The sequence below is a fragment of the Amblyomma americanum genome, chromosome 8 (assembly GCF_052857255.1).
Source record: "Amblyomma americanum isolate KBUSLIRL-KWMA chromosome 8, ASM5285725v1, whole genome shotgun sequence".
NCBI classification, from domain to species: domain Eukaryota; kingdom Metazoa; phylum Arthropoda; class Arachnida; order Ixodida; family Ixodidae; genus Amblyomma; species Amblyomma americanum.
This window is the reverse complement of record NC_135504.1, coordinates 10,380,707-10,524,885: the sequence shown is the minus strand read 5'-3', so window position 1 is coordinate 10,524,885 and position 144,179 is coordinate 10,380,707. Positions and strand designations below refer to the sequence as shown.

At 45.3% G+C, this 144,179-nt stretch overlaps 1 protein-coding gene across 2 annotated transcripts; it reads right to left on the bottom strand.

Annotated features, from left to right (window-relative positions):
* Positions 1-40,996: 40,996 nt before the first annotated feature.
* LOC144100906 (GTP-binding protein Rhes-like) lies at positions 40,997-127,053 on the bottom strand. Of its 2 annotated transcripts, XM_077633817.1 has the most exons (4): positions 126,708-127,053; positions 64,740-64,977; positions 56,208-56,515; positions 40,997-45,739 (listed from the first exon to the last, which is right to left on the bottom strand). In XM_077633817.1, the coding sequence occupies exons 3-4, from the start codon at positions 56,403-56,405 to the stop codon at positions 45,233-45,235; spliced, it is 705 nt and encodes a 234-aa protein (XP_077489943.1). In that variant the 5' UTR covers positions 56,406-56,515; positions 64,740-64,977; positions 126,708-127,053; the 3' UTR covers positions 40,997-45,232. The 2 variants fall into 2 exon arrangements, with proteins under 2 accessions (XP_077489943.1, XP_077489944.1); XM_077633818.1 differs by lacking the exon at positions 64,740-64,977.
* Between the last annotated feature and the right edge of the window lie 17,126 nt (positions 127,054-144,179).

Genomic DNA, 144,179 nt, shown 5'->3' with positions numbered 1-144,179 from the left:
CAAACCGATATTCAAAAATTGGTTCTAGAGAGACGCAGGTGCTTACCCTTGCATGAAGAGCCCACAGAGCCGCTGTCAATGAACGACCTAGGCTGCTGTCTCCAACACTGTGCAATATGTCTGTGTTCTGCGGATACTTCAAGCGTCGAAGCAATAGGAACAGGAATTTTGCATTAGGCTAGACGCGAAGTATCATGGCGAAGGTAGTTTTCAAACCTCGCGGATCGGACCTCTTCAGTGACATGGACAGCAAAATTTTCACATTGTGTTTTTGTTATCCTTTTTCGGAACGGTGCGTATGGCATTATTAAACTTGAAACATTATGAGATCCCTGCTGCACCCGCATTGGAGGAATGCGTAAGCATTGATGCCCCCTCGCCCCTCTTTGCCTCTTTTTGCCTTGGACCCTTATTGAACTGTCCCTTATCAATTGATCATCGATCGCCTACTGGCCACGTGATCATTTTATTGAGAAAATTGACGTCAATATGTACAACTTCCCTATTGCCTCAATTCATTGCCTTAATTAATCAAGTTCCATCATTGCCCATTTTGAGTTTTCAAACTTGGCGCCACGCTTCGTTTTCATAGTTGGCGCCACTGTTAGCTCCGTCCACACTTCCTATTTTTCAGATTTGGCGCCACGTTTGCTCCGGCCCCGACCACTTTTTGGACATTTTTGGCTCTAGTTAATTAATCAACTACCCCACATGCTCCTCATGATTTCCCCTGCAAGATTTTTTGATGTTCTATCTAATGCAACCATTCTTTTTCTTGTAATTCAATTCGTTCGAACGTTGTCGAGATGACAAGCTCGCGATGACACGAAACCGCAAACACAGCCATACAATGCTTATGCATTAATAACCACGGGGAATTAACCTGCCCATAGTAAATAATTTGCATTTGTATTTATTCTCTAAACTTCTCTTGTAGTTTCGGTTATGAACAGCCGAAAGGAGGCTCTGGCATCACCGGTGTGTTCCAGATCACGAGAAGCACAGGAAAATTGGAATAAAATATCTGCATGCTTACTCGCTGTTACTCCAGCTCCTGAAGCCGGCTAAAGTAACAATTGAAGCAAATGAACCACGAATCATAAAATATATTGAATATGTTTCCTGCAGCTCGGGCTAACGTTCGCTTGTTGATGATCTGTAAGGGAATAATGACTGCTCCTTAAAAAGTTAGGAATAAAAAGCCCGAACAGACGTTCCTCTGCAATGAAAAAAGCATGAAAATCCCGGGATCCTTGGGCATAAGTATGCATAGCTTAGCACTGCAGACGCTGAGGCGTATAAGCATGGGGGAAAATGGACGACGCGAGGTTTAGAAACTGAGCTGCAAATGGCTTTGACAGGACAACTATTAAAGGGATTGAGAAAGAGGGAGGTACAACAACACCCCGTTTAAAGGAAATAGCGCTGCGATATCGTTAGAGGCTATAAGAAAACGAAAGATTAAGGTACGGTGACATCTCTTAAAGCAATACAGTTTTCACGCTTCCGATGTGTCACGGTTTTCATGCGCTTTGCCTAGATATACTGTATTAATGAATCCGCACATCCAATCAACGGATGTTTGCCCAGCAGCAGACATTCATGCGAGAGAAAATTTAATATGTCTAAGAATTTCTCCTTCACTCGATTCAAACTCGTGCCTTCAAGACAGAAAAGGACTCCGTGATCCCTGTTTGGAACTAAACGATGGTGTAATCTTGCCTCAAGGATTCACGTTTAAAACTGCCTCAATGTATCACAGTCTGCTTACGAAATTAGCCTCTGGAGAACACAACTATATTTAACTTTATCACCTTTTCTGCTTATAAAAGCTCCGTTTTCAGTGAAATTTTAAGTAGCTTCACGTTCATTAGAAATCGATAACGTTTGGATACAAGCCGCGACTACTATATGTATTCAACATCAGTTTAATAGCAGCGATAAAAATGATCATGAGCAGTACTTGTAACGTTAGTAGCAGTTGGTAATAAATGTAAAAGGGTAGCTGTAGCAGGACTAATAATAATAACAGAATTACTGGTAGCAGCATTGATAGTAGCTAGTGGTAGCAGTACCATTTAGCATCATATCAGCAGCCTGACGATGTAGGAACCGCAGGACTAGTTGCATTTACAATAGCTGTCGTTAATAGAAGCAGTTGTAGCATTAGTAAAACCTAGTAGTGGTAGTTGCAGTAGTAGTAGTAGTAGGAGGAGGAGGAATAGTATATCTGCACTATTTGAAGAACTCAATGACATCTTTACTACGGAGTCGCATAATCACATCCTGGCCGGTGAGAACTGAGCACTGCCAAACACTACCGCGTTCATATCTTGAGTCGGAAGATCGATGCGCCATCTGTGGACAGTTTACGCAGCTGCGTGGCTTGTGGGCCTGGGAACAGGAAGAAGGGATTTTCAGAAGAGGCAGGAACAGGTAAGCGGTACAGCTTGCGCTGGGACTTCTTTGTCCAGAGTAGGCGGATATAGTCTAAAAGTTTCTTTTCAATTTTTATTAATTCTGAATCAACAAATTCACTGCATGCCTGTCACTACCCCCCCCCCCCCCCCCCTGAGCCTTCCGTATGCGCAGAAGCTTTCTTCTCTCAATGCTTCTTTATATCAAAGTTTGGATGCGTGCAGACTTCATGTTACAATCTCTTTAGCATAAGAGGCCTAACGCTTTGTATGGATCTCTTCCTTCATTCTAGGAAACAGACGCAGCGCAAGATTTCTTGCTTTTTTGCATTTTTTAAATGTTCATAATGCGTAAGTAGAATGAAACGTGCAGCTCTTACATTGAAGGTTTTTTTTTTTTAACATCCAGATTTTTGTTTTACAAACTGTCAGCGATACGTCGGTGCGGTCTGTTGAACGGGATTGTACGGCAAAGCGGACATTATGTACCTCATGCGGATGGATTATTAAACTATTACTGAATAAAAGTTAACGAATAAACTTTTTATTTCTGATCTTAGGGGGAAAGGTTTTATTCCGAAACTGATGGTCGTCATCATCGAAAGTGAGCCCTGTTTTTAAATTTTTTTTAATGACATTGTGGTTAAAAAATTGCACGACGCTTTAGCTTCGCCTTTAAGAGTGGAACGCCACAGCGTGTTGCAGCACTGTCAGGGAGTCCACGGAACGCCATCGCCTGTTCGGCGTGACGCCTTGCCCGTTAGACAAATCGCTCTGCTATGTACGGTGAAACGGACGCGCGGAGCGGCAAACCACGTAGAAGCGCTGCCAGGCGCCTTGCCGAAACGCTCGGGACTCAAGTTGCAGTCGTAGTTCGTCGGCACATGGTTCTCGACAAACCCGATGTCACGAACGCCAGCACAGCTTCCGCGCCGAACGAACGGGCAGCAAGCCGCAAGCTTCGTGGTGAACGCGCCTTGAATGAGCGCTGCGTTGTTCGCCGCTCACCGTGTGATTCCTGCGTGCCCGCACGGCCCCACTGCGCCCGAACGGGACGAGTGGGAGGCGCTGTAGTCGCGCGCCATCTGTTGGGGCAGTGGCGTACATTGCGAGGAGGAGGAGGAGGAGGAGGGATTTTTCGCTCACGCGGAGGAGGAGGTATTTTCCGCTCACGGCCAACGCCGACGACACGGGCTTTTCTGCGACACGAGCTCCTTAAGCTGCCGCGTTAAAATATCAAACGTCCAAAATACGCAATTTTGAAGCTGGTCGAGGTGGCTTTCCTGCATTGCATATTTATAAACTGGCGTATCCTGCTCTTCTTATGCCTCAAATAGAGCCGCAGTTTGGTGTACTTGTTGATGCAGGAGAAGTTAACTTCACTTCGGCGATGACACCACGCGCAGCGACGTCATTTCACAATTAGGTAATGCGCGAAAGCCATCTCAGCAAGCTTGTAAATGTGTATTATTGATGTTCGATATTCTGAATGGCAGTGCTGGTTCAGAAAATATAAAAATACGGCTCACCTTCAACGCTGACGACCATCAATTTCGCAATATAACCTTTTCTCCTAATGTTTGAAACAAGGAATTCTGTTCATTGGTTTAAGTTAATTAATCGCGTATTTATTGATCGGTATTAGGTGCATAATGTCTGCCTTGTTGTGCAGCCCTTCTAAACAGAACGCAAAGACATATATTTCAGAGTTTTTTAAAAACAAAAATGTGTACCTGAGCAGTAGCTTCAGGAATAAATTGTTCGGTGACCACCCTTATACATCAGACATTTAGGCTACGCAAGGCAGCCATGCCGATCTTGAGAAGACAGAAAGAAAGGCTGTAGGAGGGCAAGAAGAATAACGAATTTAATGGTGAATGCAAGGGCAAAATGGTAAATACCAAATGGAGTAGTAGATATATTGTAGATTGCACCATTTAACGTCTCGAAGTGACACACGGGCAATGAGAGACACCGTAGTAGAGTTCTCCGAATAATTCAAACCACTTAGGGTTTTTAACGCAGACTGATGTTTAACGGCAAACAGGCCCCTTTTGCGTTTCGCCTCCATCGAAACGCAGCCGCAGTGGGCAAGTAGCCGAGTGCCCTGACCGCTAAGTCACCACGACAGGTAATATATGCTATGGTAAAAGGGATAATAAATGGTACGGCAAATGGAATTGCCGAATGTAGGAGTTAATAGAATGGCAGAGACAATGGAAGGCAGGATAGCAAATGTAATGATAAATTACTCCCTTTTAAAAAAGCGATTCCGCTAGAGCACAGCTTACCCCCTTTCTGCTTCCTTTGGCGTATTCGTGTTTAGAATGTATAGAGTGGTGCGAAGTGAGTTTATAATTAGCGTTCTTACTTGCAGATTTTACAGCGCGTATTGATTGCGCGTAGTTTAAAGGGAGGAATCAAAGTGGGGCGCCGAAGAATGCCTTTTTCATTTCGCCGATGCGCTATCCAGACGAAACGTTCATGTTCCTGAGTGTTTCGAAATAAGACTCTTTACGCAACAAAAACTGAGGCTTTCCATTCCATTCAAGCGGTGCCCGGATTCCATTGAAGCCAGCTATTTGTTCTCGTTTTCGTCATTATTTGAGGATTAATATTAGCGTAGTTTTGCGGTCTCTGGTTTTGCCGGGTAATCCTCGGTGCGCCGTCTTTAGTTTCATCACATCAGCGCTGATGAACTCGGCACAATTTCTTCGGTAATTAAGCGCGGTGGATTGGCCAATCTGGATTTGTATAAGCGGCCACTAATGCTAATACCGGCTGCCATAAGGAAGGAGCCGTTGTCACGAATAATGCAAAAAAGCGGTATTATTAGTTCAAATACTGCTCTTACGGACCAAAAGAGAAAGAAAACCTTATTGCGGCAATTAGCAGAAGTGCCTGCGCTTTATCTGAACTCAAAGCTTAGCTGCGATAACGAAAATGAAGCATTTGCGAGAGCTTTATTTGAAATTGTGAATCGATCAGCGGATGGGTGCTTTTCTCGGTCGCGTCTATCTAGAACTGAAGTTTAATGCGGAGTGCCGGTTGCGTAAGAGGAAGCTAAGTTGTTTGCAGTACTGACACTCACACACTCAAAGAGCAAGTTTTGTTTTTTTAGGCGCCGTGTGTGGATGTGACCATGTAGGCTGAAATTATCGGAACTCAAAAGAGGAATGAAATTGCTTGCGCCACGGTTGCGATAAGAGGCACAAAACGCAGGACTGAAGAGTAAAACCACAGGCATATTAGGTGCCTAGACGATGATAAATTCAAACAGCTGTGCTTAGGAATGGGCTATGAGGGTATTTTTTAATAAACGAGTAGTAAAACTGGCGTCAGACAAGATTGCCAGGAGCCTCTATAGGAGTAATTTTAGTCCCTTGTAAGCAAGTTATATAAATCATTCGGTTCTCGACAACGTCAGTAATTTTTTTGCCCTTTGTGCTTGTCGTAATGCGTAGCAGAGGAGTTAAGGTATTCCCTTCTTTTTGACAAAAAGGCACGTGATGGATGACGAGCACGTGTCTCCGTGTTCGTCTGGTCGTTATTTAAAGTGCAGGCGTTTGCATAAAATCAGAGCGCTTTTTTTTTGGTTTCCCGCGACCGTTCTTTCCATCATCGCTATATTACAACACGCGAAGCCAGGTACTTGGCGCCGTTAATATTTTACGGAGGGAGATAATGCAGTGAGCTCCGGAGTCCCTAGGTAGAGCTACGAATCGACACACCCGTGCACTCATGTCCGGAAGTGTGCCGTCCAACGGAGGCGAGCACCTGCACCAGTACCCAGGTCCTCCACCGTTAGCCCTGAGTTTCTTTTGTATTGAGAAGCACAGCGCAAGACAGACAGATAGAGATGAACGGAGGTACACAAAACTTGCGTGGCCAAAACACCCAGGCTGCTATGCTACCAGAGACCTCCACTTGGGGGTATCTTGTATACTCGTCGCTTCGTTACTGGCACGTAAAACTATGCCGCGCATGATTAGTAATGTCATTTCTGAAACCAGCCCCCCACGGCCTAGACTGGCTCTTTTTGCAGTGACGTTGAGTTGAGATTGCCTTAAGTATAACGTTACAATAATTCCAATACCTGTTGTTTTTTACGTATTCTTATATAGCAGGCTATGTTCGCATATCTAACCGTACCTGAGCCCTTTGTGATCAAAATTTTTTTATTCATTTATACTTCTCGTGTTTTAATCACATTTGACAAAGTGTCAACGGTTCCGCCTCTTTAAGTTCCTCTCCAAACTTCGAATTCGCTGTCGGGTGCGGTCGTATAAACCCTTGTGAGGCTTGAGCAGGCCTGTAACATTTTTTTGCAATAAATGATGCAAGAATAACTTATTATTACATTCATTATTAGTAGTAGCAGTAGTGGTTGTAGTTGTGGTATGGTAGTAGCAGTGGTAGTAGTAATTTATATATATTTTCCTAGCATTAGACATTTAACAGTCATCTCAAGTTCCGAAACCCTCGTTTTTCATGAAGTGTTAACCTATGCACTCTTGAGAGAACTTGTTGCTGGGCTAGTTGGTTTTTACTCTTTCTTAATTATTTAGAGTGCAAAGACAGTACGAAGGTAGAAAAACACAAGACGAGGTTGCCTCGTCCTGTGTTTTTCTACATTCATCCTGTCTTCGCGCCCTAAATAATTCAGAATGAACTATGCACTCTTGAAGCGCAGCCATCCAGCTGGTCGACGCACGCAGACCGAGGCCGTAATGAGCTCGCCAAAGTTATTTCGAACTGTGCGAGGGCGTTTCATGGCGAATGCTTGTAAAGCGTGCGACCTACTGCCAATAATTCTGACACCGAACGACGCTATCGTCGAATTTGGGCTAAATCTGCCTGTTGAGTTCGGTGCACATCCAACCCCTCTTCGTATAAACAAGAACAACAAAAACAAAACGCGATACAAGAGCTTGCACTCTCGGATGCACTGATTACTACAACCCGGATAACTGGCAGCAGTTTGGTTTTTACGGATGATTTTTTAGATATATTTGGATAAAATCTCTTCCCCAGTAGAACAAAGCAAAAGTTCGACGCAAACATGTACTCAGACTCTAATCGCGATGTAGAATTTGGGCCGACGGATACACTAATTCCCGGTGCCGAGGCCACAGACAACTGGGACAAAGACTTTACGAACATTTTTAACCCGAATCTAAACAACATGGTTAGGCTCGTTTGAGCGGCCTCGTTATCTGCCTGCAGGCCTGCCACTACTTCTCCCGGTGTTTCATTTAGGTTTCCTTCGGTAATTTTTTTGATGTGTGTGTCTTTGCGTGGTCTGCAGGGCCGGGAACAAAAAGAATGCAGTGAAGGAGGCGATAGCACCTTTGCGATCGGCGTCCTTTGGGGAGAGGGGCTGGGAGAGGGAAGGCGCATGGCCTATACCATGTGGCAGGTGCTAGGTTCCATTGTGGGCGTTCGCAGGCTCGCCCAAACCGGGCCACACAAATACTTGTGTCGCAAAAGATACGTGCAACGCCAGGGAAGCTGCATGCCTATCATCGGTAACACGAATGGGCAGCGAAAGGTTGTGGAGATATTGCTCGTTCACAGACGAAGTATGTTTCCTTTCTCCCGCGATTGCAAGCTTTAAGTACATAGGCGGAACTGGCTCAAGACACCGCTAGTGAGCGCCACTTGTAGGATGCCATTTATACCATCGGAGGCACTCCGACTGGCGCTTCATAATTCCATCTTTAACCCGCCGCGGTGGCTCCGTGGTTAGAGCGCTCGGTTACTGATCTGGAGTTCCCGGGTTCGAACCCGACCGCGACGGCTGCGTTTTTATGATGGAAAAACGCTGAGGCGCCCATGTGCTGTGCGATTTCAGTGCACGTTAAAGATACCCAGGTGATCGCAATTATTCCGGAGCCCTCCACTACGGCACCTATTCCTTCCTTTCTTCTTTCACTCCCTCCTTTATCCCTTCCCTTACGGCGCGGTTCAGGTGTCCGCCCAGATGTGAGACAGATACTGAGCTATTTAGTTTCCCTAAAAACCAAATATTATTATTAATTCTATCCCTGCCCCTTCCACCTGCTCCCAAGCTGCCACTCAAGCCATTGAAGGAGCCATAAACGGTTGCATTGTGAAAACACCGGTGGTTAAGAAATTCTAATGCCCCTCATGCAGGCGCGTTTGCGTAGTTCAAGTGGCCGGGCATCTTGATATCCCTGTCGGTGCGGTTTCCAAGTGTTTCTCATTTTGTCCGGCCCTGCTCGTTTTATTCATCGGCATAAAGAACTGCCCTCCATGAGCAATAACTAAACTGCATAATCCACGTTGGTCGTCGTGCTTCCTTTCTTAGCTCGGCAAGTGACGTAGTAGGTTCACGATTATGGAAGGGTGTGTAAGTGTCGCGGTAAGTGTCATGCGTGTTAGGTCCGGAACCCACAAGATTTTAGCGGTCCAGTCGGAGTTGTTCCTCCTCGGGTCACCCTTCTCCTCACCTCTCTCGCCTTTCTCCCCTCCCTTTCACCCTCTTACCCCTACATCGCCCGCCAGTTAACCCAGGAACGAGCAATTAACAGCTGCACTTAAGAGCCGCCTGTAAAAATATGCCCGGTGCTTAGTCCGGTCGAAAGCACGCACCGTGATTTTTAAAAACAATGCTTAAGAACCGCCAGGGAATATGCGCAGAGCTTTCAGTGGTATTTCAAGGCAACTCTGGTGACGCATGCTACAACCTTTTATTTCCGGGTGTAAATAAATTGACCGTACAAATGCAGATAACTCGGCAAAGCTCATTGCTACCTTTCCTCGTGTACCGGTTGTATTCGAGATAAGACGGTGTAGATGCTTTATCTCTAGCACGCAACGCAAGACAGCACTGTGCACTGGTGCGACCGCTCTTTCATTCAGGTTAGCTCCACCTTCCACAAGACTGCACAGTTCTACGGCGGGTGAGCGTAGGTGTTTGCCACAACCGCACCCCAGGTATGGAACGGAACGAGAAAGGCTTCTGTGCTTGGGAAAAATGGGCGGAAGTTTTAACCTCTCCCAGTACGGTGGTGCAGGTGATCGCTTACGCTTCGGCGGGCTTGCGTGCGTTGCGTTCGTGTGCATGCGTGCGTGCTTTTCGGTGATTTGCATTTTGAGCACTTCGCAAAGGCCGTACACTCTGCGGCTTTTCTGCAGTGGTCTCTGGACGGTTTCGTTGTTCCTTACTTTGAGAGTGTAGCCTTACAAACCGTAACGCTTGATAGGAGTGGTTGGCGGCGACGTTGGAGATGAGGGCAGACACAGCCGAGCCGAGGTCGGCGCTCGCAAGAGCCCCGGCACGCGTCCTATGCTTTTCCATGAAAGAAAAAAAAACGGTCTGGAGCTAGCTCTGCCTACCCAATCCTTGCTTTTTTATTTGACTTGCTCCCCAACTCGCCAGTCTTGGTGTCTTACCTCGGCTCAACGCCACGTTTGCGTAGCGTTTGGTATAGAAGCATTGGTTATCGCTTCCTTGATCCCTGGGCTGAAGCGGCCGTCGTCAGCGTTCGCTTACGGTGTTCATTTTTTTTTTATCTGGCTAAAGTGAAGAAGCATGCAAAATAGGGGAAGCAAGAACAAGCCTAACTTCTTCTTCAGGGTGCAAAGTTTAGCCGGTGCCGTGTTGGCTATAATCATTTACACGGAGACGCTGAACGACTGAACGACACGCCAGTATCACGACTTAGTTCTGTTTTCTGCTGTTTCTGCCGCTCGGTCGATGCCCTCGTCTTCTGCAGCGTTTGTGTGTGTGTGATTGCGCCGTAGTTTACGCATTTTGCAGGTGATTTGCACAAGTGGTTGGTATGCATGCATTATAATATATTGTGTCACATATTGCTTACTTGTAATGGCGCCTCCCTCCATGCTACGTTCTATCTCTCTCGACTACTTTATGGGCCTTAAAAGCGTTGTCTCGCTGCGCTACAGCAGTGCCCTAATTCCAACATCGCTTTCAACTTACGACCGTGTAAAAATCTTTAGCAATCGGATCACACAGGCGCTACAGTTCCTAGCTAGGTGCCCACACTGGTTCAAAAATGCACAGTGTACAAGTGTGGCGAACTGGGCTTACTTGTTGCCTCCTTCTTTTGTCCCGTCTGTCGCGCTGTTTTAACTGTGCAGCGTGTAGGTGACCGCACACCCTTAGAAACAACGCCACAAGCGTGCTAAACAGCATATAGATAGGCGACCACATAGATGCAAAAATACCTAGTACGGGTGCTCACATTCATGCTAAAATCCCTACATAGGCGAGCACAGGGAGAATAACTCCCTGCGCAGGGTAACCTAAAAATGCTAAAACCCCGCAACAGCCGACTGCAAAGGCGACATAATTCCCAGGTGGTTGTAGCATTGGCTCCTGCGGCCGCCATTTTCTTTCCAACATGCTAGGTTTTCGAGACCGCGGTCATGGCAAAGTAATTACTTCCCTGCCCCGTCAGGTTTGCTCGTTACGTTTGCAAAAGGTGTACAAATATGGTTGTTGTGAAACCGAACCCTGAATACCTATTTGGGGAAAATATAGCGGCAGTCGGCCGCTGCATGCTCACAGCTAAGAGGTTGTCGCAACTTGGTTTTTTCTTCAAGCGCATCAAGAGGGATCTTTATTGGTCGAAGCCCGCATCGCCGGCATGCAATCGGCACTCCATAAGCTGCCTGGGCAAACACTATTTACAGCCGTGTTGTAGACTATTTGATCGAAGCGCCAACTGGTGGGACCTCGCGGTCATCCATTTCCGAAGACTTATGTTGCTCGCCGAGCAGCAGCTGCGGCAAATCTCTCACTTGCGGGTTGTGTCTCTCGATTCAATCGCTGAAACATGATGCGTTCGGCGAACTTCTCATTGGCGTTCGATGTTTGGATATACTGGCAATTTTCTAGAGAGCACTCTTTGCTCTTTTTTTTATTGGCATGGACATCGAAGGAGATGTTGGTGCCTGATTATGGCGCCGGATACTCCTTAGCACATAACTTATGAAAAACACTTGGACTGGCGACATAACGCTCAACAAGGCACAGCTACAACACACACAATCCGCAAGACAAGTAATACAATGGACGCGCAAGAAATGCTAACGTAAAAGAAAAAAATTAGCTATAGGGAATGATATTACATAGTGAGATGAAATGAAGATATACTACAAGCAATCGTATCTACTAACAGCAGTCAACGGCATAAAAACCACAAATTCAAGAAATTAAGAAGAAATTATGAGCTGCAACAGTAACGATCACATACATCAGATGCATAATAGAAACACATGTAAATGATTGCCAGGACGTTAGCCAGCAGCAACAATCCCGATATCACAGGACACTGTGTTTATTGCGGCTTGCATGCAGGTCACCGAGCCACACCTATACCGAGTGCTGGATGCGAATTTGAAAAAAAAAATGATGGTCGATTTGCGTAGTCAGGCCAAATGCGTATAAGGTGCGCTAGCACTTAGGTTCTCACTTCGGTTCCGGTGTTCGGTTCTATTGCTCACGGACGCAAGTTGTTCGGATAGCGATAATGGGTTAATGCCCATATATGCAGTAGTGGTCAGTTGTGCAGCAGTTAAGCGATGCGCCACTGCTCTGCCACGGCAAGTGTGCCTGACTATATATATATATATATATATATATATATATATATATATATATATATATATATATATATATATATATATATATATATATATATATATATATATATATATATATATATATATATATATATATGTATGTATATATATATAATATGGCAGCAGACAAGGTTAAGGAAATGAGGGACTCGTTTTTGACAAACATACGAAGGGAGCCAACAGTCACCGAAACCAAGGTGCATAGGGGATTGTATGAATTTTTTATGTATAGCGCTAATCAGTGGGATAATAATAATTAAATTAATCTATCGTTTAAAGAAGATTACTTGTAACGCAGCAGAAAAAACAACCATGCTGACGGTGGGATCCGAACCCACGACCTCCGAATATCGCGTCCGGTGCTCTTACCAACTGAGCTACAGCGACGGCTGTCCAATCTGCTGCTCTCGTGGGTATTTATATTTATTGTGTGTAAGCGAACCATACTGTGTGTAAGCGATAGATTAATTTGAGTATTATTATCCCACTGATTAGCGCTACAGATAAAAAAATCCATAAATGCAAACTGCGCATCCATAAATGAAAACTGTCTGGGTCGCTGGGCGCAATGTGTTTTCCCGTAAACTACGCATGTTCTAGCAAAACCTTTAGGGGTTGGCACTCACTTAGGTAACTGTTGCCGCAGTCTCTACAAACATGTTTTAACTTTTTTTTACATTGGAACTCAGGACCTTAACCGTCATCCACACAGAAAAAAAAAAAGAAATAGAAACGTTTAATAAAGAAGCTCGTTCCGAAGCCCACATAGGCTGAACTTTCAGAGATGCAGAAGTAGCGGAATTCAGGGGAGAAAAAAAGAAAAACCTCTTTTCCAGTCTGCTTACAAACACAAAAACTTTTATGAACATAGCAAGGAAATTGGGCATATGTGTTGCAGTTCTCGAATTGGAGAACTTCACAATTCTAAAATGTATCAAAGAAAACTTTCAACTTTTATGGCACTGGGATGAATCAATCGACTCTTTGAATACGTACCTGACTTACGTAAGGAGATCCACCGTGATACCATCCAGCAAGAGAAGAAAAAAATTGATATGCGCTGCGCATCCATAAATGAAAACTGTCCGGGTCGCTGGGCGCGATGCGTTTTCCCGTAAACTATGCATGTTCTAGCAAAAACTTTATGGGTTGGCACTCACTTAGGTAACTGTTGCCGCAGTCTCTACAAACATGTTTTAACTTGTTTTTTTTTTTACATTTGAACTCAGGACCTTAACCGTCATCCGCACAGAAAAAAGGAAATAGAAACGTTTGATAAAGAAGCTCGTTCCAAAGCCCACATAGGCTGAACTTCCAGAGACGCAGAAGTAGCGGAACTTCAGGGGAGAAAAAAGAAAGAAACGTCTTTTCCAGTCTGCTTACAAACACAAAAACTTTAATGAACATAGCAAGGAAGTTGGGCATATGTGCTGCAGTTCTCGAATTGGAGAACTTCACAATTATGAAACTATCAAAGGAATAAGCTGTCAACTTTCACGGCACTGGGATGAATCAATCCAGCCAATTATATTCCCGCCAAAGATAAAACGTCGGTCAACGAACCCATGTTCTCTCTCAACACATCCATCGGGTCTCCCCTATGAGACGTCGTCACTAGTTGGGCAACGTGTCGAAGCATAAGTAGCATCCGCTGTTTGATCTAACGCGAGGGGAGAAGACGTAACGTGAAGTTGGTCACAAATATTTGTCTACTACTTTTCGGCTCTCCACGATAGCGACGCAATAAATGAAGCCTTCGGACAGAACCCTCCTTTCTGCCACCACTACCCTTTCTCTTAGTATATAGGTCTATCATTGGGCCCCTCTCCGGGCTACTCCAGTGCCCCTCTAACCACGTGTAGTTGGTCTGCCCTGCGAGGCTTTATTACGGGGGTTTCGCAGTATCGTGATTTGATAGAGCGCCTTCCCTGGAATCCGTCTGCGTCGTAGTAGTAGAGCAATATACTGCCTGCTTACGTAACCCCCTCAGAAAACGCAATAACTGTCGTATTACTCGCCAGAGCTCCTCGACCGAATGTGTGGCCGTCTCTGTGAGGAATCGCTCGTTTTCTCTTTCAACATCGTTCAACACGTGACTCGCTCAGTTTTCTATTTCACTCTTCCGTGTCTTCCACTTGAGTCGCAGAGAGTCACTTCTCTGCACGGGTGACGATATTCGTTTTTTCGTCGGGTGGTGTGGAGGAGACAATGATTTGAGATATTGGCGCGAGATCAAATAACAGAGAAATAATTAACAAGTAGAAGGGCGTAGAGGGCGATCATTGTGACACTCGTCTGGTCTGCTATTTCAAAAGGAAAGAAAGGAGTGAATAAAGAAAAAAATGAGGGAGAGATAGAAGAAAGTAGAGAAGAGAGAAAGAAAGAAGAAACGAAGAAAATAGAATAAAGACACGCTGAAAGACACAAAATTAATGAAGGAAATATTGAAATAAAACGAAACAAAAAGGGGAAGAAAAAAGATAAAAATATAAAAATAAATTAACGTCACGGAGAAAGAAGGACGAAAAGAACGAACTTAGAGAAAGGAATAAAGAAGGAAATGGAGAAAGAGACAATGAAAGAAGGAAAGAGCGAAAGGAAGAATGAAGTAGCGAAAGAAAGAGAAAAGGAAAGAAAGAACGATATAGAGAAAGAATCAAGAGACAAAGAAAGGAACCAAGAAAAAAATTTTGAAGGAAGGAAAGAAGCACAGAAAGGAAGCTTTGACACTTGCGTGACGTGGCATCTCTGCAGAATCTCTCGAGTATTCCACCAATCTAATAACCGGCAATATGAATTACCAACCTGATAAGGCTTATGTGATTCGTGAGCCACATCTCTTATCGCCACAGCTTTATGTAGCTGGCCAATTTGGTTAATCTCTCCATAATCACGAAACGAGGTCATGCAGCCTGGCGGTATGAAGAAGCTTGCGCAGCGTGTTGTGCTCCGTAAAAGCTTGGCTCCAAATTTAACCCGCAACCTGAAAAAGCAGAATTACCATGTACCACTCGTACACTGCGGTCGTCAGGGCTAGAGCGTATATAATGTAATGTAGAGATGTGCCCACAAACAGTGGATATATTTTACAGAGGGAAAGCTGAGAGAGGCGCAGCCGAGAAACAAAGGGAAAGCGGTGTCCAGCACGGCCAACACATTTCGCGCTCCTGCTGACGATGATGTCCTCAGGCTTAATGGCACGTACCCACAGCAGGGAATTGGCCAGGGTGGAGCTGGTTTTTCACACGCAAGCACAGCATTTCGTCCTCTTCGTTGTCTACGCCTGCGGTCCTGCCCTTACAAAAACTTCTTTAGGCAGTCTATTGACCGTCCGTAGACTTCTGTCTGCAAAGTTTATACTCTTTATAGACGAATCCTTAAGAGCAGTCTATAGGCAATATAAATCCTACAGACAGTCTATGGACAATCTATAGATTTATAACCATACAGTTTTACTGGGCTTTTGTCTATAGACAGTCTATAGACTATGAATAGACAGAAAGCAATATCTATAGGAAGGCAATAGAGTCTATAAGAAGTATATAGACTGCTTATAGACCATTTATGTAAGGGTGGCAACATGCTTTTTTATGTTCCGATTTTTTAGCAACGATGCGCACACATGGCACTTCGTCCAGCGCAAAATATGGCGGCGCCACTGTTTCCGTTGTCATCGTGACAAGCGAAACCTCCTGCAGTGACTTGCTGGCCAAGGAGACGATTATCTATTATGCATACGCCGAAGAGCATCGTCGCTTCGCTTCTTATATCTCCAGCTATCGGCCGTCCTTTCGCTGAGCCTATACGCCCAGCAGGCGACGCCACTGGAGTTGCAGAAACCTCTACCCCAAACTATAGTGCCTAGACTATACTGGGCAGTATATTCTTCGCGCTATACCCGAACATAATGGAATCCCTGAATAAACACAGTTCTTTTCCTTCTCTCGGCATGGATAGCACGTGACTGAGTCCCTCCATCAACAACGCAAAATGAGCATTATGCGGGAGAAGGGGCCGTAAGGATGAATGTGGACAGTGCTGTGGACGATTTCGATAACTTGCTGTCTGTGCTCGCGCAAGCCTAGACGAGTGGGCCATAGTCTGTACAGCTGTGGCCCACTCATTTATGGGTACGTGGAACCCTCAGTTTTGGGAATTGCCCCATTTTATTGCATTAGCAGTATGACATTCGTTTCCTCAAAATTTGTGACAACGTCACAAAGTTACTTGACCTAGGAGGTAAGTCGGTCACCTGTTTCTTTTTTCGACACACCACCGACGCTATGATTACCGCTGAAAGACGAATTGCCGCTGCCCTTAACGTTATCGCGATAAAAAGGCAGCAAATGCTCAACGGTATCCAGTCAAGCGCAGCCTTAAGGCTACAAAAGAAGCCAATGCGCAGCTTTCACAGAGACTTGGTTGTGGCAGGAAAACCCCTGGAGCAGGATGAATTTTTCTTCAGCTACTATGCATTAGTGAAACCTGTGTAGTTTCATTTACAGCCGCAAAACTTTCGCTTGGGTGGATTCAAATGAGCAATTACTCCCTTACTGTAGAATTCGGTGGTGTTTCTGCAACGTGCCAGCTGCACAAAGAGCGTGATTGGACGGCATCTGGTCACCCAAGGGCGCCTGTCGATCTGGCGTTCTCCGGTCTCGCCAGCGATCCCCGAGGAGTGATGATGACACTCCTGATTATCTTGACGCGGTGCATGTATTACGCGTGGGCGGCCTGCTCGGCTCTGACGAAGGTCGTTGCGTACCAACAGCGCGGCTTCTCATATGGAGCGTATACGGGCGTTATAAAGCTGCGGAGGTCTCTCGGAGGCTGGCCGCTTTACTATTCAGGCGTGTTTACGTGCGTTTCTACTCTTCGGCTGATTAGGTTAGGCGCAGGCGACGCAAAATGTAGCGTTGGTCTCTGGGGCGGTCGCCGACTCCATCAGCAGTGCTTAACTTCGTTTTTGTTTATCTTTTCCCGTCTCTCTTCCCATTCTTTTGCTCGCGCTTTCCTCCTTCTGCCTCCTTCTATGTTTCCACTACCCTGCCTGGCTTTTCCTTTCTTTCCTTTCTTTCTATCTTCCTAGCTTTACGACTTTCTTTTGTCTCTTCGTATCTTTTTATTCTACTATTCATTTTCTTTCTTTTTTCATCGTTTCTATCCTTTTCTTTTTGCCCCACAAGTTTGTGTCTTCCGTCTGTCCGTTTTTCGTAACATCGGATAAAGGAGGGAGTGAAAGAAGAAAGGAAGAAAGAGGTGCCGTAGTGAAGGTCTCCGGAATAATTTCGACCACCTGGGGATCTCTAACGTGCACTGGCATTGCGTGCTGTGCTATGAGATGTCAGTGAACGTTAGTGATCCCCAGGTGGTCGAAATTATTCCGGGGGGACCTCCACTACGGCACCTCTTTCTTCCTTTCTTCTTTCACTCCCTCCTTTATCCTTTCTCTTACGACGCGGTTCGGGTTTCCAACGAGATATGTGAGGAATTTACTGCGTCACTTCCTTCCTTCAAAAGCCAATTTTCATTTCCATCATTTTGGAGACTGGTGGAATGAAACGAATAATAATAATAATTTGTTTTTTGGGGAAAGTAAATGGCGAAGTATCTGTCTCATATATCGTTGTACACCTGAACCGCGCCGTAAGGGAAGGGATAAAGGAGGGAGTGAAAGAAGAAAGGAAGAATAGGCGCCGTAGTGGAGGGCTCCGGAATAATTTAGACCACATGGGGATCTTTAACGTGCACTGACATCGCACAGCACACGGGCGCGTTTTTCCTCCATAAAAACGCAGCCGCCGCGGTCGGGTTCGAACCCGGGAACTCCGGATCAGTAGTCGAGCGCCCTAACCACTGAGCCACCGCGGCGGGTCTGAAACGAAACGTCTAGGAGATTCTTAGTGCAGTTCATCATCAGAGACATGTACCCATACTAAGCAGCTAAGGGACACCAGACGGCGCAAATGAAAAGCTTCCAGTAATTGCCGCTGATGTACAAATATTACAGCGACAATAGGCAACGTAAATATGCTGCCGAAGGATGCCAAAGGACGGGGGGGGGGGGGGGGGGGATTCTTCAATAACGAGAGCTTTAACGTAAAAAGTTCGCCCCTTCAACACACAAAAGAAAGCTACTATTAAAGTTTTATTGGAACTTATGCGAATACATGTTTAAATACTGCAATATAAAAATTCAGGGGATTAAATGCTTTTTAGACACAAGTGATATCGAAGGCTATAAATTAAGAAAAGTATCAAAACTTGCACTAACTCTCAAGTATGGAAGAGATAGATTGTAAATTGGAATTATACCGACAATTTCAAGTAATTTCTTGCATCACTCGTTATATTGTTATGCTCTAAAGAATTGATCAAAGCATGGGTTGTCTTTTGGCATGCGAAACCAGAACTACACTGTACCGTCTGTCTTCCCGCTATTATTGTTTAAGCTGATGGGGAATAGCAGGTGACTGCTTTACAATTGCCTGTAAATGCACTCTTTTTACAGCTCTAAACCAATCGTTTAGCAGACCACGAAAAAGGCTAAGGGGTTAAAAAATGGAATGATCCTGTGACACGTCTGATTATGTTTCATTTATCGCGTTCAAGGACGTCCGATAACTGAATGATGCGAAATGTCTCACAGAGTACAGCTAGCAACAAAATAATTCTTTTTCCCGCACAACCCGTTTAATTATGAACTATAGTGCGCGAAGTTCTAGCATCATTCCGTTGAAAATAATGAGAAGTGTCTTTCAGTAGATGCGATGCAGACAACACGCACTGCTTCGTCTCCTCCTGAGCCATCTTCTCTCGAATACTGCCAGTTGCAATGGCGGTCGTGATAGAACGCGTCGAACCGCAGTATTTTTAAAAACTATGAATCGCGGTTGCTTAAGCGTGGCATAACGAAATCTAAACTCCCACACATTGAACAGGCATCCTCTTTTGAAATTTCAGCTTGCGACACCGGTGCCAACCGCATGTGAGATCGCAATACACGGCTTCAAAACACCGACCGAAAGTGTTCACGCTCGAAGTCGACCCTTAACTTCCAGCCATCGCATAGACGAAGCGCGCCTAAGTATGCCCAAGACGTTGGCCCCCACCCCCTTAACTTCACGGGGTGATTTAGGCTTGAAATAGAAGCCGTTCACAGCTTTGTGAGCGATCTAACCGACGAGAAATACATAGGTTATCTCGAAGCGCATTTTTCTGTACGTTTCCGGTAGGTTGCCTTACGGTTGCGCAATACACCTACCGAAAGGGGCACATGTAAGGGACTTGCAGCATCGTGGGTAACGACCCTTCAGGCTACCAACGCCGGTCGATCTGGCCGCAAAATCTGAGTCGGTCTGTTTCTAAACTCCCGATCTCTATTTCAACATCATATGGCGGCTCATCCCAACGTCATTTTCGCTATTGTTTGACGTATGGCACATTATGTGACATAAGTTTAGATGTCCTGACACTATAGATGTGCTGATGTTCTTTTAAGCATTACTATGAAAGTACAATATGTCTCCTCCAGGCTACAGGCTAGTGTCATACGAAACGACTCTATGATAAGTGCGCCTATCGGACCGTCTGACGTCGCGATACGCTAGAATTTTAGTTAAATGCTTAGATTTTTGTTCCTTAACGGATAAAAGTCTTCACGAAGACATCGTCGCGCGAAGGTACACTCTACAGCTGCTGCCACTGTCTTCTGAACAGAGAACCCTGGATAGCAAGTGGAGTCTACTTTGTCGAAATTATGTACAGCGTTTCACCTACTCCGCTGTCCGCACGCCACCAAGGGGACAGATCAAACACACCGTGTCTGCCGACGAGGTGGAGCGGATTGCAGTCGAGCGGTGCGGGTTGGGCAAGAGGGCATTGACGTTCCCCTGCTGCAGGGAATGGGACGAGGCACGGTCTGTGGGACACTGACCTCACCCATCATGCTGGAAGAGATCAGGGAGACAAAACCCTCGCCTTGCCTACCTACAGAGGAGAGTTCGTCGCACCTCGCTTCGGGCTCAGCCTCAGAGATCTGTGACCGAGCGAGCGTGGCGACCGGGCGGGGCATTCCGCCTCGCACGTGTGCGCTCATTGTTGTCTCGTCTGTGTTGTGTCCCCGCGACCCTGATTTGCTATCCCTAAATCACCGTTATCCTTTTACCTTTTTATCCTCCGTATTGTATGGCCGAAGCCCACTTTTGCAACGGCCTATCGTTCCTCTTATTCGATAGAAATCTTTAACGGAGGTAGGAGGTGACCGCTGGAGCAACATTGCGCAGGGTCTGGTGTTTCCCGTTTTGGGACAAGAGTAAGGGAATGACAGAAATAGGGAGACAGTGAAAATGGGAGGGTATAACGCAATATCAGTAAGTTGCACACGTGGTGGTCGTTTAAAAATCTCTGAGGGCACTTACTCGGAAGTCTGCTTACGTGCAGGAATGCGAGCTTTCTAGAACGCGGGTTTTTTCTACGACGGCAGTACGCATTGTATTTTCACGTTTTTTTTTCTGCTGTTATTTCTCTTTTTGTTTTTATTCTGCATGGTTTTAATTGTTTTATTCTTTCATTATTCTCCCATTTTTTATTTTAATTCATTTTTAATGTTTTTTGCTTTTATTGTGCTTTGTTTTGATTATGTCATCAGTTCAATTGACTGTCATAGTGTGACACTTTTTCTGCGAACATCCCCGCTGGCGAGTCATGAGCCTTTAAAGGCTTTCGCCTTAAAACCAAATACAGAAATCTAAGCGCAAATCATATAGAGCTTTCATAAATTATTCCAAGACAGGCATCCAGTATCTTCGATATTTCTTCTTGTATTTCGATTTTTACCGTCGTGAGCAGATTCGTGCCCCTCGCCCCTCCCTTTCTTTTTTTTTCGGTCATTAGCATCGCCTCCATTTCTTCCGATGGTTTGAACGGTTCTTATTTTTTAACCTTATCATTTTCCGGGTGCCATTTACTCTATGCTGCTTAGGTCTCGATAACCCCTGCGAAAGGACTCAGTTTACCACTAGAAATGTCGAGACAGAATCATTTGTTGGTATGCAAGGATTCAAATTCTTGCGGGAAGTCCTTAACAGCAATGCACTTTTCATGCTTAGTCTTGCAGTTGGAAGAAGCCTATCGGTGAATTTAAACGCGTCGGTTTTCGATTGCATTACGTCGGCCCGCGGATAACTGTGGAGTGCTCTATGATGATGATTATCTGAGGCACCTTTGATAGTCACATAGGAGAGTCACAATCGGGCGGAGTGCTGTCCTCAGGTGCTCTGATGCCATGGACAGCAGGTAACCAGTGTGGCTTCAGAGGAAAGTGCATTATGGTTTTATCTTGGAAAAACTCCCCATAAGGCAGACACTAGGAGGGTAATGAGATGCCTGTAATTAAGTTCAGGACAGCGGAACGAGGTGCGGGAAAACAGGTTATCTTGCCTCTCAGTCGTAAAGTTATTGCACCACTAGTTTTCTATTAGTAAACAGAAATAAAACAATTTTAAGGATGATTACGGTCCTCCGTAATGCGAAATTTGAGCGCAGCTCTGTATGTGTCTCAGGGTCTGTAGGCTCAGTTTTTTGCTTTGCTGGACCGTTGGCACGTCTGGCGATGATATTAGTTCGATAGTAGTGTTAGTTTAAAAAGACAACGATGTGCAATGCACAGCGCGAGTGTGTGTTCCAGTTGAACACGAGGCGTGATAGGCTGGTGCAAAAGCACAGTGCTTTCATGCAGTGGCCAGCGAAGATGATCTGTTCACGACGCCGCGGGTTCGAGTCCCTCTCACGGCAAGGTTTATTTTAATTTGTTTATGGCTTGGCTCGGTTACACCGACGGCGGCGACGCGGCTCAACTGAAGAGGCTCTAAAAAAATAATTTCGTTACATTTTCCCTGACTTCAGTGACTTGTTGGTTTCCTTGATATAAACGTTATTAACGAGCCCCTTATTTTCCTGCCCTTGTCTCCTCAATTTATTAAAGGGGATTTGGTTCTTGCAATCTTGACGCCATCCCTTACAGGAATGGTCTATAGACAGTATTTAGGCTTCTTATTCGCTCTCTTGCCTTCCTATAGATATTTATTTTTGTCTATTCATAGTCTATACACTGTCTATAGACAAATGTCTGCTGAAAGTATATGGCCATAAATCTATAGATTTTCTATAGACTGTCTAAAGAATTTTTATTGTCTATAGACTGTTCTCAAGAGATTGTCTACAGACAGTCTATAGACTTTATAGACAGAAGTCTATGGACAATCTATAGACAGTCTAACAAAATTTGTAAGGATAGGAAACATAAAAGGATTCTCGCACAGCTGACGCCCTCATCGATCCATCACGTTCCATGCCACATTTGCGTTAATGCAGGACGCTATATGTCCTCCGCTATCGGTGAGGGTGGCGCTGGTGAACATTCTGCAGGTTAGGTTACACGAAAGAAAAATAACTCCCAAAGTAGAAGGTTTGACAGCCGCCGCCACAACATGGTTGCTTAGGTGTGTCGTGTTATGCATCGCGTTGATTTGCCACAATTTTCTTAATGTTTGCACACAGTTAATGTGCATAAAACAATGCATCACTGCAATAAACACCATTTCGAAAAAATAAAAGCGATAGTATACTGCTCTCGTGCAGTGGCCAGTGAAACTGATCTGTTCGCTCCGCAGCGGGTTGGAAACCCAGGCGTGGCGCACTCGAAGTCATATTTATTTTATATCTGCAGTTTTATCTGGCTTGAGACACTCAGAAAACGGCGTTTCTTTCGAGATGGTGGAAGCCTTTTGGCTACGCACTAAAAACAAGCCACACGCAGGGACCATTTTCGTGCGACCCAGTCCAATTTTATCATGGTTCGTTTTTAACAAAAAGGAAAGTGCCCGGGGCTAGTGCAACGCCGTTAAACTTTGTTGACCCGTCAAGAACATAAAACGGTTCCATAAAGAAAGACAGACGACGAACGCCTTATACAGACTGGCGCCGTCCCTTCCAGAAAAGAAATAACTGAGGCCGCACATCAAATCCCCTCCGCTCGCTGTTGACTCTTTCATGTCTTTCGGTACTGTCAAACAAGAATTTTTTTTCGGAAACTCGCTCAGCTCCCAGCCACCGACTCGCACGCACCGCTCATATGTGTGCACAGGTAAACAACGACAAAGCTGTTCCCGCTCGTCCAAAGCCTGCCAGCTGTCGAAACGCCGGAGATTAGGCAAATGCGTGGCAGGGTCACTGACTGACTCCGACAGCGCTCCGTCTGGAAGGAATATCCCGTCACTCTGACCCAGCTCGCCTTCCTTCGGAATGTTCCTTACTCTATATAAACTGTTTTTTATTTCTCAACTGTTCATTCTTTTGACCTTCTTGACAAAGCCTAACATTCTTTTTTCCCTACTGTCGCAAATTAATTGATATCGGGCGACTCTAGCGGCCAGACGCCGTGTCTCGCCTGCAGCAGTTTTTTTTTTAAGAGCGTTTGTTCTTATTCAGCACGTTTCTCGATTTCTTCAGGTTTGCTACCACCTGCCTTGGGCGTGAAATTTTCTCTCCGAGGAATTCAATATGGCGGCCACCGTAGTAAATTCGATATAGCAACCCAATTGTTGCTTGATTGGTGACGTCATGAGTATATCGAATTGGGATTGATAGGTGACGTCACTGATATATCCAAAATGGCTGCCAGTTGAGGTCCTCGACGATAAATCTAAGATGGCGGCCCCCATACGAAATCAATAGCAACCCAATCGGTGATTGATTGGTGACGTCACTGATGTATCTAATTGGTGATCGATTGGTGACGTCACTTACCAGACGGCTAACGCTCGTTACTTCAGCGTCTTCTAGACAGTGGCGACATCTTTTTTTTTCAACTGTTTGTTCGTTTGACCTTCTTCACAAAGCCTAACATTCTTTTTTTCTCAACTGTCGCAAAGTAATTGATATCGGGTGACTCTTCCAGCGAGACGGTGAGTCTCGCCTGCAGCAGTCATTTTTTTTGTTTTTATTCCCCTTGTTCTCGTCTGCATTCTGGCGAAACGTCATCTTGCCGTTCCTCATCGTCCTGATGATTCATGCCGAGGGTGTGCCGCCAATTAGCGAGTTCTCGTTCCTCGAAGCCCTGTTTTATTTCTGTTTCCCCCCCCCCGGTTTTTAATCCGTTTACCGGAGGCATTACCCTCGACGAAGAAGCGCTGGATCGTGTTCGTCTGCCTGCGTCCGCTCCAGTTTGAACGGTCAGAAGACAGCGCCCGCGCCACGCGTCAGCTGTCGAGCGGTTTCTTGAGGCGTACACCGGGACTGATGGAGGTCGTTGAACTTATGGGCAAACTTTAATAACCCTTTCGCAGCAACGATTCCCGCGGAATCCATCGCCGACCGAGCCCCCAGCCCGCGCCTTGGACGTGAACGAGAGTGCCAGACATTGAGAAGGAGGTTTCCACATCCCTGTGAGCTGCTAGGCGAAACGCGAATAATCTGTGCAACGCAATGCAACGTGATGAAACTGCAGGAACCCGTTGCGATTTGAGGAGTATCAGCAATTTGCAATTTGCTTGAAAAACACTTAGTGGACAGCGTGGTTGCGATGAGAGGTGCGGCGAAATCAGAAACACCCGAATATGACCTCGAGCTGGTGCGCTTAAGATGAGTAAAAGTGTCTTATAAGGCCTTTGACCTGCTGCGATGATTACGCGCTCATGAAGCGGCTGGTTAGAAGTTTATTTGACATTGTCAATACTATTGACATTTACATTGGAACGAGCGGTAACGAGACGCAAGACAGAGTATATATACACATCACACAAGTACAACATAAAATGGGTCACTATTTACATGCTAGTCGCCAGCCATAATGATTATGTGCAAACGGCACAATGAAGAGGGCAGTGATATGCATGCAGGTATCTACAATGAATAGAATGTAAGAATGAATACATATGCAATGAATGACAGGAAAAGCATTTGTAATCTGTTTTGGGTGAATGTTACAGTCACGGTTTTTCAAGACACTTTGCTCTTAAAATACAGCTTGGCACATGTATTCCGTCCGCTTTAATGTAGCACCAGGCATCATTACGAAAACTTGATTCCTTTTTCTGATTTTTAGTAGTGAATATATATGTAGTGAAAATATATAGAGAGGAACGCGACAGCGTGTTGCAGCGCTGCCAGGAATCGAGTCCACGGAACGCCATCGCCCCATCGGCGCGAAGCCTTGCCCGTTGGAAACACCTTAGAAAGCATTTTTCATTTTTTTCAATAGTTTCATTTAATTTATTCATCATTTACGCACTCTAAATTTTCTTGACTATCATCATCAAGCATTGGCTTTTTTCATTCTAAACATTTTGACACCTTTGAACTTCCTTTTTCCAAATTTTTTCGTTTTATCATTTCTTTAATTAATCAATTAATGAAAATTATTCTCTTAACTCGTCATCGCCTATCACAAACGAATCAGTCGTCAATAATCACTAGAACCACACATTATCATGATGGAATCTTTTTTTTTTTTTTTTACGCAGCCCCCGATTATTTCCGACACGCGGTGACGCCTATACTACGCCGACGGCTTTTCGACCGAGCGAGCTGTACACGCGGTCGCGTAAAAACAACCAGATGCCACCGATGGGACCCGAACCCAAGGCCTCCCAATTTCACGTCCGGTGCTCTACCAACTGAGCAAGGGCGACTGCTGTCCAGTCTTCTGCTTTCGAATGTGTCTGTGTGTAGTGTAACCGAACCTAGACCCCTCTTTTTCCTTCCCTTGTCTTCTGAGATGTTGTTTTCTGAAAAAAAAAAAACTTTAGAAGGAAAACATAGACCGGTTTGCGATGGGCGCTGCAATAGAAGATGTTTTATTGCGAAGTGTTTAGTGAATTCTTTTGTATTAACCATTTATTACGGAGGTAGCCTCAGGATCTGCGTGCCGATGGCCGGAGTCGTGACTTAGCTTGCATATTTTTAACGCATGTTTTCTGCGTCCGCTCTGGTCCTCATTCTCTAGAGTTGAAATGCAAACGATACCCGTCTGCTGTGCGGTGAAAGTGCACTTGAACTACATCATCATCAGCCTGACTACGCCAACTGCAGGGCAAATGTTACTGCCATATTTCTCCAATGACACAACAATAGCAATAATAACCACCCCATCTTCCTCCCAGTACTGCGGCTGAGACGTTTAAATACTACAACAACCATGAGTAAACGGCGCAGTAACTGTCTCACATATCTCGATGGACACTCGAACCGCGCCGTAAGGAAAGTTATAAAGGAGGGAGTGAAAGAAGAAAGGAACAAAGAGATGTCATATTGGAGGTCTCCGGATAATTCCGACCACCAGGGGATCTTTAACGTGCGTTGACATCGCACAACACACGGACGCCTTTTGCGTTTCGGCCGCCGCGGTCGGGTTCGAACCCGGGTACTCCGGCTCAGTAGACGAGCTCCCTAACCACTGAGCCTCCCCGGCGGTTCTTAATCTCATGCGCCCTCCTCGGTTTCTGTCACACCCTGCTACGCTTGCCTTCTCTTGAAATACAGTCCATCACCCTTAACAACCATCAGTTATCTCAATTTCGCATTACAAGCTCTTCCCAAGCCTATTTTTTCCTCTTGATATCGACTAGGATGTCAATAACCCGTGTTTGTTCCCTCACCCACACTGCCCGCTTCCAGTCTCTTAACATTACGCCTATCGTTTTCTTTTCCATATCTCGCTGCGTTGTCCTCAATTTAAGCCGAACCCTTTTCGTTGGCCTTCACGTTTCTTCCCCATAGCGTAGTAATTTCCTTAGTAAAACACGTTGCGGGGCTAGTTGGTTATGCATATTCTTTCGTTAAAATTTAAGCAGCGCTAACTTTTAGGACGAATACACAGAAGACATGACAGGACGGTAAAGTAATTTCCGGTAGCCAAATTAATCCGGAGCTCTTAAAATAAAGGCGCAGTATCTGCGTCATTTCTTGATGGACACCTCAACAGTGCCGTAAGGCGACGGAATAAAAGAGGTAGTGAAAATTGGAAGACAAAGATAAAGAGGTGCACTATTGGCGTCTTATACAAAGATAGACATAAACTGTACCCCCACCCGTGTAAAGGATTAACGAGAGCGGAGGAACGCCTGTTCCTCCGCCTTGTCACGAACACCATGATGTGCCCGGCCTCGCTAAAGCACTTTGACCCTGCCTTCTCCGGGGAGTGCCCGCACTGTGGGGAGAGGTCCTCGGACCTCTACCACATGGTGTGGGCGTGCCCCTCCAACCCTGCTTTTACTCCAAACCCCACCCGGGAGGACTGGGAGGCGACCCTACTCGCCTGTTGCGACCTGAAAGCCCAAAAGGCGATGGTCGAACGAGCTATGGCGGCAGCGGAAGCCACTGGGGTCCCGTACTAGGGACTCCACCTAGTGATTGTGAGGGGAAGGGCACTAAGCCTGACTCCAGAGCAACCTCCATGTAACTCCCTCTTTTCAGAGGAAATAAACGTTTTTACCACCACCACCAGCACACGGGCGCTTTCTGCGTTTCGCTTGCTTTAGCCGAGCTAGTGGCGATAGCGCTGGCAGCCACTCACTCCGACGCCGCGCACATAATTTCTGATTGTGAACACACCTGTCGAAATTACATGAACGCAAGAATAGCGCCGCTGGCCAGCAAAATTTTTGCAAACGCTCAATATAGTTGTATCGAGAGAACAAAACAATAGGTATTTGTGCCCGGGCACCAGGGAATATTAGAGGACGAGGCTGCACACACAGCCAGCCAAGCGTCTCTCCCCTTACAAAAATGGTCTATAGACAGTCTATAGACTTCTTATAGGCTATATTTCTTTTTTAGATATTTATTTTCGTCTATTAGTAGTCTGTAAACTGTCTGTGCACAAAATTCTACTGAAAGTGTACGGCCATAAATCTATAGATTGCCTACAGACTGTCTATGTGATTTGTATTGCTATAGACTGTTCTCTAGGGTTTGTCTATAGAGAGTCTATAGACTTCATAGACAGAAGTCTATGGACAGTCTATAGACTGCATAAAAAATTTTGCCCCACTGAATTCGCAGACTCTGCCGGGGCTCCTGTACCGCATCCGCTTACCACTTACGCGGACACCACAAGCTATATGCGCCTGAACATGCAAGCTAATTAAGTAATGTGTATTTCTCATGGTTGTAGTATTTCAAGGCATCAGCCGCAATGCAGGGACGAAGACGGATGGTTATTATTGCTGTCAGTTATGTTGAAATGTTGGAAGCTAAACTTCGCATGTTTAAATGTTAGTTCGAGGCATGCGGTAAGCAAAAAGTTTTAGAGTATAATTAGTTCAAACATAACAAATTTTTTTTAGAACGCCAGTGTCTGAAATAAAAATAAATGTTGGCTTGCACGAAAGAAGTGAATCGTAGCCTATCCAAAATGCGGTGTGGGTCCGCAACCCTCCAATAATTAATTGCACACGACCAGAAATTATTTGCACACGACCCTCACAGCTTTGTTAGTCTACAATAAAAATTATCCTTCGTCCTCTGTATCTATTATTCATATCATAAGTATAATAGCAAAATAATAAAATATATAAATGTGCAATGTGTCATAATCTTGTGGAAAAAAGCTCAGGTACAAATTTTGTGCTTTCAATCAAAATAGAGTGATATTCCAAAGTCGCAAATAAATTTTTTCCCGCTTCTAACGCTGAACGAAATGCAATTTTCTTTTCTCGGACCCCTGTTTTCATTTCTAAGGTTCGCTTTTGCAAAGACGTTTTCGAAATAAATTCCCCTATGTATTTTCTGCCTTTAATGTTCAAAGGGCCGTTCATTGCAGAAAACTAGCTTATATCTAATAATTTTCCTAAAAAATTTGCCCGAATCGGTGGCAGGGATCTTACGTTTTGAGCGTCGCTGCCATGCCAATGTATTGTAAATGGCGGACCTAGATTACCTTAGCGTCAAAGCATGCTTTGAAGTTTCGCGAAGCGTGTTTCCTTACAAAGCCGTATGCGAATGTGGGGGCTAATTATCTTACGGCAAACTGTCCCCCAGCGTAATTCATATACCTGCGTACCTGATAGGTACCTGCAGAGACTGCCTTTAAGCGAGACTCAGCAAATATTTGTAGTGACTTCTCAGTGCTTTCGCCAAAGAAATTCATTACGAAACTGTTTCTTGAAAATGCTTACGGCTTCATGCTTCAAGCCCCTGCTGGAACTCTAGAGCCTGGCTTCTGCACTCCTCTTTAAGGCTTCACATGTTACGTAGCCATGCAGCATCGGCAAACTCAAACTCAAGTTGGCTTCCTTTCAAATATGTTTACTCGGCAAACAGGCGGAGGTATTACATGTACAACATTTCGCCCAACAAGAACTTGCGTGTCTTTGCTAATTTTTTTAAGGAGGTCAGTGGCTCAAGAGGGAAAGAGGGGAGGCTGCGTCTGCACTTTCACCGTACCTCTCCCCCCCTCTCCCCCCCCCCCTCTCTCTCTCTCTCTCTCTCTCTCTCTCTGTATTTGGTATAGCGTGAGTATAGAGAAATGCAGGCAGAAAGAAGACAGGAAGAAGACAGGAAATTAGGTTCTTAGAAGGCATTAATTCTCTCTAGTCAGACATCGGCAATACACGGGCCATGCACAGCGAATCACGCGGCTGCTGTCCTCTTAATCACGTGGCGCTACCTCGGCGTTATTTAGAGAAGCGCACTACCGCAATATATCAAGCATGCGCCATCGAACCAAAAAGGTTCAACTTAAATTGAGGAGGGCGAAGTTTGCAAAGGAAAGGAAAAAGATATGGGTGTAACGTCAAGGGAAGGATAAGGAGCAGAGTTGGTCGGGGAACAAATTCATGTTAATGACAGCCCAGTCAAAACCAAGAATAAATTAGCTTGGACATGGCATGTAATGTGAAGCCAAGATGAGCGATTATCGCTAAGGGTAACGGACTGGATGCCAAGAGAAGGCAAGAGTAGCAGAGAGGGTTAGAGTCAAGTGGGCGTGTGAGATTAGGAGGTTTGCGGGATAACTTTGCCGGGTCTGGCATAGGACAGTGTTAATCGGGACCACAGGAAGATGCCTTTGTCCTGCAGTGGACGCATTGAAGGATGATAATAATGATGAGGCCTTCCAAGCCCTATAGGTGATACATGCGTGAACACTCCAGCCGTGTACTTATTTGATGGTTGAGGATATATGATGATAGGTAAATATTTGAAGTCAGCCAGATGATTATGTCTCTGGCTTTCTACTCCACACTGCGAAATTGGGAAAATGAGGAAAGAAAGACGGAGAAGGTGAAGAGGGGGAGTATAGGATAAGAATGCCGTGAGCAGCCAGCGGAATACAAGTGCAGCTCTTTTCTTTTTTTTTTCCTGGTTCCTGCGTAGAGATTTCGGACGTTTTCTTTTTTGCGTTTCTTTCCTTCCTTCCTGCGCCGTCCCCATGCATTCGTGAAGCGCACATCTGCGGTCAAGAATATACGAAATGCTATGTTAGCGAAAGAACTTCATTTCATCGCAATTATTTCCCGCCGGCTGAAACAAATTTACTTAACGCAGTACCGACATCGCCAAAATTTACATGGAATTGCAATGGGGGGGAGGGGGGATATTACAAAGAACATTTAAAGTGAAGATCAGTATGAGCATATATGGAGCGTGAAAACAATATGTCACTTTTCTTTGTGAGTGAAAACATTAAAATACACTTCAACAAGTAATCGCAAAAAAGTGATAAAAATAAGATTCAAAGAAGAACAAGAAATATAGTTAAAGCAATACAACGGCGCAAAAAAAAACAAGGATGAGAACACTAAACAGATAAGACGGGCGTTAGCTACTAATTGATTTATTATCTCGAAAAAACCAGTTATAACCGCAAGAGATGACGCATAAAAAACAACACGGAGCTCAAGAGAGGAAGAAAAAAGATTAAACCTTGCTGGAAAAAGAACAAGAAATATGCCCGGCCTTAAACTCGGTGTTCGATCACATAGTGCATAATTGAATATTAAGTAGTGCGTGTTGTATGCAAGGACTGATCTTTTTTTCGTGGATGTCACGTTCCATTAACAATCGACGATGGGTGTAATAAAACATATCAGCTGTAAGTTTTATTTTGCTCTATTTGTGAGTCTAGTTCACCTAGCGTGATTAGCATGCAGTCGGTCACTGGGTCCATGACCGCACTATGCACGACGGCTCACGGAGAGACGATTTCCGACACTACTTTCTGGAAAGTGGCTTCCGTTTCGAGAGTTCAGTGCGCGACTGCTCACGGAACACGATGTCCGAGAATACTTTCTGGAAAGTGGCTCCAGTTTCAAAAGCTTGGTTCCTGCCCCGGATGTCCAGTCTGCAAGTCCCGCAGTACTGAGGCCAATATCGATTGCGTGCTGTGGGTTTTCCCAGCACAGAAGCCAATGAGAATCCCGCACCTCACCGCAGCAGGTGACTCACGTCGAACAATCTTCCATTATACAATAGTGCTCGGATGCAGGGACTGCATCGCCATTCACTCCTCGAATTCATTACATCGGCCAACCTTCTCTCATTTATTTCAGCGTCCCTTTCTTTCATCCGTCCTTACATACCACCCTATCTGCCCTTAATCGCCGCGGGGTCTCAGTGGTTATGGCGCTCGGCTGCTGTCCCGAAAGGTGCGGGTTCGATCCCGGCCGCGGCGGTCGCATTTCCATGGTGGCGAAGTGCTGTACTGTGCGATGTCAGTGCACGTTAAAGAACCCCAAGTGGTCGAAATTGTCTGAAGCCCTCCACTACGGCGTCCCTCAAATCCTGAGTTGCTTTGGGACGTTAAACCACATAAACCAACCTACCTATTCTATTAGCCCTGAGGCTATAAACAACGCATAAAAAAAACTGAAAAAAACTTCTTTGATGTTCTAAAGCTACGCGCACAGAAATTAGCCTATCCATCTTTTCGCCAAGACATGCGCGCTGTTTACCAATCTATGCGTGATTCACCAAGAGAACGAGCACAGCCCTTCCAGGGCGCATACCTCCTAAGTTCTCCAGTGAGACGCCAGACGAGGCTCGCTTATGGTGGCACATACAGCCGTGGACAACCTAAGGTGAAACAAGGAACAACGACTAACACCTACGGCAGGCCTCATGTAGCTACGAGAACATGAACCGTTAACGACATGAAATACCACCATGAGCGTGCATGCAAGCATGCCTGCAGAGAGCAGCATAATCGGTGTTAGGCGAGCCAAGGGTTCGCTACTGTGTTGCGCCTTATTGCATAACTCCCACGATCCGTTACTGAGCCTAGTGTCGGAAACATTTTGTTCTATTTGGCTCCCACGTACCGGCCATTTTTGCAACCGTACCATGACAAGCGTTATGGCCGCAGGTCATTACACTCGAAAGGAGAGACGCGGCCAGAAATCTTGCGCCGGTGCTCACTACGGCGCTTTATGTTCTCGTTGCTGCATGCAGGCAACGGTGAAAATTTTCTCGCATGGCTTCGTTAGTTCATGCTAACTTGTGCATGACGTACGTGCAAACTAAGAATACCAACTTTGTTTTTCGTCAAAATTTTCAGTTGATGATGGCCTTATGTGCCAGTGAGTCCTTTCTCTTTCTTTAACGAGTGGCCTCTTTCATCGAAATAGTTGGAATGAACGAAAAAAGCCTAAAAATATAATAAGCGGGGATAGGGTACCAGCGTACAAGTAATGTTCGTGACGTCAAAAACGCGCTGTTGACCATGGCAATTTCTTGAACTGAGGTGACCAAAAAGACACTCCAAAACGGATTTCAGCCGACACAAAATTCCTCACGCGTCTGCAGTTTGGAAGAAATTAGAGTTACACCTGCAGCATAAGTTGCGTTAAATTACATGAACCTCTGCCAAACGTCGTAGTTGCTAAGCTATCGCAGTAAACAGAGTTCAATTTTCAAGCAAGTAACCAATGGACGCCCTGAAAAATGTTTCACAGAATACAACATCACTCTGGTGTCGTAATCTTGGAGCCGGCGGCTCCACCTCGCAAGCCGTCCTGAGAGGTCTTTGAGGTTGGCTAGCCAGCATAACGAATAATGGTCACACACAGCTCGAAACGGGCGGTCATAGAGATGAGGTCGAAACTTCCTGATTTCAATTTCAATTTCCTTTTTATTTCGAACATAAATACACGATGTGAAATATGCCCACGAAATATGCCCAGTATAAGGCATATTTCATTATACTTAGGAGACTCCTATGTTTCCTGACGAGACCTTCACCCCGGACGCAGACGTCTGACAGCCGGCACAGAATCACTGAAAGTATGTTGGACACAATGAAATTACAAATCTAACCACACAGGCATGCGCACAAGAATGAACACCAAAAAACTGGAACTGAATTATTTGTGAAGAAGGTTATACAATTTCTAAAAGTGTTCATAACAATAATTGCTCTAGTATTTCACAAAGCAAAAATACAGAAATTTGAATCACGCAATTTAAACCCGGACGACAGCAAGGCATTCCTTTTCTGCGGTCAAGTAGTTTGCCTCTGCTTGCGGGAGAGAGCGGCTAGCGTACGCTGTAGCTTTCTCGTTGCCGTCTAGCTAGTGAACGATAATAGCGCCGAGACCAAGATTACTGGCATCGTTGAGTAAAGGGACTGCGCAAAATAAAACTAAAATGGACGAGATGGGCACAAGGACGGGCGCAGGTCCTTGTGCATGTTTGATTATTTTGCGCAGTACCTTTACTCAACGATGTACGACCGACTCGCCCAACAACATGCACTCCTGAAATTACTGGCATCGGTATGAATTTCAGTGGCAGCTTTACCATCAAAGTGGGCGAGTATCCGGACAGGCTGTAGCCGCCTGCGTAGCTCGTTAAAAGCGGCCTCTTGATCCTCTTGCCAAGCAAAAGGGACATCCCTTACAAAAATTTCTTTAAATAGTCTATAGGCTGTACATAAACATCTGTCTTTAAAGTCTATAGAGACTCTATAGACAAACCCTAGAGAGCAGTCTATAGGCAATACAAATCCTATAGACAGTCTATAAACAGTCTACAGATTTATGACCATCCACTCTTAGCAGAGCGCCGCCGAGGTGGCTCAGTGGTTAGGGCGCAGGGCTTCTGACCCGAAAGACGCGGGTTCGAATCCGGCCGCGGCGGTCGAATTTCGATGGCGGCGAAATTCTAGAGTCCCGTGTACTGTGCGATGTCAGTGCACGTTAAAGAACCCCAGGTGGTCAAAATTTCCGGAGCCCTCCACTACGGCGTCCACATAGCCTGAGTCGCTTTGGGACGTTAAACCCCCATAAACTAAAAAAAATTAGTAGACTTTTGTCCATTGACAGTCTTTAGACTATGAACAGACAAAGAGAAATGTCTATAGGAAAGCAATACAGTCTATAAGAAGTCTGTACACTGTGTATAGACAATTTTTATTGGGGATTGGCACTGGCAAGTACTGTAAAGGGATCGGCAATTGTTGAAAAGTTTTCGACCAAACGCCGGTAGTAGGTGAAGAGACCCAAAAACCTTCGGACGGGCGAGAAAACTTTGCCACAACAGCAGTCTTCTCGGAGACCAGGCGATCTCCCTCAGCAGTGATCACGCGACCAAGAAAATTGAGCTCCTGAAGACCGAACTGGCATTTCTGTGCTTTTATCGTCAACTGCGCGGAACAGAGTGCCTGTAGCACCATTCGTAGTCTGTTAATATGTTTCTCGAAACTAGCAGCAGAAATAAGACGGCATCGTCAAGGTGCACTATAGCATGCGTGCCATTCGAGTCCAGGGAGAACGGTGTCCATCATCCGTTGGATGGTTGGTGGCGCGGAACAGAGGCCGAAGGGCAGCGTTTTGAATTTATAATGACCACCAGGGGTCACGAACGCTGTCTTCTTTCTGCCCCTTTTCGCCTACTCCGATCTGCCAGTAGCCATTCTAAGGTCGAATGACGAGGAATAATTAGCCTTTCGCAATCGATCCAAGGGGTCATCGATATATGAAAGTGGGTATACGTCGTGTTGCGGGACGCTAATTAGCTTCCGATAATCGGCGCGGCACTACAGGCGAAACCCATGGGCTGGTGGACGTTTGGACTAAGTATTCGGTAAGCATTTCTTGCAGTTTGCTGCGAGTAGGCTTTCGTTCCATCGCCGACACTCGGGATGTGGCTGGGATATCGAGCTTATCTCCTTGTCCACGATAATGCGGTGTTCGGCTACTGCGGTGTGTCGTAGTTTTGACGACGTGGCAAAGCAATCGGCAAAATCCTGAAGGAGCTCTCACAGACAACCCGCCGCGGTGGCTCAGTGGTTAGGGCGCTCGACTACTGAGCCGGAGTTCCCGGGTTCGAACCCGACCCCGGCGGCTGCGTTTTCATGGAGGAAAAACGCTAAGGCGCCCGTGTGCTGTGCGATGTCAGTGCACGTTAAAGATCCCCAGGTGGTCGAAATTATTCCGGAGCCCTCCACTACGGCACCTATTTCTTCCTTTCTTCTTTCACTCCCTCCTTTACCCTTCCCTCACGGCGCGGTTCAGGTGTCCAACGATATATGAGACAGATACTGCGCCATTTCCTTTCCCCAAAAACCAATTATTATTAATTATTATTACTCACAGACACCGCCTCTGTCCCGCCTACAAGCGAGGATTGATGTCCATGGTAGACAGAACTTCGGCTGCATCCCCTCCGGCTTGCGACGGCGACTACAGAGCTCGTATTTCCGCGGGCTCAACAAAGTCGGTAAAATCTGCGATGTCATTTCTTCCGCAATGTGCTCAAAACTCGATCTCTCCCACGGTGGCTCAGTGGTTAGAGCGCTCGGCTACTGATCCGGAGCACCGGGTTCGAACCCAACCGCGGCGGTCGCGTTTCGATGGAGGCTAAATGCTAAGGCGCCCGTGTGCTGTGCGATGTCAGTGCACGTTAAAGATAATAATAATTGGTTTATTTGGGGAAAGGAAAATGGCGCAGTATCTGTCTCATATATCGTTGGACACCTGAACCGCGCCGTAAGGAAAGGGATAAAGGAGGGAGTGAAAGAAGAAAGGAAGAAAGAAGTGCCGCAGTGGAGGCCTCCGTAATAATTTCGACCACCTGGGGATCTTTAACGTGCACTGACATCGCACAGCACACGGGCGCCTTAGAGTTTTTCCTCCATAAAAACGCAGCCGCCGCTGCGTTTTTATGGAGGAAAAACGCTAAGGATCCCCACGTTAAAGATCCCCAGTGGGTCGAAATTATTCGGGAGACCTCCACTACGGCACCTCTTTATTCCTTTCTTCTCTCAGTCCCTCCTTTGTTCCTTCCTCTATGGCGTAGTTCAGGTATCCGCCGAGATGTGAGACAGACACTGCGCCATTTCCATTCCTCAAAAACCAATTTTTAAAAATTGGTAAGTAAGAACGTCGCACAGCGATTACGTTAACGAACAATCCCTCTTGCAGAGCAGATCCCATTCTCTACTAGAAAGCCTACGTTGCTATTTTATTTGTATATGATTTTGTTTCTGTGTCGACTATGTATTTATTGCGTGTTGTTTCTACCCTTTTGACACTAGAGAAATATGAACAAGGAAAAATTATGAGGGCGCTTAAGTCTGCTTACGTGGAGGAATGCGAAAGCATGTGTTTTGAGGATAACTCCTGGCCTCTCCTTGTTCCTCTTTTTTCTGTAAGGAGGATTTCAGCAGAAGGTTCGCAGAGTTACTGTAATTAAATCCCCCTTTCAGCTCAAGCGCACATTTTGATTTTTCAAATTTGGCGCCCATTGCTGCTCTCCCGTCCACCTACTATATCCCCGTCCAGGCTATTCGGCCATCCAACGACTGTTGCATCTAGTTAATTAACTAGTTACTCTATGTCAAACTTCTTGTTCAATTAATTATCACTCATGAAACGCATTTCAGTCCATTTCACACTTTATTTCCACTCCTTTGCTTATTTTCTCGCTATTTTGCCGTCCACGGTTGTTTTCCCGTCCACTCACTATATCGACGTCCACGCTACTTTGAGGGTTTCTCGACTCTCTTGGCTCCAATTAATTAACTAATTATTCTATCGAGATAATTTTTTTCCCGCATCATCCTCTCATCATGCTCTATCGATTACAATCGTTCGTTTAATCCTAACTTTTATGAGAACGACACAACGGCTGCCGACACATTTTGCGGACACGACCTCGTCGACGTAGCCAAGAAATGCTTTCGCGTTAATAAACACCATGCACGAAAGCGTAGAAAGGCGCGCCTGCATCGTCACAAGCAGTGTTAGACGAGTCAAGGAGCACACCTTTGTTGCGCCCCGTTACGTCGATATCACGATCCGTCCCCGAGTGGTATTTCTTATATCGCAAAAGTTTTTATATTTTCCTCCTGTCGTCCGTTTTCGCAACCACGCCTTCCCAAGCTTTATCACCGGAGGGTCATTACACTCGAAAGCAGACGCAGGCGCCACTGTCATGCCGGCGCTCATCTCGTTGGATCAAGTTCTCGTGCTGCACGGGGCCACCGGTAGTTCTGGGTCATCGCTCCGTGATTTTAGGTTACGTTATCCATGACTGCGCTTACTACGTCAATGATGGGCGTCTTCGTGTCGCAACGTGTGCTTGCCTGCGTTACTCCGACCGTGTGAGGTACCGGTCATCATTGAGGGGAGAAAAATTAGCGCCTGTCATCTTCGAGAGTATATGTAAGCAGAAACGCTTTGCAGTGCCGGCGTAGAAAGGTCTAGGAGGGGTCATAGACATATAGGTGATCCCGCGTTTTCGCAAATTGTGCAGACATCAAGCCGTGACCCGCAACCTTCCTGTTGCGCTGAATGAATTATATCATTTCATTTATGGACTGAAGTCTAAAGCACCTGCGATCAAATTTTGTCACTGTATCATCTCGCACACTTCGTCCATTCTTCATGTGTAATTAATTTGTCCCAACAGTGATTTTTCTTATTGAATTGCTTATTGGTCTCCCTGGGGATTTCGAAACTAGAGTGAAATATTTTTCTACGGATACGTGTGTGTGTGTGTGTGTGTGTGTGTGTGTGTGTGTGTGTGTGTGTGTGTGTGTGTGTGTGTGTGTGTGTGTGTGTGTGTGTGTGTGTGTGTGTGTGTGTGTGTGTGTGTGTGTGTGTGTGTGTGTGTGTGCGTGCGCGCGCGTGCGTGCGTGTGCGTGTGCGTGTGCGTGTGTGTGTGTGTGTGTGTGTGTGTGTGTGTGTGTGTGTGTGTGTGTGTGTGTGTGTGTGTGTGTGTGCGTGTGTGCGTGTGCGCGTGTGTGCGTGTACGTGTGCGCGCGCGCGCGCGTGTGTGTGTGTGTGTTCACGCTCAAAGTCGTCTCTAACGTGAGAGGCGACCAGGCTTATCTAGGCTGATCGTGACCACTCCCAAGTACTGCATTTTTTAACATTGGCGTACTTTTCTTTTGGTTCCTTATCTCGAAAGTTCCTTGCCAGCTTTAAAATGAGCGCTGTCAAGAACTGCAGGCATTCTGTTCGAAGACCGCCGTCGGTGCACGCTTGTTGCTTCGCCATCGCGGAGTCATACAGTTTTTCGTGGGCGCAAGTCAGTCCCGATGAACAGTTTCGTTTAGAAGCGTTTTCGCTGTCTTCCTGCTCGCCGGACTGCCGTCATCACTACGTGGCATTATGTACTATGTCTGTATGTATGGTGCCAGCTGAATTTTTGAAATGGGTCTCGTACAAGTCGCTAAACGCCGCGCCACACCACGAAGCATTTCTGCCGCAGACCTCGTTCAAGCGCAGAGCGAGCCTCTGACGCACGCGCGCAAGTCAGACGCAGGACAGTAGCTAAACACAAATATAAAAACCGCTGCGCCGTTCGGGAGCAAATGCGCGTGCTTCCCGGGCCATCTCTTTTCCACCTACCTCAATTATTTATGGACGCTTCTTATTTTATCCCTTCAGGGCGATGAGTAAAGCCGCGATGACGACACGGAATCGCGGTAGCGCGCACTGCGGAACAACGCGGCCGCCGGCAACCCAATCTACCCAATCTTCGCCTTGATAACGGTCCCTTCTGACCCCTCCACCATTCGCCTCCGTTCTTGGGGTGCGCCAAGCCGATAATCATTCAGACGTAATGTTTCAGAAAGTTCCACTTCACGTCCCTCCTCTAGAGTTCACTGCGGTTCCCGGACGATGTTCACCTGAGTGGTGGTGGTGGTAGTGGTTTTATTAAAAAATAATAGTAAAAAGGAAGGAAAAGATTTTTGCTATCGCCGGCATCTGCCATCGATACTGAAGCACCTGAGCTAGGGCAGCGGAAATAAAGGAGAGCAGGCAGAATGGAAAAATGAAATGAAAGAGGTGAGGGGACAGAAAGAGAGGATAGGGGGAGAAGTAGTATGAACAAACTATTTACACAATAAGAAATGTGTCCAGGATGTGCGCGTGATTAGTTCATTTAAGAGGAATTAAATCACACACGCGCACAGAACTATGTCACCTGAGTCTGCCGGAGACGGGAGCTAAAAACATCTTATGCAAAAAAGAGTAAAACTGGCAGACATTTTTGCCTGTTGTTGCAGTTCCTTCGAAACAGTCTGAACTCTGCTGAAAAGCTCAAGCTGTTTTATAGCCGCATTTATAGGGAAACGGCCCGTGTCTTTGCATCGTCCTATAGTTTTCTGGCAGCCTTCAGAGAATTCCGGAGAGCCTTTAAAGAGCTGTGAAAGCGCTTTTCAAGTTGCTGAAAGACGCAGGACTGAGTTCAACGTTATAACCTTTCAGTGTGTGCCCTTGGTACCCTGCTTGTAGTGGCCTACAGACACTTGAAAAAGGGATCTCCCTTTCCTCTCTACCCTTTCTATCTCACCCTCCGTTCCCCTTCCCACGTGTAGGGTGGCATACTGGGCGTCACCTTGTTAACCTCCCTGCCTTTCAGTTCATCTCTCTTTCTCTCTATCTCTCTCTTTAGAGAATTACCTGCAACTAATCACATTCTCGCTCATATTGCTCGGTTATTTATTCCTAGTACATGCTTGGCTGTTGAACCTTTAAAAAAAATTCATGTGTTTAAGCAGACGAACGTTGCAGTTCTTGACCGTTGAGTGCGCTGCAATAGAGTGCGACTAAACTTCTTGGTCTTTCCGTCCTACCAGCTGCAGGGTTAAAGGCTGCATCAGACACGCTACCCCATTCGTGAGGGGGAATCCCCTCCTTGGCTTATATGGACAGCGTAACCAGAGGTGGCGTACGCTCGACATTGCTCTCACTTACCACTTGTGATCTCTCTCATGGCTCACAGCCATGTGGCCAACATTTGCTTTTAGGAACAGGTGATGGAGGGAGACTTCGTTTACTTCCGACGGCGACCCCATTTGGCTCGAGTGATCTCAGGTAGAGCTATAAAGTCCTTCTATGCGCAACGTTATTTAGTTAAGGTTTCGACTTTAACTACCACCGCATTAATAACTACAAGTTGAACTACGTCTCTCGTAAAACCTAAGGCATATCAGTGTTTGCAGCAATCACATATGTTGTGCGGCAGTTAAGGACAACTCTCGCAGATCACCTACAAAGCAACAGACTATGAAATTCGTTGTGTAATGGCTCTGTTACCAAAGTACAGTGGCGATCTCTTTGCTTTTTCTGCCTATGCTCTTTCTTTGGCTAACCGGATTAATCAACTAACTCTAAGACAGCTTCTTGTAACCAATCGGTGAGCAGTCGCTACTTTGATGTTAGTTTCTGACTTTAGCTTGTCGATAGAATTGCTCATGTCGTTCTTAGCCCCATGTGTTTGAGGATCAAATCTCCCGAGATGGAGTACATGTTAAATAAGAGAGCTATTGATCATTAGCACCCACCCAAGCAAGGTAGCCTGGGCGTATGCTAATGAGAATCCTACTCCCCTATTTTGTGTCATTCTTTTGAGCAACAGGGTGCATTGGGCAGCGCGTCCACTCACCCAGCAACTCCTGTCGCATCCAAACAAATAAGAAGGAAAAACAAACAGTGTTTACAGTCGAACAGTGTTTATTTACACGTGGAAGCAGCGCTTGTTTTCATCATTGTCGTATCGTCGGCCTAGGCATGCACATGCAAAGAGCTCACAAAATAAACCACCATCCTTCGATGGAGCAAAGAAATACAGGCGAAAAAAAAGTCTCTAGTCGACAGGGCTTCATAATAGCCGACAGTTTGACAAGGAACAATCGACTTCGCACGGTGAGAATCACAGTATAAGCAACAGCACCAACACACCGCAAGAACGACTAGCCTATTTTTTTTTACAATATCGAACGATGCTTGTTCAGACGTAACGTCATAAAAGCAAGCACAAACTAAACAAAAGTTTAGAGAGCTTGGGTCATCAAGGTCATCGGTAAAATCTCGGCGCAGTGAGGCAACAACATTATACGCGCATAACATATAACTGCTGCTGTTAAACCGTAATATTACGGTAGTATATAGGAAACCATATTGTTATTTATTCAACGCATTGGTACACGGCCTCTCTTGCCGGATTTATCCATGCACTGATGAGACTAAGTTTTTCCTCATCAATGCCGACATGAAGAATTTTTCTGTTCGTCCCTGTCCTATAGGCGCAAGAATGATTTCTTCATCGAGAAAAACAAGCGGCTCCAAACATTCCAACAGTACAGCTTTTAAGAAATATCACAGCCCAGATATAATTCATGACAGCAGTGCACAAAAGACTATTCTTTACGTTTAAGAATTGAACTGAAATGTATGAAATACAAAATATCGGTAGCGTAAAAGGCCAGTAATCAAGTAGAGATTGTTTCTACACTTATCAAAGAACATAATCATATTTTTATAATCCATTTTCCAGGAATGTTCTGCCGATCAAGTTCCATCATTTTCACTAAACAGCTGCTACAGAATAGTTTTGATTTTAGAGACCTGTAGCCTCAGTCACCGCCCCTTTAAGTGTTGCTGGGATTGTCACATGACTTTTACCACTGCCTAAACCATTTTAATGATGTTAATATGCAGACATTATATGCATGTACTTCTATGTAGTCTAGAAGTTACAATAGTTCCTCTTTTTTATAATAACGTTGAGTCTGACCACTGGCTCATATAACTGCACATAATCGAAACTCAGGAGAGTAAATGTGAAACACGGTACCACAACTGTTAGTTCCCAACTCGTAGCATTCAAGCAGGCACGCAAAATGTGTGCTGGTAACAGCTGACATCCAAAAAAATACAGTGATGCTCAAGACACAGGCATCAAGACATCGAAGTGGCACGGTCATAGCAACATAAGTACACTGAATGCTCGAAAGACAGCGTTACGTGCGGCATCACAAATACAGGAAATTGCATCATAGGAGTTTGTATCGTTTATGTGTGTGTAATAACCATCGCCACAGACGTCGCTACACCACGCCACTGGACCACCGACTACACATGACTTAAGCATCTCCGTCGCATTCGAAGCTCCGTATTCGAGGTGTCAGAAACATATTTCTTCACGCTTCGTGAATGTTATGATGTTCATGTAGTGTTTGCAGAGATCTCGGTTTTATCAAAATGTAGCTTGTAGCACAACTTCCCATGACCTTATTGACATCATTATAATCAAGGATTCAAAAAACTAGTCAATTTTGCAGTAATTTCATTGCGTTTTGGTGGTAAATGCAGTGATCACTATACTTCTCAGTAATTTTACACGTGCCTTTGTTAATTTACATTGCTTCGATGGCTGGTTGCCTTTATGTATTTATCCGTACAGGCTCTAATAAATTCCCTTTCTATATTTACATTTTCTGACACTTCAAAGAGAGTTCGATTTGGGGAGTAGAGAGGGGATCACTTAAACACACAAAAATCCACCGATAAAACATATAGCGTAGGCACATTGTGAAAGCGTTGTTGTAATTAAGTTTGGCATTGGTACGCGCCGAGATTCGGCAATGGCTCCATGTTCACCGCGAGGTTCACCGCCTTTGTCCGCTGTCAAGTCAAACGCAGGCTCAGAGGCTGTGTAAACGCAGATATGGCAACCGCTCTATTTATTCAAACGCCGTTTTCACGAAGTTTTCTCATGTCTAGAGCTGGTTTAGTTCACTCAGTTTGTCGAAGTAAGGCTGCCTATCTTCTCATATTAATTTGAAGATCATTAGACACGTTCGTCTTGATAGGTCTGATTCTCTGTTTTTGAGTCCTCGAACAAATTATCTTTATTGCAAATACCGAAGGGCGGAAGAAGGGTCTTCATGGTATTAATTACATTTAGGGAAATTTCTTTCAGCAGTTACAGTTGCCGTAAAGCGACAGTTGGTCGAATATACGTCCAAGTTGATGAGAATACTACGCCAGGAGGTTGTGGTCGGTACGGTTGAAGTGCGAGAAGTAAGTCTACCGTTCAGAAAAGGCTTCAGAGTTGGGACAAAGGGAAAGCCGTAATAGACGGCGTGTTACAAAAAAACATTTCAGAGGTCGTTTAAATCGTTTGTTCCCGGGCGGGTCTTTTGTGTAGATGGCAGACAAGTAGCAGTTGTACGATTAGAAAGACATTTAAAATGTTCCAATGTTTCTAAATCTAAGAGTGTCTACAAGAGCTTACTATGCCAACCAGAGGATACAGGAACATCAGGTTGGTTGGAAAGATAGAGACTTCAATTTACTGTATGAAGGTAAGGGCTAGATCACGTGTAAATGGTAGACTAGTCTAGTGTTGGTTATTAACGAGGGGGACAAGTATCTTATAGACATGCATGATAGTTGTACAGGCTATAGAAAAGAAAAAGAGGTAGGCTAGGGAGCTAATACAGAGTGAGGGCAGGAAAGAAACCAGATATTTTATAAACAATCTCCCTCCGCCGTCTTTTGCTCCACACTTGCGTATCAAATGCCTAAATTACCGTGTGTACTAAAGCTTTTATGCAGACACCACGGCTCCGGCAGTAACCATTCTCGGCCTCCGGGATTGGTTCCTTTTAGGTGGAAAGTTTTATTCTTTAAGCCAAGCCAGTAAAACTGCTGCAAGAATAAGATTTCTTGATTGGCCTTCCATTACCTCTTTCCTTTTAGTTTGCTCTTAAAACAACGGCAACGTAAGCGGCTCTCGGCGCTCCGTTGGAGCATCAAAATCAAGCGCAAGATCTCTACCTCTGTTGAAACCGAATCTCACTTTATAAACGCGTTATTTTTCACCCATTAGCGTTTTTTATTATGCGTGTGCTGGCAGGTAGGCGCGTCAGTCACTCTCAGATTGTCCTGAGAAAAGTGGACGTCAAAACATGCACAGTTTCACTACCACTGAAAAGCATCAAAAAAGTTTTGATGGGCCGCACATGTCACTGTTCTAGTTCACACTCCACAGTTCAGTCGTTCGTTGAGACTGGCACGGGGCTTGGTTGTCTTCTCGGGGTAGAAGATGAACCACGGTGCCAGAAGACTGCTCGAAAGTGTCACTGCCAGCCGATACTATGCAAAATGTATGCACCCTTTCATTCTGGCATTACGGTGCTTGTTATCCGCGTGGTTCACGCCTCAAATGGGTTACCTTCCTGTTTTATGCCTCCTCAAAAAGCCGACCTTCTCCGAATACAGCTCTGCAATGTGCATGAGTTGTAGACAGAGAGTGCTCTTCGATTTCTGTTCACGTTTAAATCACTGTGTCCGAACCATGACATAATGGAATGTTCGTCCATTGGGTTGACATCGTCTATGGGGAGATTTCGGAGCACTTCGCTCTTTGTGGTCTTACGCTTGCTTCGCAAGCGCGGCGAAGCTACCTTATGGCTACAGCACATTCGCGCCACTGCGAGAAAGGTTATTCGCTCCACAGAGCTAAGTATGCACGTAGTCTGCTAAGTGTCATGAACGACCCCGCAAATGTCATCCATACTCCAGCTGACCACGCTCGCACTTGTCTTCCTCGGATACGGGTGACACCCTGTCCTGGCAAGCGCTACTCATGCGCCGATATACAGCGGCTGTCTTCCAGTAGACGACCCCACCCGTCACGCTATTGGTACGGCGCAAATACAAGCGCTGCACTGATGTTTCCGCGAATAGCTCAGTCTGGCAGGACGGGCTGTTCATGAACGCGGTGTGCACAGTAGCATTGTCCGTGAGAGAACACTGCAGCCATTCTTTGCTGTCGCTTTGGCTATGTATAAGTGCACAGGTTACAGATACATCACAGTCGTCAGCACGCAGATAGCTCAAGTCCGCGATAGAAGCGGAAAGCTAATGGTCGCTATGGCGCAGCTACGAGACGGCGCAGCTGTTCCTCTTGAGCAGTGCCTTGTCCTTGATCGTGGGGCTGGTCGGGTACACGGGCAGGGACCGGCGCCTCTTGTTCACCACGGCCGGGTTGAGGTCGTACGGGATCTTGGCCTGCACCAGGAGTTCCCTGAAGATGCCGAGGATGTTGATGTTCTCTTTGGCAGACGACTCGACGAAACCGTGCTCCCAGTCGATGGAGATGATGGTCTCGGCCACCTCACGCCTCACGCGGCGCATGGCGGTGGGCAAGTCGCACTTGTTGCCTACCACGACCACGGGTGCCCTGGCGGACCTTAGCTCGACGATCTGGTCATGGATGCGGCGTGCCTCTTCGAACGACTCCGGGTCGTCTACTGCGTAGACCAGAATAAAGGCGTCCGCCGTGGAAATGGCTAGCCGCCGCATAGCCGGGAACGGGTAGCTGCCGCTGGTGTCCACAATGTCCAGGGTCAGCGAGGCACCGTTCAGTTCATACTCGCCCGTGTGGAACTGCGTCAAAAAAAGAATGCGCCGAATTAGACAAGTAGTTAGTCATTTAGTTAGTTCGTTAGTCGATAATAGTCAGTCAGTGAGATATGGTAACTTATATTTTATTTACTATGAAGAGTAAGTTCCTTTTCCAGTCGTTAACACTGGGACCTCTTCTGCATGCATTACACCCATTTCTTGTACCGTTTCAGTTGTGGCACAAACAGAACTGAGTTCAAATTGAAATGGTGCGTGTGGGTTGAACGTCCCGAAATAGCACGGACCAATGAGAGACGCCGTAGTCTTGAGATCAATTTCAACCACCTGGGTTTTTTTAACGTTTCTGTACAATGGACAGCAAACCGACCTCTTCGATCACTTCGAAATGCCGCCACCGGCGCTAGGATTGGATTCTGCGATTTTTGACGACGAAAAGACGAATGGGTCTTAAAGTGATCCGATAGACTCGGGCGAGACTGTTTTGTCCTTTCGTCTAGGTGTTCTGGACAGTATTCAACAGTATGCAATTAGGCACTATGGCCAGTTCACCCAGGCTCGGGCTAATGCACTGAGCCACCTACCTAGTTCCTCCACCATCATTTGCTGGCTTAACTCCTCGGAACCAATACCTAAGCACCGGTGCTTATAAGACTCGCTGAACCAGTGTTCGGGAAAAAACCCACGATGGGTGCTCAATATCTATCACTAAGCACACTATCAGTGTCAATGGCTCTTCAGTTTGGCTTATTCCAATGCATGCATGTTCTGAAGCTATTTAAATGACAGAGTCCTGCACTGTATATATGCGCATTTTTTTTCGCATATAGACAGAGATAGCCCTGTCCAAATACAAGCATGCATGCTTAAGCGAACAGACACAAGTTGTGATGTGTTATTTCTGTTTATGGTTTCATGGGGATTTAACGTTCCAAAGCGACTCGGGCTGTGAGGGCCGCCGGAGTGAAGGGCTCCGGAAATTTCGACCACCTGGAGTTCTTTAACATACACTGACATCGCACAGTACACGGGCCTCTAGAATTTTGCCTCCTTCGATACTCAACCGCCGTGGCCGGGATCGAACCCGCATCTTTCGGGTCAGAAGCCGAGCGCCATAACCACTGAACCACCGCGGCTGCATGTGCTATTTGGTATAATAATAAAATTAACTATAAATTACAAACATAATACGCAGTCACAAGAGCTGACACTCGCTCATCTGGTGCGCCTAAATTATTTTTAATTTTTGTTTATCAGCTCCTATTTAAGCTCAAAAATAAGTTTTCAGGAGCAACAACAACAAAACAACGCTTCGAGGGCGCTGGGACGGTCGCTCTTCTCCTAATCCCGCTATTCAGCACAGGTGTCTCTGTCAGCGCGGACTCCGCAACCGGGGCATATGTCAGGGGAGACGTTTGCAGCTGGTGCGAAGCGAATCTCCATCTCTCTGGGCGGTAAATCACTCGACGCGGACGGCCCTAATGTCATAACGGGTAAGATATACTGCTAAGCGGATAAAGAGCCGTCTCTTTGCCGGCTCTCTTACTGAGCAAAGTATACAAGGGGTGGTCAGGAACGCCGCGAGAGCTCTAGGCCCTTTCTCGGCGGCACACAGCCTCCACTTCCAACTCCACCTATGTACGCCTATCTGCATTCACATTCTGAGTTCTCGCCAACTCCTTCGAAGGAGGGGTTGCCCGAACCTTTTCTTCTTTCCGAGAATCATTCTTCAGAGAAAGCGGTCCGCACTTCCCAGCAGCTTTCATAATCGCCATATCCGAAAGAAGACCCCCCCCCCCCCCCCCGACAACCGGACAATCAGTTCCAACAAGGCTCGTTAGGCTGTCGCTCAGTCTCCGGTTATGTCCTGGTGGGTTCAACTCTTCGTAGCTCAGTCTCCAGTTATGTCCTGGTGGGTTCAACTCTTCGTCTAAGCGAAGAAATATCTGCACTTGTCGAGACAGGCATGTTCTCAGCAGTATCGTCTCTTTACCAGCAGTGCTCACAAACATGTCAGATATAAAATGGAAGTTTATAACTTTTTTATTCTATTTTTCAGTTTGAAGCTCTACTGCTTGACGATCACATTCCCTTTCCCAGTGTCTATTGCGCCATCACTGTCACTCGGGTCTGCGTTCGTGCTCAAAGGTAGGGGGTTTTCGGAGGTTTTTTTTTCGGTCGCTTTTAATTTGCTTTTACTGCCTGATTTTAGATTATCAGTGTGCGGCATTCTGTTAAGATTTGCGCATGCGCATGCGTTGTTGCAAAGTTGTGGGACTTTTTTTTTCCGTTGTTCAGTTTCATTCAGTTGTAAGTGTACGTAGTACCATCCTGTCTTCGTCTTTCTTCGTCCGGTCTTTAAGCTATCTTTTTTTTTTGTTAACAATAAAAGAAGGCCTCGTTAAAATGAGCTCACCTCTTTGAACACACGCTCTTCTTTTAAAACGCACCTCTTTCGTGAGGAATGAAAATCACAAACAGGTAAATCTTATCAGCCAATCCGAGGACACAAAAGGGAAAAGTTCTGGAAGATTCACTTTACAGGTCCCCCCGTTCAGTCTAGAAGGCATTGCCTCGCTTGAGTGCGCTTCACCTGCGTCTCGCTTGGTTGCCTTGAAGTAGAAACAAAAAGAAATGATGAGCAGGAAAGGATAAAGCCGAAGCGTAGCTTTCGCACTCTTTGAAGCGCGTCTTAGTTTATTCCGCTCCCCGCCACTCAACCTTGACCTTTGGAGCCTGTGAATAAAAAAGCAAGTGAAAGCAGAGCTTCGCTTACTTCGTTTGCTATTCAGGAAAGTCTGTCGTGCGATAGCTGGCCTTTTCTATTCCGTTTATCCTCCAACTCTGAAAAACTCTTCAGTGGAGCCTTTGTTCTCACTGCGGTGGCGCGGATTAAGAATAACGGCCTGAGCGCCGAGTTGGTGCATTATGAAATGAACGGCGGCGCAAACGCGGACGCTAACAAGAAAGTCCCGGCAAATTGCGATAATCCCCTCAAAAGAACCTACGAGGGCTGACAAAGAGAAGGCAGGAGGTGGAAGCGATAAATCCTCTCGTCTGCCGAGCGTCTTGGATTGAAAGTGAAGTGCTGTGGACTTTTCGTAGCACTGTTTGGAGCGGAGCTTTCAAGTCAGAGATCTAAAGCTTCGAGAAAAAATTAATGGCTGCCAGGGAGAGGAAGGTGAAAAGGAAGGGAAACAAAATATAACGTCGTCGGAGAAGCTTCAAAGCTGTGCAATAAGGGAGGAATTTCTCATTAGCATCCACCCAAGCGCGACCATACGGATAGAAAGGAAAGCTTTGCGGCTTTCACAGAAACTTCGTAGTTAAAGAAAAATTTGTTCTGGTAGGGGCAACAAACCCAGGACCGCCGCCTATCGAGGAATTATTTATTTATTTGTCATTTATTTATTTCTCACCAAGCGATGCCTTGGAAATGTTGCTATCGTTCTTTCTGAGATCACATTCTGGAATTTGAAGATCCGCCTATATGTCGCGTGTTCGCTTTCGTTTTAATAGTTGTGGCGACTTGGGAGCAAAGAGCGATTCATCTTCACACTTATGTTAAACTCATACAATACAAAAGAGATAGAAACTAGAGATATAGCGCTTATGCAGCACTGTTCTGTGAAAAACGATTCAGTTCATTAAAAATATTCAGATATGGCTCCTATCCGAGTCTAAGTAAGCTTATTTCCCTTTCATTTTTGGATTTTAGCGGGTACTTTTCAGCATATACCTAGCTTCAAGTGCTCCCCAAATCGTCGTAAAGTAATTGCTGCAGATGTGCGCTAGGAGAAAATTAGTTAGGGGCAATATTTTTAAAAGTTAAAGGTAGGACTGGCTTCTCAAACAAAACAACGCAATAATCTACAGTTGCACTCACATGCCAATATGCGATCAAAAGGTGCGTTTGCCCTTGGAAGTTTTCCTGCAATTATAGAAACAAAAATAAGATGATCCCTGTTTATTTCGAAAACTTTGAAAAGCAGTACAAACTTCAAAAGCGCTTCAAATTATTCATCTGCTTTGTGTGAGACGCGAACCTTGGAAACAGCTTAAATACGTTCAGTAACCTAAGCTGCAGGCAGGGATTAAAGATCGAGACTAACCTCATCGCAGGTAGATATAGCGTAGACGTCCAGGCTATTGTTATTCATGTCATAACACAGTCGAAAGCGGAAAATGCACCCAATGATATCCAGTGAACATTAGCGTCAGGATTAACCTCAGCGCTGCCACATGTTGGCGTTACCTCGTGTCGAGCATTCAGAATGGAATCCCTCCTGACTAACAGCAACGAGATATGAAGAAGAAAGCAAAGCAAAAATGCAGAAAAAACGAACGAAGAAAGCGAGCCCTCTTAAGAAATGTGAAATCAACAACAGTGAAGTTCTAATCCGGGAACTTTCCCTTTTTCGCAGACTGTAAGCGGCAAAAATTCGGCGAAAAGAGAAGTTTTACACAGTTTCAAGGAATTTTATGAACCGAAATTTTCTGGTTTCTTTAAAAATAATGATGTCTTCAAGCTGCTGCAGTGAAAAAGGCCTGAAACAAGGAATACTGCATCTAAATGAGGAAATTTTAGGTTATCTAGATAGAGCACGCGAAATTACTGACAAAATCCAAAGTGGCAAAACAATATGTAAGTAGCAAGAGAAAATTACTTTAGAAATTAAGTAAAACAAGCGAAAGAACATAATTAGAAGGAGGTGCAGGAAAAGGCAAGCAAAAAGTATAGAAATAAATATTTCGAAATCAAAATGACGTCGGGTACGTAAACTGAAAGAAAATAAACGAGAATTATAACGAAATGTCAGAGCATAGCGATGCTCTTATTTATAACACTTCAAAAGCTTTTATAAACGGCAGCATTCCGGAGAACCAGTGTTTAAATAGAAGCACACTTCTGTTATTAACTCTCCAAGAACTGTTACAAAGAAGAGGCCTCAGAAAAGTAAAAAGAAATTCAGAAGCTAGGCACAGGACAAACACTGCTTGCCGTTCTCAAACATTCGTAAGGTCGGTGACAATTGTAATATTTGCAAAATTAGCATCACGCGCTCAAACAGTTTTGCGCGCATGGCCTTCTCCTCTTTTAAAATGTTCATGCAATTTTAATCATGAACAGGAACCCATAGAAGCCCAGTGAGCCACAGGCTGTCTTTGGAGGACGCCCCGAATAAGAAATTACGAACGCACACCTTCTTTACATTGTAAATAAAGCGTACACAGCGCATGTCCTCTTACATGGTTGGCCCAGCACAAAGACCCTTTCGCCTGTGCTCCCGTGGCGTAGTGTCATTAGCAGAATATGAGAGGTTGTGCGTACTTCGCTCACACGTACAATCTTGTTCTATGAAATGGATTTTACTATTGAGCAATTTCCATTCCAGTAATATCTTTTTAGGAATGAGAAGAGAAATAGAATTCAGACATTTATAGCCGTGAGCGGATGCGATGTTGAGACAAATGCGTTTCCTCATTGAACAAATTTCGATAATTTACAGGGTGTGTTTTTTTTCTTCCCTGCTCCCGAAATTTTTTGCTTTCTGATTTGGTTTCCGAGAGCCTGCTTTGCGGCGTTAAAACTACTTCGTGTCCCCAGGACATTTGCACTTGCTTTCTATCTGCCTGGCGTGCGCACTTAACTGTAGATGGAGAATATAGCACTACATATTTCAGGCTGTACAAAATGTTGCGCGCAATGCAACTAAACCAAATATTGGCCGTATTATTCCCTCTTTCTTCTATCTGTCTACATCGTTTAGACTGTCCATTGAGTTGTTTCGTTGACATATATCCTCGAGAGCAGCCGCCTCTTTTTTCAGAGTCGAGCTTTCTGTGATATTTCATTAAAAATTTCCCGGTACTCCTTTTCATACCATACTTATGATTGACTGCGAGCCCTACGTTTTAAAACCGGTTGGTAGCACTTTTTTTGCGTGCGGAAAGACGCAGCTGGAGCAAGTCGGCGCATTGGTTACAGTTTTGTCTTGTCCATTGTTTTTTTGCGAAAACTTCAGTCACATTTTATGAAAGCTAGTTGCAGTGGTCTGCGCAGCTGGGAACGCAGAGACAGCCTCCTCCTTCGACAAAGGACGCGCTGCAATCGAACGTAACTCAATAGAAGGCCCTTGGGTTTTTATTATTTCCAATGCAATGCGACGCGCCCTGTAAAATTTTTCACTTGTACAGTGCACTGCCTGAGTACTGCTCGGTGTGTACGGCCCTATGCTTTAATGTGCACGTGGACGCATCGACAGATGAGTGCATGTGTCCACGAACGAGGCACATGGCTCGCAAATAGGGGCATATCACAAGCATTTCTGAGCAATGCGTGAGTGAGGGCCAAAGCTGTGTGTGTGTGTGTGTGTGTGTGTGTGTGTGTGTGTGTGTGTGTGTGTGTGTGTGTGTGTGTGTGTGTGTGTGTGTGTGTGTGTGTGTGTGTGTGTGTGTGTGTGTGTGTGTGTGTGTGTGTGTGTGTGTGTGTGTGTGTGTGTGTGTGTGTGTGTGTGTGTGTGTGTGTGTGTGTGTGTGTGTGTGTGTGTGTGTGTGTGTGTGTGTGTGTGTGTGTGTGTGTGTGTGTGTGTGTGTGTGTGTGTGTGTGTGTGTGTGTGTGTGTGTGTGTGTGTGTGTGTGTGTGTGTGTGTGTGTGTGTGTGTGTGTGTGTGTGTGTGTGTGTGTGTGTGTGTGTGTGTGTGTGTGTGTGTGTGTGTGTGTGTGTGTGTGTGTGTGTGTGTGTGTGTGTGTGTGTGTGTGTGTGTGTGTGTGTGTGTGTGTGTGTGTGTGTGTGTGTGTGTGTGTGTGTGTGTGTGTGTGTGTGTGTGTGTGCGCGCGCGCGCGTGTGTGCGTGCGTGCGTGCGTGTGTGTGTGTGTGTGTGTGTGTGTGTGTGTGTGTGTGTGTGTGTGTACACGCGCGTGCGTGTGTATGTGTGTGTGCGTGTGTGTGCGCGTGTGTGTGTGTGCACACGCGTGCGTGTGTATGTGTGTGCGCGCGTGTGTGCGCGCCTGCGTGCGTGTAAATTGGTTTTTCAAATTTGTAGCGAATGCACCTTGAATAGCACTCCTACTCGATATTTTTTTTCATTCTTCGGCGCTTTTTGCGAATACTTCCGTGCGCATGCGTGTAGACACAAAGGCCACAGGAAGAAGAGATATATAGTTGATCTCAATTCAGTTATTCCGGTTCAAAGCAGACAAAAGCAAGGCCACAAGCGTTCAAGGCAAACACTCCCGTTTCATCGCTCCAGTGACCCCACACTGCTGTCAGCGGCGAGCCGATCAAAACAGTCCGATTAAACGCGCCTAGCAACTCCTTTACGACTGTACAGGTCTCCGTATGTCCAGGCCACGATGCGCTTGTAGCGTTATCTTAATTCTCTTTTGGCTGCCTCAAGAGCAGATAAATAGGTGAACCTTCCTGGAATAAAAACGTAAGCATCCTATCGCTGCCTGATAACCGCATACGCATGTATAGCCATGTGCAAGAGGGAAGAGATATATGGCCCTCGACGAATGACAGAGACCAACGATCCAGTTTAAGGCAGCTGCGTTTTTCTCCCATTACTAGGGGCACGTGCGTTCGAGTTACGACGGGCATATAATAAATGCATACTGAAGAACTTGGCGCGGAAAAATGAGGACAAGCCAGACAAACAAATACGAACGCCGAAAAAGTCACCGACAAAGATGAGATCTCGGGGTTATAAGCCGGACATCAAACGACAGCAGACTGTCGACGCGAATAATATATAAATGATAAGAAGCAGCTTCCAGCAGCTGGCGGGTGTTTCAATTTTGAGTTTGCCGAACGGGGGTTCTCTACACTAGCAGTATAAAAACAAGCGTCCTGGTTAACGCTCTCAACGAAAGTGGAGTACTTGAACGTTGTTTTTCGGCATAAATGGAAATTTGTGTGACGCATTTCCAGACTTGTCGTTTTAAAATGGGAACTCAGCTATCTCTCTAGCTTTCCTTTGAAACAGCACTAAATTCCGAGTTTCACACTTAATACCATTTACCAGAATAGTGTACAGGAAGGAGGCACTAGCGAAGATAAAAAAAACGTAGTTTAGTATTGATTTTACTCAAGTGCGCAAAACAAACTTTATACCAAACGCGAGCTTCGTTCTGCGTTTGCACTACCACCACCATACCAAACGCAGAACGAAGCTCGCCTTTTGCCATGAACGTCTCTAGATTAATTTAGATCCCTTTGGATTCTTGAATGTGCTCTCAAATCCCACTGCGCAACGGTTTATGCGTTTCTCCGTCATGAAAGGCGTAAGCCACGACTGATATCGATCCGTATACTTCGTGCCCAGTAGGAACTGAGCTGCGCCGGCAAGTCTGTGAAAATAAAGTATAATCTACCGCTGCTAAAGCTGTATGCCAGACTGAGTAAATCATAGTTCATTTCCAGGCGTACCTGTGGAAGATCTGCAAAAAAAAAGGCGCCGCATGATTTTTTTTTACGCGATATGTTCTATTATGTTTCTTTCTGGTTAGCTTTATCATGATTTAGCCGTTTTTTTTTCACCCGCAGTTCACTTCCAGCAGATAACACACTATAAGCCATTCGATAACTCCCGAGTTTTTAAATTGATTAAAATTATAAACAAGCTGTAGCACCATTTAATCCTCGATCAAACCTTATCGTAAAAAGTCCAATACATAGTTACCCTGCGTTGGACGCTTGGCATCCTTACTAGCACATCTCCATAATACCCAACATAAGCATTTACTAGGGGCTAATTTCGCGATATCACTTGTGATGGCTGGTTTTATGGGTGCAACTGCGTTATGCATTCGTTATGAGTTATGCATTCGTCGCGTTTAGGTAGTGAATGACGCAGTATACAAACTACCACCGCTTCTTTAGTTGGTACTGCGCTTATTTGGGAAAACAGCGAGGAAATTGATTCACTGATCAAACGCCACCATATCGAAGATCTTCGCATCTGATTGAATTGTGAGAGCCATTGATATGCAGAGTCCTTTCTTCAGTGTAGCATTGGCTAGCGTACCAGTAGTATCTCTGTAGGTCACCAAGAGTCAACGCACTCGGACGCCCTAGGCAGCTACTACGCACAACGTGGCAGTTGTCATCTGAGCCGTTGTGGCATTCACATACTGAGAACGAGACCGCGAATTTGTAATAATGACCGCACATCGGCAAGGACCGCGCTGTGAAAGGCTGGTGCTCTTTAACTGAATTCGAAGTGTTTGCAATGGTTGCTATCATTTAGAAGCCCTCCGTCAAATTCTATAAGCTTTCCTCTAATGCACAAAAATTAGCAACTAAATACAGGAATTGACTGATCCGGAGTTCCCGGGTTCGAACCCGACTACGGCGGCTGCGTTTTTATGGAGGAAAAACGCTAAGGCGCTTGTGTGCTGTGCGATGTCAGTGCACGTTAAAGATCCCCAGGTGGTCGAAATTATTCCGGAGCCCTCCACTACGGCACCTCCTTCTTCCTTTCTTCTTTCACTCCCTTCCTTATCGCTTCCCTTACGGTGCGGTTAAGGTGTCCAACGATATATGAGACAGATACTGCGCCATTTCCTTTCCCCAAAAAACCAATTAAATACAGGAATTGAAGGCACTTTAGGTGACCCGCCGCGGTGGCTCAGTGGTTAGGGCGCTCGACTACTGATCCGGAGTTCCCGGGTTCGAACCCGACCGCGGCGGCTGCGTTTTTATGGAGGAAAAACGCTAAGGCGCCCGTGTGCTGTGCGATGTCAGTGCACGTTAAAGATCCCCAGGTGGTCGAAATTATTCCGGAGCCCTCCACTACGGCACCTATTCTTCCTTTATTCTGTCACTCCCTCCTTTATCCCTTCCCTTACGGCGCGGTTCAGGTGTCCAACGATATATGAGACAGATACTGCGCCATTTCCTTTCCACCAAAAACCAATTAATATTATTATAAGGCACTTTAGGAAGGCTCGCCGACATTTAAGAAACAGTCTAACATCTGTTAAAATGCACTTGCCACCCTCTGTGGGTTAGGTTTACGTGGTTGCCATCGTGGCACCCTTATCGAGCTGCTCCAGGAAGCTGCCAGGCACCATTGCAATGTATAGGCAGTTTCTTTTGTATAATATCAACTTATTAGATACCTTTTCAGCCAGTTGTCCACGTGAAAAACTGAACTCGGTCACTTTTTATTCACTGGCCATTTGGTAGTCTGTAACCTCTCGCGTACTTCTAGAGTGTTCACCCACATTGGGGTGTAGTATACACAATATGATGTCCAAAGCTCCTGTGATATCTATGCGTTCGTGTAATAATCCATTTGCGAATGAACAGTTGCTAATCAATAAAACGTCTCTTAATACAGGAATTAATATTTTCATCTGGGACGTATTTTTGCTGTAGCAGAAGCGGAAATGTGCACTAGAATACAACTCTACACTCTATCCGTTCTCCGTGATTTAGCGCCCATAACCCCAACACTTTTCAAGGCCGAAGCTGGCGAGAACTCACCTCTTCGATGGTGGCGAAGTAGTCGACGGGGAACTCATCGTATAGGAATTGGTGAACGATGGCCGTCTTGCCCACCCGGGCCGCTCCAAGCACCACCACCCGGTACTGGTCCTTGGCCGGGTGGCCCCCCTGGTGTCCCCCTTCCTCGTGGGGAGGCTGAAGGGCCGACACCGAAGGCACGTGGCCTGTGCCGGGCATGCTAGTGCCGACGCTGGCAGCTGCTGGTCCAAACAGGAAGACGATGAAGCCCACGGGTCTTGGACGACTGCGTAGGGCCCACCGAGACGACTTGTGGCCAAGCCTTCAAGCTGTGGGGCCAGAAGAGAAAAGGCGGAGGTTACAGAGGCTCTGGGAGACACGTTTTGACGCGAAATGATTTGCAGACGATCGACAAAGCCCCGACAGAGCGCTATCATGAACCGGTTACCTCTTATGACGGTCAAGCGACTGACGGACTTACCGCCTACCCAGAGGCATCACTCAACACTACCGTATCCTTATTTCTACTAACCCAGATGTTAGGCATGACGGGTGGTCTAATTGATGTAAATAATAAATTCGTTTGTACACCCCTGGCTTGAGCGGAGTCCTTTCCTTCGCACTGAATTTTTCGTGCAAACCTGCCACTGCATTGCGAAGTTTTGAAATCGACGTGCATTTCAGGGAAGTGGGCGGACTCAGCGGCCTTTCGCTGCCAAAGACTCGGCGGATGGTATGAAATTTCGAAATCAGCCCTATTTACAAAAATTTCCTCCAGTAACATTTAAAGAAACGGCATTTTGACACAGCGCACAGCATTTGTTAATAAAAGGTGAAATTTTAGCTCAAGCAGCAGTCACGGTGGTTCAGCGGTTACGGCGCTTGGCTGCTGCCTCCAGGGAGGCGGGTTCGAACCCGACCTCGATAGTCACATATCGATGGAGGCAATATGCTAGAAGTCCGTCTACTGTGCGATGTCAGCACGCGTTAAATGAGCCCAGAGGGGTATAAATTATCTTGAGCACTTCATTATGGCGTAGCCCCACGTAGCCTGAGTCCCTTTGGTACATTAAAACCCATAAACCAGATCAGCCCAAGTGAATCTGTTGAAGCGAGATAGCGTTCTATGCTAGTCCTGCGCCTAATGGAAGAACGAAATCTCAGCTCTCGCACCTGTAATTTCATGTAGCTACCTCTCAGTCAGGCGTAGAGAACATCCTGGCATTTCAGTCAAGCTTGTGCGTCGCATAGAGAGATCCCTTGCAGGATATGCAGATCGCAGTACTGTGAGGGTTACCCACCTGAGAAGTACTGAACTACTGCTCCGGGGGCAGGCCTAGTTCGAACGGATGTGGGCTGAAAGCTATCGTATTTCATCTGTTTCGCTTCGCGCTGAACCGACCTTACACTCACTCCCACAGCTGCTGAGTTACAACACTCCACGAGGTCCCTATGCTGTTGCACTTTACGCACACACTTGCCTGCGCTAATACATGCGCGTTTATGGTTACATTAGATAGGAGTAGTCGAATGGCTATTTTTGGGCGAATGACAATATTTCGCTTGTCAGCAAGCGCGTTCAATTTTACACCAAGCTCTTTTTACTGTGCTAACTGTACAGGGTGTGGTATGGTACGTGCGGTTTTTACGTGAAATCGTGAAGGCCCCGTGTCGCGGAAAAGCCGGTGTCGACGTTATCGTCGGCGTAACGGAGAAATTAGGACTAGTCGATTACAAGAGGTTCCCATAGATGGCGCCAGCCATACCAGCGGTGCATCGGAAACCCCTGACCCTCGGGCTCTCGGGTTGCGGGTCAAGATACGCTACCGCTACGTCACTCAGACACGGTCGTGCGGCTTGGTTAAAGCGGGGCTTTATATGGACTTCGTGCGTTCTGTCACATAATGACTGCGACTGTGAAAGATTAACTTGCTTCCGTGTCTGTGTGGGTAAGATTAACCGCTGTTGCGTCATATACTTAAAGGCAGAGCTTAAGTGCGCCCAAATTTTCTGTCCTCAAGCTGTATGCAAGTTTTCAGACGCGCCGTAGTGGAGGGATCCGGATTAGTTTCCCCTATCTGGGGTTCTTTCGCGTCCACTAAAAAAGCAAGGCACACTGTCGTTTTTATATTCCGCCTCCACTGAAATGCAGCCGCTACGACCATGATTCGACCCCACGACTTCGGTTTCAGCTGCAAAACACCAGAGCCACTGAACACGACTCTGGCATTACGTTCAATGTAACAGAATTTTTTATTCAGCCATCGCAAATAAAGTGTGAGCGGAGGTGAAACTTTAGCTGCCCTCAGCTTTGCGGGAAGGAGAGTGGCGTGCGTAGAATATGAATATCACGTTTATTGGTCTTCTTGTTTTGCTGGTTATACCTGCCAGTAAACGCAAACCAGTTCCGATGCGTTCATTGTCACGTGTTAAAATCCTACTAACTTCACCGCGCAAGAAACAGGTGCAGAACTTCTAAAACCGCCGGCAAAGGTTATGGTAAACGTATCGTGCTTTCTTTTCTACCTTAACACTTCGCGATATTGATTTTGCCTTCTTGCACTTGGGACGTGTGCGTATGGGAAACACGTGATCGACAACCGTGCACAGTACACTGCTCGTCTGACACTTGCGACAGCTACTTCTCTCTTTTTTACAATTTTGCCTGTCTACAATCCTGCCTATAAATATCTGCCATCGCTACGTAGACAACTGCTGGAAGCAGACATTCCCAGTAAAAAAAACAAAAGTAAAAACCTAAACGTGCGCAAACAACCCTAAGGCGAACACAAGACGGCTGCATCTCAGCATTGAACCTATACCGCTATACCGACAGCTCATACTGCGGGCTCCAAGACAGGCGAGCCTTTCTAAGTTTTCGAAACCATCCTCTCGTCTAATTCAAGCCCGAAGGAAATAGGAGTTGTCATGTGTGGGTGACAGTTCTTTCGGCTTTTGTCGGCTGGGGGGAAGGAAAGAAGACGGATTGGTTCTAGCCAGTTCTGTCTCTACATATCAGCATCGCCCTTTAACATCCGCCTTGGTTTAACGCCGGTGTCATGTCGGCCTTTAAAGATCGGATCAGCGGCAGCTTAGGACGATGCAGGAAGTTTCAAGCTATAAAAAAATGTTTTTAAATTGGTTTTTTGGGGGAAAGGAAATGGCGCAGTATCTGTCTCATATATCGTTGGACACCTGAACCGCGCCGTAAGGGAAGGGTAAAGGGGGGAGTGAAAGAAGAAAGGAAGAGAGAGGTGCCGTAGTGGAGGGCTCCGGAATAATTTCGACCACCTGGGGATCTTTAACGTGCACTGACATCGCACAGCACACGGGCGCCTTGGCGTTTTTCTTCCATAAAAACGCAGCCGCCGCGGTCGGGTTCGAACCCGGGAACTTTTTTCTCTTTTAACCACAGCATCATATGGCTGACTCTGTGGGAACGTAGAGCTCAATACCAATCACAGGTTATTCGGAAAAAAGATAACAAAAAAGCGAGCTAATATCACCCACTGTCCTGCCATTATATTCGGTATGTGGAACGCATAGTTTGATGCGGACAGAACTCATTCCATGCAGCAAGCGCAGCGGGATCTGACATATTATAAGGATTCTTCTAAATTGATTCTATTCTAAACTTGTCTTTAGTCTACCAGCGATTCAGTGATACAGCGGGTGCTTGGCTTTTCTGCATCCAATGAGAACGGATGAAAAAAGATAGAATAGAAAAAAAGGAATAGGCTTCGTGGCCGTAACAGTGGAGCGGCGGAAGTCGCAGCAGGTTTTTCACCTAGCTCGGCGATAGTAGGTCGCTTCCCACGCCACGGGTTTGCGCTCATCAGAGACGACCTTATTCGCTGGAGGGAGAATCGAGGTCTATGGCGACACTCGCATTCAGTGCCTGAGAAGACGGCCAGCTGCTGCCGAGAACGAGGTCACGGGTTCGACTCACAGTCTCAACATCACGCGCGCACGCACATTGAGTCGCAAGGGCTGAAATTAGGCAATAATCCTGATAAATTTCCATCTGGGGAGCATTAGCAACGCATAAATGAAACCTGACTGCCTACTCGAGACACGGGAATATCAAAGAAATGGCCTGTGGATCAAAGGTGAAATTCCTCCGCAGGCTGTAGGCATTTACTGGCATGCTGTAAGAATGAGCCGTCTGTGATGCGCATTTTGACTAACTTATGCACATTCATTCTTTTCGCATCGTTGCCTTTGGTATAGATTCACTTTGGAGGTCGAGCCGCCGCAGTGGCTCACTGATCATGGTGCTCGGCTGCTGACCCGAAAGACGCGGGTTTGATCCCGGCCGCGGCAGTCGAATTTCGGTGGAGGCGAAATGCTAGAGGCCCGTGTACTGTGCGATGTCCGCGCACGTTAAAGATCCCCAGTTGATCGAAATTTCCGGAGCCCTCCACTAAGGCGTCCCTCATAGCTTGAGTCGCTTTGGAACGTTAAACCCTCATAAACCATAAACAAACATTTTCTGTTTTACATCGGTTGCGTCTAAGATCACTGTTCCACATATTTCATCTGGAACGAGGCTCGTCACATCCTTTATGTGGTACAGGGACTCTTGCAGCCTCCATATCGTCGCTTTAAGTGGAACTTATGTGGAACACGTTGATATTAGTGTACCAACTACGGCGTCACATGCGGTACCAATCACTCCTAGCGGAGCAAATGAGTGCACTACAGGTAAAAATCCTCGTTCCATTCGAGCGTTTTCAAACGTATATTTGAAAAAAAAACCTAACACTATTACTTTATTCTGCTTTTCATATAGCCCTGAATCAGTCGGGCAAGAGTAGTGATGCCCAGCACCTGCGCACGCTCAAGCACTTTACTATTCGTATTTTTTTTTTGTAACCTTCACCTTTCGCTCGTTCATTTGCCTGTTCCGACCAGTATGCCATCTGCTGCAGTTCACGACTGTTTACCGCCCCACTACTGAATAGCTCTACAGCGATTGTTATGGCTCGGCGTATTCAAGAACTGCATGCCGTCTCACAGATGCGTAGCGATATCTGAATGGACAGATAATAAATGAAGTTAATGAATGACGCCCATGAGTCCATATATATTCAACACAAGTTTCAGCTAAAACATCTGTTCCACGTAGTTCATCTGGAACGAGGCTCGTTTCACCTTTTTTATCTGGAACGCGAACTCATGCAGTCTCCATATCGTCATGTTAGGTGGAACTTATGTGGAACGTGTTGATATTAGTGTATCAATCACAACGTCTCATGCGGCACCCGGGTATTTTATTTGTCGTTACTATTATGGGTTTGTTTTGTTTTCGGACGCCATTTTGCTACGTCTTGGTTCGTCGAGAAGAAGAAAAGCAGTGGTCCGTATCAGTGCTCTGTTGTGCTACTATTGGGCTCGTAATAAGGGAGTAATTACTCGATAATACCGAAAGGTCAGCTATTGCTCACCTTTGGGGATTCTCCTAAACATCTGACCAACCCTACTATTCGGCTCATACGAAAGAAAAGGTTTCCCTTTTTCTGTTCACTGCGCTCTCTAGATTGTAGTGTGAAGGCGATATGTTTCGCTTCGGCCAAACCCGACCAATAAACGATTCATGGTGTGACGATCACCTGCACCCAGTTGAAGAACCAAGCAGCTAGGCTCGCGTATCTGGTTCAGGCTTCTCGCAAAAAAAAAAAAAAATAACCTATAGACAGTTATAAAGTGATCCCTGTCAAATGGCCTCAGACTAAACGGTGGACTCCGTAAAGGTTGATTTCAACGGAAAGGACATTTTGATATTATTATAGGACAGAACGGCGAGCAGAATGACTACGATAAGAAAAACTGCGCACATGGCACAGGAAAAGGCTCGGCGCATGGAAGCGTATGCTGCAGGCTGAATAAAAAGCCATATGCATCTATGCGTCGGTACAGGCATCAGTCTTCTCTTGCTTTTTAACTGCCGCAGATTTGAAGCTTTGGTAGGTTTAAAGCGGCCTAGATTAGTGGAGCAAGTCGCTATTGCGCCGGTGTTTCAGTACATCAGCAGCTGTCGCTGTGGGTCGTTGCAACGCACGATAATTGCCATCGAAACCGGATGCGGACCGCCGGCGAACCTGCTCGCGTACTAGCTACCCTCCCGCTCCCCCCCCCCCCCCCCCCCCGCCCCCCTCGCCCTCCCTAAAAAAAAAATGCTGTGAGGTTAGTATTGCTAACTACGAAATGTTGTGCGAAAGCAGGTTTTTGCGGGTGGGCACCAACGCCACGTACCTGAAAGCGTGATTGAAAGCGCGTTTCCTTTCCTTTCGTGACTTGGGCACAGATGGAAGTTGATGAAGACGACGACGTGCAATGCACAGCGAGAGGTAGAAGAAGAAGAAGCGAGAGAGAGCCTTGCAGTTTAACACGAGGCGTGATCAGCTTCGGCGTGATCGCCGCAGCTGCACAATTAAGAAGGACATTGACATCACGCCCTACAGTATCCGCTTTTTGCCTGTGGAGAAAAGCTGTGTTGTGCCATATGACCTATTAATGTTGCTGGGACTATTTAGTCTCTGGAAGAGCCGCATGATGGACCACCACGCCGAATCACCACGGTCGTCGAACTCTTTGTTTCGTGAACAATGCGCTTTGGTGCGGGGAGTATATGCTGCCCTGCAAGAGCCGCCTAGCTGGCTCCCCTATCTGGATGCATGTGTGTGCCTCCCAGACTTTCGATGTTTGGGAAGGAGAGGTCATGCAGGGCTAATGTGGCCTGGTCACGTGACTAACTTCAGAGGCTCACCACACACCGGCATTTTCTGGATTAGGAGATCAATCGTGCTTTCACACTAAACGAATGTGAAGGAATACAGAGCACACCCATATAATGTATGCGTCTTCGCAGCACGCGGTCTGGAGTTAGCGCAACGTTGCGGGTTCTGACCCATTACTTGCTCCCCAAGGAATAAAGGAAATTGATCTATAGCCGACAGAAAACGGTCCGCCGCGATGGCTATGCGGTGTTCCGCTAGTGAGGCAAACGTAACCAATTCGAATCCAACCGAATGTCAAGGGCGGGAAAATGTAAAAGCGGTGTTATTGTATTAGCATTTCTTGCAGATCAAACCCAGGGGGGGAATTAAACCCGAACCCTACGCCATGACGTTCCACGTGTCGCACTGTGCAGCCTATACACCTTTCTTTCGGGCGAAGGAAATGATGAAACATCTCCGAGGAGCCTTGTTGCAAAATGTCTATAGGCACGTTGAAATCAGTTCCGTAATATCGCAGTCACAGTCGGGAGATCTCACAAGGGGCACATTTTTCTGAACCAAAGACACTCTACTTCCGGCTTCGGCACTAAGACGAAGCGAAATGTGCTCAGTGAACGGATGTTGCAGCATAATCAGTGAGGTTCAATGAGTGAAGCGATAACAGTGTCGCCAGGCCACGGAATAAAGTTTCATATTAAGCGGTTATGCGGACAAAGCGGCACGAGTTTTGACCACAGCTTGTTCCTGCACGTCCAGGAGAGACATGGGAGAGGCCTTTGCCCTGCAGTGGGCGATGATGATGATGATGATGATGATGATGATGAGTCTTGGTTTCCTTCTCATGCTTCTCAAAACTCTACTGAGTCGTTAAGACTGCGACAAACGTCATCCGCAAGCTGAAATGATTGTCCGGGCGTGTAGTTATTGCATGGCATCGACATGAAATAAAAGGCAATAAGAAGGTTGAAAATACTCTATACTGGACCCCGTAGGTAAAAAAAAAAAATACCGTACATTCCTGTACACAACCTGTGGGATACACGAGATTAAAAGTGAAATTTCTTGCCTTCGTGGACTATATATTGGTGGAGACAATTATAGCATTCTCTTTTTAAATGTCGTCCAATATAGCATGAAACACCTATCCTGGTTCTATAGCCCGGGTTCGGTCAGTACAGTAAAAAGAAAAAAATCCAGCCAAGATCAAGCGCGGCGGACTAATCACTACGTGCGGACGGCATAACAAAAACTGCGGTATGTTGTCCAGCATAGCTTGCAAGAACAAGAAGCGTTATTTGTAGAAAAAGAAGATAACCTCAATAAAATAGCCACAGATCTCTCTGTACCGCTGTTCAAAATTTCTTGCTAGAATCTCATCGACTGCCTTGCTAAGTGTTTCAATATTTTCTTTTCTTCGCATTGTTACGTTTTGACTGAATTATCACTATTATAATCCCTCTATTTTTATGTTTTTTGTTTTTTTATCAGAACCCTTCTCTTTTTTGTTCATGCTCTCCTTTCTTGAGGTAGACTCCACCGGTGTTGCTTTCCGGCGTGCATTTCTTTTGCCTTTACTGAGTACAGGTGAATATCAACCTCTACCTCCCGATTCTTGACCGCCCCCCGTGTAGGTATTTGCCGGCTTGTGAAAAGCTAACAACAACAACCACAACAACTGAGCTCCTGTAAGCAATCGGGCAAACTGCCTTTCTCCACCAATTGCACGTTTTACATTAATATCGGCAAACGCTTCTTTTTTCGACAACTTTCTCGCCATATTGCAACCTCGATGATGAAACGAAAAGACAGTTACCTAAGTTAGCGACGGAAGCAGCGGACGGCTTTGCTACTGCAGGCTGAAGTTGCTCCGTCCACGGCAAACACAGGCTTCCAAGCCGATGCCGCGATTGGTCGCCGAACAGGTCTCGGCGGGGAAGCAGATACTACGTTGCGTTCGGGCCACGAGCTGAGCACGCCAGGGAACGGAGCGAGCTCGCGTCGTCGGCGCACCGAAAGGCGACGGCGAGTGTCCTTAGGTCAACAGCGAGCAGCTGCGGCAAGAAAAGGGAGAGGGAAGAGAAAGAGAGAAGGAAAAATGAAAAGAGAAATGTTAGAAAACCCGCAGAAAACAAAAAAAAAAGACAGGAAGGTCGCAAAAGGAAAAGGTGGCAGCTCTGAGCGCGCGCAACAAAGCGAGATAAGTTTCGAGGCGAATGAAGCAACAAATGGCGAAAAGAGGAAAGAGTGCGGTAAAGAGAGAGTGGAAGGGAAGGCATTGAAGGAGAGAAAGGGCGCGAGAGCCGCAACGAAAGGGACGGGATGAATCGCTGCAGTCTCTCTCTCTCTCTCTCTCTCTCTCTCTCTCTCTCTCAATCTGTTCCTCTCTCTCACACGCAACCTCTCACAAGTTTTCGTTCTCCCTCACACGTCAAAACCGTACAGCGTTGGGAGGAGTATAAACAGCGCCCCCTAATTGCGGTTTAGTAAGTAAGAGCTCAAAGCCCGATGAGGTCCAGGGATTACTGCTTCGCATGCACCTTACTGAACAATATTTTTGCTAAGTACTATGGGTCCTACGCGGATCAAAATGAGAAAAACAATAGAAGAACAAAGCATTAAATGCAATCGTACTTAAACGGGAGCGACCATGGAATCGAGTAGGAACTTAACGTCAGTAATAAATACCACTAACACAAGTAAACAGCAGAAAGAAAGCGTCTAGGCCTTTCTTACCACGATCACAACGTCCGCCGGAACATTATTCGAATTACACAGTGTCCTCATAAAAAAATTAGAAACACAAAAGTGAGCGTTTCCAGCAGTCTTTGAGATTTTTTTCTCAGCTGCATGTCTAGCCTCCGTATTACCTATTACAGGTGAAAATTTTTCGTTGGCAAACATTTTTTTTTATCTACCACCGCCGTACAGTTTATTGCATCATGAAATAAATTATTTGCGACGTTGTTGTTGTAGCCGAATTCTGATATATCCGCGTTTACAGTGGCAGTCTTAAATGTGTCATTCCCAAGGGCATCGCTCTGCGCTCTCAAAATGCGCTGCACAGTTTTGCAGTGCGATGAGACGTGTGTGCAGAGGCTAGCAGTGCCAGCTGCGCGCGTCGCCTCAGCTGTGACCGTGTCCGTTGGTTGCTTTCTCTCATTTTCTTTCTATCGTCTCTTTTTTCCCCTTCCTTCTTGTCCTCCGTGTTTCTTTCTATTTTTCTTCCTTCTTCGTGTTCGTCTGCTCAGTTCCTTTTCTTTGTATTTTTATCTTCTTTTCCTTCGAGCCGACAAACGCAGCTGCCGTTGTCCGTGCCGCACGGTTTGTTTCGTCACGTGTTAGGCCGCATAAGACGGCCACCGCATGCATATGCGCAATCTAATCGAGCAGTTTTCCGAAAAGGATGAAGAACAGCAATAACAAAAACATCAAGAACAAAAACAAGGAGAGGGATAGTGCTGTGTAAGGATGACGCAACGGTTGAATTGGCACTGACTGTTTCCAAGAAGCAGGCCAAACAAGGCTGCAGGCCATGCTGCTCATCCTTGCGCATAATGAAAAACAATAGCTTCAAAAAAACGTAGACATGCGCATATATTACACGATCCCGGCCCTGTCACGAGCTCTTCTCGGTAACACCGGCCAGACACGCCCCGCCACTCTTTCAGGAGCGGCCATTTATTATTCCGCGTGCTCTCCCCTCCGCCAAATGACGTGCCCTTTTCGTCCTAATATTATTTCCAACATTTTTTTTTAGGCGTACAAGAAATATTATTCCGCTTTTCGGACGACAGATGGACGAGTCAGTCCTTTTATTTATCCTATTTCGTCCTACAGAGTAAATCAATAGAAAATGTGGCGCCAAGGTTTCAACCACTCGACGCGTTGCTAGAAAGGTGTCGGACGAAACAGTGACGTCACTGGCGTACGCAAGTGTTACGCAATTACGGCGCGAACACACGTCATTCTTGCGTATATGTTTAGCTTTAAGCTCATAGGCTGGTGTTATTCGAAATATACTATAGCGTTGGCGTTAACGTGTAGAAGATCTGACGTCACTGGGGCACAAAAGGGCGACGTCACTGGTGGAAATGTGTGAAATGGCTGCTTATGTGCTAAGAGGTTCGATGCAGTCCGTAGCGTTGGCGCCGGCAGAAAAGAAACATCGATTTTTCCTCCATGAAGTGCATCTGGTATGTCAGGGTACGTTCAGCTGTGACGTCAAGCGCGGTGAGAAGACTGTAAACGGCTAGGAAAAATGGGAACCAAGTTGAAAGTAGGTTGAAACGTGGTTCTTTTTGCCGACGTGTGGACAATGGAACTTCGGGATCATGTCTCAAGGGGGGGGGGGGGGGGGGGGGTATGTAGTCATTCGTCATTTTGTTTTCTTTTGCGGAGGGGAACTGGGCTGTTTTTTTTCTTTTTGTTTACGCAAAGTATCGCTTACGTAACTGTGATTGGTGACTGTTGATCGCCTTTGTAGCTAGCTACAAGCGGTAGAGCCATTGTGCCGTAGACACACCTGCCCCAAATCCTGCCACGGGACGGACGTTGTATAGTGCCACTATTACTCACTACTTGTTTTTCTAAGCGTGAAATAAGACTCCCGATGCATGGAATTTTTAGAAAGGTCGGTGACTCGTTCTTTTTGCCCTAGTCAGCTCCTAAACTAATTCTTTTCCATATAAAAAACAGAAATGTTCTGTTTAGTTCGGCCGCTGGAAGATTCAGGTGGTTGCGGAGACGTGGTGAAGGGTTTTTAAAAGATATGTATGAAAAACTCATAATAATAATAATATCCCGCATAAAGTTCGCATGAAGCTGCCGAGCTCGCAGAATGCCGTTTGCAAACGTTCCATTTACGCAGTCCTCACGTAAAAGGCCATTCGAAACCTTGTAGCGATCGTTTAGCACGCAGCTGTATCTGCACGACGATTGTGATTCCTAATTCAATTCACTCCTTCCTTATCTTTTCATTAGCCACCTTATAGAGGAAGGTCTGTAGCATTCGCAATAGTTGTTGTAGATATTAGCCATAGCGCGCTAAGATGCGACCTCGCAAAGACATTACCTGGTGAAGATATGACCGCGACATGCAATTCGGCGAGAGGGATGATAAAAAAAAGAGTTCGCAGAAGACGTATCTTTGCATTATACCGCCCGTGCGGAGGTGGCGCACAGAACGTTATTCAACAACGTCTGTTTTGCGGGTTTGACAGACGCTAGGATCTGAGCGCATATTTGGGCCACAGAAGCCTAATAGCTACAGCCGTGACCATGCATTTGTGGGGACCCCTTCTTGGTTGACTTCTTTTTCAATCTCCGCATTCGCAATTGCTGCCTTGGATGTTAAGGCTGATAACCACTAAAGCAATATCAAGCGTCAGGGTCGGTTTTTTGTTCCCTTTTCTTGTTATTTAAGGTGTCGCTACGGCGAAGCAATTACGGCGGCAGCCGCATGGCTTCTCCCGCTGCACGGCAGCAACAACCTCAACCTCATCAGTTGAGGTTGAGGTTGAGGTCTCCTTAGACGCCCTCACCTCACTTTTCCTGAGGCCACTGCTGACCTCACTCAACCTCACCTCAACCTCAAATTGTGAGGTTGAGGTCAGCTGCTCAACCTCGGAAAACAAACGAAAAACACAAAAAACGATTAAGAAGTTTTTTTTTAGTTGCAAACAATTCTGAGAATTATGTGAGGCAGGAAAGCCAAAATGATTATGACGTTATTTAATAAGGTGTGTGCATACACTATTGATGTGCGCGCAATAGGAGAAGCTTATAATCTGGGATGAACCTTTAGAGAGTATATGGCCTGCGGGCCGGGGTGGGCCATACGCGGTTACCACCAGTACCTCGGTGAGTACCTTAGATGTGTCAATATTTGACAACCTGCTTCGTGTATACTTGTTCGTATTGGAAGCCTCTCGCTCATTCACGCACGAACCGACAATGGACAAACACAGTCGTCCTACGCCATCTCCCAGAAATTGGGAGGAGGGGGAAGGTATTCACGATACTGTTTTCAGGCCTGAGAATAGTTACCGAATATAAAGAAACTGGTCGTCGATGTACTTTCCAATGCGACGATTATGCAGACGCATATCAGTATATTTCGATTTTCTAGCTCTATCCGGCATAGCGAGAATGCTCTTTTCAGTCGTCTGTATGTTGCCTTCTAAAACACTTAACAAGCTGCGACTATAGTATACCAACAGAGGTAGAAGCGAGCGGCTTCTTTTATTAATGCGAAAGCATTATATGGCTCACTTTCAAGGTCATATCCACAAAAAAGTGTCCGCAAGAAACTGCGCCACGCGACGTCACGAGCCTACGAGTCACGCAACGAAGGTGATGACGTCACATAATTAACTAGTGCTAATTAATATAATTATGTAACGCTAAGATATAATTATGTAACGCTAAGACTAATTAGTCTCATTCGTGATGTAATCATGTGAGTGCGGCGCCATACCAGGTCACGTGCCAGCGATGTAATGTGCCATCAAACCTAGTCACGTGACGACGCTGTAATATGACATCACACCTACTCGCGTCACAACGATGTAATTTCTCGTCATACCAGGCCCCCATCCGCCCCCTTCTACCCCCCCTTTCAAGGTCGACAAGGATACCAAATCACTACACGTGCGCGCATAACGCATTACAAAGGGTGCCCACAGCCCGGTCCACATTAATGACATCCGGATTGTCCAGCAGGTAAACGCGCCAGTTCTCATGTATGACATACTGCAAAGATCATGCATGCAACTACACATGCCTTTGACTCTCGAGATGATGGCGATGATGATGATGCTAATAGTGTATCCTTATGAGCCAGGGGAAGTCTGATATACCGCTGCCAAACTAAAATTTGCCAGAATATTGATTAAATATTGTACATTACCAAGCAACCGAGGACAATTATTGTGCGGGAAAGTAGGAGTATCTGCAGATTATAATTAAGGATGATAGTGTTGATGTTCCTGGGAGGTCAAGACCCTCCCCCGTTTCCGCCACTTCCCTCCAGGTGGCGATGGTAACGGTTTCGAAATCCTGAGAATTCTCCGATGACTCGGTGAACCCGCGGCATTTTGAAAGAAAGGGCTAGATTACGTCTTCGAACACTGTGCCAAATATTAAAATCACACGGGTGAAAACAACTGGCCTATAGTGGGCAGCGTGAACCGCTCTCTCTGTCAAGAGCAACATGGCTCTCCGCTCAAATTTCACCGCAGTGAAATCTTTTTCCGAGCCCCCACCCCCAACCCCGGGGGAAAAAAAAACCTCCTAAGTACTCATACGCCTCAACAGAATTCTGGGTACTGTTTCGTCAACCAGTCTGAGACAAGCTGCTTTAAGTCAATCACTTGTTTTCCTTCAAAACTGAACTAATCAATGGTACGCTAGGACCATCGACGTTTTTTACCCACGAGCACCGCGCGAGCATTCTGCGAAGCCGTTTAAGGTGAACGATGGGTCTCTGCAAAATAGTTAAAGGAAAGATAACATGTAGTGCCTGGTCGTCTGCAAGTCAGGCCGCCAACCTAACTGATCCCATACGAGAAAGAAAAAAAAAGGAATGATCAGAAACATACAAACAAAAATTGCACACTAAAAACAGAAGCGAACAACAGTGTGCCCCATTAAACGTCATAGTTGTATTAGAAGGTTTGAAACAGCGACTCAGCAGCACAGCGCGAGCATGTGATCAGTTCCATTCACACATCTTCTTTAAAAGAAAAGGAAAAGGAATCAGCTACCACATCACCATACATTCATTATAGTTTTGCATTTTTTCGCCGCTGCAACACCGCTATATATTCTGGTGCGTTCTCCTCGTGTTGCGGTGTTCCGGCATAATAAGCGAATTTCCGAGAAGGAACAAGGAACCGGAGACCAAAAGAGAGGTTATTCGCAAGGATAAAAAAGTAAATTATATTGTCATCTGCTTGCATCGCGGAACTAGATTATACAGAATTAGTGTGACATTCGAAAGGGGAATTCACCGATCAAAAGCTTCGACGGTGTTATACAGTGTTTTCTGGCTTCAGGTGTCCTTGTTAGGAACCACCTGAATCACATTCTCTCGCCTGTGCCGACCACTCCAGTTTCAGTTAAGTCAGCTTGTAATGTACAGCAGGATCGACTTTATTCGACTGCAAGGCAAGAGCCATGACATGAGCGCCGGCAACGAGCATGAACACGAAGCAGTCTTGCTTGGGGCCATCCGCGCTGCGACGAATTTATTGCGTGCTTGTTGGACTGAACTTATTTGTTTGCGGCATCAAACAAAGCTACCGCGGGTCAACGTGAGTTACGTGCTTTGCGTGCTCCTGGGAGTTTGAGCCGACAGGAAGGCAGCCGGATGCTACGCCAGCGGGGCAAGGGGGAGGGAGAGTGGCGTGCTGGGACAGTAACACTCCATCCGGGAAGACCAGAGGGATGCGTCTTCCTGTAGGCTCGGACTGAACGGACGTTACGGCGCAGCACCGGAAGCTAAGAGGGAACTGTGGCATCCGGTTGTCGAAGCAGGGGAAACCGAACACCAAGCGTCATTGCGCTGATGCGTCACTGCGTCACTGCGGTGATGCGCTGCAACTCCGCTTCTGAAGCGGCACTCGTCGGAGGAAGTGACAAAAGTACAAGGCGCCTACCAAAAGAAAGGATGGCATGACGTTTGTGTACTTTTGTCACGTACCATACCGACCAGACTGGTTTCCGTCAGACTCTAGACTCGTCGGAGTAAGACCTGACAACAGGAAAAAGTCTCGACCTCAAAATTTCGACCTCAGTGAATGACTACCTCACTCAACCTCAAACTCAGGCGTGAGGTTAAGGCTTGATTTGCTGACCTCACTCACAAAATTTCGAGCCGTCGCCGACCTCACCTCAACCTCACCTCATGACGTGAGGTTGTGGTCATATTGAGGCTGAGGTCGACCTCATGAGGTTGCCCACCTCTGGTTACAGTGGAGCCCAGACAACGCGAGAGTATTAGCAATCGCTAGAAGTGCGCCTAGATTTACTCGGTAGGCGGACGTGTCAGCCTATGTGCCTAGATTGACAGACAGGTTACCTTTCTTGCACGCTTGGGAAGATTGTCAGAATAAGGCTCGAAGTGACGTGTCATTGCGCAGAGATTTGAGAAAGTTCTGACCAAACCTTCTGTTTGTTACGCTATACCACGTGCTATGTTTCTTTTTCTTTCTTTTTTGCGCGGTAAAAGGCTTTCATTTAGAAACTGTGCCTACACGACACCTATCGTGGACCGCGGTAATGAAACAGCTATAGCGATGCATTCAGCCTCCACTGTGGAATCTCATTTAACTGTTTTTTTTGTAAAAGAAATCTACGCTTTTAATTTATTTCTTTTAAATGCTACATACCTGCCTGATTTCCAATTTACATACTGGCAATGCTGGTGCTGTCTGCTTATTACATTTACTGATCAATATGTGCATGAACGCCAACAAGCCTGCCAGCCAGGGATCCTTATGCTTGCACTAATGATGTTTGTGTTGATTTTGACTATGATTGCATGATATAAATGAAACCCACACGTCAAACCTGGCTCAGTTTTGTGCAAGCTGCGCCTATAATAACTGACGCAAATACGACGCATTCATGGCATCTTCGTTTGAGATAGCGCGACTTGTGCCGTACACTTGCGTAAATCTCGAAAAACAGTGGCGACAGTGCAGTCTAGATTTAACCCGAATACGGCCTATGCGAATGTGCATCAATCGCTTCAAGGCCCGCAAGAAATTGGAGTTTATTTCAACATAAAAATTATGGACGATCAGGATGATTGTTGAAACAGAGTATGCGTTAGCATTAGTGTCCCCCCCCCCCCCCCCCAACCCCGGCTGAGCAGCCGCTTCCACTGAGAGAGGGAGATTTCCCATTTCCTCATTTTGCCATCTGCCAACCGAGGCTTCAGACGGACGGAGGCACAGATTTCTCCGACATAAAGGCTTTATCGCATTGAAAGAAATAAGCTAAATATTTGGTTAAAATGAGCTAAACATGCTCTGATGTAAACTATCGGAATTAACATTTATTTAAAATAATTTAACCAATTTTCTCTCGCTCTTTGTTGCCATGAAATAGAAAGAACGCTAGGATACAAGAACCTTTCCGGAGTGAGTCAGCCACTCATGATGAACCCGCTGGCGTGACTTCAAAGTGCAATGAAAGGCTGAACGTGTTTTGGAAAGGTTGATGAATGCTCGAAACTAAATAAGGATAATAACCGAAGTCGCTGAGTCTTGACCTAAGTAACGGTTTTTCTCTACATCGTGCGTGACAGTTCGCATCAAGGCAACCGTGCCCGCCAAAGCGCTTCATATGTTGCGACATTAACCGAGAAACGTTCGAATATTTGCCCGTTTAAGCTGTCAACGCACTGTCTCTGGCCCAGCTCTTACACGCCAAGACACGGGGAGACATAACCCCCCTTCCCCCAAAGAAAAAAGAAAAGTTGTTCCTGCTACAGTAATAACCTTTAGCGTTTAGCACCTCCCATGTTTTACTGTCACTGATTCTGACCAGCCTAACGCTTCGTGGCCTGTTGTGCATATGCCTAAGGCCTCTTTCACCCAGTCAGAAACACTAGGACTCCTAACAGCCGCTACATTGTACAAGTGGAAAGAAAAAACATAGAAAAACGTGAGCCCTCAAAGTCATAAGCGTTCGTCGGCTGTTAATTATTGCACTCTTAATATTGCGCAATCCTCGCGCACCAACTACGTCGCTTTCTGGACTATGCCCTCAGTCGCGACAACGACAATTTAATGTGTGGTTCATGTGGAATCTATTGAATATTTAGAATAACGACCTGGCCCCGCCGCGGTGGCTCAGTGGTTAGGGCGCTCGACTACTGATCCGGAGTTCCCGGGTTCGAACCCGACCGCGGCGGCTGCGTTTTTATGGAGGAAAAACGCTAAGGCGCCCGTGTGCTGTGCGATGTCAGTGCACGTTAAAGATCCCCAAGTGGTCGAAATTATTCCGGAGCCCTCCACTACGGACCTATTCGTTCCTATCTTCTTTCACTCCCTCCTTTATCCCTTCCCTTACGGCGTGGTTCAGGTGTCCAACGATATATGAGAGAGATACTGCGCCATTTCCATTCCACCAAAAACCAATTATTAATTATTATTATTAATAACGACCCTGAATATCGTCATGAATGAGAACGCGATGAACATTAGAAGCCTGTCATTACTTTCGCCGCACTTGAACAACAATGAAGCGCAGAGGCTTAGTGTGCATTGGCAGTCACAGGTGCCAGCCCCACTTCGCTTACATGCTCCCTGATTGGACACGAATCCCTGCAAACACACCAGAGGCTAGCCAATGGGAGCACTCGCCTGACGTAGCTAACAAAGGTCTCGTTTTGTCACGCTACTATTTCATTTCTCGCTGCAAGGATGTATGGCAAGATCATAGACATGTTCTGCGTCAAAACGAGCATTAAAACTAAACCTTACCAGTCGCGGTGGCTCAGTGGTTAGGGCGCTCGACTACTGATCCGGAGTTCCCGGGTTCGAACCCGACCGCGGCGGCTGCGTTTTTATGGAGGAAAAACGCTAAGGCGCCCGTGTGCTGTGCGATGTCAGTGCACGTTAAAGATCCCCAGGTGGTCGAAATTATTCCGGAGCCCTCCACTACGGACCTATTTGTTCCTCTCTTCTTTCACTCCCTTATTTATCCCTTCCCTTACGGCGTGGTTGAGGTGTCCAACGATATATGAGAGAGATACTGCGCCATTTCCATTCCACCAAAAACCAATTATTAATTATTATTATTAATAACGACCCTGAATATCGTCATGAATGAGAACGCGATGAACATTAGAAGCCTGTCATTACTTTCGCCGCACTTGAACAACAATGAAGCGCAGAGGCTTAGTGTGCATTGGCAGTCACAGGTGCCAGCCCCACTTCGCTTACATGCTCCCTGATTGGACACGAATCCCTGCAAACACACCAGAGGCTAGCCAATGGGAGCACTCGCCTGACGTAGCTAACAAAGGTCTCGTTTTGTCACGCTACTATTTCATTTCTCGCTGCAAGGATGTATGGCAAGATCATAGACATGTTCTGCGTCAAAACGAGCATTAAAACTAAACCTTACCAGTCGCGGTGGCTCAGTGGTTAGGGCGCTCGACTACTGATCCGGAGTTCCCGGGTTCGAACCCGACCGCGGCGGCTGCGTTTTTATGGAGGAAAAACGCTAAGGCGCCCGTGTGCTGTGCGATGTCAGTGCACGTTAAAGATCCCCAAGTGGTCGAAATTATTCCGGAGCCCTCCACTACGGACCTATTCGTTCCTATCTTCTTTCACTCCCTCCTTTATCCCTTCCCTTACGGCGTGGTTCAGGTGTCCAACGATATATGAGAGAGATACTGCGCCATTTCCATTCCACCAAAAACCAATTATTAATTATTATTATTAATAACGACCCTGAATATCGTCATGAATGAGAACGCGATGAACATTAGAAGCCTGTCATTACTTTCGCCGCACTTGAACAACAATGAAGCGCAGAGGCTTAGTGTGCATTGGCAGTCACAGGTGCCAGCCCCACTTCGCTTACATGCTCCCTGATTGGACACGAATCCCTGCAAACACACCAGAGGCTAGCCAATGGGAGCACTCGCCTGACGTAGCTAACAAAGGTCTCGTTTTGTCACGCTACTATTTCATTTCTCGCTGCAAGGATGTATGGCAAGATCATAGACATGTTCTGCGTCAAAACGAGCATTAAAACTAAACCTTACCAGTCGCGGTGGCTCAGTGGTTAGGGCGCTCGACTACTGATCCGGAGTTCCCGGGTTCGAACCCGACCGCGGCGGCTGCGTTTTTATGGAGGAAAAACGCTAAGGCGCCCGTGTGCTGTGCGATGTCAGTGCACGTTAAAGATCCCCAGGTGGTCGAAATTATTCCGGAGCCCTCCACTACGGACCTATTTGTTCCTCTCTTCTTTCACTCCCTTATTTATCCCTTCCCTTACGGCGCGGTTCAGGTGTCCAACGATATATGAGACAGATACTGCGCCATTTCCTTTCCACCAAAAACCAATTATTATTATTAAAGATCCCCAGGTGGTCGAAATTATTCCGGAGCCCTCCACTACGGCACCTCTTCTTCCTTTCTTCTTTCATTCCCTCCTTTATTCCTTCCCTTACGGTGCGGTTCAGGTGTCCAACGATATATGAGACAGATACTGCGCCATTTCCTTTCCCCCAAAAAAAACCAATTACTATTAAAACTAAACCTCTCAGGTGATGACCGTGCCATGATTATTCTTTTTTTTTACGGCTGCTGTTTCTCTCAATCGCCACGCGTTGTTGTTGATGCTGGTGATGACGTTTGTGATCATATTTATTCACTCATAAATTCAGATCTTCCCAAGCACAGTGGGCGTTTTAGCAAGAATCATTTCGATGAGGATCAATACGAAGCAACGAGCAAGGCGGGAGTTGTTGTTGTTTGGTGCTCTCACATCGTAGCTATTATTCCTCATTCCGAAATTTTTTACGTCCATTGTATTGTTCTTTATAACATAGCTGCTGACGATGATATGTTCATATTGGACTTTCACGCCCACGTCCTTGTCGTTCATGACAATGACACTGATGCGTGTGCAGTTAATATTTGTTGCAAAGAAGTTTTTAACTGACATCTGTTGTGAGGCCAGTAATAAACTGGCGGAGCCAAGAGGAGACATTTCGACGCTCCTGCCCCCTGTGCACGCAGAGACAAAGCGTCCGCTCAGTGGTTGTTTCTGGCACTGAAGGTTAGTTAGCACGGCGACACATGTATCGTGTACCTCGCTGAAAATGACTGCCCTTAGAGCACACCCCCGAGGCAGATGCTCACCGCGCTGCTGTCATTTCGACAGAAGGCGACGGCCGACCTGCAAGCCTACCTTCCTCATGACGTCAGCTCGGCGACAGGGCGCTGTGAGAGACCGGAGAAACATGGCGCCGGTTGCAAGAGAGTGTAAATTGCAGTTAGCCCACTTCAAATGTATTCAGGGCTTTCTTTGCAGTCTTAAGGTAGTAGTTGGTCTTAGGTTGAGCGCCATCCCCCCCCCCCCTCCTCTAAACCCTTGTAGTCATTTATTGCTTTTGAAAACCGCCAGGACCAAAAAAAAAAAAACAGTGAAGGGGATAGTTGGTAAAGGTGACAAAAGAAATCAAGGCCTAAAAGCTGTGATAGTTGACCTTACAGGATTGTAGGGTATATATGTCATAAGAATAAAAAAAACAGCGGTGAATAGTTATTTATTGCTTTAGAAAACCACCGGGACCAATAAAAGCAGTCAAGGGGGTAGTGGGTTCAGATGACAAATAAGATCAAAGCATAAAATGTGTAATAGTTGAGTTTACAGAAATGTAGATTACGTATGTCATAACATTAAGAAAAAAAACTGCGATGAGTATCGATATAGCAGTGAACTAATCCTCAACTTACGCAGTATTGCTCTAAACAACGTGGTCAAAAACGTTGCGCTCAACTGTCTGAAAATTATGAGCTTATGGCCGCCACAGTCCGTATTTTTCTATCATATAGTTATCGACTAGGGAAAGAAAAAAAAATTACCAAAACACACCATAGTTAACTGCCAGCAAAGTTCGCCGTTAACGTCTATATATAGCAACGTCCGGCGTGAACTCCGGCAAACCACTGGTTTGTAAATGGCAATTCGTCATCGTTTCTTTAAACTCGTCGGGCCTGAAAATAGATGCGTCGGGATGGCAACACACTGCGAAAAGCTGGGAGCTACAGCTATGTTCACTTTCCTTATCCTGAAAATAAAAGTCTAGAAAGTACATTCTCACGCAAACATGCCGTCTACTCTCTTTTAAGTGCCGGCGCGCGAGCGCCAATCAGAACACGGCACTTTGAACCTGTTTTGAATACAGCCACTAATTATCTGTCTACCACACGTCTTCCTTTCCTTTCTGCCTTCAAAAGAAGACGCAAAAAGAGGCCAAGGGAAATTCGGAAAAATGGAGCCATACCCGGCCGTGGCTCGCGGCGTGAACCTGACAGATAAAAAGACAATGTCCCGGGAAAAGGTTTCGGAGGAAGCAAGCTCACTACAAGAACAGCACCCTTTTCCTTCCGGTAGGCAAGAAATGATGATGGAGAACCCGGGGCCGCCTCTTAGGGAAAGCTGTTCCCCACAAAGCGGCCGGAAAGGGAAGGAGAGGTTCAACACAGGACGTGTAGGGAAAAGCATGGACTGGGCGAGGTAAAAGGAGGAGGAGAGAATAGCCTCATCAGCGGGACCAGCACGAAGCGAGCCGACAGGCAGGTCGATAACCCATCCGGGAACCGAGGCGCGGGCGGGCAGACATCATAACCACCACCTAGACTCACAACACCAGATAATGCTAAACTCTGCTTTGCTCTCGACCGGAGCAATTTATATTTTTATAATTTTCTGTAACTGGCTCTCAGTCTCTTCTTCCCGCGATTTCCACTTCAACCATCGAGTGTATAGCACGCGTGACGGAAACGCGAGACGTAAATTATGCGCCTTCTTGAGAGGGAAAAAGAAAAGTAGGAGAAACAAAGCGAGTCGGCAGCGCCTCTTGGCAGGAAAGCGCAGGCAGCTTTTAGGGCACACTCCACGGCTTCGGAACAAGACAAACTTTTGCGCCGAGCACCGATGCCTGAATTAGTAGAAAACGAAACTGTCTCGTCAGCGGTGCGACCCAAGCGGCTTAACCACAGCGAACTGCTTTCTTTAGCTCAGGGATTTCTTGTTCATTTGCTAAAGTCGTTGCTTTTCTTGCTGCTTTAGCAGAGCTGGTATCTACCACGTGTTAGCCCAGTGAACAAAAATAAACGCAGTCGTTGCAGTAATATCAAGGACTCTTCCGTTCTTTTTTATCTGTCAACGTAATCATCCTTCATCTCTCACTGTGACAGTTCAAGGGGTTAATGGAGAGATTCTGGGATGCGGCCGTGATTAGACATCTAGAAAAGGTGGCGCAGTCAGGGTATTTACAAGTTCTTGTTTTCATAATTCTCGCGTCAATGGCAGGAATAAAATTTCAGAAAGAAAGCTATTCCGTGACCATAATTAAGGCGAGGCTAGATTGTTAGAGCCGCGGTTTGGTTACCAGGACTCCCGTGGTGTGCCTTCCTTGACGCATAGTTAATTTAAATTTCATCTCCGGTTACAAAACGTGAATTCATATTGCAGAACATTGAGCGTGGAAGTCGTTCAAGCCCCGTTGGTGCCTGCGTTGCTAAATTCGATTACGAATTCCGCTTCCTTAATGAAGAATGCACGATTTTCGGCGCCTTTTCTTCCTAACATGCTTTCGGTTTATTAGCACCCTACTTCCTTAAAAGTGCGCACAATGTCCCATGCATTCACTAATCACGAATTCACTAATCAATACTAACGAGAAGAGTAGGTTATAACGTTTAATGTATTCGCAGCGCACGCGCGCACAGCATACATTACATGCATGTTCTGTGCTCTATGCCAAAACAACGTTTGGTTTAACTCCCCTCGAAAGGTGACTAAATGGCAATAACGCGCGCACTGTCGACGAACTCAACTCGCGGTTTCTATCGTTCGCTCGTAAAATAAAGCATATGAACGTAACGACACAAGTGCAGAAAAGGGTGTATTTTGCGCCGGCCAATAGGAGATTCAGCATGGTTCAGACAGCCAGAGATGAAAAAGAGGACTGCGACTCGATTATGCAAATGAAATCTCACTTTCGACTCTCGCCTTTCTCGGCATAGCACCATACATAAAAACATGAGTGCTCGGAAAGCTCACCACTTCTGCTACTGCTACTACTACTACTACTAGTAGTAGCAGTAGTAGTAGTAGTACTGCTACTAGTAGTACTAGTATTACTGCTGCTACTACTACCAACACTACTAGTACTCGCTACTACTACTACTAGTAGTAGGGGTAGTAGTAGTGGTAGTAGCAGTAATATTAGCGGTATACTACTACTACGAGTACTAGTACTGCTATTACTACTAGTATTACTGCTACGACTACTAGTACTGCTACTATTACTAGTAGTAATACTACTACTACTACTACTAGTGGCACTTCTAAAACGCACTACTACCGCTTCAACTACTACTACTAGTACTGAAGCTGTAGGGTTTCCTCGTCCTGTATATATTTTAAGCTCCACCAAAACGCCGCGCGTCTCCGCGCTGTTTTCTGCTCCGCACGGAAGATATCGGACGTGACAGCAGGAAGTAAAAGACGCAGGGCAGGCAAGAAAAAGAAGAACAGGAAGTAAGAACTAAAGATCGAAGACCAAAGAAAAGAAAGCAATAGCAAGACAGGGGTGAAAGAGGCAAAGAAATTGGAGGACACTTAAGCTTCGCCTTTAAGAGTGGAACGCGACAGCGTGTTGCAGCACTGCCAGGGAGTCCACGGAACGCCATCGTCCGTTCGGCACGACGCATTGCCCGTTAGACAAATCGCTCTGCTGCGTACGGCGAAACGGACGCGCGGAGCGGAAAACCACGTAGAAGCGCTGCCAGGCGCCTTGCCGAAACGCGCGGGACTCGAGTATAGCAGTCGTAGTTCGTCGGCACATCGTTCTCGACAAACCCGATGCCACGAACGCCAGGATAGCTTCGGCGCCGAACGAACGGGCAGTAAGCCGCAAGCTTCGCGGTGAACACGCTTTGGATGTGCGCTGCGTTGTTCGCCGCTCACCGCGTGACTCCTGCGTGCCCGCACAGCCCCACTGCGCCCGAACGAGAAGAGCGGTGGGAGCTGCTGTCGCGCGCTATTTGTTGGGCAGTGGCGTGCATTGCGAGGAGGAGGAGGAGGAGGGAGGGGGGATTTTTCGCTCACGGCCAACGCCGCCGACGCCGACGACACCGGCTTTTCTGCGACATGGGGCCTTAACGCTTTCGAGTTAAAAAGGAAGAAAGCCTCGACAGTTATATCCATGCTTGCAAGTTCCGTATGCGAAGGAAAGCGTCGTCCTACTTGAAGACGCCACCACATTTACAAATGAAGAGACGCTGTCTAGTGAGGAAAACTTCCGGGCCGCACCCTCTAAAGCAGTCGTTTTGTAATACCGCTTATACTTCTGGTGGTTCATTGAGAATTCATTCCAAGCTGGGGGGTCAGTATACGCTACACGTCATCTGCGAAAAGGCGTCAGCAGTGAATGCCGCAAGTGCTATATTTTTTATTTGTGCCTAGTGCTATCCGTTGACTGCACTTGTAGGAATGAAAGAGTGTTCGGGATTACACAGATGTTCATGATGGCATTTTGATGTTCATTGCATTCAGTGACGCAATTACCATGCGTTTGCAGTGGCATAATTGCACGAAGTGACAAGAAGTCGTTGCGGTCGTGCGTTTGTTCGACAAGAGGTTCAGCAAAGGATGACATCTAGAATTTAGTCAAAAGGGACTTCGATATGAGTCTTACAGGAAAGTGCACATGGTGATGACGTAGCGGTAAGAAACTCCCGCCAAGATCGCGATCGAGGAAATTATAGCATTGCAAGGACAACACAAGGCCAGGCATTGAAGGTGCCAACAGAGTACACTATCGAAATTATGACTCCAGCTCGGTGACTATCTTGGATCAATTAGCTGAACACTGCGAATACGGGATCATCGACATTGTGGCGCGGTCAGCCTGTAAGGCCGATGACAAGGCTAGACCAGAGCACGACAGATTGCTGACACAGGATTTAAGGGACTCTCAAGCTCGCATGTGAGCAGAAGCTTAACCGGCTCTTCACAGCCTTAGCTCACGCTAAGCACACATGGCCTTGGTGAAGACCCGACGACGTTCTGACAGCGTCTTGACAGCTTTTCCTTCTGGCAGCTTTTCCTGTAATTTTCGAATCCTCATTTCGATAATAATTTACACAGTTTTTTAACCATTATCTCTTCTGTTCTTTTTGCCTTATCGGTCACCCCTACATCTCATGTCGCAGCCAGCGAGTGACATTAACTTCTGTCACAGACGTCGCGGACAGCAGCTACCGATGACAAATGGGCAGTAAAAAGAATCGAGAGTAGAATTGTTACAAAGTAATGCTCCTGTACTTGTCTACGTTGAGATCCGTTTGGACAGCCGTGCTTTCGAACCCCTCTCTTAGCGATTATAGCGGGACACTGAGGGCACTTAACGAGCTGCACAGAGCAGGCTGTCGTCTAAATTGAAAGCTAAAATGTAGGGTACTTCAGCCAGAGAAAGCGCTTTTGTTATTTTCTCGTTCGCATTAGCGATTTTCACTGCGTTGTTTCGGTACTATGTGCCAAACAATTTTCAGAGAAGATTCGTTCTTCCTTCCTTTGATCCAAAGGACGCTACATTCGGACACAATTCTCGTCTTTTCTCTTACTATTTCATTTATTTTCTCACTCGGATTCTCCTGATGTGGGCGTGCGCGGATTGCTCTCTAGGAAGCAACCTTCCCAGTCACAGTGGCCTCCTTTCGATTTGACTCCTCCGTTTTCGTGTGCAATCCGGCCTGTCGATCGAACAAAATAACCGCTATTCCACTTGTATTGATTGCTTCGCTAGTGAAAAAAAAACGTTAGAGATCACTGAGGCTACCCGCATTGAAGGAATGCGAAAGCATCATTGACGCCTCTTCGACACTCGTCGCCTCTCTTTGACCCTCTTTGAGTCCACTGACGTTTGCTTCTAATTAATGAACTAATTAATCTGTGTCAAACTTTCTGTTCGGTTAATTATCATCATCAACCACATTTTAATTCATTTTAAACTTTATTTTGACTTCTTTGCCTATTTTCTCACTATTTTGCCGCCCACGGCTGTTTTTCCTTCCACTCATTATATTGACGTCCGCTCTATTTCGACGCGTTTTTGACGCTATTGGCTCTAATTAATTAAAAAATCATCCTATTGATATCAAATTTTTTTTTCGAATCATCCTCACATTGTCCTCTATCGATCACAACCATTCGTTTTATGCTACCTCTTCTGAGAACGTAACAATCGATGCGAACACGTTTTGGTAAAACGCTCTTTCGACACGACCCCGTCGACAAAGCCTAGAAATGCTTTCGCTGCACGCTGCACGTGTGCCAGAACGCTGCACGTGTGCCGAAAAGACGCTACATAAAGGACCTTGCGAGGCACTGCTGTGCTTTTTGAACAGATAATTTAATCAGATGTGCACGAAGGGGGCGACCTTGCGCTGAAGTTTGTGGTGCCGATTGCAGCGCCATAACACACTGCCTAGCGAGAAGAGCAAGCAGTTTTGGGTAGTACTTTTAGAACTTTTCTGCGCCACCTTCAGGCGCTTATTGGCGTGAGCCCCCTCGCTCTGTTGAAGGCACACGTGCCGTGCGTCAGCTATCTGGGCTACGCCCAGAGAAGCTAGGCAATGAATGCTGCCAGCCAAACGCGGGTATCTAATCACGCAGAATGTGTTCTCGCGTTTGCAGCGGCCCAAGCGGCTGACAAAAGCAGTTTTGAGTCACCGGATGGAACAATTTGAAGTGCCACCTTGGCAGCGCAGGTTCCCCATAGGGCAATGTAAAGTGGCCCCCGCAGGTCTCTCTAGGGTTAATTGCGGTGGCGTAATTTTGCTTAATCAAACAGCACTGGATATAGCGACTGCGTGATGAGAATTTGACAGAAATGGTCAAAGGAGTAGGCGCCCCTAAATTATTGTTACTATCAGTGTGCCGTACGATCCCGTTGCCGATGTGGGTCTGGCCCATATGTTTACTGCGCAGACTGCGTTGTCATAGAAGGCATGGTACATTCATCGTTTTAAATTCGATTTTCACATCGACTGAGGGCAAAAAATCCGGCCGTTTTTTTTTTTCTTTTCTATTTGTCATTGCAAAGTCAACACATAGTAACGTGAAAATGCATCTTGTATCCTTGCATATAACAAAGCCTGTTTGTATTAAATATATTCCAAATGTAGTTCCACACGCATATCTGCGGAACACTCATATCTGCCGCCAAAGCAAGCTCTAATTTCGCGCCGCCGAATATTTTTGTTCACTAACTTGAGTACACAAAACAAATCACCTTCTGACCACTCACGGCGACCGCTTGCGGCGCACTTGCTTGAGCTTTGTGATTCTTCCCTTGGGCCGCTCCCAGCATCCCCATCAGTCGCTCCCCTTATCCAGTCCTAGTACACGTAGTCTCAACGCGGCTTTCAGGGAAGAGGCTATACGCCAATGACGTTAAGCCTCGAGAGCCGAAGAACGGCCTCGACAAAAAGGAACTCCTTTCCCGCAGTCTATTTCGGGAAAGCCGCAGTGGTCCTTTCTGCTGCTTTTATCCTTTTTTTCCCCACAAACATCACCGGCGGAGTATGTGTGCCAACACAAATCCGGGAATAGCAGAGACGTAATGGGAAGCCCGCTGGCGCTGACTGCTTGTACAAGGAAAAATGTGGGGGGGGGGGGGGGGGGGATGACGAGTCAATTGACTCTGGTCTGTCTGCACCGAGAGCCATCGAAGCATGCGTTTCTGCTTAACGAGCCAACGGGGAGAACTTGCAAGGGTTTTTTCTGGTCTGTAGAACCTGCACAGTAGACAAGACCGGAATGTAGGCGTGCCTATAATTTGGGATGAATGTCGCATACACGGTTCCCTTGCTACTGCATAGACTAATTTGCAAGAATGCAGACCCGAATGCTTGCGCAAGGATGCAAGTTGTAGAGAAATGTGAAGAGGCTGTTTCTAAGAAAGTAAAATAACCGGCGATAAAAGAATGTCTCCCAGGCGTATGCATTTATAACACGTCCCAGCATGAAGCAACCGTGTTTAACTACTGAAAGAGAAAATAGTCTGAGTTTCCCAAATACTAGCGGTCTTGCCTGGCCCATGCAAAGCGGGAAGGAAGGGGGGGGGGGGCGAATGCTCGGTTGTTAAGTACGCGTGAAACTACAGACTGCCGAGACTAGACTTAACGTAGCGCGAAATTATAGAACTCATTCTTCTCATGTTTAGCGTAGAGCTATGTCTGGCCTTGAGAAAGACGAGCTAGGTATCGCATAAGCTCTATGCACTGCTGGGTCACAGTGATCGATCACCTCGGGTATCGGGGCGAAAACGTGCGCTTGCGACAGAGTGCGAAGACAACGCAGTTTTTATCTCAGTCTGGCAGAACGCATCAATTTTCGGTCGTACATCAAGCAGGCTCTTTTTTCGTTCTCATAATTGCATTTGTTTTCCTCAGAGAGAAACATACAATTGCTACTGCCTCCTTGCGTCTTACAGTTTCTCCTGCGGCGCTCAACAAGCCAAACAACGAATATAAATTTCAACGGGTCCAGTCCATCGTTTGAGACCTCGCCAGCACAGAACGCAATCTTCAGTGCGTTTTTTGACATTTGAATGATCGTTTGTGTATGGGAAATCTGTCGTGTGGGCTGTGAGTTGAATACAGCCTGCGGCTGGCTGATGTTGTGTTTTTGTTCTTTTGTCGTTTTTTTTGTCAACACCAGGTCGTGTGTCATCAGTTGGTGTACGTCGTGTGCGTTTATCGGTACAGTCGAAGTGTCCAGCTTTCTCAGCGACTCAGGGGCATGCTTTCAGCATTACCCGGCCTGTCTGGAACATGTGCGTTTTCAGTGCCTGTGGCGGATAGTCGCCGGAAAAGAGCTGTCAAGAAAGTGAATAAGGAAATCATTTCGCCTGCGGCAGTGTCCAATATGCCAACTCACGTGCTACCTCTGACGTGTTGTGGTTTTCTAGGTGAGCTTTTTTGTTTCGTCCAGAAGACCTAAGACTTTTTATTCAGTCAAGAGAGCCGCTATGCTGAAGGAGCTCCTACAGGCTAATGGCTGCAAGGAGACCTCTAGTTAGCGATTGTAGATGATACATTAACTTGTGATAAACACTAGAATAAATGCAGGTAAGTCTGAAAGAGCGAATAACGAAAAATCTTCGAATACAGCCGAAAAGCTGAACCCTATTCTATATCATATTAAAAACGCAGTCAACCATGATTCACTATCTTGTTGGTTTCGGCCCAAAGCATCACGTACTGCATTGGCGGCCTGTGAAGTTTCAAGGTTATACTCCACACAGACGCATATCCTTCTCCTGCACCGCACTAAGAACACCCTTCCATGCCGAGTCACTTAACTATGTTAACGCCTCCTACCATTTCCTTAGCCTGCGGATGTTTTCCTTTCTTGATTATCACGCCAGCTTTGTCAAGTTACGACACTCTGGAAGCCGCTTAAACGCTACATTTAAAGGCGCCTTTGAGGACTACTTTCTTCATGGTGTGAGATCCCCGCGAACCACATTTCAGCAAATATTTTCTTCTCCGCAGTACTTCGTCACTATACACAGCACCAGAATGTGCTAAAATCAGAAGAAAAAAAAACGTCAACAAGCCTGTTCTTGTGAAGCATGACGCAGGCAAGGTACAGCGAAGACTTTCACTCGTTAGGAGTGGCCAAGATGAATGTGGATTAAATCTCAGTTGCGGAATTTACGCGAATGCTATGGGGAGATTAAGGAGAACACTCTGACGTTAAACCTATGGCCTGAAGACTTGGGTACCATCGTCTCATGGCGCAAAGCCACGTCTTATCGATGCTGGGTGTAAATGGTGGTTAAAAAATACATTGCGCAGGCTTGAACCGTATCAAGATGACGAAGGTGATGGTGTACATATTCAACACGTCACTCAAGCTCTTGCGGTTGTGGATCATCAGAACAAGAAAGACCAACAATATAAACAGAGCATAATGGGAATAACCCAACTGATTTCGACATAACATTTATCTCTGATAAAAATTTATTTCGACAGTCAAGAGACTGTCCACAGACTTTTTTCTATAGTCTATAGATTTTCAGTAGACTAATCCTAGAAATTAGTCTATAGGCAATAAAAATCTTACAGTCTATATACACTGTACAAATTTATGGTCATGCACTTTTAGTAGAGTTTTGTCTATTGACAATCTATAAACTGTGAATACAAATGTTAAAATATCTATAGGAAAGCAGTAGACTCTACGAAAAGTCTATATACTGTATATAGACTACTTTTATACCGGTAGTGAGCTATAATCTGCGCACATGCATGTCGGCCTTACGGTGTTCAAGATTTACAGTTGCCACCTTTCGTGAAAAAATCCCTGAATGCCTCAGTGGCGCTTCTGAGAATATTTTAAGCATATTCGAACAGATTGCACAAGCCCTTAATATGTATTCATGAAGGCATAACTCCTCTCGTTTTCTGAAGCGATTCTTGCATAGTAACAAGGCAGAGCTTAACCAAGTCTGCATTTATAATTCACAGCGCAGCGACGCGAAGCCCAGGAGAGAAGAAAGAGTCGCCGGTCGCCGAAAATTGCAGAATTGATGTCGTCAATATGTAAAGTGAAAGTCGAACCCACATAGGCGTCTCTAGTGGCGGCAAGCCATAATCGCCTGCGATGTGGACATGTGGTGTCCTACGGTCGTGTCGGCCCATAGCTGCGGACGTTTTCTAAGCCGACGTAGAGCCATTGGTACCACCTCATCATCATCATCCTCGCCTATTCTGATTATGAGAGACATTTTGAACACCTATACCACACCATAACCTTTACAACGGGAACAAACAAGACCTCATATTTATTACTACGTGCTATCAACTGAATAACACCTTAGAAGCCGTTCAAAACAGAGCAGCCCGTTTTATATCCTCAAATTACAATAGACACAGCAGTATCACCAGTATTAAATCTTCACTTAACACCCCGCCACTAGAGCTCCGACGGAAAATCGCACGACTCTGCCTCTTTCATAAGTTATATTACAATTTTCCTGATCTTCGTGACACATTATTACTAGCTCCCATCAGAACATCGCGCCGCCTGTTTAACCTCCTCAGCATTCAACGTATACATGGATCGACCTTGGCATTTAATAAATCTTTTCTTCCAACTGCAATAGAAAATTGGAACCTGCTACCCGACTACATTGTTAACGAGCGCGACGCTACTAAATTTCGACAGGCATTAATTAATCACTGTACTGAATAAAAGACACTTCTCAAACTTCACCCAGTTAACTTATTATTTTTCTTGTTTTTGTTGTAGTTGTTACCGCCTAATTCAGCCTTGTGCCCTTCATTATTGACCAACGTTGTATTGTGATGTATCGTTTTTCATTTTATTGTATTGCATTATGTTTTGTTGTATTAACGTATTATTCTTAGTTGCATTTGCTTTGTCCCCCCCCCCCCCCCTTATGTAATGCCTCAACAGAGGCCTTTAAGGGTATAATAAATGATGATGATGATGATGATGATAGTTTTGTTTCATAAAGCACATTACTATAACCGTACTCTCTCTTCTCTCAAGATCCACCCAGCGCCATACGTATATTCTCGCCACTGTCAAATGTATAACGCGAGCATGCCACGACCAAAAACAATAGGGCTGTATGAGAATGTTCTGGATGCATTTATTTTGAGTACACCTTTCTACCTTCTCTTACAACACACTCCGCAAGGGTACCAGTACGCTCTAAATAAATAAATAATATATATGAACTTATAGGCTTAACGCCTCAGGAGCGAAGGAAACGAGACCACTGCTACAAGCCGACACCAGAACAGAACTGCCAGCCGTGGCTGCACGAGCCACGACCAGGTGCCGTCTTTATTCTCTTCGCAGGGTGGCGCGTGCTAGCCGGGTTGTCGGCACCGCCCAAGAGAGGGTGCTACAAACTCATTCTTCACTAAAGTTCTTTGTGACTAGAGTAATTAACTGCATCATGCGGGAGCTTAAAAGATCAATTTTGCTTCAAAAACTCAATAATTTAAAACTATTGCATTCCCAATGCCCCACCTTGCTTTGCATTTTTATTTTATTTGTTTTATGTCATTGAATACTCTTGCTGCTAGTGCACCGCCTCTAACCTCTAAAATAGAGATCTACATATATACTAAAAATAAAACAAACACATAAATATATAAATTCTTTTAAGGCGCAGTGGTTTGTAGAGCTGGAACTGCCCTTCATGCAATTCAGTTAACGATCTAATTTCTTTAAATTTAATGGCGACCTTTCCTGCGCAGTATTGACGCACATCCTTTTGCTCCTGTTTAATACGGTTTTAAGAAACTGAAAGCTCGTTGAGCCCATCAAGGTCGTATGCAACGTTACAGAATTAGCACAAAGTCTGAATGGCGAGCTCTACCCTAAAACCAAGTTTCTAACGCAGACGACTCGCAGAACATAACACGCACTCGCAGACGCACGAAGCAGACGCACGTTTTCGTCTGCAAAGTGTCGCCCTAATTTCGTCTGCGAAGTGGCGCCTCTGTTTCGTCCGCAAGAGTTCCTGTCCTTGTCTCGTCGCAACCTCGGACTCACTCGCCTTTGAAATGCAGATTCGTGAAACTAGTGCGTTTTCAGCTTTTCTTCACGCTACGGTTCGCGACGCAGATGAGAAACAAAAAAAGGAAGCCTAGTCCCACCTGAAGCGAAACGCGTGTGCAGTGTCTATTTGCTGTCTGTGACGACTGCTTGGTTTCGCAAACTCAGAAAATAGCATCCCGGCACCATAATAGTCGGACAACTGAAAAGAACACCGCCTGTATACTTCGCTGTCTTGCACGCTTGAACGCCCTGCATGTAGCGTCCTTTTTATATCTGGTCCCGGCGCACTTAGTGAAAGAGAGGCTTGACGAGAGTTTCTATTCGTTCGTTCTTTTTCAGTGTTACTCTTTTTTTCGCTCTTGTAGTGTGTGGCGACGTCCAGACCCTGGGACACAAAGGCGTGAATAAATAATCCGAGTCATCAGGAATTCCATTCGGTTGAAAGAAGGCTGCAGACGCTCCTCCTGCTCGAAAACGAGTCTCCGAAAATAGCTCACGGTCTCCCGTGCGAGCCTTCACAATACGTCAGTATGTCTCTCTAAATACTGTGCAGCACGTTGGACTTAAACCAGAGGCAGTCAGCTCCAGTCGAAGGCCTAAGGACACAACGCTTCCAACTATAAGAAGAACACCTCGAACACATCGGGATTAACGTGTCGCCTGGACTATTGTGGTGAAAGTATTAGCGGGCTGCGCTGATAGTTCGACGTGTCGAATAACGTCTGTCAATCATAGCTGATCCGTAACGCAGTGAACGGCACACTGCATTAGTCGGCCTGATAATGAGAGGACGCCTCAGCGTCCACAGCACTGCTCTGTTTTCGAAAGACGGTAATGTAGTTGCCTTGGGTTTTCCAAGGTTTGTAGAGCTATAAAGAGAAATTAGGGCGGAGGAAGAAAGGCCGGGAGTTGAGCCAGATGGTATGTTCGGTTTTCTATCCTCCAATAGGGAAAAGGGAAGACGGGATATATTAAGATATTTTATTGTTTCTTATCTTCCTAACTTTGATTCTACGTATAAAGTCCTTTGTCTTGCATACATAAAGTATAAAGTGCGTCTCTTCACGGATTCCCAGGTGGCGCCTGCAGTTCGGTCTCATCGGATTTACCTGCATTTCGTCAGTGGGACTGTTTTAACTCGACAACTAACCGTCCAGGTCGGATACATTCCCGCGCGCGTTAGATGTGGTTGAGGTAGCAAACCTTTCCACGTATATTCTTCTATCCCTATGAGGAAGATCCCATATGAGGGCTGGTTTGCGGGAATGCTTTCGTCTGATATCACGAATTCCGGCTGAATCCACCGCGCTAAGCGAGTAGCTCGGAGCTAGCTAGCGACCAGAGACGGCACTATCGGGACGCAGATTCGATCCTTGTCTTACTGGTGAAGGCCTCCCTGATTACTTCCTGGTAATCGAAGTAGAAACGTTTATCGTTACTCTTTCATGTCAGTAACAGAAAAGTCTTGTTTCATTACAACGTTTCTTTTGAGAGAAAATATATTGGAATAATAAAATCACAAACAACCAAGCAAAGGTAATCAAACTTTAAATTAAATGCTGTAAAGGAAAGAAGGAAAGCGGTTGGGAAGAAAGAAATGACGCAAGGACGAAAGCAAGGAAGACGTAAATAAAGGAAAGAAGCATGGAAGACAGAAAGGCAGGTAACCAGGCATACTCCTGTAGCAAAAAGCACAAAGTCTACGCCAGACAGGCGTATGCCCTGCTCCTACTTGCACTGTTCCCGTCAGTTTTCTGCAGCTATGTCCTTGCCACTGGCGGTGATTGCTTAGTGAACCGTGAAGAAAGAATATTTTGCACTCTTATAGTCTTTCATGACTGCCACCACCAGCTCATGTACATTTCTGCCGCTTCAAAGACAGGCTAAAATTCTCTTCTACACGCATCTTTCGTGCTTTTCAGCTTTGCTCAATCCGGAACCTTCGTTTGCATAGTAGACGGCTTCCTTGAATAAGTCTTCGGCAATGCTTCGCCGAACTATTCTGCATAATCATACATATTATACAGCGGTCCCAGTACGGCTTTGTCCCGTAGTCATCTCCTGTTCCTTTGAGTCTTCTTCTGGGAGTTATTCTCTTTGAATTTTTTTTTTGCACGCTGGAGGTAATGAATTAAAGGCGAAAAAAAAAGCAAGCGACACTTTTCATATTGTCCACGCTTTCACGGTATTCTCTGTCGCTGAGGGCTTCTGATGAAACGACCTTGTGGCTTACTTGCATTTACAAGTCGTCTGACGAGATTGAATCGATATTTACGTTGAGCAAGGAAAGAACGATTAAAAGAGGACAACATAATGTACTGAGGCCGCAGAAACGCCGCTCGCTTGTTCGAAATATTCAAACACGAGCTTTTGGCAGGCTTCGGCGGAAATTCCCGTCTGCTAGGCGCTCTCCGTAGACGAAGCCTTTAGCAGACGAAGCCCCGACGAGTACGCATCGTATAGCCAAAGCCGAAACCCGTGCACGGCATGCCTGCTGCGCAGACGAGTAATAAAACGCGGGTTTTGTTGGTAATATGTGCTTACTTGATATTGCTGTTGTTGTTGTGATGATGTGTTTGCTTGATTTTGTTGTCGCCCACATAGAATGTGTTAGTTTATATTAGTTTGGGACCCTTAAGCAATTTATGCTGTGTCCCTGCAGTTCTATTTTTGTATTTTGGCACATTATGTCAAATAAATATTCTATTCTAATATTTTATTCTATTCTATTCTATAAGCCTACGGGTGGTTCTGTTCGCAACAGCCGCCTGCCAGTGCAGGGGTACATCACTTGACCACCACAACAGTGCATCAGGAATACATCCCCAAAACTAAACGCCTAAACAGCCATCGCTGAACATCGCATTGCACAGTCGTAACCATCCGGTAAATTTTTTTATTCTCTTATTTTTACGGTGTCGGGATCACACGACGCATGCGCCGCCACGTATGTCGGTTGCAGAAGAAACACCGAACACGCGTCGTAGGTTTTTGCATCACAGAAAGTGGGCGCAAAAGCTAAACAGAAAAGAGTTAACAAATTATGCTTTCTCCTTGGCTTATTTGATCGGGCCCGGACGGAACCCGCTTCGTTCAATAATGCCGGATGATAAATTCTTCTCCTCTGATGAACACTCTCCCCCTTTTCTTGCACCACTCGAGCTTCGTGATTTATATAGCGAATGAAAGAGTAATCGTCTCCAATGGGTGCCTCAGAGCCTAAAAGGTTTTGACATAAAAATATTAAAGTAAAGGTAAGCCCGCCCGGCGGCGCCCGGCGGGTGTAGGAACACTGAATCAAAATTGTTTGGCGCCATTGCAGGCGTGTGTGGAATTTTTTTTTAAATCTTTTTGGCTTGCGTCACGTGTGTTCATCTTATCTCTGCTTCGCTTGTCGTGACTAATGGCTGTTGGCGTGTTGAGAGAGCTTATATTAATGTTAAAAGCGTGTTTTAATATTAAGGTATAAGTTGTCTATAAGGGACACGTTCCGTATTTAACGAGCGTGCAACATCACGGCCCGCTGAGAAGTGAGTGTTTACTTCAGTGCGACAAAAAAAGGCAATCATAACTCGTCACTTAAACTGCCTAATACCTGAGGGGCTAATTTACTGGTTGATAAATGTATGTCACTGGCTCATCCATTCAGTTAGCTGAATAGTTTTTGGATGCCGAACTAAAAACGATGTATATTCACAACGAGAGCGGCTCGAACAAGCGCCGATTGTGTAAGTGAAATTTGCTGGGTTCGGGCCGGAAATCAAGATGGCATGAAACGGTTCGTATTTAGGTTTTTGTTTTGATAGCTTGCCATCTTTGGGTACGGAATTAAAGCGTAAAATAAACTTAGAAACGAACATATCTGGCCTACTCGAGCTTACAGGAACGCGCATTATTAACGGAAACAACTGCGCCTGGCTGAAGAAACAAATACATCTTTGCAGCCACATCAAAATTGAGAGCCACTAAGATGAACATAAATTAAAGAATAAATTAAGCTTCTAATCCACACTCTTAGAAATTAGTCACCTACTCCATGGTAATAAAGTGCTTTGTTTCATAGTGGTACGACCAGTTCATACTACAAACAGCCAGATTCAAGAGAATTTCTTTAGTTTAATAATTGTTGCTCATTGCAAACGGCCTGGGCTGAGGAAAAGCAGCCTCGGAGGCGATTTATTCAATATACGAAGGACAACACGAAAGACAGGTGCTCGAAATTAAAATACAAAGTTTGTGCACCAGTCAGCGTTCGCTTCGTTCAAAGGGTTACTGTCTACAAACAGACAGTCAAAGCTAAACATTCCGATACCTGATCGGAGTTAGAAAATCGCTCTAAATTCTAACCGCACTCGAAGTACTGATTGCCTGATTGCCCAAATGGCTCTAAATTAAGGCGCCGTTTTTCAGTGATTGACTGGCGCGATTTGAAAACGCTAGCTGTCACAAAGTAATCCCGTTGATAAGTTGCACTGTGAATGAAAACTCCGATTCGAGAATAAAGAGGCATTGTGGTTTGAAGATTCTCATTGACCTAGAGGCTTGTCATTGACCTCATCACTGTGACTCATCGCGTTGGGATTAAAGGCGGATCAGGTAGAGAAGCTAATTCAAGAAATGATTCTTGTTTTTTGTTTATTTGTTTTTAAGGACCTGCTCTAAAGCATTGCCCTAAAGCATTGCTCTAAAGCATATTGCGACACAGCGTTTGGCGTTCGTTCCTTTATGATGCAATCACTGGATCGCATCGAATATTAAAGAGCACGTGAAAGGAGAATAAATAAATGGCGAAAAAAATGTGTGACTCATCAGCGCGGGGACGTTGATGACCGCGTTAGGAGCGATCATATATATTTCGTGCTCTCTTTCAGCTCAGAACAACTCTGCAGTAGCGGCTACGGTACAGACAGCAAAAGACAAAGGCTCTCTAAAGTCATCTTCAAGTTGTCGGCGTCTTCTAAAATACATGAAACCGTCTCTAGAAAACAAGAAATGCAGGAGGGCTGGCAATTCATTCGAGAATACACTGTAGTCATCGAATGGCACCAAAAGGTCGCTCACCCAGACGTACCTTAGCCGAACCTCCAAAAGTTTTGTTAGAGAGGTTTCTGAAAGCATAGCCGAGCACTTTTCTTTTATATCCCCCTTTGGGCCAAATGAAGTCCCGTGTAAATGAAAGATGAAACAAAGGAGCAGTTACGGTCTTCTCGAAAGCAAACAAGAGTGAGGAGGTACATGAACTGCGTAGGCGTGAAAGTACAATGAAGTTCGTAGTCCCCGCCCGTGCAAGTATCAACCGCAGCTTCCGAGCCACCACCCAGGTAGCCTGTTCAGGCCGGATCCTTATATTGTCTTTCAGTTTTCTCGCTCGCAATGGTACCTGTCGTGATGACTGATATAGGGAGCTAGTTACGTGGCCTCGCAAGTACTCCCAAGGCATCGTCAGCGACACTCCGCGGCCTCAATATGAGGCTCGTGGTTTAATCTCTGGCGACGTTGTCGTTTTACTAAGCAAACTTTCTTGACTTACTCGGAATTTTTATTGCCTCCTCTGGCTCGTTTCGTTGTCGATTTCTTTCTCCTTTCCCTAGTTTTCTTTCTCTCTCTCTCTCTCCTTCCCCCTACATTTCGTCCCTCGCTTTTTCCTTCCTTCTTTAATTTTCTCCTTCTGTCTTTCCTTCATCTCTTCCTTCCTCGCTTTCCCCTCTTCTTTTTTTCCTTTCATTGCTTTCTCTTTTCTTCCTTTTCTTCCCCATTTTCATTAATACTTTTTCCGCATTTCATTACATATAGTACCTCTCTGTTTTTCTGGCTCCTTTGTTCTTCCCTCTATTCCCTATTCCGTTATTTACGTCCCTGCCCCCCGACCGCGGCAGTAAAGGTCACCAGAGTTCCTGGCTGCCTTGACCACTCCTATACCCAGTGTGCGAAGGTAGCTATCCCAGCGGCACGCTTATCGGCTGCAGGAGCATTATTAATTTAGACGCAACTGGATGCAACGGCCCTCTCCGCCTCACGCTTTGCGTCCTTGCCACTGCAGCCGAGCCGCGAAAGCACTCGACGCGGTGGACCCTGCGCTGAAGCCTGCGAGCAATAAACCACGTAGCGCGAACTTCGCTTCGTGCCCCCCTCCTTTCGTCTTATCTCTCCATATACTGTTCCAGGCGTGTATATATAGAGCGTTATGGAGCGCGGCAACGCGCATTACGCGGCGAAGTCGAGCAAAGCACCTATAGTACTGTTTTCGTCTGCATCGCGATGCAGGCGCGTCGTCTGCTATTGAGCCTCGATAGACGATGACAACGCCTGCTCTTGAGTTTGCCGTCTGCGAATCGTTGATCGCGCAGAAAAATGGCGGCGCGGTCTGAGCCTCGGCCTGGCGGTTATTCATCGTGCGGCGAAGGTATTTTACTTGCTCTTAGCGTCGAGCGACATATATCGGCTCCCTTTTATGCACGCCATGTCTCGCAGGATGCGGAGGCCAATGACTTTCCTTCAAAGGTGACAATAGCGCCAGGCGCGCCGTCCGGAGTGGCTTTTCGGGAACGGCATAGATAAGTTAGTTGCCTTCTGTATAGTTTTCCTCAAGGGATACAGGCATGAGTCGCTTTTGCTTCTCAGGTAGAGGGCGTTCCGCGCTTATGTGCACTTCCTGCCGTTGTTTTGTATTCATCTATTTTGGCTACTTACTCTCGACGTTTAAACTACGCAGTGTAATAGTTGAGTCTTGCCGGTATTCGGCTATGGTGTGGGATCTCTTAGAATAGAGATTAAAAAAAATTTGCAAAAAAAAGACTGCCTAAGTCGTTACATGCGACGCGAAATTTGAGCGTCGATGCCGAAGCATGCATTTTCATCTTCGTCCTGCACATGCACTCTCAACCAGAACCAAAACAAACAAACAAAGCTTTGTTTCCTGAACGTTCTAAAATTTAAGCGTGACCTAATGAACTCTGAGCTTGGCCGAGACCTCGAGTTAAAGCTACATGCCCCTGAACACTATGCAAAAAAACTCCGGTTCCTTATCTACACAGTGTCGTGTTCTAGGCTATGGCAGCACTGAGACTGTTCTATAGCCACACTTGGGATTTACAGACTGTTCACCGGTCGCTGCTCTTGCTAACGCATTGTCTCAAGAGACGGAGTTATGTTACGCATAATAATGTGCGTAACGAAATGAAGGCAGAAGCACTCATTAACAATTCCTTTAGTTGAAATATTGAATCTCGGTTGAGAGCGTCTTCGCAATTTCTAGGCATTAGCGCTGCTCGGGAAGCAAACGACACCATTAAGGTATACGCTCGGTGTCATCTAAGAACTACTCCTGTCCTCACCTTCTTCGAAGGTAATAGCGTTATGAAATCCTTGCTGATGTTTGTGCATCAGCTCCTGGTTCCCTGACGCAACCACACTGGCATAAACCGAATATATTATCAACGAGTCCCGCTATAACTAACCTAGGAATATTCTCATTTTAAGCGGCAAATAGACACACACAATGCGAAACACAATCGCAGGTGTCTACCTTCAGGCAACGCAAGGGGAACAAATATGGATGGTAGAAAATCAATGTTTTTCAATGATTAGATACGGAAGCAGTCGCAGCCATCGTAACACAGAAACAAGCTCGCATCGACATCAGCAGACTCTCAGAGCTAGAGGAGCCACAATAGAGAAAAACACTTACCCGTCGTTGGCATTGCCGCCCTGAAAGAAATCGCCAAAGAAGGGCGCAAAGCAAGAAACCTTAAAGGCTGCTCGATGCGATACGACGGACCAATAAGTGCACCGACAGGGCGTGCCATTAGGCATTCAGCATAGCCACTGCTTGCCTCCAATGAAATGTGTTTTCTTTGTTTTGAGAGCTTGTCTTGGCCGCACATAAAGGCAATATGTCCGTCCGTCCGTCCGTCCGTCCGTCCGTCTGTCTGTCTGTCTGTCTGTCTGTCTGTCTGTCTGTCTGTCTGTCTGTCTGTCTGTCTGTCTGTCTGTCTGTCTGTCTGTCCGTCTGTCCGTCTGTCAGTCTGTCTGTCTGTCTGTCTGTCTGTCTGTCTGTCTGTCTGTCTGTCTGTCTGTCTGTCTGTCTGTCTGTCCGTCCGTCCGTCCGTCCGTCCGTCCGTCCGTCCGTCCGTCCGTCCGTCCGTCTGCCTGTCTGTCCGTCCGTCCGTCCGTCCGTCCGTCCGTCCGTCCGTCTGTCTGTCTGTCTGTCTGTCTGTCTGTCTGTCTGTCTGTCTGTCTGTCTGTCTGTCTGTCTGTCTGTCTGTCCGTCCGTCCGTCCGTCTGTCTGTCTGTCTGTCTGTCTGTCTGTCTGTCTGTCTGTCTGTCTGTCTGTCTGTCTGTCTGTCTGTCTGTCTGTCTGTCTGTCTGTCTGTCTGTCTGTCTGTCTGTCTGTCTGTCTGTCTGTCTGTCTGTCTGTCTGTCTGTCTGTCTGTCTGTCATGTTAGTACCTCTCCGTATCTATTTACCTATATATAAACACTCCTGCTCTAGAGCTCACGCTCCCTTCCAGCAAGAAACAAAACATCTTCATGGCAAGAAGCTTTGTGGAACGTGGCGACGGCAATGCCGGCATCATCAGTTTCCCAATTTGGCTCCCCAATCTCTCCAGCGGTCATGGCCCCCGAATGTCGCGACAGGCCTCTCACCTGCTCACACGTGTGTGAATGTCCAGGGTCGGGGAAGCGGTGCTACTGGGCCGTCGACCCAAATCAGGGAGAAGGAAAGGAAGAAACGGGCCTCCAGGGAAAGATTCATTGCGATCGGCAGCAGAAAGCCGTCCAGGCACCGACCAAGACTGTGCCGCGTTTAGGAAGTCTCGAGGAAGTGAAAAGGCGGTAATTAACTGACGTCGCGGTAGGAAAAGCCTTGAAAGAGTCCAGATACGGACGTTTCGGGGGCATTTTCAGGGACTCGTGAGAAGATGGGAGAGGAAGGGTTGAGGGAAAGCAGGAAGCTGAAGAGAAAACGCGTCATGAGTAAAGATGGAGTCAAGAAAGTGTAAATAGGAGTGAGGGAGGAAATCCGATGGAGGGCAAAATCGCGAAAAGAGGGGAACGCGGCGTTTAAGACCTTCCCGACCTTGGGGACGCAGTAGGGGCGAGCACTTCGCCAAATTGAAACGGGGCTGAATAGTTAAGCGAGCAAGGTGACTCTTCTCTTTAGAGGTCCGAAACTACAGCTCCCATTACACCGCAGCTCAAGAGAGAAATTGAGGAAGGTTTTATTTCCGCTGCTCCCTTGAGGGAAAAGCTACATGTGGCCACAGACTTACTTAAGCCGAGTCGCCGTCAATTTCGTTCGCTATACAAATGTTCCCCTTCTTGTATTTAAAAGTGGACGAAAAGTTAAGGATCTAAGTCCAAAGAACGCACAAATGAGGTTTTTGGTGCGGGCTCTTTCATCTTTCTGTTGACGTTTCTATTCTTTTGTTCTGGAAATGGAGACCTAAAAAATTTCTCTCCATCTTTCAACTACCGCACGCTCCACAATTTATTTTTAACTCTTAGGACAATGTTGAGAGTCGTGTGCCGAATCTTTCCCGAAGCTTATTTAATCGCTTTCCTTTGTACCTCTGGGGGATTTTGTGGTACCTACTTAACATACTTTTGAAGGAATAAAGATCTCATCCTTGTTCCCATTGTGGAACGTGCTGCTCGAGGCACTTCCGAAACATCCGAACCTCCACCGACGAATAACTGAATATATCACGCACGTGTCTTGTAATCCTCTAGAGGTATGTGTCCCTGAAAGGCAGTTTATAGAAGCCGAGAGAAAACCCCACGTTCCCGAAATTCGAAAACTGAGAAAGATCTCTCTGAAAAAAGACGAATATAAAAGAAATGATAACGCATTCTCAAGGATCACTCTATTTTAGGTCGGAAACATGCTTATGCGCCGTGAAATTTCTTTTTATGTTCTGTCCTTTTTTTATTCTTATGATTGATACCTTTTCCCGAGAGCCGAACTTTGAGCCCGAGATCCAAGTAATATCGATTCTCTTCCTCAACCCACGCCCCTCAAGGCACCTCCTTGTTATGCAGAGGAAGGCCTCGCGACCCACTGCCGTGACGTCACTGCCGATATTAACCTTCGAGAAGCATGCCGCCTACATGCTCGCTCTCATTCGATGCTTGACTTTGCTCCCTGACATTCTATTTTTAGCTCCGTTGCTCGACCAAATTATCTAGATCCTTGCAGCGATAACACGGCGGCCACAATATTCATCGAGTGCCCATGCTCCGCCAGTCTAAAAGTGATACCCTGGAAACCCTGCATCGACAAAACTCTGAACTGTATGCTGCACCAAGCTCGGAGACTCAGTTCCATCCCTCTGTTTGTTTTAATTTTTTTTGTTCTTTTTCTCCTTACCGTATAACGTCACGTTGTTTTTCTCGTGGGAGTTGCTGAGGTGAGCTGGCATTTCCGAGAAAAGAACAGCTGTCATAACTTTCTGCACGCTTGCAAGTCTTAGAAGGCAACCAACATGCCGAGGAGTGTGGTAACACGTGGCTCGTCAATAAATCATGCGGGGAAAATATCAACTTCGTTTCCTCTTTTTTGGATTTTTGTTTTGTCTTTCGCTTTCTTATTTGCTTACGATTCGCCCAATTCTGTTCCCCGCGACCGACGCCTAATTGGTTTAGTTAATTGGATCCCCACTGACAACACAACTTGACATAGCGTCGACAACGTGTGTCATATCCGACACGCTGGCAATAAGTATGACAGCTTCGCTTCGGGATAACGAAAGGGCAGGGAGGGTAAACAATGGCAAGACTGATGAAATTATAGCTTTCGGTGCTAAGAAAGAAACTGCTTTGCCCAAGAGTGCTACCATTTTTGTGCGTGTGGGTGGATACGTGTGCTACGTTTCACTTCGCCAAAAACATTGCCTTCTCTCTTTATTTTCCCTCCGCCGGGTCGCTTCAAGCGCTTCTAACAAAAATCCCTTTAATGTCAACAAACAGCCTAAAAAACCTTTTGATTAAGATATAGCATACTATAGGCACAGCTAGCTGGCTTACTTGTTGACAATGGGTGCCTTTAATCAGCGGCTAACCTTCACGTCTCTCGCTGCATAACCGAGAGTGACGATGAAAAGGGAGACATGGCATGACGAGATGTGGACGCGACATTGTTTGCTGACCTTTTTTTCTACATTTCCATTAGCGGCTGTCTGATGTGCAACTGTCTAGACAGCGACGTGGAGCATATGTTGGGTTGTAGGCAGCACCGCTATCGGCATCACCTCTTCTACCCTGGGGGAACAAAGGTAGTTAGTGTTTCAATTTACTTGACTGACTGACCGACTGATTTATTGACCGCAAAATTCAATGGCTGACTACCGTCTGACTGATCAACTAAATCAGTGAATCACTCATCACTTGCCTGAGTACTGGCTGGGTGATTGGTTGATTGTTTGATATATTCGCTAGTTATTTTGTTGATTGATTGATTGATTGATTGATTGATTGATTGATTGATTGATTGATTGATTGATTGATTGATTGATTGATTGATTGATTGATTGATTGATTGATTGATTGATTGATTGATTGATTGATTGATTGATATCTCGTTACGTTCACCAGCTCCAAAATATCTGGCCAGCTTATGGACCCTTTCGGTACAATAACTGCCAAGCAGCAAAGGTCTCCGATAAGAAAACTTACATTTCCTCTTGCCATATGATGACCTTAGCCTTTTCAACAGTCAGTGAACCGCGTCACTGAGTTGCGGTTTATGTCGGCTCCCAACATTTAAGACTGCTACTATTCGATGCTTCGATAAAGCTGCTAACACCACGCAAGGTATGAGGCGCCTTACAAAGAATCGCAAATAGGGCAACAGATTTCAATAGGTCAGTCGCTGTGTTCTCAGCAACGGCAGCAAACAGGGACCCCAGAAGCAACGCGATGCGCGTTATATTTCCGTGTGGCATTTTCGCGCCATTAAGCTGCTCACAGCGTCTATTCGCTGGCAGATTGCTCTGTTGGAAGTGCTTGGCGTGAGGAAGAGATCTGGAAGAAGAGGAGGCGGCGAAAGAAAGGCGATCACTTGAGAACGTTAAATTTCTTTTGTTGCCTTTCCTTTCTTCTTTCATTGCTTATTTACTTACTGTTTCCATCCTTTTTCTTTCCTTCCCTCTTTTTTCTTCCCTTCTTCATTATCTTCTCTCTTTATTAGTGATTTAATTTCTTCCCTCTTTTCTTTATTCGCTTCCTTTATTTTCTTTTATTCATTTGTCTTTGATTTTTCTTCCGTTCTTCCATCCTTAATCATCACATCACCCCTGAGGCCTCTCGACGTCAAACACAATGGGGTCTTATTCGGGAGCGTGGAACCTGGCTAATTGTTATGTAACATAATTCTTTTTTTGCTCCGTGCGCGCGTTTCAGTCGCCCTTGTAACTCGTGGTCACTTCTCTTAGCTCTAAGGCGCCGTCCTTGCCTCTGGATTTTCGAGGAAGTCACTAAATTGCTGCCTTCACTGACGTTATTGAAAACTCGTCACGGGAAAAAGAAAAAAGGCACAGAAAATAAAAGGAGGAAAATAGGACACCTTAGGGTGGAATGACGGGGGGGGGGGGGGGGGGCAAGGGAGGGGAGAGCTTTCAGTAATTTTTTTTTTGTTTCGTGATGTATTCACCTGAAATTTTTTTAGAACGTTAGAAATAATTTTACGACGACACTTACAAAATTTCACTCTTCTGTCTCCGGATCATTGTTTCCTAATATATATTTTTCCTCTGAATCTTATCAAAAGTTAAGAAAATGCAGCAGACGGCTGTTTAAACACTCTTTGAGTTCCTACTGGCGTGCTACAGGTCAAGACATTCTTGTACTTTTTTTTGCAAAACACTAATTTGGGTTTGAATTTTTGCGATGCAGTGTCCGTTGACATATCTAGACTGGGAAGAAAATTTTACAGACGAAATTTAAAATTCACACATTCGAAAACAATGTTTTAACCTGCACTGTGGTGCTAGGAGCGCAACAAAACAAACCCGTTAAAAATATGTAAAACCGAAATCTTCACCTCCTGTCTTCGTCCTTTTGCGCAGTTTCTAACCTTGCACCAAACTGAACCAACCAGCCCGCAAGAACGTCCTATTTCCCAACAGATTCCCTATATTAGAATGCACCAGGCTGATTGGTTATGCACTTGATAATTTTTCAACAGAATGCAGTTTTAAAAATCACTCACTGCTGCTTTTATGTATCGCAGCATTGAAAAAGTAACGCAAGGCGCAGTTCTTAGGAGGCCAGTTCCATATTTGAATACCACGCTTTGTTCGGCTAACTCCGCCGAAGTCCACATACAGACGCGACCTCATAACGTGTCTGGAACTTTGAGGTTTACTGATAGTACCTAACTATGAACGCATCTGTGGTAGGAACTAATAAAGGAGGGCAGCAGGATTTGTGCACAATTGAAGGGTAAAACGCACAGCGAAGGGTAGCCACACTTTACCGTTATTTTCAAGAAGAGACAAAAAATACGCGCCGCTTAGTACTTAAAAAACACCCGTATAACACGCGTATTCGAGAGTCATGAATGTGTGTATGTATACATGTTGCGATCGTGCGCATGAACTGTGCGCATATTATTCTGTACTGGACTCAATGTGTGTTCCTCAGTGCATTCGCGTATTGCTAATAAGTTTTTTTTTTGCTCTCTCCGTTTCCATCTAATTCATTTTCCTTTCCCTTGCCGAAATGTCTAGTGCATTCTATCGCCCCTTGTTGCTTACGCGTCATTAAGAGGAGAGAAACTATTTCGCTCTTTAGTAGCGCGGGCATGTCAGATAAAACAGTAAAGAAATAGGACGTAAAGTTCTGTACTTCGTTTCATACTTCAGGTGCAACGCTGTCAAAGCTAACGCACTTCTTTGCGCTGCCTGCATCCGCGACCAAAAAGTAATGCGTTCCTTGTGGTGAGCGAAACATAATGAATCCTTTGCCTACAGGCTTACTACATGACACGTTTGTCATGAACTTGACAACTAGACTCTAACTGCTGACGTCACGCTGTACCTTTCTCGTGCCTTTAGGCCACTCGAGCACAGAACAAGCGCGGAGTAACACGCCTCCTTTTATTTTCCCGTCCGGACTGCTTCCGTACCTTTCACAGCGTTGTGCACCTGATGTATAAAACGGAGTATAGGGTCAGATACATAACGCTTCCGCGGAGTAAAAATGCGTAACCAACAAAAACGACCATGGAAACCGGTGCGCAAGCAGGAGCCAGAACCTAAGTAGCAAACAGGAATAAAGCAAAGGCAATAAGAAGGAGATATAAAGGGGGAGCTGCTGTAAGTTGCACATAAATACGTGGCTCATAAATATCCATGCCAACGATAGCGCACCATAAAGGAAGAGTGAAAAAAATTCGATACAGACATCGCAAAAATGAGAATAGGATGGAAAAACCAAAAGCACGATGGACAAGTGTTTGCGGCACGGAAAGCTTATGGCCAAGCAGGACCAATAGGCAGGCATAAAATGGAGTAAAAATGGCTGAAAAGAAAAGTGGGAAAAGATTATGACAGAGGCAGGCAGGAAGAGAGAAAAAGAAAGAAAAAGTGTGCCACCCCACGACGAGGTTCCGTATCCGCCCGCGCGATCAAAGAGCCGGAAAGCACCGTGACGGCGGCAGGCGCAGGGGGCAAAAAAAAGGAAGGAGTTAGGGAGCAAGAGGAAACGTGTAGGGAAGAAAGAGGGAAGCGTAGTTTTTCTAGCGCTTGCGCGTCTGTGTGACGACACCGGCTGAGCTGCGGGTGTTCCCTGTGGGCGTGTGATGATGGTGCCGGCGGTTCGTGTCTGCCGATGATGACTTTTTTTCTCCCTACCGCCGCTAGAGTGCGCTGGCAATGGCAGGCGGCGGTCGCGGATCATCGCTCTCGCGGGAATGAGCGGGAGCGTGTGAGATCAGGGAGCCATGGGCTCGGGAAGAGGACACGCAGCCCGCTCCCTTTCGGTGGCCGGACTACCGTCACAGCAACAGCGGCAGCTTCGCATTGGCAGGTCTGCATCGTGTGGCCTTGAACGTTGCCTTCCCTGGCGTAAACCACCGCACATGAGATGCTCCTTTGAATACTGCTGACTGCCGTTGTCCTTATGCGGGACAGCGGTGCAAGGTGAGGTGACGGCATTCATTGAGTCAGTTAGCTGTGGGACCTCGTTGGAACGAAACACATAAAACTACTTAGGTAGCGTTCGCCAGAAAAAATTATGTCCAACGATATATGAGACAGATACTGCGCCATTTCCTTTCCCCCCAAAACCAATTGTGTATATATATATATATATATATATATATATATATATATATATATATATATATATATATATATATATATATATATATATATATATATAACACATTGCATTTTCCGCTTCACCCTAGCATAGCAGGCGTCCAAATAGGAAAAACCAATTTTCGCATAAAAAGATGAAAAACAGAAGATGCGCTAACGATAGTCGAGCTTCACTGTCAGGGTAGTCATGGTTTGCTAGTGGTTAAATGGGTATTGCCACCTGTTGATAATTAATTGCTCGTGTCACCATTGGCCACGTGACCAATGGGTCACACGATCAATGGGTCATGTAACCTACTTAAATGCGGGACTAGGTTATTCTGTGACCCGCTCGCGTGTTTTATTACGCTGCCAGATCACCTGATCTTACCACGTGATCATTTCGTTCTTTTCGAACGACGCGATCTCTGAACAAGCCTTCAGCGACCTCGTCGCTGCAAAAATCTGGTCATGGTGAAAAGTTTTCACTCCCAAGAAAACTGCCCGAATAGCGGCCTTCGTTTATTCAGTCTTTCTTATTCTTGTCTCCATCTTCGACATCTTCATGTCTATTTGAGTCGTCAGCAAAAAGGAGCGCGACAGATGGAGTGAGAGCAACGTCGCGACACGCCTGGTCCGAGCATTTGTCATCGACGTCTGACAGGTTAATCGCAGCGTTCCGCCGCCACCTCTGCGAAGATGCTGTAAGCGTGCTTTGTCACCGGTGTGTTAACAAATTGCTCTCGGCACGTCGACGGAGCGCCAGATGATGACGATGATGTCAGAGCGTCTTTGTCACCGTCATTGTCAACTTTATTCAGCTTGATTGTGAAATCCACTTTTATTGTGTCGAACAACGCCATTCCTCCCTCACCGCTTCTTCCACCTCCTCACCCCGAAGAGAATAAAATGTGCAGAAACGCGCAAGGAATATAGTGCTGAGAAAAAGCATTATTACCGGTTTCTAATACTAGCCCCTGCATTATAAGTATTGAGGCTCCGTTCATCTTCTGTCAATTCTTCGTCTTCTTATTCTTGCATATGTAATGTAATTCAAAACGCCGAGAAGGCATGCATGTATTTAGGCGAAAAACTCAGCCGTCATGCCATGCCGGGGCAAACTACGGCTTCAAAAGTCGGAAGAATGGGTCTCGTACTTAGAGCTTTACACCAGTGCTCGAATGAAAGGCCTGTCATTAAATTATTTCCTCCTCGTACTTTTTTAGCACAAGTCCAGCTACTCCTGCTTGCGTACAGCGCACATATTACATGCTCCACAGGTTAGAATACGGATCCTTAACTAGTCGCCCCGGTTGCATAAGCACCCTGCTTGCGTCACCACCATCCCCGCTTCTACACCCAGGCTGACGGCGCCTCTTTGTCCTTTGAAGTCGAAAACCTGACGTCGCATTTTCCCTTCAACAGCTCTTATCTCTCGCCTTACTGACTTAGAGAAGAAGGCATTCAACCCTCGACGCCTCCGTCCCGAGATTGTGAGGCCAATCTTCTCCTGGACAGCAAACGCCGGAACCAACTCCGAGTCGCTAATCCTATTTCCTTGACATTTGCCAGGAGTCACCGCGGGGTTAAACAGGATTTTCTCCCGCGCGCGCCATCCGCGGACGCGCAAAGTCGCAAGTATGCTTCATTCATTTTCTTTTTCTTTTTTATTATGCAGGCGTCTCCTCCACGCTCGCCACCCCTTGAGAAGGTCAGCGGGTGCTTGAGCGCTCGCTATGCGTTATGCTTACCGTCATTTCGCTCAGAGGGGACGCCGCCGAGTTTTGCAATGAGGACCACTGGACGTGCGGACGTCAACAGTGCTGCTCAAGCCCCCTCCTCTGAAAGGCACCACACCGGCGCTTCCGCCCCGTTGAGCTCTCTCATTGCGACACGACCAGTTGCGTAAGCCACGATTTCCAACGCCATCTACCGCTCTCTCTCTCGCAAACACCCACGCACGTAAATATACAAAACGGTGAAGACGACGATCCGTATTGCCCAGGACAGCCGTGCAGAATTTTTTCTGCTTGGCTTGGCTAGGCTTGGCTATGCTTGGCTAGATATATGTGGCCCTGACATTGACCAGCCGACCTTCAGCTTGCAGACGATCCACGGTGATGCCTTGCTCTTTACCATCGCGTGTCATGAAACTTTATCGTCTTGCTGACTTGTCGTTGACCCCTTTATTCGATGCGGTCCGCCTTGTGGAAAAACGAGTTACGCTGTTGTCTTGATGGAGGCTTCAATCCCCTGTTGAGACAACATATAAACCTGCAAATTAGCAATGCTCTTTACTTTCCTGGTGTGGCCTGCCGCTGATTCCCGTTTTGCAAGCTTCAAATCTCTTATTAGGACTTAGCACCTGAATCAATCCCGTTCGTTCTAGCTTGAATGCTTGTCCTCTGTGTACATGTTTTCATGTTTTCATGAGCTCCAAACGTACTTCGGCTAAGCAATTTGCGCACGTGTCTACGGCTGACTCAGCTTTTTTTCTTTCTGCTCTGCTAGAGCACTTCCACGGTACTCTGAGGGTATTTACAGGGTGCTTGTAACATGGTACTTCAATGGTACTTACACGGTACTTACAAGACAAATTGAACAGGAAAGTAAACACATCCTCTCCTCAAAGCTACAAAGAATTTGCACTTGTCCTCGTGACACGAACAAAGCACCGATGAGAAAATAACTGTTCTGTTATGCTAAGAGTGCCAGCTCTCTTCTTTCTTTCGTAGGTCTGAGAAGGTCATCTTAAAATAAGCACGAGCCGCATAGAAAACAGAACATCAGAGTTATTTCTTCTTAACCCGAGCTGTTTTTTTTCTTTCTTTTTTGTCTTTCCATCCCAGTATATTTGAATATGGCGTTTCAGGCAGCGTGAAGAAAACGCTAGAGTACGAAAACAACACAGAATAGTAGCCCTCCTGACCCAGGCACATCTCCCATTTTGGTTGCGGCATTTGCATGCTCTCTGTCTTTATCTTCCAGATGCTCCGCGTTGAAGACAGACGCGCTAGTGCCGGCAAACAACTCTGCAGCTGGCTTACAAAGAAATGAGGTGTGCATACGACGGAAGATATGTCGGCTGTTTAAAGTGCACCCGAAAAGAAAATTCAAATAAAAAGGCAGTAGAAACCCAGCCCGCGAGGGGTCCAACTATATGGGCGCTAGAAGCGGTTCTGTTTTTCCAGCCATGCTCGTGATCCATGTACCCCACATACCGAGCCATTTTCGCCCGGTATATATAGTGTTGAATGGCGCCGCTGGTGAATAGCGGCGGGACAGCCATAAAGAAGAGTGAAATACGACGAAGCTTTCGCACGTTAACACTAAAGAAGGCCGTAAACGCGCCTGCCAGATCGGACAGGCAAAAAACGGCGGGAAAAAGTGGCGGTTCCAGTTTGCAGCAAGGCGCTTTTGATGTCGTTTTTCTGTTTGTTTTTTCTTGAATATTTTTCGAGCCGTCCTTTCTTTCCTTCTTTCTGCTTTTTCTCCTCTTTTTTTTTCTTTCAATGCGCGTCGGTTCATTCGTTCGATCGCTCTGAATTCCCTGGTTTATTTGTTTGCCAGTCCTTGTTTTGAAAGTGCGACACCGACAAAGACATGCCGATAAACGCGCTCGATTTAGCCCGGAGGTATACGCGCAGTGAGCTCCTAGCTGTGCAATTCCGATCGACATCGGTGCAGAAAAAAACTAATAGTGAAATAAAAATGCGAATCGTTCCAAACACCTCCGGAAGCCTAACGGAAGCGCTGTTCGACACGTCGCTCGGAATTCATTTCTTTTTGTTTTTTCTTCTTTTTCTTTCTTCTTTTTGAATCCGGCAACTAGCGCTTTCAAGACGTCCTCCTGTACTCTCCCCTACTTTTCTGCTTGCACTCCCCACCTCAAGCGGAGAAGGGTCTGCTGGGAACATCGAAGACCACGCATCGCCAAGAAATACCCGAGTCGGCAAATATTTTTCTAGTAATAACAACACGACAGCGGATATGGCGAAGGACGTGCAAGATGGCGGGCACGTAATTGAAGGATCGGGAAAAAACTTTAGTAACTTATTTAGCTTTTTTTTTGTTTGGTTTCATGATCTTTGTTTTTTCATCCGTCTTTTCATCCTTATGTTCAGCGTTATCACGTGTATGGGGGACTGCTTGCTGCGACCGTAGAGAGATGCCTCGTGTGTACAGGAAGCCTTTGAAGAGGCCCTCATGTAAGGCTTTAGCTTAGAGCTAGGCGAGGAGGTTTTTGCACTGCCAATATAATTTTCTTGTGCAAAAAACGGGTGAAAACAAGCAAGGAAAAAAAAACCACACAACTGAGCCTAGGCCTGACGTGTGGCGGTTTTAATTTCGCTTCCCACTTTATGTAAATATTTACGACCGATCGGTTTAATCTGAGAAGCAAAGTTGAAATAAGTGAATAAATACTTAAATACTTTTACCCTGACTACGTCCATGTTTGTGGGAAATCATCCGCAGTGCACGCTATTTTTGTTCTCGCTGCATTAGTTTTTGATATGTTTATCTTTCTAGCAACTGATTTAAAACAATGCCCATTTTTGCGTCGTTAATTTTAAGGTGTTGAAACGCGTGAATCTACGATTACTTTTCCTCATCATCTTGGGCCCAAATAAATAAAATATACTAATTTCTAAACTGTTCATTGCTTTCATTGTGCCATCATGTTTTTCACCTGAATATCGAGCGTATAAAAATCCGGAATGCGTTTTGCTTTTGTTTTTACCACACACTCACTGCTCTTAGTTTGACGGAATGTGTGATTACTTTCTAAACTGTAGACAACAATTGCAGTTTCGCCGTTCAAAAGTAGACAGTGTTGAAAACTTTTTCATCAAGAAAGGATCAAAAAATTAGAAAAAAAGAAGCAGACGAACTGTCTTCTGCAAGCAGTTGTCTGCTTCTGTGAAAATATATCAGTGCATAGACTTACATGGTGTATCTACAAGAACACCTGCTCGTGTTTTTTTTTCTCATTCCTTCATTACTTCTGCTTCAAATCACTCGACCGCGTCGTCACCGTTACGGCTGTTGAGTCCCGCCCTGGTCGGTACATGTTGAACACAGGTGCACGACCGCTCCCTTCCTTTTTTTTTTAGGGAGCATAACACAGACCTAAAGAACGATTCGGCGTAGATTTAATCGTTGGTTGTTGTTCGTTACAAGGTCAACGTTCGCTCCCTAATAAAGGGCCACCTGCTACTGTGCAGGAGCGATTTCAGGGGCGACTAAGTGGAACAGAAACAAAACGAGCGGTACGTGCAGGTACCTTACGCAATTGCTTCAGCGAACGCGTCTTTTCATCTCCTCTTTGTTTTCTTTTTTTTTTTTGTCAGATAACTATTCCTTTCTTAACGAGGCACCCGGTTTGTCTAGGGCTAGTTAACTCATGTCCAAAGGGCCGAAACAGAACGTCTACCCCGCAAGCGTATCTTGCTTTTCGTCGGAAAACTTCCCTTCCTTTTTTTTTATTCAGTAAAGGAAATCGTTAGGCACTGTGAACATTTTTTCTTGTCTTTTTTTTTCAGAGCCTGCTCCCGAGTTTCGCTCTAAGAAAAACGATGTTCGTAAGTGGCTTCTGAAAGATTAGTTTGGTTCACGCTAGCAGTCGAATGCAGGAAAAACAAAATAAGCCCCATGAAATATGGTAATATTTTTTTTTTTCGTCTTTAGGCTAAGCTCTGCTCTGTAATCTTTGGACGGAAAAAAAAAAAACCTAAGAACTTCGCAAGTGTCCATTGTGTGCAATTAATTTTCAGTGGGGCACTTCTTTATATTTTTTTCTATTAACTTGTTGCAAGTAAATCAGCGAACGCTTAGTAGTGGGGAGCGTTAATCTTTATTCATTTCTGCTTTTACTTTTGTGCAAGTATCATTTGTGTTGTTTCCCCGTTTGGTTCAGCGAAGGGACGCAAAAAAAATGCAGGCTCACGTTGTATGCTCCCCTTATAAAGATGGTCTATAGACATCTTTCAGATTCTGTTGTCTTCCAATTAATATTTTCTTTTGTCAATTCATTGTCTATAGTGTGCCTGTAGATAGAAGTTTGTTAGCAGTGTATGTCCATAAATTTATGGATTCCTTATAGACCGTATATGGGATTTGTATTGTTGAAAAACGAGCATAGTATACAATATTTGTGCGTAAAATTCTATAAACTTCATTGGAAAACATCTATTGACAGCCTATGGAGTGTCAAATAATTTAAGGGTCGTTAAGATGCGTCACAAGCGGCGTGGGTGAGGAAACTATGTCTTAGCAATAAATAATTATTAATCGTTATCCCACTTTCATTGCCACGTACGTAGCATGACCAGCATGACCACTTTGTACAGCTTTGTTCTATTGTTATTTGTGTACTGCAATGTTCAAAGAAAGGCTTAAAAGAAGGAAGAGTGTCCTGATTGCGCATTTCAATCCACGTTGCTCAATTCATTCACATGCAGTGCTCACATGAACACTAAATGGGGAGCCAGTAAGGATTTTTTTTCGCTTGAATATGAAATACGACTGGAAATGCAGTCATTCTATAGTCCTGAGAAATATTGCCTTCAGGGAACGCAAGCTTTCTTTTCCACTGTTACTGTTTTAGACTGTAGAGCGGCCTTTCAACGACTTCTCCGAATATCTTTCAAGCGGGACCGTGAAGGTTACAGAAACATAAAATTGCAGTCTTTAATAAGGTACTTACTGCTGAAGCTGTTTTAAACTAATGTGATTATCTTAAATATTTTTTTAAGTTGCATATAATTCAGCATTTGCAGTACTAGTCCTCCTCCTAATCTTATGCCCTCTAGGACGGCATTAACTCGAGTGTAGCCTCTAATCCGCACTGCTATTTCTTTGTCTCATAGCGTTGCCCTGATAAGTTTCTTCCCCATAGTTGGCTATGATGTCCTCAATATCTAATCCCAAAGCTTTTTGTTAACCTCCAAGTTCAATCTTCATTGATTAGTACAGTCAAATACAATTACTACATGTTACCATTTGGAGGAATGCATGTTAGCCAGTGTTCGTGGGCTTAAGAAAAGCTGGCCCAAATACATTCCAACCTGTTCTTACCCAGCTTCTGTAGTTGACGTAAGCCATTAAGGCGGAATAAAGGCGTACGAGGCACGCAGCTAATTATGCGCTTCAGATCCCCATTTCCCTAATGTAATCGCAGATTCCAGGATATACATCCGCGCTACGGCTTAGGCGTTAGTGAAAGGGCTATTATCAGCCGCCGGCCTAATGCGTTATATAAAGCGTCTGACAGCTCCTACGTCACGGAGGACGGTATACAGCGCAAAAGGCTACGGACGTCGACTTTGAGCTAAAGAGATGAATAATTGATGGCGTCGCGTAACGGCCCCACAGAAGACTGCATTAGGGATAGCGAAATGAGGATCTAAAAGCCAGTGCAGGTATATGATGACAGCAGCAGGAAAGTTTTATGAGGTGAGCTTCCTCTGAAAAAAATTATTTTTTCTCTCTTCTCTTCCTCGCTTTATTTATATTTTTAGCGATTCCTAAATAACAATAACTTACCGATAAAAAGCACGTCATCGCCAAGGGTCTCGGGTGTTTTCAATAAAAATATAACTGACTTATTGGCTTTTTAGATGCAACATGAGACCCGCTGCAGGTGAGCTCTTCGGTAAAATACCAAAGCTTGTTGAAATCTAAAGCGTGAGGGATGTCAAAAACAACACTAAAAAGAGAAAACACTCAAGCCCCGTGATGACGATGACCTGAGCTTCCACCGCGGGTGGGTTGGTCGCGCAAAATCCATCAAACTTTACCGCCTGACTTCCCGCTTTGAGACGCTGTTGCAATATATACCGCTTCTCTATGGACTCGCTGAAGACGGTGGCTATAGCAAAGGAAGCAAGGACAGCCTATGAAGGTTTCTTTGAAGGCAAACAATTTATTTCCTTCCGACTCTCTCGGGCATTCGCTTATACAATGCGAGCCTCAGGCGAAAGGGGAACTGAGGCATTCCTTCGGAATGGGCTTTTCCTTTATATAGAAGCGGTTCCACTGTGACATCGAAGATAGAAAGAGCGAATGAAGAGCAGAGAGAAAAGGGAGACAGACCGTGAAGGACGCTATCTGTTGAGCATGACCGGAAACGGAGAGGTTTTAAAGAGGCGACGGAGGCTCTCTTGAAACGTTGTTTGTGAGAGGTTTCGAAAGAACGGCTACCTGTGCTCAGCACCTGCACCTGCCTGTCCAACCTGAAAGCAGGCTTAGAAAGAGAAGTCCATAGACGCGTTGGTTTGAACATGTCCTGAGAACCTCGCTCTTACATTGTAGCCAAGACATTGTAAGAGGTGATATGAATGCGCTTGCTCGAACAGTGAGGGTAAAGTCAGCGTTAAAGTGCATGAAAGTGAAGAACTGCGCGAACAACTTATCTCACCCCCACAGCACGTGTCACCACGGATGGATCACGACCAGAAGGTTGGAATACCATTCTGCCGAACAAAAATCTATACGTTTACACCCCGGACATCCGACGAGTGGAATCACCTTCCCGCACCACTGGCACTAATTAATGATCAGCGTTTATTTCAAGAATGCATTAGCTAACATTGTATAACTAGCAACCTTCTGTAATATTATGCTCATATTTCTATGAGCTCATATTTTCTAGCGCTTGGTGAACACAAGGGACAAGAACACAAATACACAAGAACACGAATACACAGGACGTACGCTAGCGTACGTCCTGTGTATTTGTGTTCATGTCCCTTGTGTTCATCAAGCGCTAGAAAATATGAGTTCAAACAATATCCAACTAGCCCAAGTTTCTGCCTTACTAAATATCATATTTCTATGTTTTGTTACTTTGTAGAACCACTCCCCTCTATAATGCCGTATGGCACTGAGGATCTTTTAAATAAATAAGTAGAGATTAGTCAAGCCGGCAATGTGCAAATACACCTTTTTGAGTGAAGTAGTCGGTAATTAAAGCCGTAATTAACAATATTAGCTGAGAAAATGAAGTAGCGATGAGCGAAGTATAAATAATATTTTTGCACGTCAGTTTCAAATTAAATCCTTAAATCAGCAATTACCAAGCAAAAAAAAAATTGTATATTGCGAGTTTTAATGCCCCAAAGCGAAACAGAGACTAGGAGGACACCATAATGGAAGCTTCCAGAATAATTTAGACCACCAGGGGTTCCTTAACATACGCTAATATCGCAGAGCGTATGTGCGTGTAACAACCAAGTCGGCAGATTATTGATGGACTTGAATGACAGGTAATGCACTAGTTGAATCAGTTTAGATGAAGTAATTGTTAAGCAAAGCAGATGTTTTGTCGGGGGCTGAACAGTTTTGTAACCTTTCAGCCGGCGAGATGGGAGGAATATGTATTGAAAGAAACAAAACCAAGCATCTAAACAGAACACTTAACCGAGGCGTCTGATGCTACTTTATCTTGGTATTTTGCGTTTTTTTAACTGCAACACAATTGCTCAAAAACCTTTGGGACGTCTGGACTTTTCGCACTTCTGAAGGTCTCCAAAATGGCAATGGGCACTTCTGTCCACAAAAAAAAAGCCAAAATCATAAAGCCCTCCCTGACTGACTTGCCAATCTGCGCAACAATCAAAACACGTCATGTTTTCCGGGTTATTTTGTCTTGCTTTTCTTTGCTACGAAAGTAACTGCTGAAAAGCCCAAAGCGGAAATGCCGGCTCTGACGTCAAGACCTTTTCACGCTGTTCCTAGGAGTCTCAAAAATGGCAACGCACAGTTCTGCCAACCTTAAGAAGCACGAAACCTAAAACGCCCTGCAGACCTTGCAGTTACTAATTCAGAACAAAAAATGAGGGCGCGCAAAATTTTCATTAATCGGATTTAGTTCGAACTTAATCCGAGTTTGTTTTTAAAGGAGCGTTTCGAACAACACGCGCATGTTTTCACTTCATCAGTCTTCAGCCTTCGCCACGGCTCTGTTTCTTGAGCCGTTTTGGTGGAATTGTCGCTGACACCGGCACAGCTGCATTTGAACGCGACAGCGTTTCTTCATAACGACCTCCAGGAGGCGCTTCCTCCTGTTCATCAGGTGCATGCAGTTACTGTGCAGGAACTAGGACTAAAGTGGCGACCCCACTCCCACGCACATCATTTACACAAACATAAAAAACCATGGTAGCCACCATTATGGTAACGCCTCTTTATAGCCTACCACTCAAAGTGGTAGGTTATAAAGAGGCTTCCTCCTGTTCATCAGGTGCATACAGTTACTGTGCAGGAACTAGGACTAAAGTGGCGACCCCACTCCCACGCACACCATTTACACAAACTTAAAAAACCATGGTAACGACCATTATGGTAATGCCTCTTTATAACCTACCACACTGAGTGGGGGACCAATTTCATTTTGACGTAGTAATCTACCTGAGAAGGACCTCGCTGTGTGCTAGTTGGTCAGCGTTGCATGAACTTGTGCTAGGAGCGCCAATAATGACGTCAAGACCTTTTCACGCTATTCCTATAAGTCTCAAAAATGACAATGCACACTTCTTCCGGCCGTAAGAAACACGAAACTTAGTGTTCATTGAACACTTGTCATTCAATCAATTGATCGGCTAGTCAATCAAATGGTCAGTCAGTCAATCAATCAGTCAATATTTAGGTAATCAGGCAATCAAAAAGATGCCTAATTAAGTGATCAAAATCAATTAACGAATAGGCGTTACCATAATGGTGGTTACCATGGTTTCCAAGTTTGTGGAAAGGGTGGGCGTGGTAGTGTGGTCGCCATTTTAGCCCTAGTTCTTGCACAGTAACTGCATGCAATAAAGAACGCAAAATAGCGGTGCTTATCTGACAACGTCGATCATTTCAGGCACGAGTACCGCGATAGTATGATACTGCCGCGAAGCTGCAGTAAGCATTCCGTCTTAGTTTTTACTTCGTAAGCATTCCAAGTGTCACAATGCGAAAACGGCAGATTCTGTCTGTATCTTCGAATAGTGAACCCACAGTCTTCCTTCCAACGGCCTCCTCCTAGCTAGGGGGATGTCATGCACCCACCGCCACCTTAGACTCAACTCCACCCATTCTCACTCTACAGCAGCACTACCCTCCCCCCTCCCCTTGCCCACCTTCTCGCCCCCTCCCCCCCTTCCCAGAAAAATGCTGTCGCGTGTGCGAAGCCTCGACTTAGAGTGAACTCATTCATTAAAGTCAAAGCATCAAAGAAATCATCGAGCTTAACTGCTTTCGCGAACTGTCTAATCAGACGTCTGACCGTCCCGTAACTTTACAAGACCAGGGTGCTCAGACGTATAATGTGTTTTTAAGCGGATTTCAGCGTTTCTTGACACAATGGGTCTTCAATATATTTTTATGCGCAGATCCAGATTAAAAAATATTTGCGTGCAGGCAAATTCAACAATACAATAATTGCGCTGCGCGGGTTTATCCAAATCACACCTCCGGGCTTTGCTTCCAGTCAGGGTCCCAGAGCTCGCTCCTAAAACGACAGCCCAGGGAGCTCAGGCAAAGCTCTGAGCATTTAAAGAACAACCAAGCTCTCGCATGCAGCGATCGTAATGTTTTCCCCGCTTAGTAATGAAGTGCTGCGAAGCCCAGCGTGAAGATCCGAAAGACTTGTTCTTAACCAGTCTTCAGCCGTTTGAAGTTTGAGATGGACGAGAAGAGACAAAAAAGAAACGGTGCGCGACAGGCGGATACAGATTGTAGTGAATGCCACGAAAACCGAATACATCTAGATCAAGCGACGCCAGATGTCAGGCTTTGTGGATTTCACTGGTCCTAGTGTGACAGACATTACGAACCAAATTTTCGCTCTCTACTGCCTGCGAAGAACAGCGGCCAGATGCCTGAAACATTCGTGGCAGGTGTTCATTCGATACTCTTAAGATATATGAGTGCGCTAACTGTTGGCTTACTATTCATAAACTTCAAATAGTACTGAATTAGTTGCATTAGTAAATAATGTTTGGTTTTATTTATACATTCTTTACTGATTGGTTGATTTATTTTGATCACTGAATTACCCATCATTTAATTGACTAACTAGCTAAATTCTTCATTGATTGACGGACTGATTGATTTATCGATCGATTGAATGACAAGTGTTCAATGAATTCTAAGATATGTGAGAATACTGATTGCTTATTATTCATAAATCAATTACATAGTCCTAAATTCAGTTCCATTAATAAATATGGTTTGGTTTTATTTATACATTCTTTTAGTGATTGGTTGATTGAATATGGCCACCGAATTAATCGATTGTTCGATTGGCTAATTATTTGATTGATTTAATTGATTGATTGATTAATTTTTCCTCGAATATGCAGGAGGCTGATGCCACTGCCATTCAGTCCCAGCCGTCATATAATTTGCTATCTATTTTAGAAATCCCCAGCAACGACTGATATTCACACCAGCCGACAGTAGCGATAAATGCAGATGTCTACCGACTGACGTGATCGATGCACCACCGCTCGGGGAAGCCACTACTTTTACTTCAGCGCAGCATTCTGGAAACGTCAAGAAGCTTAGCATAGCCAATAGTGCTCCGAAGCACTGGGCCGTCGCCAATATCCCCGCGAATAATCTATTCAGGCCGTCCCTTTTTCATCATTGTGCTAGTACATGCCTGTCGAACGCATCGCCAGTTAATGCTCTGCGATTAAATTGCCCGCAAATCCTTGTTGCGTCATTTCTGGGGTAATCCTGCCGAACCGCCTAGCAACGCCAGCGACGTCGTTGAGCGCGTCATTGACGCTAACCAGCTTTCGTCGGAAGCCTTTAACGTGCTGCCTTATCTCTTTTTTGCTTTGTTCCTTTAATCCTGCGCTTTCTGGGTCGTGCCTATTTTTTTCTTTTCAGAGGTGACCGCGATGTGGCAAGCACACTTCCATGCGTCGTCTTGCAGGAAACCGAGGTCCTTATTTGTTTGAACATTTGCCGGTTGTGTAGCGAAAGCGGAATTTCACCGATGCCCACGTTGCCAGTCTACCAATGTTCAGAAAATTTAACCATTTAAGGTAATTCTCACACAACTGTGTGCTTTATGAACTGGCAGCTTTTTCTCAGTGTGTGCTCTACATAGCACTGAATTTGTTGTGTGATGCGAATTCGTCATCCTTATTCCAGCGAATAGGGTCTCTTTTTATGCCGACAAGCGAAAGCACAATATCACATTTAAAAAAAGATAAAGTGGTCGTTGGTACCGCGCCGTCCGCCATTGCTTGGCAGACACATTTCGCTACCAGTACTAATGATGGTTTTTGTTTTGCCTGAATTTTAGCGTCATGTGCATCTTCGAAAAAAAAAGTATCTTCAAGATTGCCGGGACAAATATTCGCATATTATTAACATGGCTTTCAACGACGTTGGCAATAAGAAATCTTTTACAGGTGTATAAAAACTTTGCCGTAGGTGTGTTCAGTTGGAACATTAACGAACTGTCTTTCCTGGTACCTGTGTATACTGTTGAGGCGGGGTAACGTTTGCTTTTAATCAAAATAATAAATGACGCATGAAAGTGTTAATATTGTAAGCACATGTCATGTATTTCCTTTCGAGATAGAGAAATACAAAGTTTAAAAGGCGTGTTGCCAGACTTTTACTAAGATTCCAAGCTTGGAAACAAGGCGATAAAGAAGATGCAAAAATGTTCGCATAACAGATGACTGCTGTGCTCAAAGAACAGACAACTGCTGTACTGTTCTCTTGAGTTGTTCTGTCCATACGGGACTGTGCATGTCACTGTCTCGAGTTCTACAGGGCTAATGTCACATTGTCACAAAGACCACAAGGTTGTCTGTCCGTTTGTTTGCCCGCACATACAGTTTACGAAACAATGGAGCAATCTGCAATCCACAAATGACATTTCTGAACACACTTAATGCAGCCAAGTTAAAGCTTCATATTCCAGAGATCCTGAAGGCCCGATGAAAGATTACTCGTTGCAAAGGCAACCTTAACGTCAAAAAATGCCAAATTTTTGCGAGCTTACCCTAACATTGGCGGTCCGTAGGAACGTTTTAATTTTGATTTTTATTTATTATATGAGCCAAAATACGCGAGCCCATTCTGATGCTTCTTAAACCTACAGAAATCGCTGCAATTTCTTGCCTGTGATTAGGCAGTGGTCACATTTTTTCAGATGAATCTACCATTTGTTTCACATTCAGTAATCACATTTCGGGGAATAAATCTACGAGTGTTTTACATTCACTCAATTTAGAGAACAATAATTTCTAATGGAGGAATATCATAGTTTTTATCGGACTTATTGTCGCTTGGCCACTACAGAGGTAAATCGATCGAATTACCTAATAATTGATTCACGGGAGCCATTCAACGTCCAAGGCCACGTCTGAAGAACGAATAACTATTGTCAGCTCTAATATTGGTAACGGAGCTTCCGATAACCACTTAAAGTCACATCACCTAATGTAGGCGGCGTTATAGACTGATTTGAAGGGCTGGGACCAGAGTACAAATAAAGAAAAAAACACTCGCTGCATAATGCGCTTCCGTCTTTTTTTCTGGCAGAAGCTAATTTATGCGCCCTTTTACGGTTGCGTAGCTATAAAACATTGCGCAGACGTTACAGCATAGCGTCAAAAAGAAGTCTCAGAAAAATTTTGTTACCAGGCAACGGCGTTAGGCCACCCATGTACTAGCCTTTATGCAGGTGCATGAGTCCTAAAGAAGGATGAGTTTTGGTATTGTAGTTTTTGAAGGAAAAAAACGCATTTCACGCTCTCGAGGAGTTGAATCTGGGTTTCAGTTGCTTAACATGCGTGCGCACGTGTGTTCAAGGGTCTCGCCTCTGTACTATGTTTTGCTGAAAACGGCGCATTCCTCCGCAGCCGCCGGTCTGAATGCGGCACCTGATGTATGCCCCCGTCACACTAATAGCACAGGCGCAACAGTTGTGCTTTTACTTTTATTTATTTATTTTTGCAGTAGCTGTGATTTCTTTTTTTTTCTTTCCCAGTCTCCAGATTGATGCTATGTTGGAGAATACTTGCTTCATGTTTAGTCAAAGTAAGCTAGCCCTGCCGGTCGTAGATTGAACAAAAAAATTCCCCAAACAAGTTTCTGGATATTCAAGAAAAGTTCACACTTAGAAAATCGGTGTGCATGGTGTTGTGTATGTTATGTGTTGCAGTTTGCTCTCAGCACTAGCTTTATCTTTTTTCTCCCCAGTGCGAGAAAGATTATCCGACTGCGCTGCCAGGAAAGAGAGTTCTAGATGTCCATATAAATGTAAAATAAAGAATCTCGCAGACGTTGCCCTCTCCAGAGCAAAACGCGTTCCACCCGAAGAGCCAACAGTACGTCCTGACATAACCTAGTTGATTCTGTTCGGTTTTATGCGGGTTTAACGTCCCAAAGCGACTCAGGCTATGAGGGGCGCAGTCATGAAAGGCAGTGGAAATTTCAACCACCTGAGGCTATTTGATGACATAACTTGAATTTCAAAAACCAGTGGGGGAAAACTATAGCTTTTTTTCCGATATACTACGCCATTTATCCATCTGGTCAACTCATATACAGACTTCGGTGTTAAAAAATACATACAGAAGAATAGCAAGATAAATGTCCTGCCCCGTCCTCTTGCACTAAACTAGCGCCATCAAGGGGAGCCCGTTGCAACTACTGCGTCCTTTACCTTTCCGCTGGACAAAGCCCTGACCTCAGGTACACAGGTCTATTTTTAGCGTGCTGAGTGCACACTCACTAGGTCGTCCCGCAAAACGGCGTGACTCGGTCAGTAAACTCTGGGCGGTCAATGCAGCCTGGCAACGGAGTACCACTGCCGCGTATCTATCCACACCGGCTGTCAAGTTCAAGAAAAGGACAATGCCTCATTGAGAGAGATTGCGCTTTTTTATGTTGTTTATCTCCGGTGGTTTTGAATTAATTCTCGCACGCTTCTCGGTGTTAGGCGAAAGAGACGTTTGAGGATGACAAAAGATTTCATCTCGGGGTTGAATGACACTCTTTTTGCATTTTAGTGACGTAACTACTACTACTACTACTACTACTACTACTACTACTACTACTACTACTACTACTACTACTACTACTACTACTACTACTACTACCACTACTACTACTACTACTACTACTACTACTGCTGCTGCTGTTGCTGCTGCGCTGCTACTACTACTACTGCTAATAATAATAAGAATAATATGTCATTCCTGTAAGTTTAGTACTGGCCGCCAATATTCTTGATTGTCAGTCGTGAGTCAGTCCATGTTACATCAGCCTGATTAAGCCCTCTCCAAAGCCGAAGGATTGACGTGTGATGTCCACTCAGTCCTGCTTCGCCCCAAACTCGGCCACCCGTTGCAGAAAACTTCTACGCCACATCCGTATACCTGACCCTTTACCATTCCTTTCCATTCCCATGACGTCCATCGTGTCGCCCCAGCGATACCACCAATCATATTTTTTTCTGCGCATCACGTGTCCTGCTTAAGCCTATTTTTTTTCTTCTCGATTTCGTGTCCCGAATACCTCTTTTTTTTTCCAACCCAATAACCCTCGCACGCCACCAGACACATATACCAGCGGTATGTAAGCGCCTCACTCGCTTCAGGCATCGCACAGGAGTCTCACCTTGTTGAAAGTCTTTCCTCTGCGCCCCGCGAAGGAAAGGCAAGACTGCACGCGTCGAATGTCAACGACAGGGCAGGGAGGCGAGCGCTCTTATTTGATTTCGCCCCCCCCCCCCCCCCCCCCCCTGAAATAAAAGCAACTGCGCACCTCGACGCGTGATCTGCACGGTGTCTAAAGCGTGGCCGACGAATGCGTGTCACGTGAAGCAAACGGAGTGCATATCAGGGACGCAGGCGGCTGTTTTCGAATTCCAGCCTGATTAAATGTCAAGTAAACGCGGAATTCCTCCCTGATCGCCGAGCGAGGAAGCCGGAGATGTCGCCTTCTAAGTAGACGCATTTCTACGAAAGCGTCCCTGGAAAAGGTTCCGAGCCAGCGCCCTCTCTCGAGACGGCGTTGCACGTGGTGACCTTTGGGCGCAGTTGCCACGGCCTTGGGTTTAAAATGTAGCAACGCTCAAATGCACGTTAAGGGGCCTGAGGTTAAACCGATACTTTTATACATTACTTTTATTTTTTCCTCAAAGGTCCTCAAGGGACATTACATGAGGGGTAGGCTGAGTTGGCAATTAGCTTGAATACAGATGAGCAGAGACGGACGCGTAGAACAAAAAGGGGGTAGTGCTGTTTCACATTACACCAATCCAATGTAGCGTACGAGAGGGCAACGAACTCGAGCAGGCCGCGTTTAATAATTTTTGTTTTCTCGTACAGCGCCTTGGCAGGTCAGAGAGTGTAAAGATTGCATATTTTAGAACACGTTTGCAGTTTAACAGCCTAACAATCGCTATACACACGTCGCATCCTGTATATCACGGTTAGTGTCACTGTGAGTCAGAAGCGGTTTAGTTTTACTACAAGAATATTTTTAACCTCTGCGTTTGTTTCCAACGTCCAGCTTCTTCTTTTTTATGCACATGACCTATTGATTTCTCGGCCCTTGGTTGGCCTACAATACATAGCAACCAGGGTTAAACGCGTGTATATTGTTTTTATAAGGGCACTTTTGACGCATGACGCTCAGTATTATTTCAAAGACATCCGAATATTTTGCAACGGGCCCCATAAACTGAAAACTGTCAGAAAACAGAACAAATTAAACATCGGATCTTCTATACAACAGCGAACAGTGTAAAAGTATCGCGCGTGTGTGTCGTAGAACTAGGCCAGAGCTGATGGAAGCACGAGCAATGTTGGGGGGTGCTAATAGCAAGGCCGGTTTAAGTTTCACTCTAAGCAAACTCCTACTTAGTCGGTGCTTATCTGTGTGGCGGATTAGCTTTTTTTCTTTTTCGCAAGTGCTTAGCATCACTCTCTGAACGCCCCTTAGAGGTTTATAAAAGCTTGCAGGTGCACACGGTGCAAACACGAACGCATTAATAATCTGCAATAATCAATTGCTCCTTTTTTATAGGCAACAATAACTTTTTATTAACATAATTCCTCTGCGCAAATTATTTTAATACAGCTATTTTATTGTGTAAAAATGGAAACTATTACGGCTCTATTGCGCAAATGAAGTTCTCTTTTTGATGCATGTTCTGTGTTTGCATGTTACACCTCAGCATAAAACTACAAATACTTGAAATGCAGGATGAAGAAGCTCTGTTAGTTGAACTGGAGTCGCATTAACAGCTTCGGTAACGTGCAACGCCATTTAAGCATTTTGCGTTTGTAGAAGAAATAAAAGAACTTGTGATATTACTGTTAATAAAAGTAGGAAGAAAAATAAGATTAAAAGACGACCAGTCGTATCTCAGTTTTCACGTAAGTGCGCCATTGGTGCAAATACCGTTCTTCAGATTATTATAAACGCAGGTGTTCAGTTCCAGGAGGCAAGTGTAGATCACTTGCACAAAATAAACAGGAACAAATCTTATCGTAGGTCAAACTAAGTCCTTGAGGGAGTCCCAAACCGAAAGACAGCCCTTCATTTTCGCAAGGTATCAGCCTGACCTCAGCGATGCATGCTCTGGGGATTACTCATATGAAAGCAATGCACTGCTTTTTGTTTTGGGATACATACAACGAAGTGTCTTTTTTAACCATGGGCGAAAGGGCGCTGCAAGTGAGAAAGCGAGTGTATGTAGAGACATTAGAGAGTTTTAGTTTCACGTACGTACAGAGTTCACGTACGCAAACGTGAGAAGTCTACGTAACATACGCGCATGTAGTTTCAAACCCTTTTAGTTTCACGTACGCGACAGACGCTGCGCTTTCTACCTAGCGCCATCTACTGACGGATGAAGACACTGCTGTAGCCACTCTAAGACAAGACGAGTCAAAGCCAAGCCAGTCGAACTGCGTCGGAGTGCTGCTTCGTTAGGCTTAACAGCTGGGAAATCGCCTTTATATCTGAAAAACAAAAGCTATTTGTCGCTTGAAACCTTAAGCGAGGGTAAGAATGGGCAAATTGAAGGCGTATGCAACAGTTTAGAACACGATATCGCCTCGAGGAATTAGCGACGAAGCTGTTATCGCTGTGAAGCGCGCGGGCAGGGCGCCGCCATGTTTGTCAACGCTACGTACGCAAGCAGCGCATTGACTGCAACGTAAAAATCCGAATCTCACGTACGTACGTGAGATTCGCGCATACCCTTTGCGTTCTGCGCATGCGCACTGGTCAGCCGTAAGAGCTCTACGTACGTGATGCCTCTACGTACGTGGAACTAAAACTCACTATTTTCTGACATCCGTTTCAACCCTCCCCGCATCCTCCGCCAGCGGGCCTGTTGACGGTGATGGGTCATCACTTGTACTTGTTTCCATGACGTGTCACTTCGTTTCTGCTTTGCTGACTTTTTTATCTTTACATTCAGAGAAAGAGCGTAGCCGCCTTACGACTAGAATGCCAATGTATTCTTCACACACGCATGAGTAAAAGTAAAGCCAAATGTCTTAGGTCTTTGAACATTCACCTCTATATTTTTTCCTGCTATGAAAAAAAAAAATCGCGGCACTTCGTTTCCAACAATTCTGGACAAAGTAATCTTTGTATCGGAAAGAATTTATGAACGCAATTTTTTCATATAATATGACATTTCAGTAGAGCAATCAATATGTTCGCCGACCACCCGACGGCAGTCTTGCACTTCTTTTCTTTTTTTGCTATTAGCGTTTTTGCTATCGCCTAAAGCACTCCCGATTTGTTTTCTATGACAGCCTTAACTGCTCGATGCAATCGATGGAAACACGTTAAAAGAAAGATTTTGTTAGTCATCGAAATAATCGGCCATTACCTTCGATCTTTCCATAATACAAGTATCTTAAAATTTTTCTCTGAGAATGTTGGACATGTTACATTATATCATAAACTGCTAAGAAAACATTCTTAAAAAATTTGCAAAAAAAATGCAACCGTTTTCCTCCAGTGCAAAGTTCTCTTTATTATTTTTTGCTTCACAGCGACACCAGCCTTAAAATGGGGCCGCAAAAGAATATGCAAACCGAAACCACAGCCTTCGATTAACGTCAAGGACTTCACGCCCGAGCGAGCGCAACGCGACTAATCAAAAATCGAACATCCGCCGTCTCAGAACTACAATGCATCAGCGCCCTTGCACCGTTGTCAGGGACGCCCTAAACTGTTCTCGGATGCAGCGAGAAATCGTCGTGACGTAGTCAGCGAAAAAAAAAACATCACGTTTGGTGTGCACTCTACGCCCCGCACAACGTCCGTTAAAAGTTCTGCATCAAGCAACGTTTTTTTTTCTCTCTTTTTGAACATCTGTTCGCATGATGACAAGAATATCGTACAATGCATTTTAGTTTTACTAATGTGTCTTAACGGCGCAGAGAGGGAGAGGGGGGGGGGGGGGGGGGCAAAAGAGAAGAATATTTTTTGAAAGCAAAGAATGCTTTTATTAAACGGAACGCTTCCAAAACGCTGCAAACAAGGAAGCGAATATGAATAAAAATTACAACACCATTAAAGTTGGTTGATGACGCGTATATGCTCTATGACTTTCAGATTTGCGTGGTATCATATTTTCTTTTCGGCTAGTAGCATAGCAAAGATTTAATTTGATGACGGGCATTTTTCCCGCGGTTTGACGGCTGCTTTCGGTAAGCCTGAGCAGCTTGTTCTATTTCAAGGCCCCGAAGGAGCTACGGAGAATGAATACCTAGTTTTGTATATGGCAAGCGCAGACGGCCGACCATCTCAATATGTTTGGAATAACGTTTGGACTATTCAAAGCAAACGAAAATTGACCATAGAAAACTTTGTCACGCCTGAGTTATAAAATGAAGCTTGGTGTTACAACTGTGGCTCTTTACGTCTGCGCAAATCAGTAGGTCGCAGTCATAGCTCAAAACGAAGATGGTGCACTAAATTGACATCTATCGTAGCCCACATGTCCGGATATTAGAAGCCACGAACATAGTGCATATATTACAGGTTAGTAAGTGCTATTAAATTTGTTTCTTGGTGCTTGGTTATCATGCATAACTAGGAAAACTGCGCAATAGAAGTGCATGACAAAAGGGCAATCCATGTATTCTGTTCTTACGTGTCATAAATGTCTACCACGCTGTTAAATAATTTGTGCTATTGAGCGATTATAGAAATGTGCTTCCAGTGCACAGCTCCCTTAAACTGTGGTTTTCCTCAAGAAAAAGTTAGCATAAGGCTACAAATCATCCGCAGGGCGTCGCTTGCAACTATATGTTTGCAAAATAGAGAACACTTCAAAGCACACTGCTAAAAAGCTTACTGCCGTTTGTGTAGAGCTTCCACAAAAATAAATCGGCGCAGAACATTTCAAGATGCTAAAGGCTGGTACACTGCAAGTAACAAACTATTCAACGCCAGGGCACCTGGGTTTCAATGCGGCACTTCTGCACCGACTTTGTGCTTTTTTTGAGGTTCGTGGAGTTAAAAAGCATAGAAAAAAAAATGAAGAATGCGCTAACCCAGGCAACGCTACTTCTCGCTTCTGCAAGGCCGCCTGAAAGAAGAGCTCCAATCAACAGCTGTGCGACTCGAAACACGCCTCTTCTATTTTTTTCCTCGTCTGCTGTACACGGTAATCTGCGAGCTGAATTCTTAAAAATTTATTCGCTGTGTACTCGAGAAAAAAAGCCGACTAAAAATAAACACCCTGTAGCGACGAATAGAGCCCGTGATGCTGTAGAAGCATTGCAAAACCGACACCTGTAGATATTGCGCAGAAGTGTCTGAGGAAACTCAGACTTACTTGGTGGGCAACATATTGCCACTGCAACACACGCTCTGGCTTTTTGGGGCACTGCGCAGCGCTTCGAACAAAGTGCAATGGAATTTGCACAAGTTATGAACTGTAGCTTTCGAAGCCATAGAGGACTTTGCACCCTACGAAAGCTGTTCTTCCTACAGCAAATACCTTACTCTGCAAAGAACTACTATCAGCGGTCCCATCGTCTCCTCTGAAGAAGCGTGTGTTGCATGCGTGAAAGCTTAGCAAAGATAAAACTAAGTGTAAAATGCAAAGAAACTTACTCTTTTGCAGCTGAGCCCCACAAGACAAGGCGATAGCGTTGTTGCAGACAGTCGCAAAACGACGACGCACAAACGTTCTGATCCCGTCCCGTTTGTTCCAGTTTGCAAGTACACGAATGCACGGGGGCAACAGTTCTTTCTCTGCAGCAGGCGACTCCGACGAAATTTTCAGACGACACCAGTCCCTTACCCGTCTGCACACGCCTCCGACGCAGCAGGAGCAGACGACATAGCGTTGCACCGACGAAGATGTCAACGACAAACGGCGAGGAACAAAGAGCGTGCTGGAGCACCGGAGCACAGCACGGGAGCAGCGCCCGCGATCGTTGCGCGTTGGAGACAGAACTCCACTCACTCGCAGCCGGCGCTTTTCTATGCGACGCCATGCGGCCCGGGGACTGCCCCTGGAGAAAGGGTGGTAGGAGCAGGAAGGGAGGAGGGAACGCCGAGCGCGGCAGACTTGTAGATGGAGAGATAAGCGCGGTGATCGGAGCGAGGAGGCTGAACCGGGAGAGGCTGGCTCGGAGATGGAAGAGTAGGAGAGAGATACAGGGATAGGAAGAGTGAGAGGAAGTGGGAATAAGGAGAGTCGGCGGCACTGAACGGATGAGACAGTGGCCAGCGCCTCCCGACGGGATTCGAGCGAAACCTGCTGCCGGCGCCGCGGCAGCACATTTCCCTCAGCACCGCTGCGCTCCGCGGCCGCTCTCCAGACGGAGGGCTGTTGCTCTCGCCAAAGTTTCTCACACCACGTCACGTGGTAGTTGTCGGAGCTCTCCGAAAACATTGCGCGCCTGATCGGTTGCCTGCTTGCACTTGGCTGGGCCTCTGCTGGCCCTCGCCGCCTGGGTACACTTGGCGGGCGGGTCGAGAAGGGGGAAGGGATTGTATGCAAAGCTATAGGCCACAAACCCCGGGCCCGCCCGTTTCGAACGCCCATAGCCAGGAGAGGAGGAGGTATGAGCGAAGGTGGTTTGGAGGGTCTTCGAAAAGGAGAGGGGGCCAATGGGTGGGAACGATACAACGCCCCGGGCTGTTGCCGGGCCAGCAGGTTCCCCTGAGATTGCCTTCTTCTTGGAGGTTGCTCAACTTTTGTTTCGACTGACCCTGGCACTCCTGCCTGAGTTATGCGGGACGTAGCAACAAAGAAGTATACCTACTCTAAACATGATTTTTACTATCTGTTCAAGAAAGAGGGCGCTTCACATATTTGCGGAAACCTTATGAATCAAATCTGGATGTGTTGCACCCTTTAAAGGGTGCACCACTGCAATAAAGGTCACATTGTGGAGAAACCACCGTGGTAGACCAATCGCCGATCGTTGATTAGCTGGTTTCATGTCCGCATGCAGACCGTTGATAGACTTAGCCTTTTAGCACTCACGAGTTGAATGATCAACTCATTTTTCATATTGATAATTCACTCAGTCTTGTTCACACTGATGGTTTGAAGACTTGAGAGATATAGTGGGAGGTTGCAGTGACAAATCTTGGATTGCGGGGCGGCTGCGTTTTTTATGGAGGAAAAACGCTAAGGCGCTCGTGTGCTGTGCGATGTCAGTGCACGTTAAAGATCCCCAGGTGGTCGAAATTATTCCGGAGCCCTCCACTACGGCACCTCTTCTTCATTTCTTCTTTCACTTCCTCCTTTATCCCTTCCCTTACGGCGTGGTTCAGGTGTCCAACGATATATGAGACAGATACTGCGCCATTTCCTTTCCCCCAAAACCAATTATTATTATTGTTGTTATTATTATTATTATTATTATTAGTTGTGCTGCCCAACAGCCATCTCTCTCGATAGACTAGATCCCGATGGAGTCAAGCAAACAGCGCGAGCTTGTCTCCCGTAAAATCTGAAACTTATAACACGAAAAAAACTAAAACTGAGGCCAGTTGTTCAATCGACCTAAAACCTCACTACTCCGAATAACAAAACACATGAAAAACAAAAGAGCAACGGGCAAAAGCGCGCACGAAGAACAAAACAGAGATGTAGTGCCCTAATTTCTAACCTGTGAGCCCTCCTTAAGTGGCGTTCAGTCATGCTGGATTTCGTCGTAGTGTGTGCACTAGTGCAGGCGTTTATTGTGCTCGTCGCAGTTTCCTTCTGTCGCATTCACGTTGTAAATTGGCTTGCGGTTTATAATTGATAAGCACAAATATTGTGCGAAAGCACAGTTTTTTATTTTTTGCAAGTTCACACCCCCGCCACGTACCTGAAAGCACGATTGAGGTGTCCACTGACCCAGAGTGTCATTTATGTGCGTCTTCAACTTTTTCATCGTCAATGCCAATTTACCCAATGTACGCAGGCGGCCTATGCTCCAATGCCGCGTTTCTGCACCAATGCTTTCAACGCCAACGCGTATTCCTCTAGTGCCATGTTTTTGCCAAAATGTGGTCCACGCCAACGCATGCAGCGCATGTCTCGCTGTTGCTACCGCCACAGAGCTCAAAGCTCGAATATTAGTTTGATAGTATTAGTTGATGAAGACGAATATATAAGTTGATGAAAACTAGTATATATATATATATATATATATATATATATATATATATATATATATATATATATATATATATATATATATATATATATATAAAATCACCAAAAATTGAAGAAACATAACAGGATTTAATTCACGACGTTTCGGCTGGAGGACGGTCCTCCAGCCGAAACGTCGTGAATTAAATCCTGTTATGTTTCTTCAATTTTTGGTGATTTTATATTATATTGACCAAATCAGCTGCCAGAAATCACTTTTGGTGTATATATATATATATGCATTTTAAATAATATAGCTGCCCTTACTCTTAATTGCATTTCGTCTCGTTATGGTTCAAGTGCGCTTGAACTACTTGCAGAATGTGACAGTTCTGCTCAGTGGTACGAGTGCTTAGTTTATTTTGTAGCTTTTGCGAAAAGTAAAGTAAGGAAAGAAAAGAAAGCCGGAAAAAAGATGCAAATAATGGAATAAATAGAAATAAAGAAAGGAATTACTGGAATAAATGAAAGAAGAAAAGAGAGAGAGGGGGAAAAACAACAAAAGGAAAGAAAAAGAAAGGAAGGAAAGAAAAAAGCAAGGAAGAAAGAGAGAGACACAAGAGAGAGAGAGAGAGAAGTAAAGAAAGAAAGAAAGAAAGAAGGAAGGAAAGAAGGAAGGAAAGAAGGAAGGAAGGAAAGAAGGAAGGAAGGGAAGAAGGAAGGAAGGAAGGAAAAGAAGAAGGAAGGAAAGAAAGAAAGAAAGAAGGAAGGAAGGAAAGAAGGAAGGAAAGAAAGAAGGAAGGAAAGAAAGAAAGAAGGAAGGAAGGGAAGAAGGAAGGAAGGGAAGAAGGAAGGAAGGAAAGAAGGAAGGAAGGAAAGAAGGAAAAGAAGAAGGAAGGAAAGAAAGAAAGAAAGAAAGAAAGAAGGAAGGAAAGAAAGAAGGAAAGAAAGAAGGAAGGAAGGAAGGAAGGGAAAAGGAAGGAAAGAAGGAAGGAAGGAAGGAAGGAAAGAAAGAAAGAAGGGAAGAAGGAAAGAAAGAAGGAAAGAAGGAAGGAAAGAAAGAAAGAAGGAAGGAAGGGAAGAAGGAAGGAAAGAAGGAAAGATCCAACCTGAAATTGAATGTGACTTCAACAATATATGCCTAGCAAGCGCCTGAGCTCATATTTTCGTGGTACTAAGTATGGTATGATCTAAATGACTCAAAAAAGAAGTGAATGTGCGCTTCCGAGCACAAAGGACTGCTGAAATTTGCCGCACCACTGGAGTGATTTGCGACATGAAAATAAGGCAGAGAATAAACATGAAACGGGTTCTCGAACGCAACCACTGCCGAGAGCGGTTTCTTTCGCACCTGATGCGCCGGATATTTTCGTTTTTGCCACATCGCCTCAGAAGAACAGTGCTTCGGTTTATATCACTGTGAATCCATCGCCTCGAAGCGCTTGTTATGCGCGAAAGGCACAGGAGTAACCTGGAGCTCTTTGGTCACGCCACAATTCCCGAAAGTATAACTCAAACATTTCTACACCCAAAAAAGCGAGACCTCCTTGGTGCTTTTGAGAAACAGCTTATTCCTAGGTATGCTGGGAAAAAGACGTTATTTTATAATGCGTGCAAGGAAACAGACGCCTGCTGTTCTGCCGAATCCATAACTCCATTTTCGCGTGGGCCACAAAGTCTGCTCAACAGCAGGATTCCATAGCACGTTATTCTTAGACAGCCCACTCTTGAATCGGGATCTCGCCTAGGCAGCATATCTACTGAAAGCTCTCCGTTCTTTGTGCATTCAAAAGGTGTGCACTACAAGTGCTCCCTACTACACCGGTGGGGAGTACTTCGAAAGAAAGGCGTAGAGGTTTCCCGTTTTCACACGCTTTCAGTATCGCTTTGCGGTTGTTTTCGAAGTTTTCTTTTTTTTGCGAAGATATCTGCCATACTCCTCCTTTTTTGGCTCCGTTCCCGATGTGGACACTTCTGTAGAATACATTTCGTTGCCTCAGCGCCCCCTGTGTTTTGTTTCGTTCGGGTTTCATATCTTCATTATTTATTCCCTGCTTTTTTCGCGGCAGCATTGCCAGCCTGAGTCAAAGGCATCTTCTTTTTTTCCTAACATATGAAATGGTCCCCTGACCCTTTAGGCCACACACTTCAAGCCTAGGTACTACAAAGCGCCTTTCTTATGACGCAAAAAAAAACCTACACAGACCTTACACTGAATGATGAATACTTACGCCACTCGTTCTATGTAGAGTTTCTCTTGTGGTGAAATCTGTTCTTGAAAAGCGTCAGGATTGACAGAAATTTGATCCGGCGTTCTGTCGTGCTTTATTTTGCATTTTTTTCATTTTGTCAAAAGGTGTGCTTCACGTGCCGAACAGCTTACCCCGGTTTTTGCCTTTGAACACGCATAAACGTTTCGTCGTATGACCTTGCGCAAAGTTTCGCGTGTGTGTCGCACTCTTGGGTTTCGATATTCCAGCAACCTTGATTCTTTTCGTCTAGAGCAGGGTTGCTCATTTCTGTTGCGTTCCCTTTCTTTGGAAACGATTGAATAGAGTTTCTCTTTTCTTCTGCAAATTCCTTTCTAACTGCTTTGACATGTGTCGTCTGCAATCTCTGTTTCGCAGCCGACAATGAGGCCGTTCCAAAGTGCCGTCGTCTGCTTCTCCAGATTCTCAGGCGTCTCCAAGAACTTACAACGAAAAAATATATATCCAGAAAGAAAGCGAAAGCAAACACCGAGAAACAATGAACCGAAGGTAGGCAGAATTTGTTCACGGTCTGTCGCACAGCGTGTTAATCAACGGGAGAAAGTAGAAGAAACAAAGAAAAAGGTCCTTAGTCATGACCACGCGTGCAGGGACTGCAAGCTGTGGTGAAGCTTTATCTTTGGCTGTCGTTGGGGCCTCCAATGCAGACAATTTAAATAAAGCCGAGAATTTTAGTGTTGTTTTCTTCTTTTTCTTCGAAACTATTCCTAGTCTTCTCATGACTCAGTCCCAATTAAAAGCCTGCACTTTCTTCTGTTCACATTGTCTTCCATGATGATGGTTAAAGTGTGAGGCGCTAGCAACTTTGACTTTCTAGAAAGTCAGCTTCGATCTAGCCCTATTTTTCTTTGTTAAAAAAATTTATCTCTAACTTAAGTGTTCAGCAGAGTTAGTGGAGCAGCTTAAAAACTTAAACCACGAATGCTAATGTATTCGGAAATTAAGATGAGGGAGTTGCATGTATAATTTTCTCGGAGTGTCTTTTATGCCGAACTCAACTTTAAAGTAATGGTCAAGTGATTCTTGGCAGAATAATAGAACATGGCTTCCTTCCGTCCACAGACATCTCACTCGGATAGCAGTCACCGGCATCCAATTGTGTTAGCATCACATGACCTTGAGGCACGTCCGGATTTTGCTTAGCGACAAAGCTTCATCGATGGAGCGGCCCTTGTCACTCCAAAGAGGGCAAAAAGAATAATAAGGAGTACAAAAACGCAGCCATAAAGGAAATGTGATGTTCTAACGCTGCGCGCGCTTGGATTCGGGTGCTATTTTTGGAAGCCGTGGCTGCGCTAACATATCGTCGTAATAAAGTAAGCGGGGGGGTGTGACCCGGGGCGGTGTATACTGGAACCGCTTAACCCTTTATGCTATAGTGAGCACAGTACTTACCTCAAACAACTGACTAAGTTTAAGCAGACTCGCATTATGGACGTGCAACGCGTTGCGGCCAAGCCGGTCTGTGTCGCTCAGTGGATTCACGATGTTGCAGCCATTATTTGGGAGAATCCTTGTTTCCCGCTCCCTTCTGCTCTGTTCGGTGTGTTATTACCTCCTTTATCTCTTTTCTTCTTTCTATATTTAACTGTCTTTTTCTTTCTTCTTTAATTTTCTCTTTCCTTCGTTTCTGTCTTGCCTGGATTTCTTTCTCACCCTCTTTCTGCCTTTTCCTTCCTTTACTTTACTCTTAAAGGTCTCCTTTTCGTTCTTACTTTACGTTTCTATTCTTTTTATATTATTTATTTACTTTATTCCTTTCTTTCTTGATTTTTGTGTTTTTTTTTCTCCTTCCATATTCCTTTTTCTTTTCATTTTCTTCCACTTTTCTATCTTTTTTCTTCCTTTTTTCGTTAATTAATTCATCTATCCAGTTGTTGTTTTTTTGTTTTTTTTATTTTCAAAACATTGATCATACGCGAACGCCTTAGCTTTTTAAATTTCACAAGAAGGAGATTGCGGTTCAGATAATCAAAAGCTTTTGTAAAATCTAGAAATATCCCTAGTACATATTTCTTACTATTTATATTTGTTAAAATGTATTCTTTTTGATGCAGCAAAGCAAGTTGTGTAGATCTGAATTTTCTAAAGCCATACTGGGCATCGGTTATACTGTTCGCTTTTTCAAAAAATGATCCAAAGCGCACAAGCATAAGTTTTTCTAACCCTTTGGAAAAAACAGGAATAATCGATACTGTGTGATAGTTATTAATTAGGATTATTATGGTCACCTTTCTCATAGATAGCCCTTACTTTCGCTATTTGCATGCTCTCGGAAAAGACTCGAGGGGTTATGCACAAATTAAATATGTGTGTTAGGACAGGTGCTATAGCATCAAGAACATATATTTCCGGCTTAATTTGCACGTCACTCACATCACATCTGGCAGAATTTTTTAACTGCATAATTGTTAAATACACTTCATTGTCGGTAACAACACTAAGGAAAACGCTATAGGGGTTTTCGTTACTGAGCGGGCTTGCATGATTAGATAATATTGGTACCGGCAAATTTGCGAAGTGTTCATTAAAAGCATCCGCCAGAGCGGAACCAGATACCAGCTGATCATTTATTTTCAGCTCACTTATTGAGTCAGACATAGATAAACAGCCCAAAACCTCATTTAGTTTCCGCCAAGTAGACTTGCAATCATGCTTGACCGTGCTGAAAGAATTTTCAAGATAGTTACTTTTAGCTTTCCTATTTTCTTATTAAGGCGGTTTCTATATTTCTTAAATTCCTTCAACTTAGTCATATCCCGAGTCTAAATAAACTTGTGAAACATGTAGTTCTTGACTATAATTTTGGCCAGTAGATAATCCTTTATCCAAGGTTTCGTAATTTTTCTAGATGCGCTAATAGTTAGGAAAGGAAAATGTTCTTTGTAAAGATTAGTAAATTTATCAATGAATAAGCAAAATCAAATATTAGGGTCTTCTGATTCTTGTACATCTGACCAGTTCGTTTTTTTATATATATCAACACGAAATTGGTCTGACTGGGATGGCAAAATTGGCTGGTAGGTAACTTTGCGATTTGCTCGTTTTTCCTTATCTACAAATTTCACACAGACAATAACAGGAAGGTGACCACTAAGACCGCATGCAAGGATTCCCGATTTAACTTCATCAGACTCGAGAACTACATCGCCAAATATCCTACACGCGCCTATCGCCATAAGCAAACCTTTTAACCTTAAACATATTTTTGCGCGCACCAAAACATATGTTTTCATTTTTTTCAAACACATTTTTCGAATAGAACACTCTAGCAAACAATTCCCAATTTTTTCGCTTCCTTTTATTGATGTGCTTTCAGCTCAGCAGATGTTTTTGCGTCTCATTTCATTCTTCAGTTGTGTTATTGTATTGTATATTACTGTAGTGTATATTTTTTGTATTATTCCGTATGAGTCAATAGATTGTACTTATGCACAGTCATGAACAAAAGTTCGCGGGATGCGAATTCGCAGAAAAAAAAAATCTTTGTTATTCTTCGCTAGCCAGTAAGATATAATCCGTATAGCAGATGGAGCACGCATGTATCCTCATCCTCCTATGCATTTCATTGACCTTATTTGAGTGATCGCTTCAAAACAGACTTTTTTTCCCCTAATCTGCACCCCGCAGACTTTTGTCCATGATTGCACCTGACAATTTTTCTGTTGCCTGATGCCATAACTACTGGTACTCCTTTATATACTTCCCCACTCCTGCTTTTACGTACAACATATATGCAGTATTTCATAAATATATAAATTGAATAACAAAATACATCCACTCAAGTAAGCTAAAAACTTATCGAGGCACAAATGCAGGTCAGAACATACTTTCGCGAGCCAAAGTTAGACTCCAGTCTGCGAAGCGCTGCTTAGTAAAGGACTCCGGAATAACTTAGACCCTGTGGGCTCTTATGCCAAGAGCTCAATTCAAAGAACGCTGCTATTTTTGGATTTCGTCGTTACTGAAATTCGGCCGCCGTGGCAGGAAAAAGGTTTGGAATGACCAGTGTTTAAATACGAGCCGCATAATGCACAGTGATTGGCTATTTCCGGAAAGCGAAGGAATTGCATCTTTTTTTATTTGGGTTGAGTTGCAGGATTTCAAACAAAATTATTCTCCAAGTAAACTGTTCACGTAAATCGTTGCCCAAGTATTGTCCAAATAAGTGTCAAAGTCAAGTATAGGTTCTAGGCGCCAACTCAGCCTATGTCCGCCCGCACACAGTCTTCAGCACTTGCATAACGGCCCTTAGCGGTTTCAGGGTTGGACTCGTGACGTAAATGCGCTTATCCGTCACCTTCTTATTTCAGGCTTCAGTGGGCACAATCATCAGAATTTTTATGCGTCTATTCCTTCATGCGACGTTCTTAAAAATATGTTTTTTTATGCAAGTTTGACATTCAAGGCAGTGCTTAATGTTAAAATGTTTTCAATTCCGCTTATTTTAATAACGTCAAGACGAGAGCTCGCATAAATAACGTTTTCGTCAGTCGCTTTAAATTTGCACAGTGGCATACCGCCTGTGGGTGTTTGCTCAATCTCGCTTTGAATTTTCAATGGACATTTCGAACAGTATTTAACTTCTCTCTTTTTTGCAGACTCAGGCCTCAAATTCTCATAACCACGATTTTAACAACGCCCACTTTTTATTTTTTGTCGCTTTAATCAAAGACGCTCTATTATGAGAGAAAAAAATGAATAAAAGAACACAAGAGCAGGAGGCTAGAAGCACTTCAGAACTATAAAAAAAGGATAGACGACAGGAAAGAAAGGATAGACGACAGGAAAGAAAGGATAGACGACCGGAAAGAAAGGACTTCTTTCCTGTGGTCTGTCCTCTTTTTTTCCTGTGAACGTTTTTTTAGCGCACAGCCTTCAGAAATAGTCAGTTGACTTCCTGCGCCACCTTTAGCCCTGCATGTATATAGAGATAATTGCATATTGTCTAAATTCTGAATTCAAACTTCAAACCTCCTAGCAATTCTATGGCTTTGATATGACGTCTTTTTTCGGCAAGGACGAAGCAATCAAATGATATTCGTCGCAATTAGCTCTGCGCTGCTAGCGGACATGAGCGCATTTCAAATGCCAAGTATGTTTTTCAGTGTCATCGCTAAGTCACCTTTGCGGGTGCCTTATGCGTTGCCTTGAGGACGTGACTCCTCCGAATGCCCATGCCTCAGTTATTCTGTGTTGTAGGCCTACTGCGCTCCCTCTTGAAGAAAGCGCTTCGCCCACTGCTTTAAATGGAAGACAGCGCTCGACTGTGGGTTTCTCAAGCACTTGGTTCAAAATATGACGACTTCTACGCCACCACGGACCCCGCATTTGGGAGGTCTTTTTAACGCAATAGCGTTAAGGGCCCCGTTACCCAAAAAAATCTGGCGTCGGCATTGTCGGCGTTGCCGACGTTGTGAACTAAAAATCACGAGCATGACTCTGGCAGGTGGTGCACAGAGAGCAAACCTAGGAGGCAGGTGGGTCACCTTGGTCACGTGACCTTGCGGCGTCATCACAATCTGCCCACCAAGGCGGGTGGAGTGAAATTAATGATTTCGCTCGAGAAGAGCAACCTGGGCCGCACAAGGCCCACCGCTGGGAGCACCTGCCATCGCAGGGCAGTGGCGCATCGCTTAACCGCTGCACTACTGCGCCTGGGGGAGGGGGGGGGGGGAGGACCACCAAGGATCTTTGAATCTAGAGAATGATCTTCTGCATATATGTTAATTAACCCACTACGCTAACGCGTCATACCTTTAAGGCGGAGCTTAAGTGTCTCCCCCAGTTTTTATTTTATTTTGTTACGTATTACACTTGGCATATTTCCTTCAACGGCGTCCGCATTGGCCCTGGAGAAATTCTCTGTGACCTCTCCGGCTTTCATCTCATTAAAGTTTCTCTCACTCTCTCTAATGAAAACGGATTTCTTCTCCTACACTTAAACAAACAAATTAATGGTAATGATCTCGATATTTTTTCACATTTTGACATTTGAACAATTTATTTCACACAAAAAGAGAAAAGGAAGGGTGGGGAAAAAGCTGTTTGGACACAGCTTGACAGCGCTCCATCCCCCCAAAAGCAACAGTAATAGCTTGCATATTTCACGTTACAAGATTACAGAAAAGCCTATAGATTTCAAAAGTTAAATACTGCATACAAGACTACAAGTTTCAAAGTTTCGAAGTTACGAAGGTACACGGCACAGGGCAGTAAATGTTCACAAGAAAAAAATATAAAAAAATGAGGACCGGACAAATCATTTATATATCACGACAGGCTTCATAATAATGACGTCAGCAGAGGAACTGTTTCCGTCAGAATACTTAGGATAAATTAAGCTGGCTTATATAATAATTATCGCTTTCTAATGACAAAGAGGCTATTTTGCATAAAAAAACTAGGGTTTTACAATGTATAAAAGACAAAAAAAAAACTGAGAGATGAGCATTACCAGCACACCTTCTTTTCACCAAGTAACTGCGGCAATGTAAAGTGTCTATATGCAAATCGCTGAGGCTATACCAGAACGCCATCCACTTCCAGGCTGCGATCACAGATTCTCTAATGAACTCGATCGATGTCGTTATCAACATTACAACTTTAGACCAAGTTGCGAGAAAAATACATTAAATTTTCAATTTCAAATTTATCAGTAATGATATACGTCTCTAGCTGCCGAGCGAATGTAAGCCTAGCCACAAAAAAAAATGCAAGCACTCGAATTTTACAGGCAATCAAACCGGCTCGATTGACGTCATTGTCAGCTTCACAACTGTAAATCTAGTCTTGGGGTAATTACATTTAATTTTCAAATTCAAATTCATCTGTAATGACTAAGTCTCTTGCTGCCGAGCGCATATCAAGCTAGGCACAAAAATAAAACCAAACATTCGAATTTTACAGTCTATAAAGCTGGCTGGATCAATGTCATCATTAGCGTCACAAGTTTGGAACCAATCACGGGAAAAATACATTTAATTTTCAAATCCAAATTAATCAGTAATGATTAAGTATCTTGCTTCCAAGCGACTGTCAACCTAGGCACAAAAATAAAACCAAACACTCGGATCATTTGCGGACAATAAAACCTACGCAGCTCTCAGCACTGCCCTTTGAATTTCTACGCATTTTCCTCGGTGACTCACAGAGAGTTCATATGCCACTTCGTCAGCGCCTTCGGGGCACCACATGCAGCGATGGCACTAATTACGCATACAAGAAAAGGCCACGCACTCGTTGCCTCTCGGCAACTGTCGTCAAGAAATGCGACACCTGCAAACGGTTTCTGCGGTTGTGCTGCCGTCTTGTCAAGCTGAGATGACCGCCATCGATGACCGCCATGCGCATGCGCTGAGCGCGTGCTAAGCGAAATGACGCATTGGCGGAAAATTTCCAAGAGGCAGCTGAATACCGCTCCCTACGCAGCCACTTGGCCGCGTTTTTGATATTTCCCTGCGCTGAGCAATTAACTTCGTTTTTTCACCCAGATGACATTTTTTCTTCTTCTACTGAGCGACGATGACTCACAGGTGTGCGGCGGAGTTGCTGCGATGGCGAATTCAATGCTCGCCGTCCTAATGCTTGAAGCGAAAATCGGAAATACCCAAAACATTTCCTCTTCTTGTTTGACTCTGTACTGAAAAAAGAATTCAAGGGGTGCACTTGAGTCTCTTTACGTGTGTAAATGCGAAAGCATTTAGAGTACTGCATGTGTCGGCATCCAAGAACCAACTGACAGGGAGCGACGCGACTTCTTGTCTAGACATTTTTTTCCTCTTTTAGGCTTTTGTGATGTCATCAACTCACCGACAACTTCTTGTTTAGACACGTTCCTATTACGTGACTAGTTGGGTCCCACCACGTGACTGGTTGATTACGTCACTATCGGTATTACTTCAACTGAATATTACTGTCACTATTTTTATTAACTGTTAATCACCAGTTTTTATTATTTAATTGACGATTACCAGTTTATTTCATGAATTATTGCCTGTTAATTACCTGATAATTGTTATTTAACATCGTCTTTATCGCCGTTATCTCGTGGTCACAGCTCGTGTACACGTCTCGTGATCACATCATCCATGAGGCAACAAATGCTGTGACATTAAAAGATTATCAAATGTCGCATAACTCGACGCATGCAGCCCCCCTCAAAAAAAAAATTGAAAGCTGAATAAAAGTAACTGCGATGATAAAAACCGGCAAAAAATGAAAATGTGCTGAATTTATTAGAAAAAAAAGTCAAGTAGAAAACTGCCGGAAAGAGGTGATCTACATACTATCTGTACTGTGCTAAAGGCGCTGTCATCTCAGTCTTCAATAAAAACATTCGCTTTTGCGTCGCTTACGCTTGTCGATCAAAGTTTTGTTCATTTTTGTATTTTTCTCCCGGTATGGCGCGGAGAATAAGATTACGGCGTATTTATTTCTCGTTTATTAGAACTGTAAACAGAGCAGGAGTGGAAGGAAGGACAAGTGAACGAACAGGATGACGCCATTAGCAAATTAAAACTAACGGTCTTCCCTTTTCGAAAGATCTGTGAAAGGATAAGAAACACGCCATTTCCTCTTCCCGTGCAGCATGAAAAAGAAAAAAAAAACTTGAGAAAGCGTAGATTTCCGACAACCTTCCACGCGAGAAATCCAACTGCATGCAAATTTGTCTTTCATAACGTATAAGCGTCGCTGACGTCATTGTGGTTGAGGGATTGTACTTTAATATAAGCAACATTTTGCGGCTGAGATTACAATCAAGTTATTTTTTACCTTCTCTTCTGCTAAAATCAAGTTTTTTATTTTGTGGAGCTACTGATCTGATGTCCACGTATACGAAGCCACGTGATATTTACATGTAACAAAGGAAGGGCAGTCGAGCATGTGGAAATACACTCAAACCTCGCTGGAACGAAGCGTCTTATAACAAAACAATGGTTATAACCAAGCAATATCTATTCCGCTTGGGAGCCCAATAGACGCCCATATGCTTAATGTCCCGTTTTTACGAAGTAAAAATTTTCTGCAACGGGATATAACGAACCACCAATGAACCCTCTGGTCATTTCGGGCTGAGTTTGTATTGGTTCCCAGCGCTTCCGTACGGATTCGATGTGGCCGATGGCAGATCCTTCTTTCTTCAACCTCAATGCTGCGCACGACCCACTGCAAGCCAGCTCTGCTTGTCTAGTTTACGTTTAGTTTACTATGTTATGTTTAGTTTAGTCATGTTTACTTTAGTTACGTTTAGTTTACGTTTTCGCAGTACCGTTTCATAGTTGCTGACGTTTGGCGGTGCTCTAGATGTGCTTAACGGTAATGAGGTCCCGGTGGTTTTGCAGAGCGAGGCGACGGAAAATTAAACGTAACAGAGAAAGGCGGGCTAGTTTGTGACTGGTATTAAAATGCGACAAGGAAGAGACCAACAACGCAAAACGCGGACGGTCCGCGACCTGTCGTGCTGGTCACTTCCTCGTCCCTTGCCTTTTTGCGCGGTTTCAAGGTGAATTCTATGAAAATGAAAGCTTAAAACAGTTTCCATTGACCTGAAGGCGGCCTCCACCAAAGCGTTCAGTTTTCGTGCTCCTTTTCCACAGGACAACCCTGTCGTGCGGAGAAGTGTTGTGGCCCGCGTGCTCAGGAGCTATGCGGCGAGTACAACCAAAGCATGTACTGGCATAAAATCACCGCCGCGTTTCCCTTTTACAGCAACAGGTGTCAGCTTCAGCCTTTGGAAAATGTAGATTTTCTTACTAACTGTCTTTCTTTCCTCTACTACATTATTCTTGTACCTTGTACTAGCACTAGGAGTCTTGTTGACATTGCGCATGTGCGCTGTTTTTTACGTGTGTGTATATATGACGCGCTTCTTCCTAATAAAAAATCAGTTGTAAGTTCAGCGCTAGTTTGTGTGTCTCGTCTCTTACTTGGTCTGTGTGTGTTTGCGCTGTTGAATCACCACTATGCATCAACACCAACTAGCGCAATGTGCAGTTCTTCTACATTATTCTACAAAGAGCCTTTTGTCTAGAGCGCTCGAACGGCCCATCCAGGGAGTACGCTTTTGTCATTTGCGTGTTGCATAAGGCTAGAAACCTTATCTTGTCGTGCACGCACATTCCCGTGGAACAACCACAGTTGCAAATAAAAATAAAATATATATTCTACAGAAGAAGGCTCTGCGTGCAGTACTTAACGTCGGTTATGAAGTAGAAACATGCGATCTATTCAACCAACTCAGTGCTGTAAAAATATTTCAAATGTACCATGTTAGGCTGGCTGAAAGGTACAAAAAAGAAATAATACAAAATTTCAATCACATGAGCGACATGGCGCACCTCTCACTAAAAGTAAAAACTTACCCACACAGACATAGCGAATTATGGCACGTTCCAACATGCCGCACAATGTATCGTACCCATAGCCTAGCAAACACGTTACCCCGTCTTTTAAATAAGTTTCATGCTGCAAACGTTGAAATGTCTCGAGTATGCCGCAAAGATATAGAGAGTGTATGTGCTACATTTCAGATTGTAACATGCATATTTCACTGCTTCTTTCGAATTCTTTTCATGAAACGGCGTTATTGAAGTAACCTCAGACGCGCTTTGTTTGCGATATTTTCTTTCTGTTCTTTTGTTTGCTATTATTGCTGTTTCATCCCCTATCTTGACTGCATATGTTTCGCTTCATGTTGCATGCTGCCTTGTGTGTAAGGGTCGAGGATCTCGTCAAGCCACATCTTACTGGCTTTTTTCCCTCGACCCTTTCTATGTGCACATGGAAAATAAAGAATTGAAATTGAATTGAAATTAGTCTTCAGCTCTGGCTATGTCTTCAAAAGCTGTATCCGGCCCAGCCTGCCTGGCAGCGGCGATGGTCGAAAATGCGCAACAGTGCGCTCCGTTCGAGCGCTGTCGAAAAGTGCGCGGACGATTGCACTTCCAATTTCTTTTGTCGATAAGAGTTCCATTTACTGTCGATTTCATCTTCACAAATACGCGCCTTCTTTGTCTCTTTGTGCTCTCTCGACGCCATGTGTCGTTCTTTGATGTCCTCCGCGGACCAACACCAGTTTAGCGCAAACTCTCTCTCGAAAGAGAAAGCAGTCCTATATCGGCAGCTAAAGACAGGCACCCCTCCTTCTCCTGAAAACCGACATGGCACGTTCATGTACATGAACTCGATGTAGCGGTAAAAAATAAACAAAAAAAGACGCACGTTTGCATCCCTGATTTTTGTCACGTATGCATTTTCTTCGCATCAGTTATTTCGTGGACGCTCATAGAAGAAAGGCTCTCAAAATATCTGGCGTCCTTGAGCCCAGATACCGCGGCAAACAAAGCCTTGTGATAGGTTAAAAGAAACACGGCAATTCGATCTTCACGCGACAGTGTTAAGACTGCCGTTCTGCATAAAATCAGGCGTCGGCGCTGGCGTCGGCGTCGTAAGCCAAAAATCTCGGGAGAAGCAACCCAGGTGGGCCACCTGGGTCACGTGACTTTGTGGCCTCATCAAAACCTGCCCAGCGGAGAGTGAGCGAACTGCCCACCGTAGCAGGTGGTGGTTGAATTATTGATTGGCCGCGAGAGGTTGCTCGAGGAGAGCAGCCCGGGTCTCACAATACCCACAGGTGGCAGCACCTGCCATCGCAGGGCACTCATCATCATCATCCGAGCCTGAATACGTACGCCCACTGCAGGACAAATATCTCTCCCAAATCTCTCCCATTAACACTGGCGCGTCGCTTAATCTCTGCACCACTGCGCCAGAAAGAGTACGAGAACTCCCAGGAATGTATGAATGTAAAGTCGAGGATGAAAATTCGGAATTTATGGCATCAACCCATTTGCGCTATCGCATTGTACTTTTAAGGCGGAGCTTAGGTGTCCCCTCCAATCTTTTTTCTTTGCAGTCCTCTAGAAAACAATTCCCAGTTGCTAAACTGCGTATGCAGGCCTGTTGCAATGAGCTGCTGACGAATTGTCGAAATCGGTGTTGAAATACGCCGCCCGCGCGCGCATTCTTGCGGCAAAGAAGACGGTAACATAAAGCGACGCAGCGATAACGAATTGATTGGCAGAGAGGCGCTCTTGCGTCTTACACAGGTATACGACCACGCTCGGGAATTATGAGGAAGGGTTAGGGATAGGGGGTACAATTTGTGTTGTATAAGAGGCAACTCATGATTGTTGGGCGCTCGAGCTTCTCTTCGCGATTTAATACCGAAATCATAGGATGGCCGTCAGCAGTAAGGGATTCAGTCAATCAAGAATCCTGCTTAACGCAAGAGAAGCGATACGGGGGTCTCCGATGGCGCAGTCTGGCCTTCTAAGCCACCCTGAGCCATCATTCGAGCTTTGCGTGTTATCGCAGCCAAAAGGCTGCGCCACCTTGAACGTCGCCGTCAAGATAAGCAGCCAACCACCAGCATAAAAGTATGAGGGGTTTCAACACCCACAGCAGCACGTGGACTACACGGTACGCCGCAGTGGAGGGCTTCAAATTTGTTTTCTACAGCTTTTGGATCACCAGCATACGCCTACACTCCACGACACACGGGCGAGTTTTGCATTTCGCCTCCATCGAAGTGCGGCAGCCGCGGCCGAGATTCGATCCCTCGGCCTACATGGGCTCAGGAGCCGAGGGCCGTTGCAGTACTGGATACCGCGGCGCGCGGGTGCCAGGGTTTCGTTCCCACGTGCGATTTGC

Bases quoted from the DNA above. Each gene is read 5' to 3' on its own strand.
- LOC144100906 (XM_077633817.1), bottom strand. From the start codon at position 56,405: ATGCCCGGCACAGGCCACGTGCCTTCGGTGTCGGCCCTTCAGCCTCCC. The intron at 45,740-56,207 runs GTGAGTTCTCGC...TTTTTGACGCAG, and splicing joins ACTTCGCCACCATCGAAGAG to TTCCACACGGGCGAGTATGA.